Here is a 123719-nt window from a genome sequence, read left to right on the forward strand (position 1 = left end):
TTTTGGTGAGCTCATGCAAATTGTAGCCTCTTTTTCCTATTTTTAGTGGAGATGAGGGGTACCTGTTGGGGTCTTATCCGCCTCAAGGTTGTGTGTGTTGTGGCTTTACAAATTCTTTGCTGCATACCTCGGTTGTAACAAGTGGGTATTTCAGTCAAAGATGCTCTTCTATCAGCTTGAATCAGTCGTCCCATTCTCCTCTGACCTCTAGCATCAACAAGGCATTTTCGCCCACAGGACTGCTGCATACTGGATGTTTTTCCCTTTCCTCACCATTTTCTGTAAACCCTAGAAATGTTTGTGCGTGAAAATCCCAGTAACTGAGCAGACTGTGAAATACTCAGACTGGCCCGTCTGGCACCAACAACCATACCACGCTCAAAATTGCTTAAATCACCTTTCTTTCCCATTCTGACATTCAGTTTGGAGTTCAGAATATTGTCTTTACCAGGATCACACACCTGAAAGCATTGAACCAACTGCCATGTAATTGGTTGATTAGATAATTGCATTAATGAGAAATTGAACAGGTGTTCCTAATAATCCTATAGGTGAGTGTATATATATATATATATATATATATATATATATATATATATATATATATATATATATATATATATATATATATATATATATATACACAGCAAAATCTCCAGTGTTAATTTAACACTCTTGAGTGTGGACTCATATAAACACTAAAGCAGTGTTAAAAGTAACACTGAAGCAGAGTTGAAGTTAATGAGATAATTAAGAAGTTAATTGAGTTATGATTGACCATTATTGAAGACACCTGATGTTAACAAGCAGAATCACCAAACGAGAAAATCACAATTTGTGTGTCACCATTATAGTGGTCAGTGTTTGCTTTAGTTGGGATCTTGACCCTTCAGTTATTATCTTTAGATTTTATGTGGCTGTGGTGACTGAATTATATCATACAGACACACCACAGCAAAGGCAATCATGTGTGCCATTGATTGTGGTTTGAGCTATTTGTTATAGAGTGACCTGAAAGCCTGAGTTTAAGTTTCTTTACTGCATACATAAATTAAGTGAAAAAGAAAAGTAAGCAACTCAGCATTTCTGACATAGTATGACATGTTTTTAATAGTTAGTACTACGCAAAAAAAGAAATCTTTTGTTTGGACACACAGACATCAGGAATCAGCGTGAGCATCACAACAACGGTGACCATCAAAAAAGCATGTTGTAGCCAAAAAAAACTCATCCATGGCTCCCATCATGCATTGCGGCATGAATAAATTATGAGCTGAACTGTCTTTTTAACTTTTTATTCTAACTATATTTTATTTTTGCTGTTTTTATGTTCATTTTGTATCTAGTTTTGTGATGTTCAGAGTTGGTCTGTTTATCTGAATATGTTGTTTGTCACCGTTTTTGAGATTCATACGCTGATTATTGATATCTGTGTGTGCCTAAAATTTGAATTCTTTAATAAAAAATCAGAATCACTTGCAAGAGACACCTAGAAAAGGTATAGAAAATACAGATTTTTTCATTGTGGAATCAAAGCTGTGACAATCAATAATGGAAGTTTTACTTTGAAAAAAGACTGTAAAAGAGTTCAGTGATTCATGTCAAACAACGATTACATTAAAACATAATCATCAACACGTGATGATTTTTGCTCTTGGTTTGAAACACAAAAAGTAAAAAGTTACAAGCCAAGATCCCAGCTAAAGCAAACATTGACCACTATAATGGTGACGCACAAATTGTGATTTTTCTCGTTTGGTGATTCTGCTTGTTAACATCAGGTGTCTTCAATAATGGTCAATCATAACTCAAGTAACTTCTTAATTATCTCATTAACTTCAACTCTGTTTCAGTGTTACTTTTAACACTGCTTCAGTGTTTATATGAGTCCACACTCAGAGTGTTAAATTAACACTGGGGATTTTGCTGTGTATATATATATATCTGTATTGACTGGAGCTTCTGTAACCTTGCAGTGAAGCACTTAAAATGTTTATTTTCCTTTTCGATGAATCACTGGTGTTTGCATTTGTCCTCATTTTTAAGTCAGTTTGGCTGTTAGCCTCTTTTAACCTCCATAAATTGTGAAAAAAGGTGTGATGAGTAGAAACGTTTTATATGTTTTAGATGAGTGATGAAAATGCAGGGTATGTGCATCCCAATAATTTTATGAAACCTTAAAAAAAGCATACAGCATATATATAACCCTCTTTGTCTGCTTGCTCCCCCAAATGGCTCTGCGTGTGTTTGGGTGATGATTGAATGAGGAGGACACAAAGATCGTTGTCTTCACAACGATGAATATTATTTATTGGGCTCTTTATCTGCATCAGATACTTTTCACAAGGAAAATAAAACTGTTAGTTACTAATATCAAAAATAAAAATGCATACAAAATCATAAAACAATACATTATAGTTGTAGATGGTGTTATATTAAACATTAAATCAGGGGGGTTCTCAAAGACAATTAATGTTAAATGCCACATGCATCCCAAATACATAGAATAAAACCCAAAATATTTAGATAAACGTTAAACACAATACAATATACAGAAAAATGTAACCCACCACATGGAAGGTACAACCCATTAAATAATATCCGAAATAAGTGCACACATATGTTAGTTAACATCTTTAACAGCAATATATGTCTTCAAATAACACAGATGGGAAATATAATTAAAGAAATATAATGGATGTAACAGAGAACAGTGAAAAACATTCTTAACTTTTCACAAGGAAAATAAAACTGAATTAAACAGTTCCACCCACGTGAAGAAGGGCTCACTCACTTAATTAAATACTCATAAAACACAGCTCCCCCTAAGGCTGGGAGACAAGTACCCACCTAGAAATTTTTCATGTTTTCTAAGAATGTTTTCAGCGGCAAGTTTTATTTTAGTTCCCAGAATGTTCTGCTAAAAGTTAAGATAACATTCTCTTAAAACATTCTAAAAATGTTTAGTGATAACATTGTTAGAACATTATCCTCTGACATTCTAATAAAGCTTCCCATCACACTAGATGTGGACTGACATTGCTCAGAAGTCAGATGGTGGTTGAAAGTGAAAACCCAACCACTGATTGGTGTCAAACTCTAGCGTAAATAACTCCAAAAACAGCATTACCAGCTTCACTCATTATAAACAAGATTGAAATTATTTCTGTAAATTAAAAAAAAGTTCTTATTGAGATTAACATAAGTTTAGATGTTAATGGTTTATTGAAAATAATAGTTGGGTTTGACATCAGTAGCAGTAGCTTTGCTTTTTATTTGGCTGTTGTAGCTAGTTTTGTTGACCATGTGATGTAGGTTATTTGCTGAGGTTAAAGCTTTTCCTCACGGACTGATCAGATCAACTGAGTGCATCTAAAGTCTAATCTACATATGCTATTAATTCATATTAGCCACTGTAGACCTACTGAATGAGCTTCACCTGCATGAGACCCAACAGTTTTAGTCAGAAAATCATTGATAAAAACATTGACAAGGCAAGTGTCAAATTACCCAACTAAAGCTAACACTGATCACCATTATGGTGACATCAAACCAAACTATTTATTTTAATTAGACATCAACATGTATACCTCTGTTAATCTCAATAAGAACTTTTGTAAATGTATGACATAAATAAAGTTAACCTGGTTTATAATGAGTGAAGTTGGAAATACTGTTTTTGGAGTTATTTAATGAAGTTGGCAAAGGTTGGGATTTTACTTTCAACCAAACTTTGACATCTGAGCAACATTTGAGTTCACATCCAATGTCCAATGGAAAGTGTCCCACTTAAATATTATTTAGAATGTTAGGGGATAATGTTCTTATAATGTTATGAATAAACATTTTTAGAGAACATTCTGGGAACTAAAATAAAACTTGCAGCTGAAAACATTCCCAGCCCAAATAATGTTCTCTAAACATTCTTAGAACAATAACATTCCCAACTGGGTAGATGTTTCAGTAGACTTTTTTGTTCTATTATATTTTCTCACATAGTAAACTGTTCTTGAATTCTTTTTAGATGAGTGTTTACAGAAACAATGAAAATCATCCAGTGTTTAAATGTAATTGGATCCAGTGGATCCGGATCTCTCTCTCTCTCTATCTCTCACACACACACAAAGACACACGCACGCTCAGGCAGAGAACAATCATCTCACACCTCAATTTAAATGTGGTTGTCACTCCCAAAAATGTAATCACGGTCTCATTCTTGACTGTTGGAAAGATTAAATTGAATAGATATTTTATATAGGCCCTATTCTTTTTTGAAGCATATACACATAGTGACAGGAATATTATCTGCATTTGCTTTGCAGATGAATAAGTCATTTAAAGAGCTCTGTTTAGAAATGTTCAAAATTACAAATTACTTCTGATGTCCCTCATTTGTATGCTTTACATAAAAGCATCTGCTGAATGAATTAATGTGAAATGCTACTTTAAAAACATGTTTGAGCATCATTGATGTTTATGTTGTGTCCAAAATAATTTAACAATTGAAAACAATTGAGTAATTTACTTCATTCTTCACACAATATTTTTCAGGTCATTAATTTTTATTTAAATGTTAAAGATGTGGATTAATTATAATTTACATTACATAATACTTCATGGAAAAATAATACAAATAGTTAAAGTAAAATAGTAGATAGTATGGTTCTTATTATTGGATCTGTTAGAAGAATGGGTAGAGTGGAAATTAGAGGAACAGAATAATATTTAAGGTCTCTCACTACATGCAGAGTGATGTCTGAATCAAATTATTTTAGATCACTAACACCTTTTACTAGTTTCTTTAATATCTTCAAGTAGAAAACAAAAGATCATACAGTTTATTGTTATATTCACTGAACCATGAATCAGTCTTTCCAATTCAAGGTTAGTCCATTTAGCAGAGGTGGAGAGTCCAGGGGTCAGAAAGTAAAAGTCCTGCCATATTTTTGTTCCACCCATGAACCCAGCAGCTGATTTCATCAGAGGAGGAATCAAGTCATTCCTTTCAAGTCACAAACAAGTCTTGAGTCAAATCCCAAGTCCTCAAAGAGTTAAAGTCAATGAGATAATTAAGTGACTAATTAAATGATAATTCTGCATTAGAGATGAACACCTGCTGTTAACAATCAACATCACTGAAGAAAAGAGAAACACAAGAACTACAATTGACTTTAAGCACAGCCTTGGATGAAATCAACTGGAAGAAAAAAAAAAAAAAAAAAAAAAAACTTTGTCACCATAATCGTGGTGAATCCACCATCATGGAGATCAGTGTTTGCTTTAGTTGGGCTCTTGACCCTTTTAATAATTCAAAGTAATTTGCTTTTAAACACTTGCTGTTGTGTTACGTAATAAACATTAACACATTGCTGAATTAAAAGCTTGAAGTAGAAAATTTAATTGCCCTTTTTTATCTAAAACATTTTAATTAACTTCATGAAGGTGTCTCTCTTTGGTTTGTTAAATTATGTTCAGCAATTACTGAACTACAAAAAAGTCCTATTAAACAAATATTATTGTAATGCTTAAATATTGGGGGAAAAAATTGTACAGGCTCGGGATTTTAGACATGAGCACTTATCATATGATCCTCAACAGTGGTTACAATAATTATTCATGCTACAGTGCATAATCAGAGTTTTTACTATGGTGTTACCCAGCATGCACTTCAACTTGAAGTGTTTTGTTGATTGTCACCATTGTTGAGATTCATATGCTGGGCCATGATGTCTGTGCGTCTTATTAGGAAAAGATTTCGAAAAAATTTATATTTATTACATACATTAGGAAATGTATTCATTATAGTGATTAAACCAACGGTTCCACAAGGTAGGTTATTTAAAAACTGAACATTTGTTAATAATAAATACATAAAATTGTTTTGGAAATAAACAGGCTGATGCCTAGTAATTACTTCATCATGTAAAAGGAGCTAGTAACGGTTTTCTGCAAAGCACAGATCGCACTGTTTTATAACAGCACATGTACTTTTACAGAGAAATATCTAACATAAGAAACCAAAGGTCAAGAGCCCAACTGAAGCAAACACTGATCTCAATGATGGTGGCATAATTTTAACCAATAAAACATCAGCATCTGATCCTCTGTAACGCACAATAACAGCAGGTGTTCATCACCAATGCACAATCATCATTTAATTAGTCACTTAATTATCTCATTGACTTTAACTCTTTGAGGACTTGGGATTTGAGTTGAGACTAGTTTGTGACTTGGAAGGAATGACTTGTTTCCTCCTCTGGTGAAATCAGCTGCTGAGTTCATGGGTGGAGCAAAAATGTGGCAGGACTTTTACTTTCTGACCCCTGGACTCTCCACCTCTGCCCTTTAGTTTAGTCATTAAACATTGAATGTACAACAGAAGGAAATATGTATCACAACAAATATAGACACAGTACTGGTTGTGTCTGAAACATCACGTATTATAAACCATGTGCACATTACTGGAGTCCAAAATTGGAGCCACACCAGATCTGAAAGCACTTCTCAGCCTCCTCCATCTTCTGCTTCTCTTTATTCCCATCAGTTCTTCTGTAGTAAACTCTAACCAGCTCTTCATTAAACCTCTTTGGCAGGAAACTGGACAGCTGTCAATACAAGACAAAACACACACAATGAGTTTTCTAAAATATCTATCTATAATTATAAAGCCACTGTCCATTTTGTTTACCAAAAGTACAGAATGAATGGAACCTATTTTATTATGGAATTACTTATAGTCCTTATCTGGAAAATTCTGCAGTGATCTGAAATATAAAAGTTTAAGTGTGAATTTACCTGATGATCCTTAATGACAGAAGCTTCTTTGGGTTTCCTCTTGCTGTAGAAATAGACGTTTTGAATGGGGTTTTTGTCCTTCATGCCGTGATCCAGATCAACCACCTGAGTAAAAAAGAGATTAAATAGTGAAGGCAGATATTAAGTTTTTGGTATATACATGCAGTATAACTTACATAAACTGGTAAATCATCAGCATTCAGAGAAACAGTGGGGTCTGTAGGTTTGTACTTCTCTACTGCAGCTTTCCATGTTTCTGTCAGCTCTTCCTGATTCAAGAGAGTCAGACAGTTACTGGATTGTGTTGTACTTGTGTATTAAATACTCTTTTGTATATTGCTAATATCAGTCGAACAGTCAAACAATGTATTTCATTTTCTTTCAAACCTTTGAGATGTTATTTTCAGTCAGTCGTGCTTCCCCAACAAACTTTGGCAGTTTTCTTCTGATGATCTTGTTCAAGATGTCTCGAGATTCCTTCAGTTTATCAGAAGTGGAGGACAAAATCTGCTCAAAGATCTCATCTGACAGAAGAATAGAAGATTAATAAGTATATTCTGAGACACATAATTACAAATGTTTATATACTGTAGATATATTGTAGTATGCAATTTTTTACCTTTCAGTTTATTTTATTTATTTTTATCTGTTGTCAGCTGACCTGTGAGTTTGCTGTAGTCCTCTGCTGTTTTTATGGCTTCAGAAATCTTCAGCATATCTTCAGGTTTTCCTTCATGAAGATCACGATCAGCTCGTAATAGAGCTTCTGAAAACCTAACAAAGAAACACAAGTTAGTGTTTTAAACTTGTATACAGACTTTTCATTTTTTTTTGCAATTGGTGATCCACAGTGTTAAATATTGTACTATCAGATGCACAGATATCCCTTCACAACGAACAGAGAAACTCACATGTCTTCGATGATGTTGCAGATCTTGTGCTGATAGGCCTGGCGATGGAGAGTGTATCGGGTGCGAAACATGTCATAAACATTATCAGCCTCCTGTGAGACACACAGAAATCAGTGTGTTAGAGATCCCACAATCCAGTCCTCACACTGAACATTATTATTATTAAGCTCAGAGGTGGGACTTTCAAGTCACAAGCAAGTCTTCAAGTCATAATCCAAGTCCTCAAAGGGTTAAAGTTAATGAGATAATGAAGTGACTAATTAAATGATGATTGTATATTAGTGATGAACATCTGCTGTTAACAATCAACATCACTGAAGTAAAGAGAAACACAAGAAAGACTTGCTTGTGACTTGAAAGTCCCACCTCTGATTAAGCTGGACACACAAAAAATACTATTTAAAAGTTTAAAGTGTTTATTTGTCCATGGAATGGTAGTCAGTGGGCACCAATGTTGTTTTGACCTCACTGCTTTGTATGGACTGAAAGAACTGAAACCCCTTGAAAATATATTTTTGTGTCCCACAGAATAAATAAAGTACTACATGAAATGGTGATTGTATGATGACAAAATGATCATTTTTGGGTGAACTATCACTTTGAGTTAACATGCCACTATGGTGTGCCACTGAAGATTTATAAGAAATTGCCTAATAACACCAGCATAAATCTTATATGTGAATGCAATGGTCTTTCCTCACTTAAAATATTGATAAGCTGAACTCAAACAAAAGGCACAACATCAAAGTTGATTATTTCTCTATATTAGCAGAGTAAAAAAACCTAACTCTTAACACCACTGTAATATTTTTCTAAAATATTGGCTAACATCTTAAGTTTAAAATCTTATCACATACACCTGGGGTGGCCAACGTCAGTCCTGGAGAGCCACAGTCCTGCAAAGTTTTGTTTCAACCTTAATAAAAACTCACCGAAGTCTCATTGAGCCAAATGACTTAACATGCCATATATGCAGTATGTGTCTGTTTAGTTATAAATAATAGTGTGATGATTGAATCAGGCACCTTGTCTCTGAAGCAGATGTGATTTCTCCCGTTCACTTCACAGACTCGAGCAAACTTCAGCAGACGCTGGTGATCAAAACTGTTTCGAATGCCAAGGTGATGACAGTCTCTGCAAAATTAAGTGTATGGAAATAAAATTTGAGACACAAATGACTTCATGTCTGTTTGGATCTGGTTTGTGTTTGATCTGGTGACTTTATTTCACACTAACCTACTGTAACAAGATAATAAGACAAGGTCCAATTTGAGCTTTCAGTACAAACAAGTGATGTTCGATTCTTGAACGAATTGCTCTTTTGAGCTGATTCTCAGGAAGTAACCGGTTGAGCTGGTTCACACATTCAAACAGAATCAAACTTTAGTTCCCGGTTGATGACGCAGGACACGCAGCCGAAGTATTATGTCTGACTCAAAAAGAACCGAGTGAGCCAGTTTTACCAACTGTTGAACTTTGAAGAGGATTACAGAGGATTCTGACGAGTGAGTTGCACTGTGTGTTTATCACCAAGGACTCGAACAAGACTGATACGTAAAGTTTCTTTTTAACAAACAAAAAATAGGCTACTGGAGATATGTTTATGAATTGTTTTATTAAACAGCCCTGGATATTTATTAAAACATGGAAAAACGTCTCAGGTTACTCATGTAACCTTGGTTTCCTGAGAATAGGGAACGAGACGCTGTGTCCTCTAGAGGGCGCTTTGGAAACACTGTCAGCATTGCCGGTGTCTGAGGCATGAATTAAATAACGACAATGAACTTGACGTAAGCAAGTGAGAGATTGCGAGAGGGCACCCGTAGAACACATCATCCTCTTTTTTTGTCTGAGGAGACATGGCATGATGGCGAAGCATGGCACAGAGATGCAGTGTCTTGTTCCCTATTCTCAGGGAACCAAGGTTACATGTGTAACCTGAGACGCTCCCTTTCGAAAGGGAACTCCATGCTGCATCATCTAGAGGGCACTTTGGGAGCGGTATACCAACACCGCCATGCTAAGGGATAACCCAGCAGGCACAGTACATCAATGTGACTCCAACTAATCCAACGTCAGTCAGTCGTCATATTTTGGTTGAAAATTAAAGTCGGGTGGATGTCTAAACCCAACTTTGTTTGACGTCAAACTCCGACATCAGACATATGTTGAATTTTGGTTGGAATAAGCACCACACAGCAACAATGGGTGAAATGTATGGCAGTACATTACATATCTCAAGATCTTAGCAGAGGAGGATTAAACAACTCCACAAACAGCATTACTAACTTCACGTATTACTAACCAGACTGACTTTATTTCTGTCAGATGTCTACAAAAGCTCTTATTGAAAATTAACAGGAGTTTAACTCTAATGTGTTTAATTTCCATAACACATAACAGTTACACACCATAACAGTAATTAGTGTTTCCATTAGTTGGGCTCTTAACAATTATGATATCTTTTGTCTTGTCAACAATCAGTGTATGAATCTCAACAATGGTGACATGCTTCATACAGCAATGCATGCTGGGAGCCATGAGTTTTATACTATGGTGGCTCCCAGCATGCATTGCTGCATGTCACCATTGTTGAGATTCATATACTGATTATTGAAGTCTATGTGTCTCAAAAGATTTGTCTCTCAGAATGCATTAAAAAAAAAAAAAAAAAATCAGAATGTCTGGTCTGAAAGAAGAAAGTATTGTTTCTTGAATATTGTTCATTAACATAATATTATTAAAACGGTATTACCTTATATTTGTTCATGGCCCCTTTTATAACAAATTATGTGTTTTGGTAAACACTATCACAAGAACCGCAAAGTTACTAAGCCAAGAGTCAAACTACCCAACTAAAGCAAACACTGATCACAATAATGGTGATCAAACATTTTCAAATAAAACATCAACATCTAAATCTTTGTTAATTCTCAAAAATAACTTCTGTAGATATTTGACAGAAATAAAGTCAAACTGGTTAGTAATAAGTGAAGCTGGTAAAATGTGTACTGCCATGCATTTCAACGTTCTAACCGACGTTGGAGTCTACATCCTGTGCCTGCTGGGAAGTGCCTAGGTAACTGTTTCCTCAATCAGGATTTGAGGAACAGCCTCCCTACCAGTGAAACCACTAGGCTTTACGGCAGGCTCAGCTCATCATACACTGTTAAAAATCGCTGTAAAAAAACGGCCAAATTTCGACAGTAAAATACTGTTTTTCATTTAAACAGTGCATTCTGGGTAATATTCATCGTTTTCGAGAAGTAGCCTGCTGCTATATATCGTAAAATAACAACGTTCAAATTCGACACTCAGCGGCTGTGTTTCAAATCACACCCTACACCCTCATTCACTATTCCCTACATGAGTTTACTAATATAGTCCACCTGACAGAGAGAATGAACACTAATGAGTGAATTCAGACAATGATCAACAGCTGCTGTTAACGAGTAGAATCACTGAAGAAAAAAAAACATAACAAGACAAACACATGAAATACAACTGACTTCAGCCACAGCCTTAGATGAAATCAACTGAAGATTTAAACGATCAACAAACAGCTTCACCAACTTCACACATTACTAACCAGACTGACTTTATTTCTGTCAGATCAGAGAACAGAGATCAAAAGATCTTATTGAGAATTAAAGAGATTTAGATGATAATGTTACTGTTTCGTTTAGCGTCACCATTGTGGAGATCAGTGTTTGCTTTAGTTGGGCTCCTGACCATTGACTTTTACACTTTACATTTTGTTTTATTGCTGTATTTGTATCTTTATGATGCATCTGTTACAGCAGTATTAATTTTGATAGTCAAGTGATTATGGTTGTTTCTAACAGGCATGATCTACTAGACTGACTTAAAGTGTTGCTATAATAATCAAATATTAATTTGGTGTTGAAATATTTGAGTGAATGACACTTCAATTTAGTAAGATTGAAAAGTAGTTTGATAACCAGTATTTATGGATTTAACGACTAGTTTTAGTTAAAAAGTATTTCGGGCAGCAGTCCCCACAACACTCAAAGAGAGAAATCAACAATCAGCATATGAATCTCAACAATGGTGACAATCAAAAGGTTCATGATGCAATGCATGCTGGGTACCAGCACAGGATAAAACTCATCCATGATTCCCAGCATGCATTGCGGCATGAATAAATTATGCCCCTGAATTGTTCACTTATTTTCTTGAATTCTTATGTGCTTATAATTTTGCATTTGTTTTAAGTTTTAGTAGCATGTGTTGTGATGTTCAGAACTGATCTGTTCATTTATTTTGTGGATTGTCACCATTGTTGTGATTCATACGCTGATTCTTGATGTTTCTGTCTAAATTTCAGCAAAGGTTTTTTTTTATTTATTATGAGTGACGTTTTCTTAACAGTCTTTCATAACTTATGGCTCAGCAGTGTTCCTTCTCATGCTGTAGTATCAATATGAGAAGAGATACGGGATTAGATCAGAAATAATAGTATTTGTTCTTGTCAATCTATAAACAACAATATCAGATTGTTTTTCTTCTGTGTATTTTTGTTTTGCTATAACAGGTTCCAAAGGCGCATTGTTACAGCATGAAAAAAAAAAAAAAAAAACGTAGTTGTTGAAAAGTCACGTTCAAGAGCCCAACTAAAGTAAACACTGATCTCCATCATGGTAGTGAAAAAAACACCTAAACCTATTTAACTCTCCATAAGTTCTTCTGTAGACATCTGACAGAAATAAAGTCAGTCTGGTTAGTAATGTGAATCTGGTGAAGCTGTTTTAGTAGTTGTTTAATCAGATCTTGAGAGATTTGATGTATTCTTTTATTCAGTTGATTTCATCTAAGGCTCTGGCTGAAGTCATTTGTAGTTCTTGTGTTTCTCTTTCCTTCAGTGATGCTGCAGGTGTTTATCACTAATGCTCAATCATCAATTAATCACCGAATTATCTCATTAACTTCACTGATTCAGTGTTACTCTAACACTCTGTAGTGTGCACACATTATAAGTGTTCATTTAAAACTGAGGATTTTCTTGTGGGGTTTAAAGGGTTAAAGATTTAAGATGAAGAAAAAACAGAATGAAACATAATTTAACAGTAATAAACTGTAATTAATTTACAGGAAACAAACTGTAGAAAAACAGTTATTTACTGGCACCCCTGCTGCCAGTAAATAACTGTTTTTCTACTGTTTCTTGCCGTAAATTAATGGTTGCCAGCAAAAAAAAAAGTGTTTTTCTACAGTTTTTTGCCGTCAAGTCAAGGAAAAACAGTAATATACTGTAAAATGTAAACGTCAGATTTACCAAATGAAAAAAAAGTTAATTTAACTAAAATATTTGTGAACATCCATAGAAAAAAAATTAGGCAAAGTCATACACTGATAATGAGAGTAAATACTGAACTTGACTGTATTAATGTGTGTTTGCACAAGAGAGATCGTTTAGTTTAATGTAGTTTTGTTGTTCACCATTGTGCTGTAGAGTAGAGCCGGTGCTTCAGTCAATGATGAGCCACAAATTCTGATTTTCTGCTGCTTTATATAAAGGCAGTAAATGTGGAGTTGCTGATACAGTGGTGATCTCTGTGTTAAGTACTTCAGCACATACATGTGTAATACAGCTGACAATGAGCTGCAGTGATTTGAGTAAAAGTCATGTATTTAGTTACTTTATTACTGCACATTAAGTGTAAGAAATATTCCTTCTCAGTGGACTCAAATGAAATAAGTTCATAGTACTAACATCGTAGGAATGCTAGTTTAAAAACTCGAACTGTTTGAAGCAGTGGGAGTGGAGTTAATTTCCATGGTAGAATTTACGGTAAAATACTGTTAAAAAATAAGAGTGGTAAATTAATGGTTAAGAGCTGTAAATTAACAGTACTTTACTGGCACCCCTGCTGCCAGAAAATTACTGTTATTTAACGGCAATTTTTTTTACAGTGTGGGTAATATTCATCGTTTTCGAGAAGTAGCCTGCTGCTATATATCGTAAATTAACAACGTTCAAAGTCGATACTCAGCGGCTGTGTTTCAAATCACACCCTACACCCTCATTCACTATTCCCTACATGAGTTTACTAATATAGTCCACCTAACAGAGAGAATGAACACTAATGAGTGAATTCAGACAATGATCAACAGCTGCTGTTAACGAGTAGAATCACTGAAGAAAAAAAAACATAACAAGACAAACACATGAAATACAACTGACTTCAGCCACAGCCTTAGATGAAATCAACTGAAGATTTAAACGATCAACAAACAGCTTCACCAACTTCACACATTACTAACCAGACTGACTTTATTTCTGTCAGATCAGAGAACAGAGATCAAAAGATCTTATTGAGAATTAAAGAGATTTAGATGATAATGTTACTGTTTCGTTTAGCGTCACCATTGTGGAGATCAGTGTTTGCTTTAGTTGGGCTCCTGACCATTGACTTTTACACTTTACATTTTGTTTTATTGCTGTATTTGTATCTTTATGGTACATCTGTTACAGCAGTATTAATTTTGATAGTCAAGTGTTGCTATAATAATCAAATATTAATTTGGTGTTGAAATATTTGAGTGAATGACACTTCAATTTAGTAAGATTGAAAAGTAGTGTGATAACCAGTATTTATGGATTTAACGACTAGTTTTAGTTAAAAAGTATTTCGGGCAGCAGTCCCCACAACACTCAAAGAGAGAAATCAACAATCAGCATATGAATCTCAACAATGGTGACAATCAAAAGGTTCATGATGCAATGCATGCTGGGTACCAGCACAGGATAAAACTCATCCATGATTCCCAGCATGCATTGCGGCATGAATAAATTATGCCCCTGAATTGTTCACTTATTTTCTTGAATTCTTATGTGCTTATAATTTTGCATTTGTTTTAAGTTTTAGTAGCATGTGTTGTGATGTTCAGAACTGATCTGTTCATTTATTTTGTGGATTGTCACCATTGTTGTGATTCATACGCTGATTCTTGATATTTCTGTCTAAATTTCAGCAAAGGTTTTTTTTTATGAGTGACATTTTCTTAACAGTCTTTCATAACTTATGGCTCAGCAGTGTTCCTTCTCATGCTGTAGTATCAATATTCAATAAGAGAAGAGATACGGGATTAGATCAGAAATAATAGTATTTGTTCTTGTCAATCTATAAACAACAATATCAGATTTTTTTTCTTCTGTGTACTTTTGTTTTGCTATAACAGGTTCCAAAGGCGCATTGTTACAGCATGAAAAAAAAAAACCTTAGTTGTTGAAAAGTCACATTCAAGAGCCCAACTAAAGTAAACACTGATCTCCATCATGGTAGTGAAAAAAACACCTAAACCTATTTAACTCTCCATAAGTTCTTCTGTAGACATCTGACAGAAATAAAGTCAGTCTGGTTAGTAATGTGAATCTGGTGAAGCTGTTTTAGTAGTTGTTTAATCAGATCTTGAGAGATTTGATGTATTCTTTTATTCAGTTGATTTCATCTAAGGCTGTGGCTGAAGTCATTTGTAGTTCTTGTGTTTCTCTTTCCTTCAGTGATTCTGCAGGTGTTTATCACTAATGCTCAATCATCAATTAAACACCGAATTATCTCATTAACTTCACTGATTCAGTGTTACTCTAACACTCTGTAGTGTGCACACATTATAAGTGTTCATTTAAAACTGAGGATTTTCTTGTGGGGTTTAAAGGGTTAAAGATTTAAGATGAAGAAAAAACAGAATGAAACATAATTTAACAGTAATAAACTGTAATTAATTTACAGGAAACAAACTGTAGAAAAACAGTTATTTACTGGCACCCCTGCTGCCAGTAAATAACTGTTTTTCTACTGTTTCTTGCCGTAAATTAATGGTTGCCAGCAAAAAAAAGTGTTTTTGTACAGTTTTTTGCCGTCAAGTCAAGGAAAAACAGTAATATACTGTAAAATGTAAACGTCAGATTTACCAAATGAAAAATAAGTTAATTTAACTAAAATATTTGTGAACATCCATAGAAAAAAAATTAGGCAAAGTCATACACTGATAATGAGAGTAAATACTGAACTTGACTGTATTAATGTGTGTTTGCACAAGAGAGATAGTTTAGTTTAATGTAGTTTTGTTGTTCACCATTGTGCTGTAGAGTAGAGCCGATGCTTCAGTCAATGATGAGCCACAAATTCTGATTTTCTGCTGCTTTATATAAAGGCAGTAAATGTGGAGTCGCTGATACAGTGGTGATCTCTGTGTTAAGTACTTCAGCACATACATGTGTAATACAGCTGACAATGAGCTGCAGTGATTTGAGTAAAAGTCATGTATTTAGTTACTTTATTACTGCACATTAAGTGTAAGAAATATTCCTTCTCAGTGGACTCAAATGAAATAAGTTCATAGTACTAACATCGTAGGAATGCTAGTTTAAAAACTCGAACTGTTTGAAGCAGTGGGAGTGGAGTTAATTTCCATGGTAGAATTTACGGTAACATACTGTTAAAAAATAAGAGTGGTAAATTAATGGTTAAGAGCTGTAAATTAACAGTACTTTACTGGCGCCCCTGCTGCCAGAAAATTACTGTTATTTAACGGCAAATTTTTTTACAGTGTAGACTAACTCACCCGCCAAGTCTGGAGTTCTAAGAGTGGAGGTCTCAGCATAAAGACTCTCTAAACCAAGAGGGGACCTAGCTACACTCAGCACCAGAGGCTATAAGTGAGGCTTAAAGAAGGAGCCTACAACTCATAACACTGCCCATGATGGAGCTCTGAAGAGTGGAGGCTTCAGCAGGATGACTCTCTTAAACGAGAGGAAGCCTAGCACTCAACCCTCTTAGATAAACTCTCAAGAGTGGAGGCCTCAGCATAACGGCTCTGTAGAGTGAGAGGAGGCCTAACAACACTCAGCACTAAAGACAGTTGGAGAGGCTCACTTAGGAAGAGGAGCCTACCTACCAATATCACTGTCCAATCAGAGCTATGGAGAGCTGATGCTTCAGCAGAATGAGTCTCTTAAATGAGAGGAAACCTACACACTAAATCCTAATTTGAGCTCAAGAGTGGAGGCCTCAGCCTAGCGACACCCAACGTCAAAGGCAGTAAGCGAGGCTAAAGAAAGAGCCTTCAAACTCATATCACTGCACATAACTGAGCTCTGGGGAGTGAAGGCTTCAACAGAATGAGTTTCGTACAAAAGGTTGAAGACAAAAAAGAGGATGATGTGTTCTACAGGTGTCATTTTATATCCGCAGTCACTCATTTGCTTACTTCATAGGTTACTTGTTGTTAATTAATTCATGCTTCAGACACCGGCCATGCTGTTAGCATTCCCAAAGCACCCTCTAGAGGACGCAGCATGGAGTTCCCTTTCAAATGGGAACCAGAATTTTTGCACAGTTTATTGTGCATGCAGATCATATTTTAAGTTGTTTAAGTGGAATCAAGGAGTTTATAACAATGGTTTCATATTTCTTCACTTTAGACATGTAGAACATATCTGCGCTTGTGTGTCGGTGTCTGTAATGTGTGCCATATATGTCAAACTTTTAGGAATTTTATCTAAGTTTTAGGCTAGTCAATACTAGTCAGTCGTATCTGAGATAAAGGATCCGCGAATGAAACTGTGACCACTAACACCATTAACTTAAGTGAATGAAAGGCATTAATCAGCTATACACATTCGCACAAATAACTTTTAATTTGAATGTTTCAATATGTGTTAACACACATTACTTTATTTGAATGGTTCAGTGATACAGCATGGCCATGAGTGGTTAGAAAAGTAATGCGTAGTGACATCATTGCTTGATTATATCAGGAACCAAAGAATTGTCTTTTTGATCCAGTTCAGTGAGCGGAACTGTCCAAAAAGAACCGTTGCACGTAAAAGAATCAGACTTTACATCACTACCCAGCAAAATCCCCAGTGTTAATTTAACACTCTGAGTGTGGACACATATAAACACTGAAGCAGAGTTAAAAATAACACTGAAGCAGAGTTGAAGTTAATGAGATAATTAAGAAGTTAATTGAGTTATGATTGATCATTATTGAAGACACCTGATGTTAACAAGCAGACTCAACAAATGAGAAAATCAAATATTTGTGTGTCACCATCATAGTGGTCAGTGTTTGCTTTAGTTTGGATCTTGGCTTGTAACTTTTTTAATTTTCAGATTTGTGTGTCAAGCCAAGAGTAAAATCATTGTGTGTTGATGATTATGTTTTAATGTAATCGTTTTGCTTGACCTTAATCACTGAACTTGTTTACAGGTTCTTCTCTTATTATCGATCTTTATTGATTGTAACAGCTTTGATTCCACAAATAAAGAGTCTGTGTTTTATATACATTTTGTAGGCATCTCTTGTGATTCTGTGATTCAGATTTTTTTTTATTAAGAAGTTTTAATTTTAGGCACACACAGATATAACAAGAATCAGTGTATGAATCTCAACAATGGTGACAAACAGCATATTCAGATAAACAGATCTACTCTGAACATCACAAAACTAGATACTAAAAAGCTCATAATTTATTCATGCCGCAATGCATGATGGGAGCCATGGATGAGTTTTAATTGGCTACAACATGCTTTATTGATGGTCACCGTTGTTGTGATGCTCATGCTGATTCTTGATGTCTGTGTGTCTAAACTAAGGAATTCTCTTTTTTATTATGTAGTACTAACTTTTAAAAACATGTTATATTATGCCAGAAATGCTGGATCACTTTTCATCCACCTAATTTAAGTACACAGTAAAGAAACCTGAATTCAGGCATTAAGGTCACTCCATGACAAATCAGTCCAAACCACAATCAATGCCATAAGATTGCCTTGGCTCTGGTCTATTTGTATGTTACGATTGAGTTACCACAGCCACACAAAATCTAAAGTAAATAACTGAAGGGTCAGGATCACAACTAAAGCAAACACTGACCACTATAATGGTGACACAAATTGTGATTTTCTCGCTGGGTGATACTGCTTGTTAACATCAGGTGTCTTCAATAATGGTCAATCATAACTCAATTAACTTCTTAATTATCTTATTAACTTCAACTCTGCTTCAGTGTTACTTTTAACACTGCTTCAGTGTTTTTATATGTGTCCACACTCAGAGTGTTAAATTAACACTGGGGATTTTGCTGTGTAGTACATACAAATCATAACAATATTTCACAGCTCACTAGTCATTAGTGAAGATTTGACATTGTTCTTTTCATTGATGTCACGGTGCAAATTTCATGCAGCTCTACACTCACTAGTCAGATGACATTTATGACTAAGGTGATTGGCTCAAAAAATTAAAATAGATGCTAGATTATAGCAGCATCCCCACAAAATGCCAAATAATATTTACCGTGCAAAATAGTCCCATTTGTCTACATCAATCCCGTTCTGTTTATTTGCCACAATCTCATACAGGAAGGATTTTTCTTCATCTCTGCCTTCATATGTCCACTGAAAAGACAAGCAATATCTGGTTCACTTTAACTTTTCATTGAAGGTTATAAGTCAATCTGTTAACCTGGAGCAGAGTTAAACAGTTGTGTATCAGATTCATGCATTTGGTCTTTAAAGGTGGGGGTATGTATTTTTTTCAAAGACGCTTTAGTAAACTGAGTCTGACCGAGTACCAAAACAAACTTGCAGCCAATCAGCAGTAAGGGGCGTGTCTACTCATGATGTGGAGAAGAGAGTGCTCAGTGCAGGATGGACATTAGCTGAGCCGAACGATGACAGATAGATCGAGATGGCGGATAAAAAACAAAATAGGAAGATATTTGTGGAACAAAAGAAAGCTTACAATAAGGCAAGAAGTAGGACTCATGTAAATTTCAGATTAGCTTTCCAGCACTGGAGAGAACTCAATGAGTGGGAAGGCTTGCAGTTGGACGCCGAGGTTGCTTTTCTTCTTCTCGATAGGTGAGTAACATTGGTTTTGTGGGGGAAAAACTAAATATAGTGAGATCCTTCCTGAGCCTGAAATCTGAAGACTTTCTCTCTCTCTTCAAAACTTTTTTTTTTCCTCTCTACTATGGGTTTAAGACACTATATATATTTTTTCTCCTACCTTTTTTTCACGTTGCGAATCAGGGCATCTGTAATATTACACAGAATTGACACTAAAACATTTACACATTTGTCTAAAAATTTTTAGATTTATTTTGTTAATACAAACCCGATTCCAAAAATGTTGGGACACTTTACCAATTGTGAATAAAAACAGCAATGATGTGGAAGTTTCACATTTCAATATTTTATTCAGAATACAACATAGATGACATATCAAATGTTTAAACTGAGAAAATGTATCATTTTAAGGGGAAAATAAGTTGATTTTAAATTTCATGGCATCAACATATCTAAAAAAAGCTGGGACTTTTTATAACAGTCTGCAAACGTCTGGTGACTGAGGTGACAAGTTGCTCAAGTTAAGGAATAGGAATGTTGTCCCATTCTTGTCTAATACAGGCTTCTAGTTGCTCAACTGTCTTAGGTTTTCTTTGTCACATCTTTCTCTTTATGATGTGCCAAATGTTTTTTTTTTTGGGTGAAAGATCTGGACTGCAGGCTGGCCATCTCAGTACCCGGATCCTTCTTCTATGCAGCCATGATGTTGTACGTGATGCAGTATGTGGTCTGGCATTGTCAAGTTGGAAAATGCAAGGTCTTCCCTGAAAGAAATGACGTCTGGATGGGAGCATATGTTGTTATAGAACTTGGATTCACCTTTCAGCATTGATGGTGCCTTTCCAGATGTGTAAGCTGCCCATGCCACACGCACTCATGCAACCCCATTCCATTAGAGATGCAGTTTTCTGAACTGAGTGCTCAGAACAACTTGAGCTGTCTTTGTCCTCTTTAGTCTGGATTACATGGAGTCCCAGTCTTCCAAAAAGAACTTAAATGTTGATTTGTCTGACCACAGAACAGTTTTCCGCTTTGCCACAGTCCATTTTAAATGAGCCTTGGCCGAGAGAAAACACCTGCGCTTCTGGATCATATTTAGATATGGTTTCTTTTTTGACCTATAGAGTTTTAGCCGGCAATGGCGAATGGCACGGTGGATTGTGTGCACCGACAATGTTTTCTGGAAGTATTCCTGAGCCCATGTTGTGAATTCCATTACAGTAGCATTCCTATATGTGATGCAGTCAAAGGTGGATACTCCAGGGGTCAGAAAGTAAAAGTCCTGCCATATTTTTGCTCCACCCATGAACTCAGGAGCTGATTTCACCAGAGGAGTAATCAAGTCATTTCTTCCAAATCACAAACGAGTTTCAGTGAAATTCCAATTCCTCAAATAGTTAAAGTTAATGAGATTATTAAGTGAATAATTAAATGAAGATCATGCATTATTGATGAACACCTGCTATTATTGAGAATTACAAAGGATCAGTAAATCTAGATTTTGAATAATTGTTCCAGTGAAACTACAACACGCAAAAAGATATTACAACATTTACAATATATAGATTTTAAATGTGTAACACATATAAAAATTTGAACTCCAGTGATTTATAGACACACACAGATATCAGGAACCAGCATATGAATCTCTGCAATGGTGACATTCAACAAAATGCTTCATGTTGCAATACATGAAAAACTCCCAAAATGCACTGCAGTATGAATAATTATTTGTCACCACTGTTGAGGATCATATGGTCATGACTAAATGCATAATCTTAAACAATTTTTTCCTCTCTTAATATTGAAGTTTTATGGTTGAAATATAGAATAAAATATCACTGTTTTTAAAAAGATAATACATTTGAATCAAGATCATACTGTAGGAGCCTAAATGCAGTTAGTTGATACGTAATTTTAATTTATGCGTTAAATAGTAATTTACATTATTCATTTTTGTGGAGGAAATTGAAGGTAATATTTACAGCATTTACAGGTTTATGCAGTTAATATTTACAATTATGCAAAGAGTTAATTGTGTCATTATCTAAAATGTGTATGGATAATGTAGAGTACATATTACATTGGTTATATTTTGGGAATAGAGGACTGTAATCACATTTTTATCTTTAATCGCATGTACCTTTAATTGTTTGGGATACTCTCATGAAAAAAAAAAGTAGGGCTTCATTGTGGAACGGTCAGGCAAGCATAGAGTGGAGCCACACAGTTTTTTTTACCTTTTTTTTCTCTCTCTTTTTCTTTTGTCGGTAATTAATTGTTGTTATTTTATGTAATATTCCTGTGCTAATGTTTGTTGATGCTAACTGAGTAAACGGATACGTTTTTTCACAAGTGGTTCTGTGGATTTGTTGATGTGGATTCTGACGAAGGGAGTGGACGAAGTGTCAAGCTAGGGCTTCATTCAGTGGAAACCTACATTTTTAGTCAAAAAACTTGCTCTGCAAGGATTATTGGACTTTGGAACGGCCTGACTCGAGACAAAGGACGGTGAATCTTTCATGGTGAATCTGTGAGTTGTATTTTTCTTTGCTCTGCTGTGGATCATGAATCGAATCATGAGGAGTGCAGTTGGTGTGCGCACCGCCGTAAGAGAGAAATAAATAAATAAAAAGGACGCCGTTCGGCTGAACGATGAAGTGGAGCGCATTGTGTGAGTGTTAAGCTCACCCTACGGTTTTGACATTTGCATTAACTAAGTGCGGAAACATTTGTTTGTTATGGATGAACAAGACAGTGAAAAACGGACAGTAAAAATGACTGAAAAGGCTGTGGAAGAACACAAGTCTAGACAACTCCATGCACACAGGAATAAGTTATCCCAGCTAACGAGCATGATAAAGCATATTGAGCAATTAATGGAAGATGATGCAAATGCTGATATTGTTCAAAATAAATTGCGTGTGGACTTCAGTGGTTTGCAGCAAGAATTTTCCGACTTAAATGCTGGTTTGAGAAGATGTATGTCTGAAGAAGAATTCCTGGATAATCAAAAGAATTGGTTTAATCTTAAAAATAAGCCAATAAATGATTTCTTCTGGAAATGTGAGGAATGGATGAAAGATGTCATGAAATGCTCTGAGCAGGCTGAAGAGTGTGATAAACACGTAATGCCTGGATCACGATGTGGAAGTGTGTCATCATCATCTTCAGTCAGAATAAAGGTAGAAATGGAGCGTTCTTCATTAAAGGCAACGACTGCAGCTTTAAGAGAGAAGCTAGCCATAGAAAAAGAAGAAGTATGCAGAAAAACAGATGCAGGGAAGCTCAGCTGCAAGCAGAAGAAAAGCTGCAAGAGGCAGAGTTTGAGGCTGAGCAAAAACGAATAGAGGCTGCGATAAAGGCTAGAAAGGAGATGCATGCAATGCAGACCGCTCTTGCAGGGTCAGATGCAAAAATGGAAGTTTTTCAAAAATATGAATGCACACAAGCAGCCAAGAACAGTATAGAAGCTAATGAACATATCTCTGAAACAAAGGTGAACACCACCTACCAACCACCAACAGCAAACACCGCCTACGTCCAAACTTGAAAACAAGGTTCAGCTTGCAAGGCTGCAAAGAACCCGGCCTCCATCGAACATGGACCTCAATGATGGACCAGTGCTTGATAATTGATGCAAGGCTATCTCTCAGCAAGTTGACGTCACTGAGTACCTTGTGAAGAATCACAAAGCCACATTACTCCCTGAGCTCACCATTCCAACGTTCAAGGGCGATCCGCTTGAGTATAAATCCTTTATCAGGTCTATTGAACACGGTGTTGAAAATTGCAATGGTGACAGTCGTGATCGCTTACAGTTTTTGTTGCAGTACACAAGTGGGCAACCACATGAGTTGGTAAAAAGCTGCATTCACATGGAATTCTCAGCAGATTATGCTAAAGCGAAATAAATGCTGAAGGAGTTTTATGGTGATGACTACAAGATTGCAGAAGCCTACATAAAGGAGGCTTTGGATTGGCAGACAATCAAATTAGAAGATGGCGCTGCACTGCAGTCATTCACATTGTTCCTCACAGGCTGCTGCAACACAATGACTGATATAAGCTACATGGAAGACTTGGACAACACAGCTAACATAAAGGCACTAGCTAACAAGTTGCCATACAAACTCAAAGAAGCTTGGAGAAAGTCTGCGTGCGACCAACAAGAAAAAAAAGGGTGAAATTCAAAGATTTTGTCGAATTTGTCAACAAGCAAGTTAGATATTTACTTCACCCACTCTATGGGAACATACAAGAAACCACCACCAGGCCAAAACAACAAGTACAACAGAAACCAAACCTAAAATACGCAGAGATACTCAAACCTAAGAAAGTGTTCACAGCGGCTATTGTCTACTCTCAAACTGAAAATAACAGACAACCAACGCCAAAAACACAAAATGTCTTAGTGCAGTGGTTCCCAAACCTGTCCTGGCGTACCCCCAACACTGCACGTTTTCCTTGTCTCCCTAATTAAACACATCTGATTCAACTCATCAGCTCATTAACCCATGTGATAATGAGCTGATGAGTTGAATCAGATGAGTTGAATCAGCTGTTCTGTATCAGCAGCTGTTCATCATTAATTCACAATTATCACTCAATTAATCACTTAATTACTTAATTGAAAATTCTTTAAATGTACATGGTTTAAATCAAGGCAAACAGTTTGCTCAAACGGTTTGAGTTAAGTTAACTTGTTGGGTTTTACAGTGTGGATGAAATAAATATATGGCAGGACTTTTACTTTCTTACCCCTGGAGTATCCACCTCTGGATCAGTGTTAATTTTGACACAAAATTTTAATTTAGTTTTAGTCTTAGTCTTTTGACTATAATTATTTTTAGTTTTAGTCAAGTTTTAGTCATCTGATTTGTTTTAATTTTAGTCTTATTTTAGTCGACTAAAATTGCTTGGTATTTTATTCGACTAAAATCAATAACAGATTTAATAGACAATTTTACAGCTGGTATAGGAAACGAACTTAACCAAAATATCTAAAACACAAATTCAACTGTATTTCAACACAACTGTGTCTTTATTTCGATTCAAAAGCTTTTATGCAGCAACAAACACTGTCATGATAATGTAAACAATAAATAGCTGCCAATTGACCATCAATAAAAGAAAAATAAAGTTAGGTCCAGGACCTTAAAGCTTACAGCTGAGCTGAACAAGGAGTGCATACATTTAAAGTAAATATTTAATAAGTTGGGTGGATTAAAAAAAGTAACAAGATTTCATAAGGTATTCATTTGTCTAGCAATATTGTATGTTTTAAATATTACAATATTGCTAGATTAGTATGTATAATGATAGGATGTGAACATTCACGTTTCACATGACTAATATATAAATATTTGTGATATTGTCAACAAGTAGAACATTATAAAATATACTAAACATTAGTATTAATCAAATGTATGTATCATAATATTACGTATTAGTATTGTGCTCTCATCTAACTTGAAGAAGGGGCTATTTTACAGTACTTTTCAGTTCGTAATATTTAATGCTACAACATCTACACTGTAAAAAGTGTTTCCCTATATTTATTCAGTAAAATTGTGTCAAAATTTTACAAGCAATATTATTAATTAAATTTAACACATTTTAATTAAGTAGAAATAATCATTAAAAATGAGTAGAATAACATGAAAAAATTAAGTAAAATTTACTTAAAAATATTGATTTCATTGGACAAAAAACAAACAAACAAAAAAACACTATGCTAAAGAATACTATGTTATGCATGCCAGGCCAGTAGTTGGCGATCATCAAACACCCTTCAAAAACATTATATGCATGCACATGACATCAGCCTTTTTACAAATTAACATTTTTGTTGCTTACATAGATATGATAAAGGCATCATGTTCAAAAGGCTGTGTCTTAAGGCCCCCCGAACAGAGTTATTGAAGACACCTAAAGTTCACAAACAGAATCAAAGGGTAAATTGTTGGTTACCATTACAGTGGTCAGTGTTTGCTTTAGTTGTGTTCTTGACCCTTGATGTTTTAATATTACGTTTTGCATTGCTGTTGTAACTCAGTTATAACAGCTAAACAAACTAAGAATAAAGATGATCAGGTAGTGTTGGTCATGCTATTACATCATCTTTGTTCTTCCTGTACATCTGAACTCATTCAGAGTCGGGTCTCTGAGACAAGATAACATTCATTATGGCAGCCCTGTGATTCAGCAAAAAAATAAAAAAGTGGAATTTTCAGTATAAAACAGAGTTTGAGAATTCGGTTTAAAACAGAGAAAAGGGAACTTTCTTTTGACACACAGTCACATCAAGAACCAGCGTATGAATCTCAAGAATGGTGACAAACAGCATATTCAGACGAACTGTAAGAATCACAAAACAAGCTACTATAGAATTGTTGCTCATTATTTATTAATGCCGCAAAGCATGATGGGAGCCATAAAATGAGTTTTGATTGGTGGCACCCAGAATGCAGTGCAACATGCTTTTTGATGGTCACCATTGTTGAGGTTCTCAGGCTGATTCTTGATGTCTGTGTGTCTAAATGAAAACGCTTTCCTTTTTTAACAAGGTTTTGATCAGATGTGCTTCTAAGAATTTCTCTGATAATGCTGAAAACACCAGAGCTTATATTGTTCAATCACAGGACACATTATTGATAAAACACACCCAACTCAGACCAAATGATGATGTAAAAACAAATAACACCACGTGGTCGCATTTCCATCTTGGCTTATCTAGCTGCTATATCACAACTAGCAACCAAAGAAAATCTGTTTAAAATTTTAAGGGTCAAGAGTCCAACTAAAGCAAACACTGACCACTACAATGGTAAGCAAATTATTATTATTTTTTTCATTCAGTGATTCGGTTTGTGAACTTTAGGTGTCTTCAATAACTGTTTTGGGGGCATTACAACCTTTTGAACATGATGCCTTTAACATATCTATCTAAGCAACAAAAATGTTAATTTGTTAAAAGGCTGATGTCATGTGCATGCATATAATGTTTTCGAAGGGTGTTTCATGATCGCCAACTACTGGCCTGGCATGCATAACATAGTATTCTTTAGCATAGTGTTTTTTTGTTTGTTTGATTTTTGTCCAATTAAATCAATATTTTTAAGTAAATTTTACTTAATTTTTTCATGTTATTCTACTCATTTTTAATGATTATTTCTACTTAATTAAAATGTGTTAAATTTAATTAATAATATTGCTTGTAAATTTTTGACACAATTTTACTGAATAAATATAGGGAAACACTTTTTACAGTGTACGCACTGCAGTCTTCCAATTTTGCCTAGCTCAATAAACAAAAGAACATCGTTGTGAAATTACGTTTGAGAAAATGTCCGGGTGGCTCGTCTGTAAATGTCTTTTCAAATTGGTTGTGTTGCCACGAATGAGCGCTCCGCATGCTTTACACTTCGTTTTGTTTTGTTCGTCGTCAAATGTGAAGTGAGCTGTGGAAATTTTGTCGCTCTTTTATTCATCACCTCTTCGAATGCCGTCTTCCCGGGAGCTCATTTAAAAACTGAAAACCTTCGCTTCACGTCTCAATAAGTCAGGCTCGGATTGGTTCTCTTCTCTCATGCAGTCTTGCCTGTTCCGTTTTGCCGGTTCTTTTGTTCATTCCTCGCATCTCTCCCGTCTGCTGATTTGATTTTCGTCACAGTCTATTTTCGTCTCGTCCTTTATTCGTTGACGATAATGTCAATCAATTTAGGCATAGTTTTAGTCTCCATCAGTGCCTTCTTTTTTAGTTTCCGTTTCGTTTTCGTCCGCAAAAATATATTCATGACGAAAATAATGACGAAAATATTTAGTCAACGAAATTAACACTGCTCTGGATGCAGTGCGGTCTAAGGGCACGAAGATCACGGGCATCCAGTATGGTTTTCCGGCCTTGGAAATTGGTGATCCTCTGCTCATCTTGTTGCCAATTGACCTAATAAGTTGGAAAATGGTCCTCCAACTGTTTCTTATATGTACATTTAACTTTTGCGGCCTCTTATTGCTACGTGTCCCAACTTTTTTGGAATGTGTAGCTCTCATGAAATCCAAAATGAGCCAACAGTTGGCATGACATTTCAAAATGTCTAATTTAGAACATTTGATATATTTTCTATATTCTATTGTGAATAAAATATAAGTTTATTAGATTTGTAAATTATTCCATTCCTTTTTTACTCACAATTTGTACAGTGTCCCAACTTTTTTGGAATCAGGTTTGTATTAGGGCTGCACGATTAATCGCATGGATTGTCAGTAAAGCGGGTTCTGTGATTAGCAGAAAATGTACAACACCTGGTTCCAAATGGAGTGGCACATCCCAGCTAGAATTATATATTTTTCTTGTTCTAAAATGTTCTAAGAACATTCTTACGGATTGTTCTAACAATGTTTTTAGCGGGTAGTTTTATTTTTGTTCCCAGAACGTTTTTTCAAAATATAGGATAACATTCTCTAAAAACATTCTAAAAATGTTTATTAATAACATTATTATGATGTCTGATGTCACCATAATGGTGGTTATTGTTGGTTTTAGTTGTGCAATTTGACACTTGACTTGTCAGTGTTGTTCTTTAGCTGCTTTCATCTTTATTGTGGCCAAAACAGCAAGAGAACATGCTGGTGCTGGTTGCTTGCTGATGATTAATATATCACCATATACGGAGTCTGGTTAACTGTTTTCACTCAAGCTAATGGGTGGTGTTATTTAAGTATTGTTTATTAAAGTGACTCAATTGGCCAACAGCCAGACACCCACCTGAATTTAAAGCAGTCCATTTCAAAGATTTACAAAAAAAAAAAAAGTGCTTTCTTTTGTCACGCAAAAATCAAGATTCAGTGTATGAAGTGACATGCTTCATGCTGCAATGTATTCTGGGTACATCATGGAAAACTCATCCGTGGCACCCAGAATGCATTGCGGCATGAAGCATGTCACCATTGTTGAGATTCATACACTAATTCTTGAAATCTCTGTGTGTCTTAACATTCTGAGGTTTGAAGTGATTCATGAAAAATATAATTTTAAAAGATTAAAAAAAAGACATAAATCTGTAGGATCTTGAGTATTGCAATACATCTGCTATATTCACTAATATTGAATTAAAAGCATAGGCTAACTTCCTGATAAAAACAGTTGATCAGATTGACACATGAAAAAATGTTTAATATCAACAAGTAACCAACATCACCTGATGACATATTTCTCTCTCTGTTTTTTTGCTATAACAAATATAATTACAGCAGCTAAATGAACAATAACACTGAAAAGAGTCATACTGCCAAAGTACTGATCACCATAATGGTGACATCAAACTAAACTATTATTTTCAATAAACCATCAATACCTCTGTTAATCTCAATAAGAACTTTTTACATTTATGACATAAATAAATCTTGTTTATAATTTGTGAAGTTGGTAATACTGTTTATGGAGTATTTACGCTAGAGTTTGACACCAATCAGAGGTTGGGTTTTCACTTTCAACCAACATTTGACTTCTGAGCAATGTCAGTCCACATCTAGTGTGATGGGAAGCCGTAGTTCACTGACAAGCTGCGCAATTTCACGTTCGTAATCGCAGATAAATCGCATGCGGTTATGAACACGATGTTGCGTAGCTTGACAGCGAACAACAGCTCTACACAGCAAAATCCCCAGTGTTAATTTAACACTCTGAGTGTGGACTCATATAAACACTGAAGCAGTGTTAAAAGTAACACTGAAGCAGAGTTGAAGTTAATGAGATAATTAAGAAGTTAATTGAGTTATGATTAAGCATTATTGAGGACACCTGATTTTAACAAGAAGAATCACCAAACGAGAAAATCACAATTTGTGTATCACCATTATAGTGGTCAGTGTTTGATTTAGCTGGGATCTTGGCTTGTAACTTTTTACTTTTAAAGTTTGTTTGTCAAACCAAGAGCAAAAATCATTGCGTGTTGATGATCATGTTTTAATGTAATCGTTGTTTGACATGATTCACTGAACTCATTTACAGTGTTTTCTCAAAGTAAAACTTCCATTATTGATTGTCACAGCTTTGATTCCACAATGAAAAAATCTGTATTTTCTATACATTTTGTAGGTATCTCTTGCAGGTGATTCTGTTTTTTTAATTAAATTTTTTTAATTTTAGGCACACACAGATAACAATAATCAGCGTATGAATCTCAACAACGGTGACAAACAGCATATCCAGATAAACAGACCAACTCTGAACATCAAAAAACTAGATACTAAAAATGAACATAAAAACAGCAAAAGTAAAATATAGTTAGAATAAAAAGTTAAAAAGACAGTTCAGCTCATAATTTATTCATGCCGCAATGCATGATGGGAGCCATGGATGAGTTTTTATTGGCTACAACATGCTTTTTTGATGGTCACCGTTGTTGTGATGCTCACGCTGATTCCTGATGTCTGTGTGTCTAAACAAAAGATTTATTTTTTACGTAGAATTAACTATTAAAAACATGTCATACTATGTCAGAAATGCTGAGTTGCTTACTTTTCTTTTTCACTTAATTTATGTATGCAGTAAAGAAACTTAAACTCAGGAATTCAGGTCACTCTATAACAAATAGCTCAAATCACAATCAATGGCACACATGATTGCCTTTGCTGTGGTCTGTCTGTATGATATAATTCAGTCACCACAGCCACATAAAATCTAAAGATAATAACTGAAGGGTCAAGATCCCATCTAAATCAAACATTGACCACTATAATGGTGACACACAAATTGTGATTTTCTCGTTTGGTGATTCTGCTTGTTTACATCAGGTGTCTTCAATAATGGTCAATCATAACTCAATTAACTTCTTAATTATCTCATTAACTTCAACTCTGCTTCAGTGTTACTTTTAACACTGCTTTAGTGTTTATATGAGTCCACACTCAAGAGTGTTAAATTAACACTGGGGATTTTGCTGTGTATATATTAAGTGGGGCTCCATTTGAAAGCAGCTGATGGACATTTACTGCTAATCACAGAACCATCTTTACTGATGAAACACGCATGACAATCGCATGCGATCAATCGTGCAGCCCTAGTTTGTATATGGAAATGAAATTTTTTGCATAATTTGCTGAAATATTCTGTTCTTTGTATTGTTTTAATTTTGATCCTTTTAATATGAAAATGGTATGTTATAAATTAAATTAAAATGTACTATTACCCAACGCTCAGTTTTCATCACCCAAACTGTCAGACCAGAGTTCCATCCCTGACTTGGAGTATCAATTTGTACCTCTGAAGTTTTTGCCCCTTCAATTAACTCTTTAATGAAGGTGACGTCTTTATCATCCAGTCCATATTCTTTCAACACATCTTCATTCTCAGCCTTCAGACTCTTCACAATGTCATCAAACATCTGAATTGACATCTGCTCATGCTGCACAAAGACAGATGAAACTATAAACATATATAGTACAGATTCATTGCTGAACTGAACTCCACTAGGTGCATGAGGATGTCACTGCATCAATTTGTTTACATTTTTATGTACAGCCAGAATCAGAAACCTTGGAAATTTTATGGAATACACATTTTTAAAAGATACTAAACATTATAAAACACAATTGTTGATGACCCCAAGCTCACCTTCCACTTTTCAGGGATGTCATCAGGCAGACCTAAGAAAAATAATAAATTCTCAGGTGGTTTGCAAGTCATACTTTGTACATTAACAAAATATTTCAGCTACATTTACCATATGTACAAATAAAACAGCTTGAATACACCATGTCCATATGCAAATATGATAGCTGAATGTCCAAATGTAATAAAGACTCAAGTAAGAAATGTACATGTCTGCATATTTTTCTGTATATTTCCATCATTTCACACTGGCACTTACCTCTTCTATGTTTTATTTTTTTGGCTTCAGGAATAACCAGACAATCAAATACATGAGAAAATGGACCATGACCTAAAAATAAAAATATTTATTTATTTATAGAGATTTTTTTTTATTTTTTTTTTTTTTTATCGAAATTGCATTTTCTTCCCATATTTCCAATATTAATATGAAACTAGAAGTAACCCAGCAGGTACAGTACATTAGACGTTAGACTCCAACTAATCCAAAGTCAGTCAGACGTCATATTTTGGTTGAAAATGAATGTCGGGTTGATGTCTAAACCCAACTTCGTTTGAAGTCATACTCCGACATCACACAGACGTTGAATTTTGGGTGAATAAGCACCTCACTTATCTCAGCAGAGGAGGATTAAACAACTCCACAAACAGCATTACCAGCTTCACATATTACTAACCAGACTGACTTTATTTCTGTCAGACATCTACAAAAGCTCTTATTGAAAATTAACAGGGGAGTAACTCTAATGTGTTTAATTTCCATAACACCATAACAGTGATAACTGTTTCCATTAGTTGGGCTCTTTACACTTATTATAACTTTTGTGGCTGCTGTGACAGATTGTTTGTTGAGCACATTTGCAGCATCAAAGAAAGCTAAAGTGACAACCAGTTAAAATCTTTTAACAAACAATGGTGACATGCTTCATGCAGCAATGCATGCTGGGAGTCATGAGTTTTATGCTATGGTGGCTCCCATCATGCATTGCTGCATGAAGTATGTCACTATTGTTGAGATTCATATACTGATTATTAATGTCTATGTGTCTCAAAAGATTTTATTTCCAAAGTGTATTTAAAATTAAAAATTCAGAATGTCTGTTCTGAGGGAAGCCAAATTTGTTTCTTGAAAATTATTTGTTAAAATAAACAACCACTTTGGGTCAATAACAAGACAAATTATTCCAGCCAAAATTCATGTTGGAGCTTGACATAAAACAGTCGTTGGATTTAGACGTCAACCCGATTTTCATTTTCAACCAAAATCCAATGTCTAATCAATGATGGAGTCTATATCCTGTGCCTGCTTGGAAGAGTTATATTTTTTTAAACCAGTAGTATATTATTGTTTTTCATATTCATACTGTAACTTAGGGGTGAGCGATCTGAAAATTTAATATTATGATTGATCTTGAAAACTTCCACAATCTACTTTTCAAGCAAATCGTAGAGACGGTAATATTTTCTTATGTCCTTGAAAATTACCTTATGTATCTCCACCCCTTTTCAGCACTGATCTCATTGTCTTCTGTCTTTTGGCTTTTATTTCTACAGTGTGAAGGTAACATCACAATTAGGAGTAATTTATTAATGGTGATTATATCAAGGTGATATCCATATGCCAAAAAATATGGCCATGATCTTGGCCTTTAAAAGGGTCATGAACTGAGAATTCTAAATTCTTCTACAGCACTGCCTGTTAAGCCCCTCCCACTGATTCACACACTAGTGAATTAACGAGAGAGGCAAACACAGATCTACGCAGAAATCAAAAAAAATAAAGATGCTCCAAAGACAACAAAACACTGTTCATTCAAGCTGTGGAAAAACAGTCTTCGCATCGCCTTCCTTCTGATGCCAGAATTAGGAAAGAGTGGATGAACTTTATTTTTTATGAAGTTGCAGACTGCGTCAGTAAGAACTCTGTCCTTTGTTCACTTCATTTTACCATGAATTTGTTTGTAAACAAAGTTCACTTTTACTCAGGATTTCCAGAAAGATTTAATCTAAAAGACCTGGTGTATCTGACAGTAATGTAGTACTACACAAGTGTTTTTATTGCGTGCTCACTATTACTTTTTGTCTCTTATTATAGATTGTTTGATACATACTGAGTATTTATGTGTTTTTAACCTAAATCACAGCAGCGTGCATCTGTGAAGGATATTGGCTGTCCAAAAAACACAACAGTTAGCCAATCACAGCAGTGGGTATTTACATCTCAGTCTATGATCTGCCATGCCTAGTGATGACAAGATGAAGCCTCATGAAGCATTAAGATTTTCAGCCTAGTGGTTCACAAAAGGGTTAATTTCTGGATACTTAATTTGCTCACAATACCACCTGGTGGCCAACGAGTGTAAAACAAGCAGATATATTAGAGACAGAGGTGTAAAGTCCAGGGGTCAGAAAGTAAAAGTCCAGCCATATTTTTGTTCCACCCATGAACTCAGCAGTTGATTTCACCAGATGAGGAACAAAGTCATTCCTTTAAAGTCACAAACTAGTCTGAAGTCAAATCCCAAGTCCTCAAAGAGTTAAAGTCAATGAGATAATTAAGTGATGATTGTGCATTAGTGATGAACACCTGCCATTATTGTGTGTTACAGATGATCAGATGCTGATGTTTTATTGGTTAAAATGATGCCACCATCATTGACATCAGTGTTTGCTTCAGTTGGGCTCTTGACCTTTGGCTTCTTGTGTTAGATATTTCTCTGTTAAAGTACATGTGCTGTTATAAAACAGTGCGATCAGTGCTGTGCAGAAATCTATTACTAGCTGGTTTGATATGATGAAGTAGTGATTAGGCAAAAGCCTGTTCTACTTTTTTTTTCATTTTTACATATGTTCAGCTTTTAAAAAGCTATTATGAATTAATTTGAAATATATTGCATATAACAATATAATTTTCTGTTTATTAAAGCATTACAGTAATATTTGTTTAATAGGACTTTTTTTTGTAATTCAGTAATAGCTGATGATGTTCATTTAAATGTTTTAGATGAAAAAAAGGCAACTTAATTTGCCATTTAAAGCTTTTTTATTAAATAATGCATTAACATTTATTATGTAACACAACTTCAAGTGCTTATTATTAAAAGGGTCAAGAGCCCAACTAAGGCAAACACTGATCTCCAGGATGGTGGTATCATTATAACCAATAAATCATCGGATCCTCTGTAATTTTCAACAGCAGGTGTTTATCACTATTGCTCAATCATCATTTAATTAGTCACTTAATTATCTCACTAACTTTAACTCTTTGAGGACTTGGGATTTAACTTGAGACTCGTTTGTGACTTGGAAGGAATGACTTGGTTCCTCTGATGAAATCAGCTGCTGAGTTCATGAGTGGAACAAAAATATGGCAGGACTTTTACTTTCTGACCCCTGGACTTTACACATCTGTCTGTAATAGGGCTGCACGATAAATCGCATGCAATTGTCATGCATGTCTCATCAGTAAAGATGGTTCTGTGATTAGCAGTAAATGTCCATCAGCTGCTTTCAAATGGAGCCCCACTTAATATATAGAGCCGTTGTTCGCTGTCAAGCTACACAACATCGCGTTCATAACTGTTTGCGATTTATCTGCGATTATGAATGCGATATTGTGCAGCTTGTCAGTGAACTACGGCTTCCCATCACACTAGATGTGGACTGACATTGCTCAGAAGTCAAATGTTGGTTGAAAGTGAAAACCCAACCTCTGATTGGTGTCAAACTCTAGCGTAAATACTCCAAAAACAGTATTACCAACTTCACATATCATAAACAAGATTTATTTCTGTCATAAATGTAAAAAAAAAAAATCTTATTGAGATTAACAGAGGTGTTGATTGTTTATTGAAAATAATAGTTTAGTTTGACGTCACCGTTATGGTGATCAGCACTTTGGCAGTACGACTCTTTTCAGTGTTACTGCTCGTTTAGCTGCTGAAATTATTTTTGTTATAGCAAAAACAGAGAGCGAAATATGTCATCAGGTGATGTTGGTTACTTGCTGATATTTAAAAAAAATTCACGTGATAATCTGTTCAACTGTTTTTATCAGGAAGTTAATCTATGCTTTTTATTTAATATTTATTTTATCTTTTTAAATTATATTTTTCATGAATCACTACAAACCTCAGAATGTTTAGACAAACAGAGACTTCAAGAATGCCGCAATGCATTCTGGGTGCCACGGATGAGTTTTGCAAGATGTACCCAGAATACATTGCAGTATGAAGCATGTCACCATTGTTTAGATTCATACACATAATCTTGATGTTTGTGTGACAAAGGAAGCACTTTCTTTATTTTTTTAAATCATTGAAATTAATTGCTTTAAATTCAGCTGGGTGTCAGGCTGTTGCCCAATTCAGTCACTTTAATAAACAATACTTAAATAAGACCACATATTAGCTTGGGTGAAAACAGGTAACCAGACTCCACGTATGGTGATATATTAATCATCAGCAAACAACCCGCACCATCAAGCCACATGTTCTCTTGCTGTTTTGGCCACAATAAAGATGACAGCAGCTAAAGAACAACACTGACAAGTCAAGTGTCAAATTGTACAACTAAAACCAACAATAACCACCATTATGGTGACATCAGACATCATAATACTGTTATTAATAAACATTTTTAGAATGTTTTTAGAGAATGTTATCCTATATTTTGAGAGAAGGTTCTGGGAACAAAAATAAAACTACCTGCTAAAAACATTGTTAGAACAATCCATGAGAATGTTCTTAGAACATTTAAAAAGAAAAAATCTAGCTGGGATGTGCCACTCCATTTGAAACCAGGTGATGTACATTTACTGCTAATCACAGAACCGGCTTTACTGAAGTGACACGCATGACAATCCAATGTGATTAATCGTGCAGCCCTAGTCTGTAATATATCTGCTTGTTTTACACTCGTTGGCCACCAGGTGGTGTTGTGAGCAAATTAAGTTTCCAGAAATTAACCCTTTTGTGAACCACTTGGCTGAAAAGCTTAAAGCTTCATGAGGATTCATCTTGCCATCACTAGTTAGCAGACTTCTCCTTTGGGAACAGAAGAACCTCCACTTGGTGAGGGCGGTTCACATGCGGGACTCCTCAAACGTAGGAATTGACATGCTGTCACATGGTGGACCAACCCCTGGGGAATGGAGACTCCACCGCCAGATAGTCAGTGTGACATGGCATTCCTTTGGTCAGGCAGATGTGGATCTCTTGCTTGTACAATGTGGAGTTGTATAAACTTCAGCCGATCATAGTTTTTGGCTCACAGAGCGGCTTCTGTTGTGAGCTAATAGCACAGTGCTTTAAGATTCAGTTCTCTATAAGCTTCAGTGAACTGACGTAATGTAAAGTGAATTGTATTAACAGGGAACATTTGTGCTTCCCTGAGATAATGGGAACGGGCATTGCATAGCTTTCGATGCTTCCACATAACACAGTAAGACATGCTAGATGCTTCTCAGTCAAAAGATTATGGCGATATGGTATTCTAGTGTGACTTATAAAGGAAATTAACACAGCCCTTTATGGGGGCTGCAATGCCATTTGTCTGCGCAGGAACACAGAAGTGAACCAATTTGTCATGCAGGGTTTTGTTTTGTGTTCATTTTTCCATGTCTTTTATTTTTCCATTTTGCTGTAATCTTTGCCCTCATGTGTTCCTTTAGTCCATGGGTCTTGTTCTCATTGGTTTGTCATGTGGTTATCTGTTCTGTTTATTCATCGGTTCCGGTTCCTTACTAGTGTTTGGTCATTGGAGAGTAACCCCCCCCCCCACCTAAACAGAAGTTCAAAGACATAATTCTAAAGGTGACTGTGTGCATGTTTCTCTGACACATAAGATATAGAGTCCTGCAAGTATTACATCAGAACCCAGAATACTAATTTGCCACTGGTTCCTTCTAGATTTTCCAATGGGGTTTTGAAATTATAAGTAAAATAAAGCCTGTGGTAAATATAACACGGACACAATATACACAGAAATAAGGCTGTCTTGGCAAGTATTTACATAAAGACACTTATGTGAAGGAAATCGGATATGTGTCAGTATTGTGCATTTGGTCTTTAACCCTTTAGGTGCCAGAGTTTTTTTCCTAAAACGTTCGATTTGTACATCTTAAATTCAGTGGTGGACAGTAACGGAGTAGCTTTACTTTGTTACTGTACTTAAGTACATTTTTCAAGTATCTGTACTTGAGTAGTTTTATTTTGATTAACTTTTATTTCATTGCATTCCAAAGCATAAAATTGTACGTTTAACTTCACTACATTTCATAAAACATATCGTTACTTCCTATAATATATCACCTGCTCCGACACGCAGAAGTGGTGTCTGATTCATCATGAACGAACTGAGTCTTTTCAAAATATACTTTTAAATCGGATCGGAAATTGCAACAAACGATTTGTTTATGAATTAGAATGATTGCAGCCTACTGTCTATGGATTGCAGCTGTTGTGGAGTCGACCACTCACTGATTCAAATGAACTGTTTAGTGTCTAGCTAACAAGCTTGTTGGTGCTAAGTTGAGGTAATTTTTATAATCAAGCCCTTTCTTTCGGAACATGCTGCACAACTCCTTCTTCAAGCTCTTGTTCTGTCTAGGCTGGACTATTGCAATGCCCTCTTGGCAGGACTTCCAGCCAATTATTTCAAACATTTACAATTAATTCAGAATGCGGCAGCAAGATACATTTTTAATGACCCTGTTTATCAATTTGCACTGGCTTCCAATAGCTGCTCGCATAAAATTCAAGGCATTGATGTTTACCTACAAAACTACCACTGGCTCTGCACCCATTTACCTAAATTTGTTACTTCAGACTTATGTGCCCTCTACACAGCAAAAAAATCTGAGTGAAATTAACTCTGCTGGGAGTACATGTGAGACCACACTCAAGAGTGTGAAAGTGCTAAAATAGGAGTGTTAAATTAACACTGAAGCAGAGATAAAGTTAATGATATAATTAAGTGATTAATTGAGTGATGATTGACCATTATTGACGAGACCTGATGTTAACATGCAGAACCAACAAAGACAAAAACCACTATTTTAATTGTGTCACCATTATAGTGGTCAGTGTTTGCTTTAGTTGGGCTCTTGACCCCTAAAATGTTAAAGTCAGTTTGATTCTGTTTCTGAACTTCTGGTTACCTGTTTTTACCCAAGCTAATATGTGGTCTTATTTAAGTATTGTTTATTAAAGTGACTGAATTGGGCAACAGCCTGACACCCAACTGACATCAGCCTTTTTTTTACAAATTCACAATTTTGTTGTTTACATAAATATGATACAGGCATCATGTTCAAAAGGCTGTGTCTTAAGGCTCCCAAAACAGAGGTATTGAAGACACCTAAAGTTCAGAAACAGAATCAAACTGACTTTAACATTTTAGGGGTCAAAACAGCAAGAGAACATGTGGCTCGATGGTGCGGGTTGTTTGCTGATGATTAATATATCACCATACGTGGAGTCTGGTTACCTGTTTTCACCCAAGCTAATATGTGGTCTTATTTAAGTATTGTTTATTAAAGTGACTGAATTGGGCAACAGCCTGACACCCAACTGAGCCTCTGTTTTGGGAGCCTTAAGACACAGCCTTTTGAACATGATGCCTGTATCATATTTATGTAAACAACAAAATTGTGAATTTGTAAAAAAAAGGCTGATGTCATGTGCATGCATATAATGTTTTCGAAGGGTGTTTCATGATCACCAACCACTGGCCTGGCATGCATGTACAGTATTGTTCAAAATAATAGCAGTACAATGTGACTAACCAGAATAATCAAGGTTTTTCGTATATTTTTTTATTGCTACGTGGCAAACAAGTTACCAGTAGGTTCAGTAGATTCTCAGAAAACAAATGAGACCCAGCATTCATGATATGCACGCTCTTAAGGCTGTGCAATTGGGCAATTAGTTGAATTAGTTGAAAGGGGTGTGTTCAAAAAAATAGCAGTGTGGCATTCAATCACTGAGGTCATCAATTTTGTGAAGAAACAGGTGTGAATCAGGTGGCCCCTATTTAAGGATGAAGCCAACACTTGTTGAACATGCATTTGAAAGCTGAGGAAAATGGGTCGTTCAAGACATTGTTCAGAAGAACAGCGTACTTTGATTAAAAAGTTGATTAGAGAGGGGAAAACCTATAAAGAGGTGCAAAAAATGGTAGGCTGTTCAGCTAAAATGATCTCCAATGCCTTAAAATGGAGAGCAAAACCAGAGAGACGTGGAAGAAAACGGAAGACAACCATCAAAATGGATAGAAGAATAACCAGAATGGCAAAGGCTCAGCCAATGATCACCTCCAGGATGATCAAAGACAGTCTGGAGTTACCTGTAAGTACTGTGACAGTTAGAAAACGTCTGTGTGAAGCTAATCTATTTTCAAGAATCCCCCGCAAAGTCCCTCTGTTAAAAAAAGGCATGTGCAGAAGAGGTTACAATTTGCCAAAGAACACATCAGCTGGCCTAAAGAGAAATGGAGGAACATTTTGTGGACTGATGAGAGTAAAATTGTTCTTTTTGGGTCCAAGGGCCACAGGCAGTTTGTGAGACGACCCCCAAACTCTGAATTCAAGCCACAGTACACAGTGAAGACAGTGAAGCATGGAGGTGCAAGCATCATGATATGGGCATGTTTCTCCTACTATGGTGTTGGGCCTATTTATCGCATACCAGGGATCATGGATCAGTTTGCATATGTTAAAATACTTGAAGAGGTCATGTTGCCCTATGCTGAAGAGGACATGCCCTTGAAATGGTTGTTTCAACAAGACAATGACCCAAAACACACTAGTAAACGGGCAAAGTCTTGGTTCCAAACCAACAAAATTAATGTTATGGAGTGGCCAGCCCAATCTCCAGACCTTAATCCAATTGAGAACTTGTGGGGTGATATCAAAAATGCTGTTTCTGAAGCAAAACCAAGAAATGTGAATGAATTGTGGAATGTTGTTAAAGAATCATGGAGTGGAATAACAGCTGAGAGGTGCCACAAGTTGGTTGACTCCATGCCACACAGATGTCAAGCAGTTTTAAAAAACTGTGGTCATACAACTAAATATTAGTTTAGTGATTCACAGGATTGCTAAATCCCAGAAAAAAAAAATGTTTGTACAAAATAGTTTTGAGTTTGTAGAGTCAAAGGTAGACACTGCTATTTTTTTGAACACACCCCTTTCAACTAATTGCCCAATTGCACAGCCTTAAGAGCGTGCATATCATGAATGCTGGGTCTTGTTTGTTTTCTGACAATCTACTGAACCTACTGGTAACTTGTTTGCCACGTAGCAATAAAAAAATATACTAAAAACCTTGATTATTCTGGTTAGTCACATTGTACTGCTATTATTTTGAACAATACTGTATTCTTTAGCATAGGGTTTTTTTGTTTTTGTCTTTTGTCCAATGAAATCAATATTTTTGTGTAAATTTTACTTAATTTTTTCATGTTATTCTACTAATTTTGAATGATTATTTCTAACTAAAATGTGTTAAATTTAATTAATGATATTGCTTGTAAATTTTTGACACAGTTTTATTGAATAAATATAGAGAATCACTTTTTACAGTGTATGCTGTTTGTCACCGTTGTTGAGATTCCTACACTAATTTTTGATGTATGTGTGTGCCTAAAACAAGCTTTTTTGTGCATATCAGAACAACTTTAAAGAAATCCTTTTAATTAGCGGGTACTGTACAATCACATGGTGGTTATAATCAATGATATCAATCAAATTTGTTTAGGCTTTAATCGAGTTTGTCTATTCAGGTCAAATGGCCATGTTTTTATTTTTTTCTTGTCTGTTCATTACAATTCAGTTGTAACAGCTAAACCAAATCTGACTTTAAAAATGTAAGGCTCAAGAGCCCAACTAAACCAAACACTGACCACTATAATGGTGACATAAAAATAGTGATTTTCATCTTTGTTGATTCTGCATGTTAACATCAGGTCTCGTCCATAATGGTCAATCATCACTCAATTAATCACTTAATTATCCAATTACCTTTAACTCAGCTTCAGTGTTAATTTAACACTCCCATTTTAACACTTTCACACTCTTGAGTGTGGTCTCACATGTACTCCCAGCAGAGTTAATTTCACTCTGGATTTTTTGCTGTGTAGAATAGTGCCTTCTGCAAGTGAAAGTCCCTTGATTGTGCCATCCCAAAGAAGCACAAAGTCACTTTTACAGACTTTTAAATTAAATGTTCCCTCCTGGTGGAATGACCTCCCCAACTCAATCCGAGCAGCTGAGTCCTTAAACGCATCTCTTCCATCTTTATTTGACCCTCTAACTTTAACACTCACTATTCTAATTCTATTCTTAAAAACATCTAACTGCCTTTCTAATCTTTTTGTATTCTATTTTCTTTTCATTTATTATGCAATTGTATATGTGTGTGTCTATGTGTAATGACCTCTAACTAGCTTGCTCTATTGTTTTAGTTCAAATTATTTATTTGTCCCCAATGGGGCAATTCATTTTGCAACAGATAGTATAACAGATCACACACAATCACACACACAGTACCAATACAAAAATTGCCTACCATGCAGGCATGGTTAAAATAATAAAAACAATAAACAATCAATAAATAGAAAATCACTAAGTTATCTGTGATTCTTTATAGAATTAAGAAGCAGAATGGATGCAGGCACAAAAGAGTGTTTATATCTGTTGGTTCAGCCTGTAAGGGATGGGAATTATCTAACAGGATAGATTCAACCCTTCTTAACATCTGCTTCTGATAAAGATCCTCACTGAAAAAAGTAATAAGTAAATTTACTTAATTTTTATTTGGCAAGTTTTTGCACAAGCATTTTTCAAGTAAATTTAACACATTTGGAAATTAAGTAAATCTACTTAAATAAGTAAAAAAAAAAAATAATAATAATAAGTAGATTTTATTGATTAAAATTTAATTAAATAATATTAAATTAATGCATTTAGCGGACACTTTTATCCAAAGCAACTTACAGTGCATTCAAACTGACAATTTTTACCTATTGTTCCCGGGGAATCAAACCCCCCAACATTGCACTTGCTAATGCAATGTTCTACCACTGAGCTACAGGAACACTTCAAGATTTTGTGGAAAAATAAGTGAAAATTTCACTTACTTACTTTTTTATTTTGGAAAAGTTTTTACACTAACAAAAAAAAACCCGAAACAGATATTCTAGAAATTTCTAAATGTAAAATATTTTTTTTTCAAAACAGTTTTATCAAATGAGGGTAAATAAGTCTCTCACTTCTGTCCCTTTAAACCAGTTTACAGCAAAGACAGCACGAAGGACTGGATGCACATGATAAATATTCTGCAATTAAGAAAACAGACAAAAGAAATAGCACTGTAAAACCCGATAAGTAAACTTTACTCAAACCGTTTGAGTAAATAGATTGCCTTGATTTAAACCATGCAAGTTTTAAAACTTTGCATTTAAGTAATCAGAGGTGGAGAGTCCAGGGGTCAGAAAGTAAAAGTCCTGCCATATTTTTGTTCCACCCATGAACCCAGCAGCTGATTTCACCAGAGGAGGAATCAAGTCATTCCTTTCAAGTCACAAACAAGTCTTGAGTCAAATCCCAAGTCCTCAAAGAGTTAAAGTCAATGAGATAATTAAGTGACTAATTAAATGATAATTCTGCATTAGAGATGAACACCTGCTGTTAACAATCAACATCACTGAAGAAAAGAGAAACACAAGAACTACAATTGACTTTAAGCACAGCCTTGGATGAAATCAACTGGAAGAAAAAAAAAAAAAAAAAAAAAACTTTGTCACCATAATCGTGGTGAATCCACCATCATGGAGATCAGTGTTTGCTTTAGTTGGGCTCTTGACCCTTTTAATAATTCAAAGTCATTTGCTTTTAAACACTTGCTGTTGTGTTACGTAGTAAACATTAACACATTGCTGAATTAAAAGCTTGAAGTAGAAAATTGAATTGCCCTTTTTTATCTAAAACATTTTAATTAACTTCATGAAGGTGTCTCTCTTTGGTTTGTTAAATTATGTTAAGCAATTACTGAACTACAAAAAAGTCCTATTAAACAAATATTATTGTAATGCTTAAATATTGGGGGAAAAAATTGTACAGGCTCGGGATTTTAGACATGAGCACTTATCATATGATCCTCAACAGTGGTTACAATAATTATTCATGCTACAGTGCATAATCAGAGTTTTTACTATGGTGTTACCCAGCATGCACTTCAACTTGAAGTGTTTTGTTGATTGTCACCATTGTTGAGATTCATATGCTGGGTCATGATGTCTGTGCGTCTTATTAGGAAAAGATTTCGAAAAAAATTATATTTATTACATACATTAGGAAATGTATTCATTATAGTGATTAAACCAACAGTTCCACAAGGTAGGTTATTTAAAAACTGAACATTTGTTAATAATAAATACATAAAATTGTTTTGGAAATAAACAGGCTGATGCCTAATAATTACTTCATCATGTAAAAGGAGCTAGTAACGGTTTTCTGCAAAGCACAGATCGCACTGTTTTATAACAGCACATGTACTTTTACAGACAAATATCTAACATAAGAAACCAAAGGTCAAGAGCCCAACTGAAGCAAACACTGATCTCAATGATGGTGGCATAATTTTAACCAATAAAACATCAGCATCTGATCCTCTGTAACGCACAATAACAGCAGGTGTTCATCACCAATGCACAATCATCATTTAATTAGTCTCTTAATTATCTCATTGACTTTAACTCTTTGAGGACTTGGGATTTGAGTTGAGACTAGTTTGTGACTTGGAAGGAATGACTTGTTTCCTCCTCTGGTGAAATCAGCTGCTGAGTTCATGGGTGGAGCAAAAATGTGGCAGGACTTTTACTTTCTGACCCCTGGACTCTCCACCTCTGTAAGTAATTAATTGATTAACTAAGTGCTGATTGTGCATTAGTGATGAACAGCTGCTGTTAACAAACAGAATCACTGAAGAAAAGAGAAACACAAGAACTACTACAACTGACTTCTGACACAGCCTTAGATGAAATCAACTGAAATAAAATACATGAAATCTCTCAAGATCTGACTAAACAACCCCACAAACAGGATCAGCAGCTCCACTTATTAATAACCAGACTGATTTTATTTCTGTCAGATGTCTACAGAAGATCTTATTGAGAATGAACTAAGGTTTAGATGTTGATTTATTGTTTCATTTGAAGTAACCATGTTAGAGATCAGTGTTTGATTTAGTTGGGCTCTTGACCCTTGATTTCTGTCTTAGGGTGCTTTCACATCTCTAATTCGATTCATTTGGTCTGAACCAAGGGCAAACAATTATACATTGTAGCATTTCCAACTTTTTTGGTTCCTTTTCAAACCACACTGATTGCTTTGGTCCGTACCAGTTGAAACGAACCAAAATGCAGTCACATGACAAAATCTACATCACTCATTGGCCATGAAGTATTTCCTAAACTGCTTTTCGATTGGTCAGAATTTACGTGTGGGAAAATTCCAACAGAGGAGGAAAAGCCAGCAAACAACACGGAGACAACACAACTATACGACAACACGACTGCGTGGGCTGGTTTTGTCCCTGGCCATAATCCATTACATTGTTTGTATACACCACAATATGCAAAAAATACATTTCTGTAATGAAGAGCGGATGCGGCTTGAAAACAACGTTCTAATGCACTGCAAACAGCGAGCGGGAATCGCTCGTAACTTCAAGCGGAGGCTTGCATTAATTCTTCTTAACTCTGACATGCTCATGGTCATCTGACCAAATTTCTATGAGGCTCCGCACCTCCTCACAACTCCAAGTTTGTCCACGAGCTGCCATGCTAAATTGCAAACTGTCAACAAACACTTCCTCATCCCATAATGCACAACGCAACTGACTACGGCAGCTGGTTTAGTCCAAAAATGATCAGTACTTTTTGCAGTTGGGTCTGTTCGAGGTCGGATCACATTCTCACCACAAACGAACCGCTCCAAAGTTCGTTTGAAAGCGTACCGCTTGTTTGGTCCGCTTTTAGTCCGCACCAGAGTGCGATTGCTGCTTTCTCACCTGCCCAATCGAACTGCACCAAAAGGGGAAACGAACTCTGGTACGATTCAACCGAACTAAATGAGGCAGGTATGAAAGCACCCTTAGTCTTTTCTCTGGCTGTTATAACCGTGTATTTCTAAAACACATTTGTTGTAACTCAATAGCCCAGAAGAAAAGCCATCAGGTGTTAACCTGTATCTAGGTGTAAGTTGTTATACTTTATATTGGTGATGATAATCATCAATTTTGTATCTGTATGGAGTCTAATGAAGTAGATGTTGTGTAATTAGTAGAAGTGATCCTAGTAAAAGTGACATTAAGAGCCAGTGATTCTGTGATAATCAGTTAACATAAAAATGACTTCCTAAACATTTTTGTACACATACATTTTTCTTCTATGCCAGTTGGTCAAACACAGACATTAATAATCAGAATATGAACCTCTACAATGGTGATGAAAAAAACATGCTGCAATGCATTCTGGGTACTATTGTAGTACAGAACTCATCCATGGCTCCCAGCATGCTCTGCAGCATTTTTTTTTTTTAATGGTCACCATTGTTGAGGTTCATATGCTGATTATTGATGTCTTTGTGTGACTGTTTGACACTGTAGAAGACCACACTGATTGAAAAGTCATTCATATTAACTGATTATAACAGAACCACTTCCTCTTAGAATCACTTTTACCATAATTAATCAAATTACACAACACTTATTTCATCAGAGATTAGGCTCCGTATGGATCAATAATTGATGATTATCATCACCGATATTAAGTATAACAATCTACACCTAGGTACAGGTTAACACCTGATGGCTTTTGTTCTGGGCTTTTGGTTTACAACAAATGTGTTTTAAAAACACATGGTTATAACAGCCAGAGAAAATACTAAAACAGAAGTCAAGGGTCAAGAGCCCAACTAAATCAAACACTGATCTCTAACATGGTTACTTCAAATGAAACAATAAATCAACATCTAAACCTTAGTTAATTCTCAATAAGATCTTTAGACGTCTGACAGAAATAAAGTCAGTCTGGTTATTAATAAGTGCAGCTGGTGATGCTGTTTGTGGGGTTGTTCATGTTGTTCATGATTTCATGTATTTTATTTCAGTTGATTTCATCTAAGGCTGTGTCTGAAGTCAGTTGAAGTAGTTCTTGTGTTTCTCTTTTCTTCAGGGATTCTGTTTGTTAACAGCAGCTGTTCATCACTAATGCTCAATCAGCACTTAGTTAATGAATTAATTACTTGAATGCAAAGTTTTAAAACTTACATGGTTTAAATCAAGGCAATCTATTTACTCAAACGGTTTGAGTAAAGTTTACTTATCGGGTTTTACAGTGCTATTTATTTTGTCTGTTTTCTTAATTGCAGAATATTTATCATGTTCATCCAGTCCTTTGTGCTGTCTTTGCTGTAAACTGGTTTAAAGAGACAGAAGTGAGAGACTTATTTACACTCATTTGATAAAACTGTTTTGAAAAAAAAAATATTTTACATTTAGAAATTTCTAGAATATCTGTTTCGGGTTTTTTATTAGTGTAAAAACTTTTCCAAAATAAAAAAGTAAGTAAGTGAAATTTTGACTTATTTTTCACAAAATCTTGAAGTGTTCCTGTAGCTCAGTGGTAGAACATTGCATTAGCAAGTGCAAGGTTGGGGGGTTTGATGATAGGTGATAGGTGATAGGTGAAAATTGTTAGCCTGAATGCACTGTAAGTTGCTTTGGATAAAAGTGTCTGCTAAATACATTAATTTAATATTATTTAATTAAAATTTACTCAATAAAATATACTTATTTGTTTTTTTTAATTATTATTATTCTTTTTTTTTTACTTAACTTAGTTAAGTAGATTTACTTAATTTCCAAATGTGTTAAATTTACTTGAAAAATGCTTGTGCAAAAGCTTGCCAAATAAAAATTAAGTAAATTTACTTATTGCTTTTTTCAGAGCTCCAGACCTTTCTGCATAGAACCTGTGATGCTGCTGCTCACCTTAATTAACCTCGAAAGGGAGTTTTTCTGTTTTACAGTGATGGACCCATACCAGCAGATTAAGGACAAGGTAACAACTGACTCAACAAAAGACCTATAAAAAAGGGTCAACAGGGTCTTATCCACATTCAACTTTGCCAGCTTCCTCAGGCAAATAATTGCTCTATTGTTTTTTTTTATTCTATCTGTTTTCTTTTTATTTATTTTATTATTTAAAATCCCATGCTCTGTGAACGGTGTTAACCTAACTGAGACTTGTTATAGCACTTATATATCATTGCTCTTTTTGTTGTTTTTGATTGCTTCTACTGTCTTCATCTGTAAGTCGCTTTGGATAAAAGTGTCTGCTAAATGAATAAATGTAAATGTAAATGTAAAACAACAAGCTTTAAAATACTTTGTTCTTACTGGTGAAAATCAGATGGCCATCTCTGTTTTCTCTCAGTTACATAACAGTGTAAGCTTCACAGTTAACATCACTCTCATCAGTGTAGTCCATATCAACAACAAAAATATATCTTGACTCCATATAGTGGTTATTTTGGAAAAAATTCCAGGTATTTTGAGCAGTAGGATTATAAAAAAAAAAAAAAAAATGTGCTATTATAAAATTAAATTAAGTAGCCTATATAAAATTGCAAACATCTATCTTTCAGTACTTTTTTACTTAAGTACATAAAAAATCGAGTACTTTTGTACATTCACTTGAGTAAAATTGAAAAAGGAGTACTTTTACTCTTACTGGAGTAATATTTTATTATATGTATCTGTACTTTTACTCAAGTACTTGATTTGTGTACTTCGTCCACTACTGCTTAAATTCAAAAGGCTATATCTTAAAAGTGATAAAAGATAGAGACTTTCTGTAAATTATAGATATATTAAGGATGAACCAATGTTTATGTAGGGATTAAATTTCCCCATCTAATTTGGATATTATGATGCATATGGTGGCGGCCATCTTGAATTCTCAAATTTTCATGAAAAGTCACGTTTAAATGATAAAATGCAGCACTTCTTTCCCCCCAAAATGTCCCTCACCTTCTGTGTGCTATATTATACAAAACTGAATGCTCATGTAAATTGTAAGTACTAAACAAACTGTGTAAATCATTACTAATAAACAGAGGTGGAGAGTCCAGGGGTCAGAAAGTAAAAGTCCTGCCATATTTTTGTTCCACCCATGAACCCAGCAGCTGATTTCACCAGAGGAGGAATCAAGTCATTCCTTTCAAGTCACAAACAAGTCTTGAGTCAAATCCCAAGTCCTCAAAGAGTTAAAGTCAATGAGATAATTAAGTGACTAATTAAATGATAATTCTGCATTAGAGATGAACACCTGCTGTTAACAATCAACATCACTGAAGAAAAGAGAAACACAAGAACTACAATTGACTTTAAGCACAGCCTTGGATGAAATCAACTGGAAGAAAAAAAAAAAAAAAAACTTTGTCACCACAATCGTGGTGAATCCACCATCATGGAGATCAGTGTTTGCTTTAGTTGGGCTCTTGACCCTTTTAATAATTCAAAGTAATTTGCTTTTAAACACTTGCTGTTGTGTTACATAGTAAACATTAACACATTGCTGAATTAAAAGCTTGAAGTAGAAAATTTAATTGCCCTTTTTTTATCTAAAACATTTTAATTAACTTCATGAAGGTGTCTCTCTTGGGTTTGTTAAATTATGTTCAGCAATTACTGAACTACAAAAAAGTCCTATTAAACAAATATTATTGTAATGCTTAAATATTGGGGGAAAAAATTGTACAGGCTCGGGATTTTAGATATGAGCACTTATCATATGATCCTCAACAGTGGTTACAATAATTATTCATGCTACAGTGCATAATCAGAGTTTTTACTATGGTGTTACCCAGCATGCACTTCAACTTGAAGTGTTTTGTTGATTGTCACCATTGTTGAGATTCATATGCTGGGTCATGATGTCTGTGCGTCTTATTAGGAAAATATTTCGAAAAAATTTATATTTATTACATACATTAGGAAATGTATTCATTATAGTGATTAAACCAACGGTTCCACAAGGTAGGTTATTTAAAAACTGAACATTTGTTAATAATAAATACATAAAATTGTTTTGGAAATAAACAGGCTGATGCCTAATAATTACTTCATCATGTAAAAGGAGCTAGTAACGGTTTTCTGCAAAGCACAGATCGCACTGTTTTATAACGGCACATGTACTTTTACAGAGAAATATCTAACATAAGAAACCAAAGGTCAAGAGCCCAACTGAAACAAACACTGATCTCAATGATGGTGGCATAATTTTAACCAATAAAACATCAGCATCTGATCCTCTGTAACGCACAATAACAGCAGGTGTTCATCACCAATGCACAATCATCATTTAATTAGTCTCTTAATTATCTCATTGACTTTAACTCTTTGAGGACTTGGGATTTGAGTTGAGACTAGTTTGTGACTTGGAAGGAATGACTTGTTTCCTCCTCTGGTGAAATCAGCTGCTGAGTTCATGGGTGGAGCAAAAATGTGGCAGGACTTTTACTTTCTGACCCCTGGACTCTCCACCTCTGCTAATAAATGGTAGAAACAAACCGAATGCATGTGGCGGTTGGCCTTTTGCTGTAGAGATTTTAAATTTACTACATACAGAAGGCATGACACAAAAACACAAGTAGACAATACGTGTTTAGTTCAAAATCTATGCCCCGTGTCAGACTGCCTCTACTCCTGCTATGAGCAGCGCGGCCAGATCTGCCTCGCACGGGCGCCAAGTGTGCACAGCTCGGACTACTGTCATTGTCATTGCGACTCCCCACCCTGCCTCCACGTTGCCCCCTAACTGTCCTATGAATACTGCGACCTCGTCTAACATACCCACTGGCATTAGACAAAGAATCAGGGTCCGTGAATAGAAGTCCCACACTTCATTGTGGGTAAGCTTTATTGATGCCATTAGATAATAATAATAATAATAATAATAATAATAATAATAATAATAATCTAATGCCAATACTCGCTGACGTTGACAATTTAGCTCTGATAAAATGGCTCACTCTCACACTAGCTCCGCTTTTGTTTGCACTGATTCAATGCACTCTAGCTTGAATATTTTGTACAGAAGCATGAGTTTTTTTGAGTCAGAGATGAGTCTGCCTTCTGGTGCAGGGGAGGTCGCATGAAATTTGACACCCTATTTGACAAAATTGTCCGTTTTATTCAGTACCGCATCTTGTTGAGGAAACTCGACCGTGGTGCCTAGAGGGTTAAGACTAATGGAAATACCTGCTGCTGTATGTGTCATTACTGTCAAACAAAAATTAAAGGACAGAGAATATCAACCACTGCTCTTGACTGAAGAACTTTAGTAGCTTTAATAAGAATCAATGTATTTTCAATTCATACAGTTAAGACTATACAGTGTTTTAAAGTTTAACTCAGGTTTTAATGACCATTTTGACAACTGATTATTTAATGCACCACTATGTTTTAAGTCAATAGGCTTGTTTGACTCTGGATGTTCGTGATTCAGATGTAAATTGTAATTGCGTGTTATGAGTTTTGCGTCTCACCCCTACTGCAAGTAAAACATGATTCTAGTTTTGGGCCAAAAAACCATGTTTCCCATTTGTGGCTCACTTTAAAACATTAAACAGATATATCAAGCACAAAATATAGTAATTCCAAGCAATCACCAAAAAACATTTTTGTAAACAGTGACTAAGTTGCTTACAGATTTTTTACATATATATATTTATGTATATATTAACGATACGCGTATTCGTATTGAAGCGTTCGGTACGAGGCTTTCGGTTCGGTACGCGGTACGCATTATGTACCGAACGGTTCATTCAACTAATTAATTATATAAAAAAAGTGAAATAAAATGATATGCGTTCAACAAGGTAGCCCAATAACCCAAACGACGTAACAGGCAATACCCCTGACACCCCCGAAGAAGAAAAAAACACCAACTTATATGTTTATGTTAGGCTACTCAATCAGTCGCTCGCTCACTCAGTACGCGCTGAGTGAGTGAGCAGTTCATGCACGGTACGTGGTGGCCAGTGCGTTTAACAGACCAGAAATAGAAGATCCTCCAATAACCAACAGGTTTGGTGTTTGAGTGCACTTTGGATTCCCTGTAAGCTATAATGGTGATGGCAAGAGAGTGGTGGATAAAAAAACAACGGTCAATCTGCTACATGACAATAGGGTACACCAGCAGGAATTAAAAAAAAAAAAAAAAAACACCAGTGGGAATACTTGAAACATGTCAACTCATTTACGCCGACATCACCTTAAGGCGGGCGTACACTGTGCGATTTTTGCTGTCTTACGAGTTTGCATGCAATTTTTTTCAATCGTGTGGAAATTGCGTATGCTCATATGGTCACGGCTCGTATAATTTGCAATGAATTACGAGCCAAGCAGAGGACTTCCTGACCTCCCGATCATTTTTAAACATGTCTAAAAAGTTCGTGAGCTATCGGTTTGAATTCGTGCCATTTGTGCGGTTGAACGAGCCGATTTGTTGATTTATCTGAAGTTGACCAATCACGAACTAGGAAAACTCGCTGAACTCTTTCCAATGCCTTTTTAGTTCTCCCTTTCTCTCTCTCTCTCTCTCTCACACACACACGCATATGTAGTTTACAGGGACTCTCCATAAACGGCCCGGTTTCATATTGCTGAAAAATAACCTGTACGTGTAGGAAACAGTCACGGCTAGTACCAATATTTTATATGCAGTTATGAGAGAGGGAGAGCAGTTATATTAGGCGTGTTCCACTTGAAACACCGCTGCACGCACAGAATGATCACCTGTATGACATCAAAGTACCGCGAGAGCGATTCGAATGCATTGGATATGTGTGCTCTCTTATCGCTCTCGTGGTACTTTAATGTCATACAGTGATCCTTCTGTGCGTGCAGCGGTGCTTCAGGTCGAACGCGTCTATCAACTTCGTGCGATTGCTTCTGGAATTCGCAGGTTGTAAAATCGTGTTGTATATCATCCCGTCCGTACGATTTTAAGATAAACTCACTCGTGCCGTGTGCGTGAACATATGATCTTCTGACCATCCGAATTCGCACTGTGTACGCCCGCCTTTAGTGTGTCAGTATCTGGGAAAATCTGGTAGGCTTCATTTACGTTATAGCCGTGGATATGAGACCTTACTATTTACCATTCATTCTCTCATCACCATTATATCTTACGGGGAATCCAAAGTGCACCCAAATACCAGACCTGTTGGTTATTGGAGGATCTTCTATTTCTGGTCTGTTAAATGCATTACACATTTTGCAACGAGCCTTCAGTGCGTGCTGAGTGAGCGAGCGCCTTAGGGGCCATTCACATATCTCGCCTAAAAACGCGTGGAAAACGCTAGGCGCGTCTTTCTCCTCCTTTCCAAAGCGCTCGGGCAGAAGCGCCCCTGAGGCATCTGCCTTTGCTAAGCAACAATGACGTGCTGCTCTCTCCATGAAGACGTGGAAATTTCAGCAAAGGATAAATGGATTTGCAGCTCTAAAAATAGCTTGCAGTAGGCTAGCTCTGCTACTAAATTTATTTCAAAATTGCAATCCATATACAACTATGATCAGCTGTTCCTTCATCTTGTCTGAGCTTTCAACATTGTTACGGGAAAGGATGAAGCTGATTGATTAGTTCTTGTCACATGACCCGCAGTGCGCTTGCAGCATTCTGAAAAGTTGAGATGTTTTTACATTTTGCTGTATCTAAAACGTATCGAACCGTACCGAACCGAAACCGTGACATCAGTGTATCGTATCGAACCAAACCATGAATTTTGTGAACCGTTACACCCTTAATATATATATATATATATATATTTTTTTTTTTTATGTGAAGTAAAGTTGCTGGAGGGTTTTTCCATAAGCTTTAGTGCTCCTCACCCAAGTCATGACACAGACCAGCGATTTGAACACACAGGAAATCCTGTTTGGTGATTTTGAGCTCTGGTTGATTGTCATGAAGAATCTTCACCAGACGTCCTGCTAAATACGCCACACTAACAAACACACACACACACACACACACACACACACACACACAACATACCTTTACTGTTTACTTCAAGGTCAAAAACATGGAATCTAATAAAAATATTAAATATTGAATTTATTTTTATTTTATTATGATCATTAACCAACAACAGAGAACCATGAATGTGTTATCGAATTATTAAAATATTAACAAATAGCCTACAAAAATGTCAGCTCTGAAAATAATAATATCTCACCCAAGTGAGTGTTCAAAGCGATTGTGGGAAGCACCTGGATACACCAGATATGTTCCTCCCAGCTGTTTGATGTGTCTCAGTCTCTGAAACTGAGGAGTATCTGTGATCTTCACCAACAGGGGGTGCAGCTCAATGTGACCATGGATGGGGTCGTTGAAGATCTACAAAATACAAAACAATATGCAATTTAATTCGCAACAGATCATGTTCAAATCCATGTCATTGATCAAAGTAATTTTGTGACCCATAAAATCCCTTTAGAGGATTAAATAGATCTTATTCACATAGTATTTCATAGGAAACATTTAAATTGCATTACTCTCAGACCCTTGGTGCATACAGCTAACACTAATATGTAAAAAAAAAAAGATAAGTAAAGCAGGACATGGCATATGGCAGATAGAGTGCAAACCAGTGAACTGGGATGGGCAGGGAGGAGAGGAGTGGAGGGAGGGCAAGGTCGGGAGGGAGTTCAGCTTCCTGACAACCTGTTGGTCAAAGCTGTCTTTCAGTCTGCTGGTCCTGGCTGCTCCGCAGTCTCCTCCCTGATGGCAGCAGACTGAAGAAGCTGTGTGATGGGAGGGTGGGATCACCTGCAAAGCAGAGGGCTTTACGGGTGAGATGGGGTCCATAAATGTTCTGGAGAGAAGGGAGACACCAATGATCTTCTCAGCTGCTCTCTCTATGGGTTGAAGTGACTTGCAGCAGGATGCATTTCAGGCCCCATGCCACACAGTGAAGCAGTTCATCAGAATGCTTTTGAGAAGGTGCACATGATGGGGGCCAGCGCTCTGGCTTTTCTCAGTTAGCGGGAAAGAAATAGAGACTGTGCTGTGCTTTTTTGGCCAGTGCTGCTGTGTTGTTGGTCCAGAAGAGGTCCTCTGTCATATGCATGAGCATATGAATCTCAACAATGGGGAAAATCAACAAAATGCTTCATGCTGAAATGCATGCTGGGTAACACCATAGTAAAAACTCCCATCATGCACTGCCGCATGAATACTTTTTGTCACCGCTGTTGAGGATCATATGATAAGTGGTCATGTCTAAAAGCCTGAGCAGTTATCCCCAATTGTTTAAGCTTTACAGTAGTATTTGCTTAATAGGATTATTATTATTTTTTTGAATTTTTTTTGTAGTTCAGTGATGTTTGTTTCAATGTTTCAAAAGCTAAAAGTGTAACTTAATTTGCTGTCTCAAGCCTTTAATTCAGCGATGTGCTAATGTTTATTATGTAACACAACTGCAATTGCTCAAAAGCAAATCACTTAGAAATATTAAAAGGGTCAAGAGCCCAACTAAAGCAAACACTGATCTCCATGACGGTGGTATCATTTTAAACAATAAATCATCCAATCCTTTGTAATTCTCAATAACAGCAAGTATTTATCACTAATGCCCAATCATAATTCAATTGGTCACTTAATTATCTCATTGACTTTAAATGGACTGCATTTATATAGCGCTTTCAACAGACCACATGGCCATTCAAAGCGCTTTACAATTTGCCTCGCATTCACCCATCCACTCACTCATTCACACACCGACCGCGGTGTCTGCCATTCAAGGCGCCATCCAGCTCGTCGGGAGCAGCTGGGGTTAGGTGTCTTGCTCAAGGACATCTCAACACTTGGTCAGGTGGAGCCGGGGATCGAACCACCAACCTTTCGGTTTGTAGACAACCTACATGAACCACTGAGCCACTGCCGCCCGCAAAGAGTTAACTCTTTGAGGACTTGAGATTTGACTTAAGACTCGCTTTTGACTCGCTTCCTGCAGCATGGAATGATGGCCCTTGGGCGGACCACTCCTGTTTGCCAGATTTGAGCCACAAGCAGGCCATAGCAATGCCACATGTCAGCCAAGAGTAAAGAAATTAACCAGAACTGCACCTTATCTGAGGCACAAAATATGTGTATATAATAAATATGAATTAATTTCAGCCTTAATAAGCCTGTTAACAAGCAGAATCACTGAAGGAAAGAAGAGAACAGAAAAGGAGATGAGCAGAAACACAAGAACTACAACTGACTTCAGCCACAACCTTAGATGAAATCAACTGAAGATAAAAGAAGACATTAAATCTCTGGAGATCTCAGCAGAGGAGGATTAAACAACTCCACGAACAGCTTGATCAGCTTCACCTATTACTAACCAGACTGACTTTATTTCTGTTAGACATCTACAAATGTTTTTATTGAGAATTAACAGAGGTTTAATTCTAATATCTGTCACCATAACAGTGATTAGTGTTTCCATTAGTTGCACTCTTAACTATTATTATCTCTTGTCTTTTTTGGTTGCTGTAATGGTGTGTGAAGCTAAATTGAATTGAGGTCAGGTGATGGCGGTTATCTGTTGATGGTTTATAATAACCATGAAACAGGCTGATTTGTTTTTTTTTTAATCTAACAATTGTTTCATTAATATATTCACATCACAAACCCTGTGTTTCTGCAGTATGAGATCCAGCAATATTACAACAATTAGCTAGAAGATTTTAACAGCATGAAAAAGTCAATTTATGATGACACACACAGACATCACAGTCAGCACATGAATCTCAACAACGGCGACAATCAAATGTACCTTGCTGCAATGCATGCTGGGTACTAGCATAGTACAAAACTCCCAGCATGCATTGCAACATGAATAAATTATGCAGCTGAATTGTCCTATTAATTTGTTTAATTCTTAATAATTTCTTATAGTTTTGCTGTTGTTGTGACTTAGTAGCTTTTCCGTGAAGTTCTGAATTGATCAGTTTATCTAAATATTTTTATTTTTCACCATTATTGAGATTAATGTGCTGATTGTTTATATCTGTGTGTAGCAGCATAGTTTAAGTTTTTTTGATTGTTATAATACTGCTGGATCTCATGCTGCAGAAACACAGGGTTTGTAATATGACTGGATCATTGGAACAACATAATTTTTAGATAAAAAAAAAAAAAAAAAAAAAAACATCAGTGAACCAGTGTACTTCATGATGATTATAAAACACATTGTTACAGCCGCCAAAAAAGACAAAATATATAATAATAGTTAAGAGTGCAACTAATGAAAACACTAATCTCTGTTATGGTGAAACACATTAGAGTTAAACCTCTGTTAATTCTCAATAAAAAAATTTGTAGATGTCTAACAGAAATAAAGTCAGTCTGGTTAGTAATAAGTGAAGCTGGTAAGGCTGTTTGTGGACGTGTTTAATCCTCCTCTGCTGATATCTTGAGAGATTTCATGTCTTCTTTTATCTTCAGTTGATTTCATCTAAGGTTGTGGCTGAAGTCAGTTGTAGTTCTTGCGTTTCTGCTCATCTATTTTTCTGTTCTCTTCTTTCCTTCAGTGATTCTACTTGTTAACAGGCTTATTAAGGCTGAAATTAATTCATATTTAATATACACAGATTATGTGGCTCAGATCTGGTAAATTTCAGGTTAATTTCTTTACTCTTGGCTGACATGTGGCATTGCTATGGCCTGCTTGTGGCTCAAATCTGGCAAACAGGAGTGGTCCGCCCAAGGGCCATCATTCCACGCTGCATGTGGGCCAGATCATCTTTCCACGGGTGCCAGATGTGGGCCGGATCTGGGCCAAAACAATGTTGCTATGTGGGATGAGGCTTCAACTCGCCATCACTAGTGATGTAGGCAGTGACAGTCTCTGAGTACGCTTGGAGGTCTGTGGAGTTATTGTATGTGGTAGCCTGCTTAAAAATATTCCAGTTAGTGGTGTCAAAATAGCCTTGAAGAGCCTCTGATGACTCTTCAGGCCACACTTGTATTTGTTTGTGAAATGCTTTGGCGACTTTAACGAGTGGTCTGTATGCAGTCATTAGCATGTGTGTGATGTGTAGTGATGGCTAAATGAAGCCCCATGAAGCCTTAAGCTTTTCAGCAAAGTGGTTGACAAAAGGGTTGATTTCTGGAGGCTTCATTTGCTCACAATTCCACATGGTAGCCAAAAAGTGCAACAAAAACAGATATATTACAGGCATAGGTGTAAAGTTCAGGGGTCAGAAAGTAAAAGTCCTGACATATGTTTATTCCACCCATGAACTCAGCAGCTGATTTCAGCAGAGGAGGAACCAAGTCATTCCTTTCAAGTCACAATCTAGTCTCCAGTCAAATCCCAAGTCCTCAAAGAGTTAAAGTCAATGAGATAATTAAGAGGCTAATTAAATTATGATTGTGCATTGGTGATGAACACATGCTGTTATTGAGAATTACAGAGGATTGGATGCTGATGATTTATTGGTTAAAATGATGCCAACATCATGGAGATCAGTGTTGGATTCAGTTGGGCTCTTGACCCTTGACTTCTTGTATTAGATATATCTCTGTAAAACTGCATGTGTTGTGCAGAGAATGGCTCTCAGCTGCTTTCACATGATGAAATAATTATTAGGCACCAGTCTGTTTATTTCCATAGCAACTTTATTTTACATTTACTTTATTCAGTGTCTCACTCCTGTTGTTGAAGTTGGGAGTGATGTCTTCTATTGGTAGATAGAATGGCTGGCACTTAATAATCATAAACTCCACCAGGAGTGAGCAGTGTTTGCAGACCACAACCACATCACGACACCACGCATCATTGCTGTAAACACAAAGCCTGCTGCTGTATGACTTACCTCTCATTACGAGAACTCTGTCTGCTTGACAGCATGTCATCTGATCAAGCTAAAAAAATTTCCATGAACACAAAAACACAACAGTCTCTTACAGTCTTCTGTGTTGAGAGTTGTAATTGGATGTAGTCCAGTTTATTGTTCAAGAGCGTACGTTAGCCAGTATGATGGTGGGGATAGCTGGCTTGTGTGGGTTAGCCGTTAGCATAAACCGGATATCTCCTCGCTTACCCTTCTTCTGTTTCCTCACACGCCACTTCTGGTGCCTCCGCTGTGGGCGAGATGAAGTAGCGGGGGTCGTTGATAGTGTAGTCCTCTGAAACAGACCGAGATCCTGCAGCTTTTCGACGTGCTCTGAGTTTAACAGGTTAATTCTAAAGAATTGGTTCTGCCAACATTCAGCAAAAACTCACGACTGTAAGCATGCTTAAAGATGGGTAGATGAATACGTACAAAAACACTGTGACTAGCAAGTCAAAAAACACAAAAACACTGTTCTTACGGTAGAGAGGGAAGCCGCTGCATGTGCATGTGCCACCATGTTGGGTGAGCTACATGACATGACTGTCTTTATGAATGATTAATTGAATCAGTCACTCAATTGGTTCTTTTGAAGCAGTGATTCATTGGTTCATTCGGGTATTAGATTGTTTGTTGAGTTTTGTTTTGTAGGTGGAGCAAAAATAAACAAGTAAAGCACACATTTCAGCGTTTTCTCAATTAACTGTCTTTTTTCACAAACAAAAGTGAATAGCACATTCATCATACGTTTATGAAAAACAAGACTTTACACCAGTGAGATGGTAAAGAATTACAATCTACATTTACTACATAGCTTATCATTTAGTGCTGCTAAATTTGTGTGTTTATTCATGGAAGTGAAGAGGCAGAATTGTTACATGAGTAGTTTGTTTACCTTCATTTGTTCATTTGAGAAGTCTAAGGAGTACTTCTTCAGGATCTCCTGCAATTCGTCCTTGATAATCTCCCATAACTGTTGTTTCTCAGCCTCTGGAAAGGCACAAGATTTAATATCATCAGTGTCAAATATATGTCTTAATTTTCATTTTTATTCAGTTTGCAAACACAAGTGGTCATTGTATTAATGCATTTAGAGTGGCTATGTACAGGGCAAGACATTCCAGAAAAGTTGCTTAAATTTGTGTTCATTTCACCACTAATATAAATTTGTCTGTACAAAATATAAGCTGTAAATGTTCTTTCAGTTGTGGGACTAGTTTTAGGAAAGTAGATCAAGCAGATTAAGTACTAGTTATACCCTTTCCTTATGAAAATCAACCATGGTTTTCTACAGTAAAAGTGTAGTAACCATGTTTGTTTACATGCGTATTGCTTACTATTTGTATAAGCACAGATTTACTACAAATACCATGGTTAAACTTCAGTTAGTGTAGCAAAAAAGTGGTACATTTGTGTTTACCATGGTTTGATGACAGTAACCAGTTTTTCTTTTTTAGTAAAACCATGGTTAATTTTCGTAAGGTTTCTGAGCTTCTTTGGGTGGATTTTTCTCTTTGTAAACTGTCGGCCTGTCCAAATACCCACACTTTTGGTATTGGCCCCTTGAGAGCACTTACACAAAACAGGAAAGTAAGTATGCAAGACTGTCACAGGTCTTACAAATATGTCAAAGTGCAGAGCCCTTAATACACACTAAATTCAATCTTGAAATCAAAGCGGTTTAGAGTGGTGCATATATGATGTCAGAACCCTGAAGACTGCTTATTCCTTCAAGATTTTCCCATGGGCACAAGATGTGGCAAGCACAAGCACAAGATGTAGACTCCAATGTCGGTTAGACATTGGATTTTGGTTGAAAATGAAAATCGGCTTGACGTCTAAATCCAACGACTGTTTGATGTCCCGTTGGGCAGATGCTGAATTTTGGCTGTAGGCAATAGTCTAATGTGTCTGCCATTTAAATTTTTATGAAGCTTTTAATTTTCTTTACTACATAGCAAATCATAGTTTTTTTTTTCTCCCCTTTATTTCAGGAAAATATTCTTATCCTCATTCTTTGAAACTAAATAAATCGATAAACTTTTATTTCTATTGGCCAGTGATGATTCTGAAAAGACATACCTGTAAACCGTTGATATAGTAAAGAACACAATTTCATGATAATCATGCTCTTATTTTAGTGCAGTCTCACAGCCACAGTCAAACATTGAGATAAACCTTATAAAGTATCATCTATTTATATTAAATGTGGCTTAATGCATTAAAACGTGTTTTAAAAAGACCAAACTCAGTAAACATTTTTAATAACACATTCTATTTACATACAAGCAGGTTATGGGTGGAAATTAAATGCTTTGGGTTCGTATTCTGTGCTCATATCTGCTTGTCTGTGAATATAATGCTTTATTAATAACTTGTTTACTGATTTTGGTATTTTTAAAACACAGTTTTAATGCATAAAGCCACGTACTTTCACGTTAAGCTTGCTTTAGAATATCCCAATGATTCATTTGCGAATTCAGCTGGTCAAGAAGAGCAAACTTGAAGCAGCTAACATCTCTTGATTCAATAGTGAGACAAGTTAACAATGAAAAAACTGCATTATAGTATTCAATCTGCAGGCTGCAGCCAGGTGTACTTGGAATAAGTGTTAAGAGCCCAACCAATGGAAACACTAAACACTGTTATGGTGTTTAACTGTTATGCTGTTATGGAAATAACAGAGTTAAACCCCTGTTCATTTCCAATAAGAGCTTTAGTAGACATCTGACAGAAATAAAGTCAGTCTGGTTAGTAATAAGTGAAGCTGGTAATGCTGTTTGTGCAGTTGTTTAATCCTCCTCTGTTGAGATCTTGAGATATTTAATGTGCTGCCATGCATTTCACCCTTTGTTGCAGTGTGGTGCTTATTCCAACCAAAATTCCATGTCTGTCTGATGTCGGAGTTTGATGTTGAAAAAAGTTGGGTTTAGACCTCAACCCGACTTTCATTTTCAACCAAAATATGACATCAGTTATAAATGCATGAATAATAAAGAGGGGGGATTTTAATGCAATACCTGCCAAATAGTGAGCCATTTTTAACTCATATAATATAAATGCTTAATAAATATATTTATTAACCCTCTGGGGTCAACAAATGCACCGGCACGTTTTGTTGCATTTTTTTTTTTAAACTCCTAAAGGAACTTAAATTACTCCTTTAGTTTTACAACAAAACTTTGTGCTTTTATAAAATAAAGGAAACAAACAGGGTGTGCTTGTCTGCCACCTTGGTCTGCATGATCTTTTTTGAAATGCTGTATTTTGTTTTATTATTATTAGTAGTAGTAGTAGTATTATGTGGTCCTGTAGCTCAAATGGTAGAGCATTGCATTAGCAAGTGCAAGGTTTTGGGTTCGATAGTCTGCTAAATGCATTAATTTAATTTAATTTTAATTTAAATGTCACTAAAATGAACTGAAATTCAGCAAATACTCGACAAAGAGATATGAGCGATGTATGTATAGAAAGCTTGACATGTCTACTTTTAAGCAAAGCAGATATTCTGTGATAAAGTCATCTATATGAAACCAACGTGATGTACAGTCTTTCCTGTCTGGCTTCATTATCTCTAATTAGATCAATCCCAAGCACTGAGCATGCTATTCATATTATAATAGTCCACGTGAGACGGGCAGCGTGTAAACATATCGCAGCAAACAAAGCAGCAAGTCTTTTCCTCAAGTTCATCTCGGCTTCTGTTCGTTTCTGGAAGAAGACGTGTTGAGAGGAATAAGACAGAAGTTACCTCAAGACATGCTGAGAGAAATAATCTTTTTTTAATATTTTCCCCAGAAGAACGTGGTGACTTGAAACCCCGTGGAAGATATCGTTCACACAAGTAAGTATTTTTTTTTTTATTAGCCTATTTGCATTGCATTACTTTTTCTTCTTGGCTCTCAACAGAAGCAGACACATTTCTTCCCTCTGCTTCCCTTCTCGACAAGAAGCTTGGGTTTGGGGAAATCTGACTGCTAGTGATGGGAAGATGAAGCCTCATGAAGCTTTAAGCTTTTCAGCCAAGTGGTTCACAAAAGGGTTAATTTCTGGAAACTTAACTTGCTCATAATACCACCTTGTGGCCCACAAGTGTAAAAACAAGCAGATATATTACAGACTGAGGTGTAAAGTCCAGGGGTCAGAAAGTAAAATTCATGCCATAATTTTGTTCCACCTATGAATTCAGAAGTTAATGAGATAATTAGGTGACTAATTAAATGATGATTGTGCAGTAGTGATAAACACCTGCTGTTATTGGGAATTACAGAGGGTCGGATGATTTATTATTAAAAATTATGCCACCATCATGGAGATCAGTGTTTTCTTTAGTTGGGCTCTTGACCCTTTTAATGATTCAAAGTAATTTGCTTTTAAACACTTGCGGTTGTGTTACATGCTAAATATTAACACATTGCTGAATTAAAAGCTTGAAATAGCAAATTAAACTGCCCTTTTATCAACATTTAAATGTCTCTCTTTGGTTTGTTACATTATGTTCAGCTATTATTGAACTACAACAAAAGTCCTATTAATCAAATATTATTGTAATGCTTAAATATTGGGGGGGAAATTGTACAGGTTCAGGATTTTAGACATGAGCACTTATCATATGATCCTCAACAGTGGTTACAATAATTATTCATGCTACAGTGCATTATTGTAGTTTTTTACTATGGTGTTACCCTGCATGCACTTCAGCTTGAAGCGTTTTGTTGGTTGTCACTATTGTTGAGATTCATATGCTGGGTCATCATGTCTGTGCGTCTTAGTAGGACAAAGTATCAAAAATGTATATGCATTACATACATGATATTTCAAATTAATTATCAATATTAAACCAACAGTTTACTGAACATATGATAAATGAAATAATTATTTTTTTTTGTATATAAATAGGCTGATGCCTACGAATTACTTCATCATGTAAAACCAGCTATTAATGATTTTCTGCACAGCACTGATCACACTGTTTTATAACAGCACATGCACTTTTGCAGATAAATATCTTACACAAGAAGCCAAAGGTCAAGAGCCCAACTTAAGCAAACACTGATCTCCATGATGGTGGCATCATTTTAACTAATAAAACATCAGCACCTGATCCTCTGTAACGCACAATAATGACAAGTGTTCATCACTAATGCACAATCATCATTTAATTAGTCTCTTAATTATCTCATTGACTTTAACTATTTGATGACTTGGGATTTGACTTCAGACTCGTTTGTGACTTGAAAGGAATGACTTGTTTCCTCCTCTGGTGAAATCAGCGGCTGAGTTCATGAGTGGAACAAAAATATGGCAGGACTTTTACTTTCTGACCCCTGGACTTTTCACCTCTGTCTGTAATATATCTGCTTGTTTTACACTTGTTGACCACCAGGTGGTATTGTGAGCAAATTACGTTTCCAGAAATTAACCCTTTTGTGAACCACTTGGCTGAAAAGCTTAAAGCTTCATGAGGCCTCATCTTCCCATCACTACTGACTGCCCTGCCAGAATGTTTGCAGATGGTTACACGATGGACGCGTGGTAGAATTGGCTGGTCGCGTGTCTTGCGGCTCTTTCCGTGGAGGACATTAAATATATCTACCTATTCGAAACCATGATAACAGGTCTTCTGCTGATTGGACTAGGTTTTACCCTGGGTTATAGGAAAATTCAGAAAATGGGAACAGCCTCATCCAAAGCCTCACAAGACATGATTTAAGCAGTGGGCAGAGCGGTCAGCATTGAGACTGAGACTGTTAACCACAATATGGATAACATCATGAAGAAGCTCACAAACAATTGGTATCTTATCTTCTTTCGGCTCTCTCTACACTCTCAGAAAATAAAGTACATAATTGTACCTTTAGGGGCACAATAGCTTGTCACTGGGGCTGTACCCTCAAGGGTACAGCTTTTGTACCCTTGGCATAGGGTACAAATTTGTACCCTTGTGATTTGTACCTTAAGAGACCAGTTTTGTACCTGTGGTGACAATTGTGTACCTTTATTTAGCAGTACAAAAATTATCCCTTCAAAAAGGGTACAATCGTTGACTATAATTATATATATATATATATATATATATATATATATATATATATATATATATATATATATATATATATATATATATTAACACACACTCTGAAATTAAAATCAGAATTTACTAAATCCTTTTCATATTAAAAACAATGTCTAACTATAACATAGAAATGATCATCTACTGAGTGAGTGTAATTTACCTGAAAATCCATTTCATTTCCTGGTTTCTATAAGATACTTGATTAGATACCAAAACAATGGAATAGACTCAGAATGCAGTACATCTCGATATTTTTTGAAGGACCTCCTTGGTTAAAAGCCCTGTAAGATCCAGTGGTGGGTAGTCCAGGGGCCAAAGAGTAAAAGTCCTGCAATATTTTTGTTCCACCCATGAACTCAGCAGCTGATTTCACCAAAAGAGGAACCAAGTCATTCCTTCCAAGTCACAAATGAGTCTTGAGTCAAATCCCAAGTCCTCAAAGAGTTAAAGTTAATGAGACAATTAAGTGACTAATTAAATGATGATTGTGCATTTATGATTAACACCTGCTGTTATTAAGAATTACAGAGGATCAGATGTTGATGTCTTATGTACCCTATGCCAAGGGTACAGAAGCTGTACCTTTGAGGGTACACTCTCTGAAAATAAAGTACATAACTGTAATAGCTTAGTCACTGGGGCTGTACCCTGAAGTCAGAGGATCAGATGTTGATGTTTAATTGGTTAAAATGATGCCACCATCATGTAGATCAGTGTTTGGTTTAGTTGTGCTCTTGACCCTTGACTTGTTGTGTTAGATCTCTCTCTGTAGCTCTGCATGTGGTGTTGTGGAGAACACATAGTCGCAATGAGCTGGTTTAACTGTAGCTGTTTTTTTTTCTTTCTTATCACATGTTTAGGTTTTGAGTAATTCCAATGAAACTACAGTATGCACACACAAAAAACGTTGCTCTAATATTCATAGGGTATGATTTTCTTTTATTTGTAACACATATAGAAGTTTGCACTCCAGTGCTTTTTAGACACACACAGATATCAAGAACCATCATATGAATCTCTACAATTGTGACAATAAACAAAATGCTTCATGTTGCAATACATTAATTACTCCCATAATGCATTGCAGTATGAATAATAATCTTCAACACTGTTGAGGATCACATGATAATTGTTCATGGCTAAATGCCTAATTCTGAAATTTGTTATTTTTTCCTCAATATTGAAGCATTATATGGTGGCATTTGCATAATGAGATTTCTCTCTTTTTTTTGTGAAAGTGACGTACAGTTGAGTATGGTGAGTATGGTGAATAATGCAATTGTTTAGAAGCAAATTTATAAAAACTGTTTAAAGGCTCAAGAGCTCAACTGAAGCAAATACTCACCACAATTATGGTGGCAAAGTTTTTTTTCTTTTTTTTTTCTTCTTCTTTTTCTTTCAACTGATTTCATCCAAGGCTGTGCTTAAAGTCAGTAGTAGTTCTTGTGTTTCTCTTTTCTTTAGTGTTGTTGATTGTAAACAACAGGTGTTCATCAATAATGCATCTTCATTTAATTAGTCCCTTAATTATCTCGTTAACTTTTACTCTTTGAGGACTTGGGATTTGACTGAAGACTTGTTTGTTACTTGGAAGGAATGACTTGGTTCCTCCTCTGATGAAATCATCTGCTAAGTTCATGGGTTGAGCAAAAATATTGCAGGACTTTTACTCTTTGGGCCCTGGACTACCCAAATCTGGTAAGAACCATGTGTAACCGTGCTATAACTTTGTCTCCGCCAAAAGAAAGAAATAGAAGAAACCGGACGTTCTTTTAGATTCAAGCAGCCAATCAGGACTGGCTCTACAAATTGTACCTTAACCTTTAAAATAAATGGTACATATATTTACCTTTCAATGTTTGGGAACATATATGTCACTGTGAAACCCGACAAGTAACTTAACTCAAACCATTTGAGTAAACAGATATCCTTAAAGACCTGACAAATTAGGTTTACTCAAACCAATTGAGCAAACCGATTGCCTTAAACCATTTAAGTACTCTGAACATAATTCAGTTGAGTTCACTGAAAGAAGATTTACATTGCAATTAAATAATGAAGTGATGAACACCTGCTTTTAACAAACAGAATTAATTAAGAAAAGAGAGAAAGGAACTACAACTGACTTCAGACACAGCCTCACTAAAACCTGACAAGTTATGTTAACTCAAACCTTTTGAGGAAACCGATTGCCTTAAACCATTTAAGTTTTAAAACTAACAGTTATAAGTACTCTGAACTTAATTCAATTGAGTTCAGAAAAAGAAGCTATATGTTACAATTAAGTAATTAAGTAATTAATTGAGTGATAATTGTGAATTAGTGATGAACAGCTGCTGTTAACAAACAGAATCACTGAAGAAAAAAGAAACACAAGAACTACTACAACTGACTTCAGACACAGCCTTAGATGAAATCAACTGAAATAAAATACATGAAATCTCTCAAGATCTGATTAAACAACCCCACAATCAGCATCACCAGCTCCACTTATTAATAACCAGACTGGCTTTATTTCTGTCAGACGTCTACAGAAGATCTTATTGAGAATGAACTAAGGTTTAGATGTTGATTTATTGTTTCATTTGAAGTAACCATGTTAGAGATCACTGTTTGTATTAGTCGTGCTCTTGACCCTTGATTTCTGTCTTAGTCTTTTCACTGGTTGTTATAACTGTGTGTTTCTAAAACCTATTTGCTGTAATTCAAAAGCCCAGAAGATATATATATATATATATATATATATATATAAGCGAAATGTTTTAATTTCATTTTCATTTTGGTTCATTCTTGGTTTAAAAAATCTTCAGGTTCCATATGGAGAGCGAAATGGGAACGGTCCAGCATTTAGCAATAACTAGTATTAACTCTGTTATTATTCTTCATTTTTAAAAAACTACCAGCATTTTTGAATCATGCCTTATGTGTGACCAAAAATTAAGTATTATTTGTTTCAGCTGTTTGATTGCTGGTGCCTCGCGCACATATTCACTGGAAACAGCAGTCGTTCACCAGACATTTTAATTATTGTTTTGTTCTGATAAATTTGTTAAATTTAAAGGATTTGTTGTAAAATATTTTTTAATAGCCTATTTTTTTCCTCTCAAAGACTCTGATTTATTTTTTAGCATGTTTAAAAAAAAAAATGCAGCAAACGAAAATAGGTGATTGATCCGTTAAAATGAAACCTATAAACGACTCATATATTTTTTTCCTCTGACAAACTTAATTTATTTTTTTACCGTGTTTAAAAAATTAAAAAATAAAGAAAACATTCAGCAAATGAAAATAGGCGATTAATCCGTTAAAATGTGTTACTCTTGGTTAACAGTAATTATAATTATTTTACTTCAGAACAGAGCCTGGGACTAATCTAGGTTATTCATGGTTTTATTTTTTTTATTTTTTTTTCATTGCATCTGAAAATGACTTTGTTCATTACATTCACTTCAGATCAGTAATTATGTTTGTTAACCCTTTGAAGTCGATTAACGCATATATGCGTTTTGAGTCATTTTCTCCGGATAACCCCGAAAAGAACTTAAATTACACTCTCAGTTTTAATCGTACAGATAAGAGCAGTACATCAATCGAATCTGTAAAGGGACTATTTTTTTGGATACAGACATAATAACAAAACACCTTTGTGCAGTTATAAAATAAAGATAACAAACAAGGTGCACTGTCTGCAGCCTTTGTGTGCGCTGATCTTCATTTACAAACACGTCATTAAGATTAACTGTAACTCTGTGAATACTCAACGAAGAAACATGAGAGAGATATCTATAGAAAGCCTGAAATGTCTACTTTTAAACTAAACAAGTGCTGCCAAAAACAAATATTCTGAGATAAAATAATCCATATGAAAACAACGCGATGTCTGTTTTTCATGTCTCCCTTCATTATATCTAATGTGACCACACCCCCGCGCTTAACGTGCTATTCAGATTCAAACTGAAGCACGCGGCTTGAATACACACACACAGAAGAAAAAGCAGCCAGACTGTTCTTCAAGTTTTTATTTTATTTTACTGTTTGCTTCGCGATGAGAGGATTAAGACATAAATCACCCCAAAAAGATGTGATGTGGTTGAGGATTTGAGAAATGGATTTCCTCAGAAAAAAGAATGAAGCACTTTATTCAGCAGAGATCATAAACATGAGTAAGTCTCTTTTTATTTATTTGTACTAGTTTTCACATAACGTGTAAACTCTCCAAGAGGGTCTGGCTGCAGACTTGCACTTGCACTCTCAGACTTGCATTCTCAGACTTGCACTCTCAGACACTTGCACTTCCATTAGTGACGTCACTTGCAGTCTTTATTTTTTATTTTATTGATTTTTTTTTTACGTTTTGTTTGAATTTCCCAACATTTTATAACAGTAGCCAGGTGGCGAAGACAAGAAAAAAATAAACTAAATTACAATGTCACTTGCAATCGCTACTTTCACTCTCTGCTACCTGCGACACTTGCAATCGACACAAATCGTGTTTGTTGCCAAAGGAGACAAGAAGCTGTGGTGGTGAATAAACACAACGTGCAAAATTTCGCATTAAGCATTTTTCCATATAGAATAAACTGTCTACAACTCGTTTATATCACTGTCTTTGTCCATTAAGCTACATTATGTGTTTTATTTATAATGATTTTCTATAGGAGGAAAACGTTTAATGTACAATTTAACGCACTGCGTTCTGTACTCGTCTGCCTGCCTGTACGGAGCTGATCCTTTTAAAATCACTTAATGCATTTCATAATGCACGTTCATATTTGCTGGTCTGTATATACGTTGAGTCAACAAGAAGAAATATAGGCTATGCCTACTGAATTGTCTTTATCATCTTAGTCTGTTATTAGGCCACATTAAGCGTTCGCATTGTGTTCATAACCATCTGCTTGCTTTATTGTACATTAAATAATAACTATATATCGAATTTGGTCTTTTAATTGAACTTAACGTATCCTAATACATTATGCCATATTAGGTGTTTGTTTTTTTCTACAGGTGGAAAACGCTTAACGAAAAACTTTGTGTATAGTAGTAGGCCTACTAATTTAGTTTTAATCATTTAATCAATCACCACCACAGCTTCTTGTCTCCATTGGCAACATGCATGATTTGTGTTGATTGCAAGTGACGTCACAGGTAGCGGAGAGTGCAAGTAGCGATTGCAAGTGACATTGTAATTTAGTTTCTTTTTTCTTGTCTTCACCACCTGGCTACTGTTGTAAAATGTTGAGAGATTCAAAACAAAAACTTATAAATAAATAGAACAAAAAAAATAAAAAATAAATAAAGACTGCAAGTGACGTCGCTAGCGGAAGCACAAGTGTAGGAGAGTGCAAGTCTGAGAATGCAAGTGACATTGTAATTTAGTTTCTTTTTTCTTGTCTTCACCACCTAGCTACTGTTGTAAAATGTTGAAAGATTCAAACAAAAAGTTATCAATAAATAGCAAAAAAAAAAAAATAATAATAATAAAGGCTGCAAGTGACGTCGCTAGCGGAAGCACAAATGTCTGGGAGTGCAAGTCTGAGAATGCAAGTCTGAGAGTGCAAGTGCAAGTCTGCAGCCAGACCCTTCTCAAACATTTTACTAGTTAGACTTTTTCCAAATACTTTTTCCAAACTATAATTCCTGACTAAATGTATAATCAAGTGAAACATTATTAAGTTTCAATAACAATATACAATACTATACCATTCAAAAGCTTGATGTAAATAATATAAATGTGACAAATAGAGATAACTCTAACAAATGTAAAAACAATGCATTTCTTTAATTTTTTTCCCCCTAAAAAAACCTGAAAAATATTATCAGCTCTTTTCAACATTAATAATAATAATAATAATGATGATGATGATAATAAATGTTTGTTTTTTTTTTTTGGTAGAAAATGAGATTGTTAAAAGTTTTTCTGAAGGATTGTGTGACTGGAGTAAGGATGCTAAAAACAAATTGTTTGAAAGTAAGCTTTGATTGTCCCTAATAAACTGTTTAACTGCTCCCCCAAGTGGATATTAAATTATGTTGTGGGATAATTAAATATATTCTTAATAAACTACAAACATAAAATTATATAGATTTAAGTTGTCCTCACATTCTTTCTTGTAACTCCTCACTCAGTGGCACAGCTGACTCAATGGCTCATTATGCAGCTCATTATGCAGGCCTTTGTCTTCTCAGGTGTAAATCACAATGATATTCATGATAGTTGACGCCTACTCGCATATGACTTTTACCAACAAAAAGTGTCTTAGAAAATTTAAATCAATATATTGTTTCCTGTAAATGAGTAAACAAGATGAATTTCACATAATTTAGAAAGAAAAATTCTAGGCTACAAGCTCCAGTTCTCAACAATCCCGGGAACCAATGTTATGTATGTGTTTTATGGCCTTATTCAAATGATTTAACATTTTTAGTTTTTCACCAACCATGCATAACATTTTTTTTCTCAAAAATACAATCATGTACATACATGCATTTCACATATTATTATAGCCCAGTTTGTGCTGATTACAGTGATATTATAATTTACCCATTTAGATATTTATAAGAAACTGAAAAAAGCACAAATATCAGGGCATGACAAAACTTCTCCAGGCCCCAAAATACCCTTAGTCTCCAGAGTGTTAACAGCAGCTGTTAATCACTAATTCACAATTAGCACTCAGTTAATCACTTAATTACTTGAATGCAAATTTTTAAAACTTACAGGGTTTAAATCAAGGCAATCTGTTTACTCAAACGGTTTGAGTTAAGTTAACGTGTCGGGTTTTACACTGATAAATGAGAGAACACTAAATACAACACCCTTCAGTATTACTATAAAGGTCCATTTTTGCTTCATCATTAAATAAACCAGAAATCCTATTTTTAGTATATTATATAATATATTTATTAAGCTTTCATTATATGTGAGTTAAAAATTGTGCACTATTTGGCAGGAATTGCATTAAAATCACCCTTTTTATTCTGTTCTAATCTTGAAATCAGAGCTGTTTAGAGTGGTGCAGGTATGATGCCAGAACCCGAAGACTACTTCGCTGCTTGTTTTCTTAAGATTTTCCTATGGGGTTTTATAATATATATATTTTTTTTCTTTTCTTCATTTAGTTGAGTAAAATAAAATCTGTGGTAAACATAACTTGACAATACTTTGACATTTACACACACCTATACTGAAAATCTTGAAGCAGTTATGTTTATTTTTGAAAATGTATATTTCTAATAAGTAACTTGAAAAGACACTTTTGGATGTGAGTGTGTGCAGTTTACATTGTAGATGTAAAATTTCAAAGTATCATCGTGTTATGTTTACAAAAGGCCTTATTTTACTCACAAATATTGTAGGCTTAACGTATACCATTACACAATGTTCAGGAACTCATGTGCCCCAAAAATCACGAGAACATCCCACTGTAAGTTAAATTGGTTCAAAGATGAGTGTATTTTATATACAATATTTGCAAATGTTTTTAATGACATAATTACAAGTAACACAACTGCTAAATTTGCATTGATAACTTTACTTAAAGATATTTATGAGTTTATTTTAAAATGCAACATACTGAAAATCTAAATAAAGCTCTGTAAACACTTTTTACATCACTCGAAAGTGTGTCTGATCAGGTAATGAAAAGTTCTAAACACACTTCTGGTCTCCTCCCCTACTTGAACACTTGGACCAAAAAGAGGAAATACGTCATATAAGTGGACAAGGGCAAAGACTAAAATGTGGGTATTTGGATGTGCCTTGTAAGCTATATTTTTTTCCTTACTAAATCACCTTTACTATCTTTATGTGACAGACTGTATATATATATATATATATATATATATATATATATATATATATATATATATATATATATACAGAAAGACTGAATATATGTTGCTTAATTTTTAACTAATCTAATGCTTTTTAGACTATTTTGAAAACACTGGTTAGTCTCATTATAATGTCTGATTTGTTTCTACTTGTCCATTTAACTCGGCTTCTTGGTTAGGATATTTGTTTCAGAATGTTCATTTGTCGTGTCATCTCAAGTTAAGATAAGTTGTGATTTTAAGAAACAAATAACTTTATTTGCATTTATTAATTCAACATCTTATACTTTAACTATAATCATGTGCTGAACAGGACTTGAACTCCTGGTTTGTTAATCATAGTTTTGGAAGTAGCAGATAGAAATTACTCTAATCACGAATGCGAATTACATTTACATTCACACACAACACGTCTGCCTTCCCTTACCTTCACTTGCTTCATAGGACTTTTTTAGATCCTGGAGACTTTTCCTGTGATCGGAGAGAGTTTTTCTGGTTTGCTCAGATTGAGGCATCTTCTTTTTTATCTTCTTTTTGTGGGATGTTAAAAACTCTGATGTGGAATTAAAGATCTGTAGAACTGCTTACAGATTTCCTAGATCTAGCAGCTCAACTCACTGAAATAAATGTTCAGCAAAGTCGTTATGAGGGTGTGTCTCAGACAAATGTTTAGCTTGTTCACTGGCATGAGAAACATTAGAAGGACTGCTCATGAAAATACTATGAAATAAAGAACTGCCATTTGAACAATACTTTATATAGACATTTTGTATTTATTCCTCTTGCAGTTATAGCTTTTGATTGGTGAGCCTGTTTGTCAACTATACACAAATGTAATACAAATGTTACATAATAAGGACTAAATAAATAATTCACAAAAATAAATAAATGAATAAATACATGTACTGCCTAATGCTTTTTCATACCTGAAAGGCTTGCTTTCTTCTGTGGAAAAGTGATTTTGAGATCCAAATACTCAATGTATGCATCTAAAATATGTGTAATGTATGGTGGGTTCATTTTTTTTTTTTCTTTCATGTTTAATGTAATTGATTTTGACATGTTTTTCCTTGTACGTGTCAGGCTTTTGTCAGATTTTTTAGGTGTATCTTGTTAGTAAATGTGACAGGTGCCTTGAAAAACAAAGCAACACCCCTTTGAAATACGCAGCTGAGCAGCTTCAAACTGTAAGGGGTGGAAAGGTTTGTCTGTAATTATAACACATTACTTTTTTGTCAATAGCTCTTTGGTTAATTGCATGCAGTAGTTTCTATTATTAGCTTGTCATTCTTTTCAGTCAGATTAAACACACAGGGCTTGGTTTCTTTTGACTAAATGTTCATAAGGACAATACAAAACATTCTGTGTTTTAAAGCAAATTAATCCAGTGGACCCAGTTTCTATATTTAATGCAGGAACAGGTGAACAGCTGATCTGTGTGCATATTTCTCATAAACACTTTCAGTTCCATGACTTTGTGTTTTGTGTCATTGTCAGTAAATTTGACCCAATTATTATTTTATTAAATAATATGAGATAAAGAAACAGAAAAAAAAAAAAAAAAAAAACATTCTGTATTTTGCAGGAGACAAAAGTGAAGTGACAGACGTATGTCTTTTGTAAATATTGAGGAGATATCCATATTAATTGTGTCTAGACGAAGGCATTCCTCCTGGACCAGAGCTAACGTGGGTTTGGAGGGTATTCATTTCATACTCTGTGACAGCTTATTTAATGTAGAAACTATACATTGGATTTAATGAATAAGTTACATGTACAACAAACTAATGTCCTAGTGGTATCGTGTACTTTAATCGAATGTAGTCTAAGTTATACCTGTTGAACCGTACACAGCACACGCAGTGTTCATCTAATAAAGATCTCCATCACTAGCAAACAGCCTTTGCAGATTTGCTTTCAATTCAGTGCAGATCAAAAGCCATTACTACCTGGTGGTCGTGGCCGGAGTATCTAAGTCTGCTGATTGACGAGGCTGTGGAGGTCTAAACCATTTTCGTAAATCCATTTCTTTTTCAAATTTAGAATTCTTTAAAATTATCTGCTAACAACTGTCTATTATATAGACGGACAAACTGTTCTTCAAATTGAAGATTTTCTCCGCTGCAAATCAAATGTAATAAGTTTACCCGGTGACCAATAAGTAGTGATGGGAAGATGAAGCCTCATGAAGCTTTAAGCTTTTAAGCCAAGTGGTTCACAAAAGGGTTAATTTCTGGAAACTTAATTTGCTCACAATACCACCTGGTGGCCAACAAGTGTAAAACAAGCAGATATATTACAGACAGAGGTGTAAAGTCCAGGGGTCAGAAAGTAAAATTCATGCCATATTTTTGTTCCACCTATGAATTCAGCAGCTGATTTCACCAGAGGAGGAACCAAGTCATTCCTTTCAAGTCACAAACTAGTCTCATGTCAAATCCCAAGTCATCAAATAGTTATAGTTAATGAGATAATTAAGAGACTAATTAAATGATGATTGTGCATTAGTGATGAACACCTGTCATTATTGTGCCTTACAGAGGATCAGATGCTGATGTTTTATTGGTTAAAATGATGCCACCATCATGGAGATCAGTGTTGGCTTCAGTTGGGCTCTTGACCTTTGGCTTCTTGTGTTAGATATTTCTCTGTAAAAGTACAGTGCTATTATAAAGCAGTGCAATCAGTGCAGTGCAGCAAACTGTAACTAGCTGCTTTTACATGATGAAGTAATTATTAAGCATCAGCCGGCTTACTTCCAGAATAATTTTATTTCATAAGTGCTCATGTCTAAAATCCTGAGTCTGAACAATCCCCCCCAATATTTAAGCATTACAATAATATTTGTTTAATAGGATTTTTTTGTTGTAGTTCAGTAATAGCGGAACATCATGTATCAAACCAAAGAGAGACACCCTCATCATGTTCATTTAAATGTTTTACATGATGAAAGGGCAATTTAAGTTGCTAATTCAAGCTTTAAATTCAAAAATGTGTTAATATTTACTTTGTAACATAACCGCAAGTGTTAAAAAGCACATTACTTTGAAATAATAAAAGTGTCAAGAGCCCAACTAAAGAAAACACTGATCTCAATTCAATTCAATTCAAGTTTATTTGTATAGCGCTTTTTACAAAATAAATCGTTACAAAGCATCTTTACAGAAAATTATGTTTCTACAATATTTAGTAGTAGCTAGTAGTTTGTGCACATTTGACAGGATTTTAGAAAAAATAATAATAATAATAATAATACAAGACGTAGTCAGCTAGACGATGAACTATCAATATTATTAATTAAGTTATTATATGATTCAGTCACACATTTAGCAATAATTGTTAGTTCTGTTTGTTGATTCAAGGTAGCATCATCTGGGGTCCTCTGAGGGTCAGCATCATCTCTTCTCAGGTTTTCTGGATTCAGACTGGAGCTTGTTTAAATCCTAGTTACCACGGGATGTAAATCCCGTGGCGAAACATAGAAACAAAATACAGACATCATTAGCATAGCTGCTGATCCAACAAAGTAAAATTAGTTTAACCCAAGCTAATGAATAAAAATGCAACTTTGAACAGATGCAACTACACTCACAATTAAAAAGATACATTATTTGAATGCTTGGCGAAAGAGATGTGTTTTTAATCTAGATTTAAACAGAGAGAGTGTGTCTGAACCCCGAACATTATCAGGAAGGCTATTCCAGAGTTTGGGAGCCAAATGTGAGAAAGCTCTACCTCCTTTAGTGGACTTTGCTATCCTAGGAACGACCAAAAATCCAGCGTTTTGTGACCTTAGGGTGCGTGATGGGTTGTAACGTGGTAGAAGGCTAGTTAGGTACGCTGGAGCTAAACCATTTAGGGCCTTATAGGTAAGTAATGATAATTTGTAACTGATACGGAACTTAATAGGTAGCCAGTGCAGAGACTGTAAAATTGGGGTAATATGATCATATTTTCTTGACCTCATAAGGACTCTAGCTGCTGCATTTTGGACTACCTGTAGCTTGTTTATTGAAGAAGCAGGACAACCACCTAGAAGTGCGTTACAATAGTCCAATCTAGAGGTCATGAATGCATGAACTAGCTTTTCTGCATCAGAAACAGATAACATGTTTCGTAGCTTGGCAATGTTTCTAAGATGGAAGAATGCAGTTTTTGTAACATTGGAAATATGATTTTCAAAAGACAAATTGCTGTCTAATATAACACCCAAATTTCTGACTGTAGAGGAAGTAACAGTACATCCGTCTAGTTGCAGATTGTAATCTACAAGATTCTGTGTAGTGTTTTTTGGTCCAATAATTAGTATCTCTGTCTTATCCGAATTTAATTGGAGAAAATTGTGTGTCATCCAATCTTTTACATTTTTAACACACTCTGTTAGCTTAGATAATTGGGAAGTTTCATCTGGTCTCGTTGAGATATATAGCTGAGTATCATCAGCATAACAGTGGAAGCTAATTCCGTATTTTCTAATAATATTACCAAGGGGCAACATATATATTGAAAATAGAAGGGGACCTAGGACGGATCCTTGTGGCACTCCATATTTTACTGATGATAAATGAGATGACTCCCCATTTAAGTAAACAAAATGGTAGCGATCGGACAGGTAGGATCTAAACCATCTTAGAGCCTGCCCTTGAATACCTGTATAGTTTTGTAATCGATCTATGAGTATGTCATGATCTATGGTGTCGAACGCAGCACTAAGATCAAGTAAGACTAGAAATGAGATGCAGCCTTGGTCTGACGCAAGGAGGAGGTCATTTGTAATTTTAACAAGTGCAGTTTCTGTGCTATGGTGGGGCCTAAAACCTGACTGAAATTCTTCATACATATCATTTTTATGCAGGAAGGTGCTCAATTGAGCAGACACAACTTTCTCTAAAATTTTAGACATAAATGGAAGATTTGAGATAGGCCTATAATTTGCCAGTACACTAGGATCTAGTTTTGGTTTCTTAATAAGAGGCTTGATAACCGCCAGCTTGAATGGTTTTGGGACGTGTCCTAAAGTTAACGACGAGTTTATGATATTGAGAAGCGTTTCTTCTGCTACAGGTAACAGCTCTTTCAGTAATTTTGAGGGTACAGGATCTAATAAACATGTTGTTGGTTTAGATACAGTGATAAGTTTATTTAGCTCTTCCTGTCCTATGGTTGTAAAGCACTGCAGTTTATCTTTGGGTGCGATGGATGAAACTGAAGTGTTAGACGCTGTAGAATCTACATTCGCTATTGTATTTCTAATGTTATCTATTTTATCAGTGAAGAAATTCATAAAGTCATTACTATTTAACGTTGGTGGAATATTTGAATCAGGTGGCATCTGGTAATTTGTTAACTTAGCCACTGTGCTAAATAAAAACCTAGGATTGTTTTGGTTATTTTCAATGAGTTTGTGTATATGCTCTGCCCTAGCAGTTTTTAGAGCCTGTCTATAGCTGGACATACTGTTTTTCCATGCAATTCTAAAAACTTCTAAGTTAGTTTTTCTCCATTTGCGTTCAAGACTACGAGTTAATTTCTTGAGAGAGTGAGTATTACTGTTATACCATGATACAGTACGTTTTTCTCTAACTTTTTTCAATTTGATTGGGGCAACAGCTTCTAATGTATTAGAGAAAATAGTGCCCATGTTGTCAGTAATTTCGTCTAATTCGTGTGTATTTTTGGGTACAATTAGCAGTTGAGATAGATCAGGCAGGTTATTTGCGAATCTTTCTTTGGTGGCTGGAACAATAGTTCTGCCCAGACGGTAAAGCTGCGACATATAGTTAATATCAGTTATACGCAGCATGCACGATACAAGGAAATGGTCTTTAATATCATCACTTTGAGGTACAATATCTATAGCAGTAAGATCGATTCCATGCGATATAATTAAATCTAGTGTATGATTAAAACGATGAGTGGGCCCGGTGACATTTTGCTTGACTCCAAAGGAGTTTATTAGGTCAGTAAACGCAAGTCCTAATGTATCATTTGCATTATCAACGTGAATATTAAAATCTCCCATGATTAGCGCCTTATCAACTGTAACTAGAAGGTCTGAGAGGAAATCTGCAAATTCTTTCAGGAATTCTGTATACGGCCCTGGTGGTCTATACACAGTAGCCAGAGCAAGAGATACATTAGATTTCTTTTGCATGTCTGACAGAGTAACATTTAGCAGAAGTATTTCAAAAGAGTTAAACCTGTATCCTGTTTTCTGGGTAACATTGAGAATATCACTATATATTGTTGCAACACCTCCGCCACGACCAGTCTGACGGGGCTCATGCTTATAACAGTAGTTTGGTGGAGTAGACTCATTTAGACCAAAATAATAATTTGGTTTTAGCCAGGTTTCAGTCAAGCAGAGTAAATCAAAACTATTATCTGTGATCATTTCATTTACAATAACTGCTTTTGGTGCGAGTGATCTAATATTTATGAGCCCAAACTTTAAAAATTGTTTTTGTTCATTTACTTTACATTTTTCTGGTTTAATTACGATTGATCTCAATGATGGTGGCATCATTTTAAACAATATATCATCCGATCCTCTGTCTTTCTTAATAAAAGCAGGTGTTTATCACTACTGCACAATCATCATTTAATAAGTCACTTATCTCACTAACTTTAACTCTTTTAGGACTTGGGATTTAACTTGAGACTCGTTTGTGACTTGAAAGGAATGACTTGGTCATTGGCACTACCAATAAGCATTCACCATGACGAAGCCTACACAGCAAAATCCCCAGTGTTAATTTAACACTCTGAGTATGGACTCATATAAACACTGTAGCAGTGTTAAAAGTAACACTGAAGCAGAGTTGAAATTAATGAGATAATTAAGAAATTAATTGAGTTATGATTGAGCATTATTGAAGACACCTGATGTTAACAAGCAGAATCACCAAACGAGAAAATCACAATTTGTGTCTCACCATTATAGTGGTCAGTGTTTGCTTTAGTTGGGATCTTGCCTTGTGACTTTTTACTTTTAAAAAGTGTTTCGCAAGCCAAGAGCAAAAGTTATTGGGTGGTGATGATTATGTTTTAATGTAATTGTTGTTTGACCTGTTACTGAACTCATTTAAACTCTTTTCTCTAAGTAAAACTTCCATTATTGATTGTAACAGCTTTGAATCCACAATGAAAAAGTCTGTATTCTCTATACTGGCTGTTTTGTAGGCATCTTTTGCAAGTGGTTGTTTTTTTTTATTAAAATTTTTGATTTTAGGCACGCACAGATAACAAGAATCAGCATATGAATCTCAACAACGGTGACAAACAGCATATTCAGATAAACAGATCTACTCTGAACGTCACAAAACTAGATACAAAAAAATAAAATATAGTTAGAATAAAAAGCTAAAAAGACAGTTCAGCTCATAATTTATTCATGCCGCAATGCATGATGGGAGCCATGGTTTTTATTGGCTACAACGTGCTTTTTTGATGGTCACCATTGTCGTGATGCTCACGCTGATTTTTGATGTCTATGTGTCTAAACTAATGTATATTTTTTTGTATTTAGAACTAACTTTTAAAAACGTCATATTACGCCACAAATGCTGGATTGTTTACTTTTTTCACTTAATTTATGTGTACAGTAAAGATATCTGATCAAGAACACAACTAAAGCAAACACTGACCACTGTAATGGTAACCAACAATTTACCCTTTGATTCTGTTTGGGAACTTTAGGTGTCTTCAATAACTCTGTTTGGGGGCCTTAAGACACAGCCTTTTGAACATGATGCCTGTATCATATCTATGTAAGCAACAAAAATGTAAATTTGTAAAAAGGCTGATGTCATGTGCATGCATATAATGTTTCATGATCACCAACTATTGGCCTGGCAAGCAAAATTTTGACACAATTTTACTGCATAAATATAGGGAAACACTTTTACAGTGTAACATAGTATTCTTTAGCATAGTGTTTTTTGTTTGTTTGATTTTTGTCCAATTAAATCAATATTTTTAAGTAAATTTTACTTAATTTTTTCATGTTATTCTACTCATTTTTAATGATTATTTCTACTTAATTAAAATGTGTTAAATTTAATTAATAATATTGCTTGTAAATTTTTGACACAATTTTACTGAATAAATATAGGGAAACACTTTTTACAGTGCAGAGTAAAATCTGTTCTTATCTGTCCTCATTTGTAAGTTACTTACAAGCTAAACACTTCTGGATGAGTGAATATGAAAATATGTGTAAATGTAAATGAACATGCTGTTTGCTTCTTTTAACCTCCATAAATTGTGAGTAAGGTGTAATAAGTAGACATGATTTAAGTTTTAAAATGAGTCATGAAAATGCAGGATGTGTGCTAGTTGATAATGAATAAAGTTTCACGGACCTTATTAAGTGTATTGGATGGCATATCAATAATATTATACAACTTTAAATAAGCAAAATATTGTAGTTTATATTTTTTTAAATGTCCCACTGAGCAAAGTTACGTCCAGTGGACGTCTTTTTATGTCTTGGCTGACATTGAAAAGACGTCCACTGAGGAGCCAAAATGAAAGTTTTTATGACGTCTTTTTTTGACGTCTTCTGTACATCCGATTTAGACATTCACAGAACCTCCTTACAAGGTTACAAACTAGTTCAAAAGTGGTCAGTATAAATATTTTCAACATCATTTAAGGTTCATTTAGGCATAACTTATACTGTTTCTGGACCAAATCAACACTCTCAGGATGCGTTAGATTTACAGTCATGTTATTTCAATGTAATTTCCAGATACTGTGTTTGTCCTAAAATCAATTAAATAAAATAATCTTTATGAAATAATGAAATAACTGACGATTGAGAATGTGTGTAAAATCAACTGCAAATCAAAGACATTTCATCTCTGAAGATCTCAGCAGAGGAGGATCAAACATCTCCACAAACATGGAATCATTAGATTGACTTTATTTCTGTCAGACATCTAGAGAACCTCTTATTTAGAATTGACAGAGGTTTAAATGTTGATATTTGATTCATTTGAAGTCACCATTGTGGTGGACAGTGTTTGGTTTAGTTGGGCTCTTGGTCCAGCTACTTCTCTGATTAGCCTGTGTCTGACTGCAGTAACTGTGTTTTTGGTATCAGCTCTTTGTTGATGATGAAAATGTCATCACATATTAAGTATCTGAGGTTATTCCATTTATAACCCCCCAGCCTTTTAAATCTACAGTACAGAAACCAAGGGCAAAATACTTGCTTAAATATTTTGAGTAAAAGCATCATGTACTCAAACACAAGATTCTGGATATGCATCACAACAATGGTGACAATCAAAATCACTTCATAGCACAAACTCATTCTTATTTTCCAGACTTTTTGTTTTGATTGTCACCATTGATGTGATGCATATCCAAAATCTTGCATTTTGTAAAAAATATGTAAATTATTCTTTTTTTGCAGGATTTCTATGCAGGAAAATAAATATAGTTGTAACAAAACACTAGTATCTTATTTTGCTATAATTTTGTCAGAATTAGCTGCAAGACGCTAGCACTTGAGCTCACCGCTCTCTGGCACAATGAGAGTGCTTTATAACACACATGTTACAACAGCCAGAAACAAGCTAACACAAGAAGTATGAGGACCAAGATCCTAACTAAACCAAACACTGATCACCACAATGGTGACTTCTAATTAATCAAATATCAACATTTAAACCTCTGTTAATTCTCAGTAAGAGATTATCTAGATGTCCGACAGAAATAAAGTCAATCTACAGCCTTACATAATATATGTGAAAAAATCCCCCTCAATTTTCTAATGTAAACGTAGGACAGGTTCTGATTTCTTATCAAAACCACATCCTTCTTGGTTTGCCCGTCTGTCTATTTCAGATCTTTAATTTTTGACAAAAAAGGTCAAACAATCTTGCAATACACTTTTATGCAAAGGAGATCACCTTCTCTAATATTAGTCTCGGTAGTAAGTTTTTCCTACATGTCATGCTTTTGACTGATTTTTCAATTGTGTCATGTTTTCGTAAATGTGACAAGGTTTCCCTGTGAAATACGCAGCTGAGCAGGTTCATACTGTATAGAAAGGTCTGTTAAAAGTCACATAACCAAATAAACATTATGTGGTTTGCAGTAATCAAAGGTTTATGGACAAACAGGTTCTGTTAAATGTGTGAAGAACAGGTAGTGCTGCTTGTCTAGATGAACAGCTGATCCGTGTTTGCCTTTCTACTGTAAGCTTTCAATTTGTTTACACCTATAATGCTGTGTCTGTAATTACACTGTAAAACCAGATGAGTCATGTAACTCAAACGTTTGAGTAAACAGGGTCCAGGTATCGTTCGTTCATTTGTTTTTGCTTTCACATGATTGGTTTGAATAAAGGATTCAACTCTCTCATTGAGATAGAGACTTAGCGCCACCTACTGGCGCTGTTAGTTTCATAGTTAAATAGTAGACTTTTTCCACTGACATAGAAGGATCTGTATTATCACCCCATCCGAGAAGAGGTAGCTGGTGACAGTTCTTTTGAGTCCCTGGATTAAGATGATTCTCCCTCAACAAGCACATCATCTAGTAAGCTTCCATAGTAGAAGAGAAGAAAAGGCAAAGACACTCTAAAAGCAGTTTCTTTAAAGGAGCCAGAGGCTCATACCCCTGGCTCAAGACTTCCACTGCACAGCATTGCTGATTTACAAATAAATGTTCATTTATCTATAAAAATAAAAAAATAAAATCCTGTTGCACTACCACACTTGACAACGTGTTTCTTGAATCATAAAAGCATAAAATGCAATTATATTGCTGTTTTTCTATTTTTTTTTGGTTTTAGTTTTTTAGTTTTTAAACGCAGAAAGAATGTTGGTTTTGTTACTTTTAGTTATTTCTGTTATTTATTTTTGTTTATTTAAAAAAGAAAAAAAAAGAAAACGTATAATTCCCTGTGTTAAAATGAAAACCTGAAAAAAATGTATGGCATACTTCAATAAATAAAGAAGATTCAATATACAAAAACTATTATATTTAGCTTTTCTTTTATTAAATTAGTATTATAGTTCACATTTTCTGATCTTTATAGTATTTGTATGTATGAATTCCAGCATTTTTACCATTAAGTGACATCTCAACCATTTGTTAGAGGCCGATATTACAAAAAATATGGGATGTTCTGGAATAAAAAAAAATACATTGAGTGTGGAAACTAGCGACAAAAGTAGATAAGAAATTCAAACAATAAGTTTTCAAATGCCTTTTTCTTGGTGGGACAGTCAAAGGGTTAAAAATACAGCTTTCTCTTTCTCTTGGTTTTGATCTTCTCTCAACCAAGTGAGCACATCCGGCATTATATTGTATTATAATGAGGATGTAATATTAGCCCACCTCTATACTTTGACTAAAGGCATGTTGCATATTACTTTTTCTAGGTACCTCAAAGCATATTTAAATTATTGTGTAATTTGTGCTACTCCATCATGATATTTGTAGCATAAGTAGGGCCCAAACATAAACTCAAGCCCCCGGCCCCTTAAGTCCTGCCCCCTAAAACTGGCTCCATTATATGGAGATACATCGGTTTTAAGACGTCAGGCAAACAGCAGGCAGATGTCTAATGTAGGGCCCTATGATTTCCAAGATGCAGAAAACGCGGACGGAATCGTGGAATCGAGTCATAAAAATGGAATTGACAGTTTAACGTGGAATGTCACTTAATTTGTCAAATTTTGAATGAATTAATCAAAAGTAGGTCATTGCACTCGCATCAAATCGCAATATGGACTAATATCTGTAAATATTAAGCAGGACAAGTCTTCGTTTATTACACACACAGAAGCGTGTGGTGCTCGTGGTGATTTCAGCTTCTGTCGTCTCACTAAATGAGGACGTAAACACATGAAGAACATCTCCAGAACTGCACTGAGAGTCACTTCATGAGCATCTGACCATTTGATTTGAGTAAAAATAGTGTCATATCACATCATAGACTGTAGTATCACATACCTGGAACTGTAAAGGTAAACCCGTCAAAATAAAAGTATTTGACAGAAATCTATTACTATTGTTCAGCAGAATGTACATAGACTACTACTACTACTATTAAAATTAAACAAACATAATTTAAGGAATAATAACAAAACATTTCTTCCAAGTTTTATTTTTAATAATAAATCCCATTTGTTTACCAAAAACATAAGCTTGCTTAGTTTTCAATAATTAAAAGATAAATTAAATTAATGTTTTATACCTTCATTTGATAACCAGAAAAATGTAAATACACATAATTTCAGAGGGGAAAAAACATTTCACATAAGGCGATTTTAAGAAAACAATTTTTTATGCATTTAAATAATTACACATGCTAAAATACAGAATTAGGTAACAATAGAACATATGGTGAAGAAAAAATTAAAACATTTCATAGGGCCCTAATCATGTAATATTTGGCATATTTGTTTTTGCAGTAGTTTTTGGGGGGGTATATTTTCTGTAAAGATATTGAGATATATATTGTATATCGAGATATAGCAATATATAAATAGTTATATTTTTTGCTCCATATTGCCCAGCCCTAATGACTACAATAATATGCTAAATGTTATTAAAAGATTTCAGTTTGCAAGAAATCTGAGTCTCTGACTCTACTCTAGAGAAGATCAGGTGCTGAGAAGGAGCCTTGTTCTACAGCAGGTAGTGATTGGAAGATGAAGCCTCATGAAGCTTTAAGCTTTTCAGCCAAGTGGTTCACAAAAGGGTTAATTTCTGGAAACTTAATTTGCTCACAATACCACCTGGTGGCCAACAAAAGCAGAGTGTAAAACAAGCAGATAGATTACAGACAGAGGTGTAAAGTCCAGGGGTCAGAAAGTAAAAGTCCTGCCATATTTTTGTTCCACTCATGAACTCAGCAGCTGATTTCACCAGAGGAGGAACCAAGTCATTCCTTTCAAGTCACAAACGAGTCTGAAGTCAAATCCCAAGTCATCAATCAATCACCTTTATTTATATAGTGCTTTAAACAAAATACATTGCGCCAAAGCACTGAACAACATTCATTTGGAAAACAGTGTCTCAATAATGCAAAATGATAGTTAAAGGCAGTTTATCATTGAATTCATTGATGTCATCTCTGTTCAGTTGAAATAGTGTCTGTTTTAATTTGCAATCAAGTCAACGATATCGCTGTAGATGAAGTGACCCCAACTAAGCAAGCCAGAGGCGACAGCGGCAAGGAACCGAAACTCCATCGGTGACAGAATGGAGAAAAAAACCTTGGGAGAAACCAGGCTCAGTTGGGGGGCCAGTTCTCCTCTGACCAGACGAAACCAGTAGTTCAATTCCAGGCTGCAGCAAAGTCAGATTGTGCAGAAGAATCATCTGTTTCCTGTGGTCTTGTCCTGGTGCTCCTCTGAGACAAGGTCTTTACAGGGGATCTGTATCTGGGCTCTAGTTGTCCTGGTCTCCGCTGTCTTTCAGGGCAGTAGAGGTCCTTTCTAGGTGCTGATCCACCATCTGGTCTGGATAAGTACTGGATCCGGGTGACTGCAGTGACCCTCTGATCTGGACACAGACTGGATCTGGTGGCCACGGTGACCTCGGAACAAGAGAGAAACAGACAAATATTAGCGTAGATGCCATTCTTCTAATGATGTAGAAAGTACGGTGTTATGTGAAGTGTTCCGGTTCCAGTTTACCTAATTAATGCAGCCTAAAAATCCTTTAACGGATTTGGATATTAAAAGCATATTAGTATGTTATGTGTATGCCAGGTTAAAGAGATGGGTCTTTAATCTAGATTTAAACTGCAAGAGTGTGTCTGCCTCCCGAACAATGTTAGGTAGGTTATTCCAGAGTTTAGGCGCCAAATAGGAAAAGGATCTGCCGCCCGCAGTTGATTTTGATATTCTAGGTATTATCAAATTGCCTGAGTTTTGAGAACGTAGCGGACGTAGAGGAGTATAATGTAAAAGGAGCTCATTCAAATACTGAGGTGCTAAACCATTCAGGGCTTTATAAGTAATAAGCAATATTTTAAAATCTATACGATGTTTGATAGGGAGCCAGTGCAGTGTGGACAGGACCGGGCTAATATGGTCATACTTCCTGGTTCTAGTAAGAACTCTTGCTGCTGCATTTTGGACTAGCTGTAGTTTGTTTACCAAGCGTGCAGAACAACCACCCAATAAAGCATTACAGTAGTCTAACCTTGAAGTCATAAATGCATGGATTAACATTTCTGCATTTGACATTGAGAGCATAGGCCGTAATTTAGATATATTTTTGACATGGAAAAATGCAGTTTTACAAATGCTAGAAACGTGGCTTTCTAAGGAAAGATTGCGATCAAGTAGCACACCTAGGTTCCTAACTGATGACGAAGAATTGACAGAGCAACCATCAAGTCTTAGACAGTGTTCTAGGTTATTACAAGTAGAGTTTTTAGGCCCTATGATTAACACCTCTGTTTTTTCTGAATTTAGCAGTAAGAAATTACTCGTCATCCAATTTTTTATATCGACTATGCATTCCATTAGTTTTTCAAATTGGTGTGTTTCACCGGGCTGCGAGGAAATATAGAGCTGCGTATCATCAGCATAACAGTGAAAGCTAACACCATGTTTCCTGATGATATCTCCCAAGGGTAACATATAAAGCGTGAAGAGTAGTGGCCCTAGAACTGAGCCTTGAGGTACTCCATACTGCACTTGTGATCGATATGATACATCTTCATTCACTGCTACGAATTGATGGCGGTCATATAAGTACGATTTAAACCATGCTAATGCACTTCCACTGATGCCAACAAAGTGTTCAAGTCTATGCAAAAGAATGTTGTGGTCAATTGTGTCAAACGCAGCACTAAGATCCAATAAAACTAATAGAGAGATACACCCACGATCAGATGATAAGAGCAGATCATTTGTAACTCTAAGGAGAGCAGTTTCAGTACTATGATACGGTCTAAATCCTGACTGGAAATCCTCACATATACCATTTTTCTCTAAGAAGGAATATAATTGTGAGGATACCACCTTTTCTAGTATCTTGGACAGAAAAGGGAGATTCGAGATTGGTCTATAATTAACTAGTTCTCTGGGGTCAAGTTGTGGCTTTTTTATGAGAGGCTTAATAACAGCCAGTTTGAAGGTTTTGGGGACATGTCCTAATAACAATGAGGAATTAATAATAGTCAGAAGAGGACCTATGACTTCTGGAAGCACCTCTTTTAAGAGCTTAGATGGTATAGGGTCTAACATACATGTTGTAAGTTTAGATGATTTAACAAGTTTATACAATTCTTCCTCTCCTATAGTAGAGAATGAGTGGAACTGTTCCTCAGGGGGTCTATAGTGCACTGTCTGATGCGAAACTGTAGCTGACGGCTGAATGGTTGCAATTTTATCTCTAATAGTATCGATTTTAGAAGTAAAGTAGTTCATAAAGTCATTACTGCTGTGGTGTTGGGAAATGTCAACACTTGTTGAGGCTTTATTTTTCGTTAATTTAGCCACTGTATTGAATAAATACCTGGGGTTATGTTTGTTTTCTTCTAAAAGAGAAGAAAAGTAATCAGATCTAGCAGTTTTTAATGCTTTTCGGTAGGATATGTTACTTTCCCGCCAAGCAATACGAAATACCTCTAGTTTTGTTTTCCTCCAGCTGCGCTCCATTTTTCGGGCTGCTCTCTTTAGGGTGCGAGTATGCTCATTATACCATGGTGTCAAACTGTTTTCCTTAACCTTTCTTAAGCGTAAAGGAGCAACTGTATTTAAAGTGCTAGAAAAGAGAGAGTCCATAGTTTCTGTTACATCATCAAGTTGTTCTGAGGTTTTGGATATGCTAAGGAATTCGGATACATCAGGAAGATAACTTAAAAAGCAGTCTTTTGTGGTAGAAGTGATGGTTCTTCGATACTTGTAACAAGAAGTAGAATTTACAATTTTGGCTATATGAAGTTTACACAGAACTAAATAATGATCTGAGATATCATCACTTGGCTGAATAATTTCAACACTATCAACATCAATTCCATGTGACAGTATTAAATCTAGAGTATGATTTCGACAATGAGTAGGTCCTGAAACGTGTTGTCTAACACCAATAGAGTTCAGAATGTCTATAAATGCTGATCCCAATACATCTTTTTCATTATCGACATGGATATTAAAATCACCAACTATTAAGACTTTATCTGCAGCCAGAACTAACTCGGATGTAAAATCACCAAACTCTTTAATAAAGTCTGTATGGTGCCCTGGTGGCCTGTATACAGTAGCCAGTACAAACATAACAGGGGATTTATCATTAACATTGGTTTCTCTGGATAATGTTATATGAAGCACCATTACTTCAAACGAGTTATACTTGAAGCCTGCCCTCTGAGAAATCCTGAAAACGTTATTATAAATTGAAGCAACACCTCCCCCTTTGCCTTTTAGACGCGGCTCGTGTTTATAACAATAATCTTGGGGGGTGGACTCATTTAAAATAATGTAATCATCAGGTTTTAGCCAGGTTTCTGTCAAGCAGAGCACATCTATATTATGATCAGTTATCATATTATTTACAAAAAGTGTTTTCGTAGAAATGGATCTGATATTCAATAAGCCAATCTTTATCATTTGTTTATCCATATTGCATTTGTTTTTTATTTGTTGAACCTCAATTAAATTGTTAACCTTAACTTGGTTTGGACGTTTTTTGTATTTTCTAGTTCGTGGAACAGACACAGTCTCTATAGTGTGATATCTAGGTGAAAGAGTCTCTATGTGCTGAGAATTAACTGACCTCTGTGACGGGAGGCAGCTAGCAGACGGTCGGTTTAGCCAGTCTGTCTGCTTCCTGACCTGGGCCCCAGTTAGTCAAGTATAAACACTAAGACTATTTGCCATATTTCTAGACAGAAGAGTGGCGCCACCCCAGGAGGGATGAAGACCATCTCTTTTAAACAGGTCAGGTCTGCCCCAAAAGCTCGTCCAATTGTCTATATAACCTATGTTATTCTGTGGGCACCACTTAGACATCCAGCCATTGAGTGATGACAATCTGCTATGCATCTCATCACCACGGTAAGCAGGGAGGGGACCAGAGCATATTACAGTGTCTGACATCGTGCTTGCAAGTTATAAAAGAGTTAAAGTCAATGAGATAATTAAGAGACTAATTTAATGATGATTGTGCATTAGTGATGAACACCTGCCATTATTGTGCGTTAAAGAGGATCAGATGTTGATGTTTTATTGGTTAAAATTATGCCACCATCATGGAGATCAGTGTTTGCTTCAGTTGGGCTCTTGACCTTTGGCTTCTCTGTGTTAGATATTTCTCTGTAAAAGTCCATGTGCTGTTATAAAACAGTGCAATCAGTTCAGTGCAGAAAACTCTTACTAGCTGCTTTTACATGATGAAGTAATTCTTAGGCGTCAGCCTGTTTATTTACAAAAAAAAATAAAATAATTTATCATATGTTTAGTTTTGAAATAATTAAATACATTGTGGTACTGCTACATGCAAAGTAACTGTTGGTTTAATATTGATCATTAATTTGAAATATCATGTATGTAATGCATATACATTTTTGAAGCCTTGTTCTACTAAGACGCACAGACATCATGACCCAGCATATGAATCTCAACAATGGTGACAACCAACAAAACGCTTCAAGCTGAAGTGCATGCTGGGTTACACCATAGTAAAAAACTACAATCATGCACTGTAGCATGAATAATTATTGTAACCACTGTTGAGGATCATATGATAAGTGCTCATGTCTAAAATCCTGAATCTGTACAATTTTCCCCCCAATATTTAGGCATTACAATAATATTTGATTAATAGGACTTTTGTTGTAGTTCAGTAATAGCTGAACATAATGTAACAAACCAAAAAGAAACACCCTCATGAAGGTCATTTAAATGTTGATAAAAGGGCAGTTTAATTTGCTATTTCAAGCTTTTAATTCAGCAATGTGTTAATATTTACCATGTAACACAACCGCAAGTGTTTAAAAGCAAATTACTTTGAATTATTAAAAGGGTCAAGAGCCCAACTAAAGAAAACACTGATCTCCATGATGGTGGCATAATTTTAAATAATAAATCATCCGATCCTCTGTAATTCTCAATAACTGCAGGTGTTTATCACTACTGCACAATCATCATTTAATTAGTCACCTAATTATCTCACTAACTTTAACTCTTTTAGGACTTGGGATTTAACTTGAGACTAGTTTGTGACTTGAAAGGAATGACTCGGTTCCTCCTCTGGTGAAATCAGCTGCTGAATTCATAGGTGGGAGAAAAAAATGGTATGAATTTTACTTTCTGAGCCCTGGACTTTACACCTCAGTCTGTAATATATCTGCTTGTTTTTACACTTGTTGGCCACAAGGTGGTATTATGAGCAAGTTAAGTTTCCAGAAATTAACCCTTTGGTGAACCACTTGGCTGAAAAGCTTAAAGCTTCATGAGGCTTCATCTTCCCATCACTAACAGCAGGGATTCCCAAAGTGTGGTGCGCACACCCCCAGGGGTACACGAGCTGCCACCAGGGGGTGCGCGAGAGGACAAATGTAATGGCAGTCTGTTTTTTTTTTTTAAGTGGGATTTTTCCATACAATGAAAAACATGAACAGTAAACATTTCCTTTGTAATCACTTTTATTTTAAATAAAAAAAACTATAATTTATTAGTTTTCAATGGAAATGTAGAAGACAAATGCTGTCTTCTACAAACTGTTCTTCTTTTATGTCCTTTTTTATGTAAAAATATGCTTAACTGGCTGAAATCAGAGAAACTGTCAAGTCGGACATCTTATGATAAAGTTGTTAGTCAGGAGGAGAGGGGCCAAGAGAGAGTGAGGATTTAGAGGCAACAGAGACGAGAATAGAGAAAGAAAATGAGCCAAGAAAAAATCTTGAGGAAATCTCTCTCTTGCTGCAGGCTGAGTTACTTTTGTGCTGGACTTGAAAAGTTCCAGATGCATATTCTTTTATTATATTTTATGTTTGAGCCTATGCTCTTTGCAACTTAATTATGTTGTGGATCATGTGTAGGCTAATTTTATTGTCGCACTTGAAAAGTTTCAGATTGATCCTCGTTTTTATTTATTTTATCTATTTCAGAGCTTATTCTCTTTAATGATGTGGATCATTTGTAACTTCATTACAATTGAATTCAATGTACTGTCGTTCTAATTTCCATAACTGTTGGAAAGCCTGATCTTTCAACATACACAGGGTTATCCAATAGGCAGAGACGAGCAGGCAGGTGAACACACTGTTAAAAATCGCTGTTAAAAACATTCTGTTTAATATTCATAGTTTTTTGAGAAGGTAGCCTGCTGCCATATATCATAAATTAACAACATTCAAAGTCGACACTCAGTGGCTGTGTTTCAAATCACACCCCACACCCTCATTCACTATTCCCTACATGAGTTTACTAATATAGTCCACCTGATAGAGATAATGAAAACTAATGAGTGAATTCAGACAATGATCAACAGCTGCTGTTAACGAGTAGAATCACTGAAGAAAAAATAAACAAGACAAACACATGAACTACAACTGACTTCAGCCACAGCTTTAGATTAACTGAAGATTTATAAAATCAACAAACAGCTTTACCAACTTCACTCATTACTAACCAGACTGACTTTATTTCTATTAGATCAGAGATCAAAAGATCTTATTGAGAATTACAGAGATTTAGATGATAATGTTAGTTTTGTTTAGGGTCACCATTGTGGAGATCAGTGTTTGCTTTAGTTGGGCTCCCGACCCTTGACTTTCGTACTTTAATTTAGTTTCACTGCTGTATTTGTATCTTTATGGTACATCTGTTACAGCAATATTAATTTTGGTGGTCAAGTGATTATGGATGTTTTTGTCAGGCATAATCTACTAGACAGAGTGTTGCCATAGTAATCAAATATTAGTTTGGTGTTGAAATATTTATAATATATATTTATAGTTTGACTTAATTACGCAATTTTTTTGTTTCTTCAATTTTGTGAGAATGAACCGTAATGTGATAATCTGAACATATTTTTTAACAACAGTGTGAGTTTTAAATATTTTGGGCAACCGTGTCTGCAGCACTCAAAGGGAGACATCAACAATCAGCATATGAATCTCAACAATAGTGACAATCAAAAGGTTTATGATGCAATGCATGCTGGGTACCAGCACAGGATAAAACTCATCCATGACTCCCAGCATGCATTGCGCCATGAATAAATTATGACGCTGAATTGTTCACTTATTTTCTTGAATTCTTATGTGCTTATAATTTTGTTATAAGTTTTAGAAGCATGTTTTGTGATGTTCAGAACTTATCTGTTTATTTATTTTGTGGATTGTCACCATTGTTGTGATTCATACGCTGATTATTGATGTTTCTGTCTAAATTTCAGAGAAGTTTTTTTTTTATGAGTGAAATGTTCTTAACAGTCTTTCATAACTCAAGTCTCAGCAGTGTTTCTTATTTTGCTGTAGTATCAATATTCAATAAGAGAAGGGACACGGGATTGGATCAGAAATAATAGCGTGTTTGTTCTTGTCAATCTATAAACAACAATACCAGATTTTTTTTCCTCTGTTTTATTTTTTTTATTTTATTTTTTTCACTATAACAGGTTCCAACAATGCATTGTTACAGCATGTAAAAAAAAAAAAAAAAAACTTAGTTGTTGAAAAGTCACGTTCAAGAGCCCAACTAAATTAAACACTGATCTCCGTCATGGTAGTGAAAAAAACACCTAAACCTATTTAACTCTCAATAAGATCTTCTGCAGACATCTGACAGAAATAAAGTCAGTCTGGTTAGCAATGTGAATCTGTTGAAGCAGTTTTAGGAGTTGTTTAATCAGATCTTGAAATATTTTATGAATTATTTTATTTCAGTTCATTTCATCTAAGGCAGTGGCTCAAGTCAGTTGTAGTCCTTATGTTTCTGTTTCCTTTAGTACTTCTGTTTGTTAATAGCAGGTGTTCATCACTCATGCTCAATCATCAATTAATCACATAATTATCTCATTAACTTCACTTCAGTGTTACTCAAACACTCTGTAGTGTGCACACATTATAAGTGTTCATTTAAAACTGCTGCCAGTAAATAACTGTTTTTCTACAGTTTGTTGCCGTAAATTAATGTTTGCCAGCAAAAAAAAAAAGTGTTTTTCTACAGTTTGTTGCCGTTAAGTCAATGAAAAATATTAATATACTGTAAAATGTAAATGTCAGATTTACCAAATGAAAAAAAAAAAGTTAATTTAACTAAAATATTTGTGAACATCCATAGAAATAGTTTATGCAAAGTCATACACTGATAATGAGAGTAAATACTGAACTCGACTATATTAATGTGTGTTTGCTCAACAGAGATCTGTTAGTTAAATGTAGTTTTGTTGTTCACCATTGTGCTGGAGAGTAGAGGCTGTGCTTCAGTCAATGATGAACCACAAATTCTGATTTTCTGCTTCATTTTTAAAAATGCTAGCTTTTAAACTCGTTTTAAAACTGTTTGAAGTAGTGGGAGTGGAGTTAATTTCCATGGTATAATGTACGGTAAAATATTGTAAAAAAAAAAATAAGAGTGGTAAATTAATGGTTGAAAGCTGTAAATTAACAGTGCTTTACTGGCACCCCTGCTGCCAGTAAATTACTGTTATTTAACGGCACACTTTTTTTTACAGTGCAGGTCAAACACAAACATCAGTTGTAACGGATATGCAGATCATCGATTCATGTGTTTAATTCAGATTTTCCAAATGAAACTCTTTTTGCACCAAGTGCCTGGCCTGGCGCCAGCCTGGCTGGACTTAAATTATTTACGATGCCCATGCGAGCTTCAAAGAAGAAATGAAAACCCCCAACCCAAATTCCTCCAACACACTGGAGACAAAGGAAACCTTTCGTATAAGTTCCTTACTTTCATTTTATTATTAATATGTATTTTAAATATGTTTATGGATTGCATAAAATGGTTAATCCTTGTTATGTGAAGAGTATAAGTTGCTAAAGCTTATACTTTAGGAAATGTCTCTCCTCACTTTAACCTTCTCAAAGAGAGCCATGTTTCTGCAACCCCCACTTTTGCAGGTCGTAAAAGTTTACGACCACACAGGACAGGAGAGAAGCCAAATCACTGGCTTCTTTTGAACAATGCACTCTATGGAATGTATTCATTAACTTTCTGTTTTTATGTTTTATACATGTTTTACGTATTCCCTTTTGGTACATTAGATGTTTCGAAAAAAACACAGGGGCTGAGAGAAAAAGCCATTTTAATGGCTCCTTTAGAAGCTTTCGTTTTCGTTCTTTTCTTTTCTTTACTAAGTTTATTCAACTATTCGCCTCGCCACGCAAGGAAGACGAATTCTGGAACATTGTTTGTTGAACCTTTCAAATACCGCGCGAGGACAGAACAAAGGACCACGTGCTCCACGCTCACGCCAAGATCAAGCGCAGCGTGCACGCGCGTCACATGGCCTCTGGCACACGCCACGCGCTGGGCTATGCAAGTATCACTTTTCTATGGAGATTTAAATGTTGCTTTAAATTGTTGCTATGATCTGATTTGTTGTTGGCTTCCAAAAGTTACTGACTATGATTTTCATACCTGAGCTCCTTATGTGATCTCATTCTATTTTCTCTCTCTCTCTCTCTCTCTCTCTTTTATTTGGATTCCGTTATGTCTTGTAAAGCTTACTGTTTGTAGTGTCGTACGTATATTTACTCTGTGTGATGTGTAGTTTGATGTATTACTAGTTGAATTATTAAAAACCCATATATAACATGATTGGCTTGGACTCCACCCCACTCACATTACGAGTCACTGAGATGTCTGATCTTTAGCTACAAGCTTTAAATTTAGAAACTAAATTTATCATAAGGATAGGATAATGTTTTCATGGCCAGAGAATATTTTTCCTTGAATTATAAGGCGTGATAACTTTATTGAAAATTGATAGGTCAACAGTGGTCTGCTGGACAAACCGCTGTTTGATTTGCAGTAATTTACAGTAAGAGCTATCACAACAATTGATATGAAGAATGGAATATTGACATATTAATGAGTAAATTACAATGCCTTGTAATTATTTATTGATATAGGCAAATTGAGCTATTTTTCATAATCAATCAAATTTAATGTAACTGTCATCTGAGATCTAAATTAATCATATTCCTGATTAATTATTCAAATTCCCTATATATCATTTGAGTTAATTATTCTGTAAAACTCATTGTTGCTACACAGTCCAATCAAACAGTAAATCCGAAGGGGCAGAGACAGGAATGAGGTAATAGGCAGAATCGGGAACAAACAGGCAGTCAGAATACCCACAAGAAAAACGCTTGGTAAGGCAGGTTAACTGGCAACACTTCGCAGTGAAGTAACATGCTGACACATGTTAAATAGTCCCAAACAGGAAATGACTGTAGAAGCAGAGGTAGTGGTCAGTCAGTACAGTCAGTACTCCCGTGAGGGCTCCCTCTGCTGGCGTGGCGTTACACTTATGTTCATGATGAATCGCGCAACGTCAGTGGCTTTGCAAATGAGTAAGTACTTTGTGTCTTTCACATGGTTTATAAAACACTTTTGCGCAAAAAGGACATCGATAGAGACTACCAACTTTGTCAACAATAATAAACTAAATATAAATAACTAGAGCTGCAAGATATAACACAAAGTGAATAAATTGTGATCGTATTGTAACAAGCTATCGTAACGAACATATTTGTGGTATATGAAGCAAAGATAAAGACATGATGAATTTCACCACGTCTTCTTCTTTTCAGGTTAAAGGCAGTTGGCATCCAGGTTATTGGTGCATTACCGCCCCCTTCTGTTGCAGCATAATGATTAAAAGTTTAAAACGGGGGTGAAATGCTATTTCATGCATACTGAGTTTTTTACACTGTTAAAGAGTTGGATTCCCATGCTAAACATGGACAAAGTTTCAAAAATTAAGTTGTACGTTTGAAGGAGTATTTTTGTTCCCAAAATACTCCTTCAGGTTTGTCACAAGTTTCGGAAAGTATTTTTTTGAGTATGGCTCTGTGTGTCGTTAGATGGAGCGGAATTTCCTTATATGGGTCCTAAGGGCACGTCTGCCAGAAGAGCGTGCGCTCCCGTATAGCAGAGCACTGAGAGGCTGAGTACAGACATTCATTCACTGATCAGAGCGAGAGCGTTGCGAAAAGTCACAAAAGAAGTGTGTTTTTGGTTGCCAGGGCAAGACAACCCTGCACAGATTACCCAAAAAAAAAACAGCATTAAGGGACCAGTGGATGGAGTTTATTTTTACAGAGCATCAACGGAGTTGTGCAAGTCTTTTTGTTTGTTCCCTGCATTTCGAAGATGCTTGTTTTACAAACAAGGCCCAGTTTGACGACGGATTTGCGTATCGTTTATTTCTTAAGGATGATGCAATCCCAACGAAAAAGGGTCACGATCGTGTGCTGGAACCGCAGGCGGTGAGTAAAACTGCTTAAAATATCTCTGCCTCCTTGTTAGTGTGTCCGTCTCCCATGCCGGAGACCCGGGTTCGAGCCCCACTCGGAGCGAGTTGTTGCTGCTGCTGCTCTCGTTCAGTTTCAGCCTTGGGATCTTATTCTGGATCATAAATAAACGGCTGAATCTGACTGTTAGCCATGGTTTGTTTTGGATGATGTTTTTTTTTTCTCACGGTAATGTCACAACTTCCAAACGCTCTCAAAGCAAAAGCCTACTGGCGCTCATGATTCTTTAGCTCCGCCCACGTCACGCCTCCAGCCGGTCGTGTTTTTCCGGGAAAAATCGGTACAGACTATCTTTCTCTTATGAATATAATAAAACTAAATACTTTTTGGAGTTATGAAGGATGCAGTACTACTCTATATGTACTCAAGATTAACAGGATATTGAGTGAAAATGAGCATTTCACCCCCCCCCCCCCCCCCCCCCCTTTAATGTTTATCGCTAATTGGCCAACACAGTAACACACCTTTCACCCATGAGAAACCTTTTGGCACGCCCATTGCTCCAGGCTGCAGCTACCCCTGTCTCCTTCTTCTTGCTTTATGGTGGATCACATAATTACCACCTATCACTCAAATGGACCATTGACACACTATCTACAATCTCAATTAGACATGTCAATGGTCCACTTGAGAGATAGGTTGTGGTAATGCACTTATAATTCTGTGATCAACCATAAAGCAAGAAGAAGAAGATGCCTCACGCCTGCTTGAGAACACTGTTTGCACATTGAGTGAATCAGAGGTAAAAATTTATATAAATACTGTTCAGTTTCTTGTGCATACCAATCTTTTTGTCTTTACACATCAATGTATCGTCACAAACCTCAAGGTTTCATTTGTTTTTGTTTTTTGTATGTTTATTTTTATTTTATTGTATGTTTTAGATGTGATTCCAATTCACATCAATTATAAGATGGAAAGACTGCAATGGTTTGATTTAAAAATCTTGGTTTTGTTCTACTAAAGAAACAAAGTCACCTACATCTTGGATGCCCTGGGGGCACTGTTGGGAACGTTACTTTAAAAAAGTAATTAGTTATAGTTACTCACTACTTGTTCCAAAAAGTAACTGTGTTAGTAACTGAATTACTCTATAATAAACGTAACGCGTTACCAGGGCAAGCAACTATTTTCGTTACTGTAAAAAAAAAAAAAGTTGCTATATATTAAAGATTTTTTTTTTTTTGGAGCAGTTTTCACAAGTCAGTTAAAATGAGTAGAACAGATAGTTCGTACATAACTTTCAATATTTATTGCACGTCAACAGACAACAAGAGTTTTATCCCGAACTTCCAAGTATTATCTTTGTATGAAAAGTGTTTTTGGCCACTAGCTTTGTAGATGCGTTTGTCACATATTACATGTACACATTACATGCATGTTCTTGCCTTTGACCACAATGAATTTGAATTAGTCCTCATATTATTTCTCCACCTTGAAAATGCCAACTTTTCATCGGATTGCTCCCGACTCGTCATCTCTGCAGCTGCTGCGAATCTCGCGTGCGTGCGTGTGTTTGACGCCGCTGGCGTAAAAACACTGGCTCTGATTGGCTACCATGAAACACATGACTCTGCCTTAGCCAATCATAATCGCTTATCTCATTATTAACTCACCTGCTCACTCGCTGTGTGAGGCAGCCAGGCAGGGGTGCATCCGGATTACATAGTTTATTAAATCAGTGCAAAGTAAAGCAAAGCATTTAACGTCCAGTAATGTTAATGGCGTTATAACGACGCGAAAAGTAATTAGTTAGATTACCCCATTACTGAAAAAATAACGTCGTTACCTAACACCGTTATTTTAAACGGCGTTATTCCAAACACTGCCTGGGGGTAAGCAGATAAACATCCATTTTCATTTTTGGGTGAACTATACATGCTACAATCCATCACGCACCCTAAGGTCGCAAAACGCTGGACTTTTGGTAGTTCCTAGGATAGCAAAGTCCACTAAAGGAGGTAGAGCTTTTTCACATTTGGCTCCCAAACTCTGGAATAGCCTTCCTGATAATGTTCGGGGTTCAGACACACTCTCTCTCTTTAAATCTAGATTAAAAATTCATCTCTTTCTCCAAGCATTCGAGTGTAGTTGCATCTGATCAAATGTGCATTTTTATTCATTAGCTTGGGTTAAACTAATTTTACTTTGTTGGATCAGCAGCTATGCTAATGATGTCTCTATTTTGTTTCTATGTTTTGCCACGGGATTTACATTCCAGTCTGGATCCAGAACACCTGACAAAAGATGATGCTGACCATCAGAGGACCCCAGATGTTGCTAACCCTGAATCAACAACAGAACTAACAAATATTGCTACAAGTGTGACTGAATCATATAATAATTATTAATTAATAATATTAATAATGTTCGTCATCTAGCTGACTACATCTTGTTTGACAGGATTTTTAGAAAAAATTAATACATGTACAAACTGACAGTCAACACCATAAGCTTCTACTAAATATTGTAGAAACAATTTTCTGTAAAGTTGCTTTTTAACAATTTGTATTGTAAAAAGTGCTAAACAAATAAACTTGAATTGAATTGAAATTAATTGAACTATCCCTTTTTAAATACATTGCTCTAATTAAGAAATGCAACAGTTTGGATTAGAGGACATTTAAGTATGTGAAAATAGCAATAAACTATGTGGAAAAAAGCTGCTACACATTGAAATAGAGACTGAATGATGCTTATTTAATATGCCAAATACTTGTTAACTCATGTAGCCTACATTCATGAAGCTTTTATGCCTTAAGCTTGACATTGATTGAATTTAGTTTTTTATCCTTCTTTTTTTGCCTGTGGGATATCATGAAAATTAATATAATAATGAATAACTATTTTTACAGTTCAGTAATAAATCAGTACTCGTAAAAATATTATTTACATTACATCAGTGGCTTTGATCAAGCTGCAAAATATAGTTGTATTATATATATATATATATATATATATATATATATATATATATATATATATATATATATATATATATATATATATATATATATAAATGCACCTGCAGCTTTGTTACTTCATTCCCTCTTTCCAAGGTTTGTGTCTGACTGGCTTTTTTAAAGCCTGAGAGACTCTCATTAGTGTATCAAAAACACAGACACAAAATAAATAAAGCACCATCACATTTATTAGATAAGTGGTAATCTAACATTGTTACACCACTGTTTTTTTATTTTTATAAATATTTATGTTTTCATAGTAATTGCAGTGGAAAGATTTTACTGAGCTCCTGCACCATTGGAAAAAGGTAAAATAATAATAGATAAAGATTCATTTCAGAATAAATTCTCTAAAAATTGTTCTAATAGAAATCTCTAAAACTGAGTAAGCCCCAAAATTACTTACAACAATGGTTATCAAATATATGCACACATATTTAAATTTATTTATTTTAGATTTACTATATAATATTAAATGATTTATAGATTTATCATTTTCCAAACACATCTACTCAAAATATAGTATAACCCTAAATCAAGTATTTATCCCTATACATCATTGAGTGAATAATTACAAACAAAAACAAGCAAATAGAGCTACTAATGCAATGATATAAATCAGCCATAATGTCAAAATATCCTACTGTATATGTAAAGAAGGAACTAAAACATTCATTTCAGCTAAACTAGTTATTGTAACTAAACTAATCACCGTATTGGCATTTCTGTGTATGTCTTAATATTTGGTAAGAAGAAACAATGGATGTCGGATTAATTAAAAAAACATTAAATAGAAAAAATAAATGAAATAAAATCATTGCAAAGTCATATATTTGCATGCCAGTGTCGTTGGAGATCTCATTCAACACCCAGGTCCCACTCTCTACACAGCTGGAACAATAGTGCTCCAATCCAGCTACCTGCCTGAAATTAGGACAGTCAGCACTACACATGTATACTTTATCCTGGAAGTGCTGTTCCTCAATGAAAAGATCTGCAAGCAGATGAAAAATACCATAATATATAGTGCATTACAGTCGTTAAAGATAAAACAGAACTTTAAATAGGATGACAAAAGTGTCATTTTGTGGTTTGCAATTATGTATACTATAAGTTTATGCATATTAAAAACTTTAAAACTTTTCTTCTCAGATATCTACAAATGTTCTTATTAAGATTAATAGAGGTTTAGGACTAGACAGCGTTGAAATGTTATTGCTTTGTTTGAAGTCAAACTAACAGTGAATGATGCTAGTTCAGGGGTGGCCAACATTGGTCCTGGGGAGCCACAGTCCTGCAGAGTTTTACTCCAGCCTTAATATAAACTCACCTGCATGTAGCTTTATAGTAACCTTTAGGACCAACGCTGGCCTCCCCTGGTATGGGGTGTGATTTGAAACACATTCCTTGAGTGTGGACGAATGCAATTTAAAGTACTCCGAAGTATTATTGATATTATTGTTATTATGTATTTTTATAAATTTTGATGCGCTATCAATTTTCTCAAATGGTTTGAGTAACTCACTGGGTTTTACAGTGTATACTTAAAAACAATATAATGCAAGCAGTAATATGAGGAACATCCATACACAGAGGAAGCATTAGAGTATTGGCCAGTGCTCACTAAACAATTTCCAATTTTGTTCTCTCTCACGCCCCATTAACACGTGGTGCCAGCGTTAACGCTTGACGGAGACTGATTCTGAAACTTGGTGCTGAAGCAACCATCATAGTGACAACAGCCAATCACATTAATCTTCTGGTGTTGCATGAACACAACTGGCTAGCATCTGCGCTAGGGTATTTACATAAGGCAATCTGATTGGCTGATGTCTGCATTGAAAATTTGGAAAGTTTTTAATCTCTTCCACGAGCAACAGACCCAACCCAATGTCACGTACCCACAATTAATCTTGCCAATGCTTGACGCCACTCCCTTAAAAGTAGACAAGGCATTGACGCTGACACCCCCTGTAAATAGGCCATTAATCTCTGCCTTGACCTATTATAGGTTATGTTCTGGAACATAAGATGAATGAAAACAATTTAAACACAACTCTATGCTAAGCCTGCATATACACATGTAGATACAGTATGAACACACACATCCATTCAGAGAGGGTAAACCCAGGCCATACCTCAGACATTGGTTAAAAACGAATGATTGTGCCACGTCTCAAAACACTGCTGGGCTTCTTTCACCTTTTCTTCTGGGCCTTTATAGTACACTCTAAACAGCCTTTCATAAAACGTCATTGGCAGAAACATCTGTTATCGCAAAAATTGTCCAAAATAATTAATATTAATGGAATACTAATCTACTACATACTATGCAATGAAAACATTTGTTTGTAATGCTAATAGGTAACTGAATATATATTTGTAATATTTCAAAGTGAAATGTGTACCTGATCAGTCATTGGGGAGACTTTCTTGGGATCATGCTTGCTGTAGAAATAGACATGGTCCATGGGGTTGTTATCCTTCATGCTGTGATCAATGTGAACTTCCTGGATGAACAGACATTTCCAATAAAATTATTTCAGAGATACATTAAACCAACGAGATCAATATATGCCAAAAAATATTTTTGTAACCATACATCAACCACAAAATCCATAATGTTCAGGGTTCCCCATTTATCCACAGCTGTTTTCCACTGACAATTTACCTTTGTGAAGGTTCAAGAAAATCAACAGTCAAATGCAACAAATGCACAAAATAATGTTTTCAACTTGTAGGAAATCACCTTAATATCAGTAGTATCTGGTATTTTGATGTGTATATCATTATAAGCTGCTACAAAGTGAAAACAATGTTGAAATAAATAAAATATAAGCAGCTAAGTTTATTTTAGCTGTATACTGTCAGATACCTCTGAAAAGTCTCTATTGTCCAGTTTAGTCTCTCCCAGAAACTTTGGCAGGTCCCTTTTGAGAATGTTATTCACCTTTTCTCTGGCATCCTCAAGATTTGTGTCCATTATACAATCAGGGTACACAATTTTTTCAAAAATGCTATCTGTTAGAAAAGGGCATAACATAACTATTTCTCTTTCGCAGGGTAGTTTTAATTTCCTTCAGTCCCATACACAAGCTTTCCACTGACCTGTGAGTTTTATGTAATCTTCCATGTTGTCTTTTGCTTTAGAGATCTTGAAATGACTATCAGCTTTTACTAGGGCTTCTGTAATCCTAATATACAAAGAGAAACAGGTATTTATACAGGTATTTATTCATATGCACTGTGTATATTATATATTAAATAACAAAGCATGATGAATGTAGTGTACAGAATTAGCCAATACCTAGTCATTATGTCTAAACAAGAGACAAAAATAGACAGGCAACAGACAATAACGAAAAATATATATAGTTTGTGGGATAAAATAGGCCTACACTCTGCCACCGAAATAAGGCAACTGCTATTTACAATTGCAGAGAGAGAGAAAGAGAGAGAGAGAGAGAGAGAGACAGAGAGAGAGAGACAAAGACAGAGAGAGAGAGAGAGAGAGAGAGAGAGGTTTAACAAGACTTTATTATTTACATAATACAGTCATTATTCACAACATCAAATACTCGTTGATCAAATTAAAAAAATAAAAAATTCAGAACCAACTGGCCCTCATGAATTTCACACAAAACATTTTTAAGACACCAAATATAATCAAAACAGCCCTCATTTTTTATAAGATTGTAATATACAAACTCTATGTTCAACCTTCCAGCTACAAGGTTCTTGAACATTAATTCAGCATCAGTACTAAGAAGATTCAGCCCTTGATTCTTTCTCGTCTCCCAAATTGCTAATTTCGCAGTGCCGATCAAGTAATTTAACAAACAGGCTTTCCTTCTGATTAAGAATCTGTACATCACACCCCCAATAAACACTTCCTCTAACAATTTCTCATCAAATGCTTGAAACCATCTATCAAGAAGATTAAAAACACCTTTCAACCTATTACATCTTAAAAACAAATGTTCCAAATCTTCTACCATTCCACAAAATCTACACTCCCCACCCACTGCAGGATTCAGGTGTGCCACGTGTCTGTCTGTAGCTATCGCCCAGTGAATAAGCCTCCACTGCAGATCAGCAGTGCGCTTCTCTATGGGAGGCTTATACAGGGCTCTCCACCTGTCCCTCACAAGGAAGTCTGGCTTCAACAAACCTGGCCACCTGGAGGCTTTCTGTCCTTTAAGAGAGTTCTGGTATAAAACTTTGACTGTGGAGTAATATATTGCTTTTTTGGATGCAGATTCAAAATATTCTAGCTGCGGGGTTTTAAAAGATAGAATTGACCCCACATCTTCATCTTCGTTTTCTGTCTTTATAAAATGAGAGATTTTAATTCCTGGGAGTTCCTGTTCATTCGTCATGTCCATCAAAGTTCCTCTCCCAATGTACTTTCTGTAATTACTTGGTAAGGTACTGACAATCTCCTCCATCAACTTTTCTGTCAAGCGTGAAGATCTTAAGCCAGTCAGTTCTTTAAGTTCCTCCAATGACTTCCATCCATCTCTATTCAAGAGGTGTCCCAGCTTAACAATGCCATTTCTCTGTAGGCATGCACTCACACTTACAGAAGACAAAAGTCTTATTTGAAACATTGAATTAAAAAACAACGGTTCCTCTAGAATCCAGCTCCCAGCTTCATCAAACTCTCTTTCAACTTTAAAAACAGTTCTCCATGAATGCAACATTGTCCGGTAAAACTGCGAAAGTTCAGACATGTTATCTTCTCCAGGTTCATTAAAAATAAATTGTTTATCCAATCCAAGACCGCCAGTTTTTTTTAAGAAATGCCTTTGCTGTCTGAGACCACACCAAGTTCTTATGGAAGAGAAGTCTCTGTGCTGCTTGGATTCTGAAAGCACAGATTCTGCTCCTCACATCCACCAGCAGAGGTGGGTAGTCCAGGGGCCAAAGAGTAAAAGTCCTGCCATACTTTTGTTCCACCCATGAACTCAGCAGCTGATTTCATCAGAGGAGGAAACAAGTCATTCCTTCCAAAACACAAACTAGTCTTGAGTCAAATCCCAAGTCCTCAAAGAGTTAATGAGATAATTAAGTAACTAATTAAATTAAGATTGTGCATTAGTGATGAACACCTGCTGCTAACAATCAACTGAAGAAAAGAGAAACACAAGAACTATGACTGACTTTAACCACAGCCTTGGATGGAATCCACTGAAAAAAAAAAAAAAAAAAACGGTGTCACCATAATTGTGGTGAGTATTTGCTTCAGTTGACATCTTGAGCCTTTAAACAGTTTCTATAAATCTGTTTCTAAGCACTTGCACTATTGTTTTACATCAAGCATGTGTTTAATGATGCAAATCTTGATCTAGTAGGTAACTTTTTTTGATGACTTAGTGATCTTGACCTACATGGTCATAATTTTAAATAAGGTAATTTGTGGCTTAGTGGTTAGAGAGGACTGCTGTCTGTTCAATGTGTGCACTTTGGATGGGTTAAATGCAGAGTACGAATTCTGAGTTTGGGTCACCATACTTAACTGTATGTCACAAAAAAGAGAGAGATCTTATTACGTAAACGCCACCATAATGCTTCAATATAGATATGATCCTCAACAGTGTTGAAAATAATTATTCATACTGCAGTGCATTATGGGAGTCTTTTATCTATTGCAACATAAAGCATTTTGTTGATTGTCACCATTGTAGAGATTCATATGTTGGTCCTATATATATATGTGTGTCTAAAAAGCACTAGATATCAAAGTGTGGATATTTGAACAATGCTTTTTTGTGCGTACATTGTAGATTAACTGGTATTATTCAAAACCTGAACATGTAAAAAAAAAAAAAGTAAAAGACATAAACTGAAATAATTAAATCAGCTCATTGTGACTACATGTTGTTCATATAGTACAGAATTATTTTCTCCACAACACCACATGTAGAGCTACAGAGAGAAATCTGACACAAAAAGTCAAGGGTCAAGAGCACAACTAATTCAAACGCTGATCTCCCTGATGGTGGCATCATTTTAACTAATGAAAAATCAACATCAAGGCTGCGTTCAGCCCCGACAAAACATTGCACAACGTTTTTTAAACAGAAATGGTGATGCGTTGAACACACTGTTCTGATGACGCAAGAGTTGCAACTATGGCAGCTGAAAAGGCGATTCTTTGTGTTCTTTGTGAAGAATTTTCGGAGCCATCTATTTAGCCTCACATACTGACTTTATATGTAGTTCATACGGTTTTAATACCCTGTATTTTCTTTCTCATTTTTAGGAAAAGCACTTAATTACCATTGTTTATTTCTATACCAAATGTCATACACTTGCAATGAAGCTAAAAATATAAACAACTACATCATTATGTTGATATCCTATATTTTTACAATAAAACTTACGACAAACATGTCTTCTAACATCCTCAGTTGTTGCGTATACCGAGCTGCAATGAACACATTTGTACATTATTTTCCTTGAAGCCATTGTGCGAGTTCACTTTAATATCACGTGCTTTATATACATGTTGCTGCTAATTGGACTGCAGTTCTGACACACCCACCAAACAAGAGAAAATGCATCTCAAACCCTGTTACACACCGTTGCATGCCGTTTCCAGGAAACATGACGTTCAACAGGGAAACCGTAGCAAAACGTTGCGCACCGTTTTGAACTTGAACATGCCCCTGATCCTCTGTAGTTCTCAATAACAGCAGGTGTTAATCATGAATTCACAAGCGTAATTTAATTAGTTTCTTAATTATCTCATTAACTTTAACTCTTTGAGGACTTGGTATTTGACACAAGACTAGCTTGTTACTTGGAAGGAATGACTTGGTTCCTCCTCTGATGAAATAAGCTGCTGAGTTCATGGGTGGAACAAAAATATGACAGGACTTTTACTCTTTGGCCCCTGGATTACCCACCTCTGTCCACCAGACCTTGGCCTCCTTCTTCAACTGGAAGATATAGTGCTGCTGCACGAATCCAGTGCTCTCCACTCCAGAAAAAGTTCACAAAAGTCCTTTGAATCCTGCAGATCAGCTCATCAGGAGGCTCCAGTACCACAAGTTTATGCCACAGGATAGAGGCAGCCAGGTTGTTTACCACCAAAACTCTTCCTCTGTACGACAATTGTGGTAATAGACATTTCCATTTTGACAATCGAGCATTCTCCTTTTCTAGCATTCCCTCCCAATTTTTTCCAATAAATGCTGTATTTCCTAAAAAAAACACCTAAAAATTTTTACCCTTCTCTTACCCAAATCAATCCACCCGGTAATTTTGGAGGTCCTGACCCTCCCCACTGACCAATAATAAGCCCTTCACTTTTCTCCCAGTTCAATTTTGCGGAAGATGCCCTCTCATATTTTCTAATAATTCCCGTTAAAATGTCAACGTAATTTTGACTTGTGATAAAAACTGTGATATCATCCGCATAGGCAGATACTGACACCCTACTATTACTATTTATGCCAGGAAGTAAAATTCCATTCAGATCTCTCCTAATCCTACACAACAATGGCTCAATAGCCAAACTATACAGTTGTCCAGAGAGTGGGCAACCCTGCCTAATACCCCTTGAGACTGGTATCGGTGCACTTAATCCTCCACCTGCTTTAACCATCACAAAAACATTTGAATACAACAACTTAATATAAGATATAAAATTATCTCCAAATCCAAATTGTTTTAAAACCTTAAGAAGATACACATGGTCAACCCGATCGAATGCTTTCTCTTGGTCTAAACAAAGAATACCCAGGTTTAAATTATTAAATTGGTTAAAATCAATTACATCCCTTAATAAATAGAGATTGTCCATGATTGACCTTTTGGGAATGCAATACGTCTGATCATTTTGAACCAATAAATCTAAATAACACTTTAACCAATTCGCTAAACACTTTGACAGTATTTTGTAGTCCAAACATAATAGAGAAACTGGTCTCCAATTCTTTAGAAGACCTAGATTTCCTTTTTTCGGAAGCAAAGACAGTACAGCTCTTCGGCAGCTTATAGGAAGGGTTCCACTTTTGATGCTTTGAATGAGTACTTCATACAAATCCTGTCCTAATATATTCCAAAAAGCTTGGTAAAACTCAACTGGCAGTCCATCAATACCCGGAGAACGTCCTCTTGATAGCTGTTTCATTGCTTCTGTAATCTCCTGAAAAGTTATTTGACTGTCTAGTGATTTTTCCCCTCTTCTTCCACCTGAGGTAAATCACTCAGCAACTCAGAAACACTCTCAACGTCACAGTTCTCAGCATCATACTAGTTTTTATAAAAGTTAGCTGCCAGCTTCTTTATTTCCAATGGGTCTGACGTTACAGTCCCATCAAGCCATAGAAGATGACACATGTTTTCAAAATAATCTTTCTGCATTTTCATAACATTAAGATGCCAAAAATTCGGCTTTTTAATTGTTTTCATATTTAAATCAAATAAAACCAAGTGGTGATCTGAAAACCCAACAGGTAAAATAACAGCATTCATCACCTTATTATTCCATGCTTTATCAATATAAAATCTGTCTAGTCTTGCCCCACTAACCCTATTATCAGATGCTTTAACCCAAGTATACTGTCTAATCCCTAAATTTATTTTCCTCCAAATATCAATCAAATTAAGCTCTTTTATTATTTTTAATAATACCACACTTGACTCATTATGAGGTTCCTCCCCATTCCTATCAATTATAAAATCAACAGTACAGTTCCAGTCCCCTCCAATGATAACACACACCTGATCTCCAATTTTTTGAATAGCATTTTTTAGTTTCATAAAAACCTCCACACGCTCAAGCCCAATATTTGGTGCATATACATTCACAAGCACAAACACAGTTCCTTTATATTCTATATGCACTAATAAAACTCTTCCCTTTACAACTTCTTCTACAACTAAAATATTTACATTAATATTTTTTGAGAATAATATGGCTACACCAGAACTCAAATTTGTCCCATGGCTTAGCACACACTTTCCTTCCCACCATCTATCCCATTCCAACTCATTTTCTGTAGTAGAATGTGTCTCTTGTAAAAAAAACAATATCCACCTTCTTAATTCTAAATAATTCTGACACCATTGCCAACTTGTTTCCAACCCTACCCCCATTTATATTTAAGGAGCCTGCTCTCAAAAACTCCATAAAAAGGGAAAAAAATAAACAGGACAGAAAAAGAGTGAAAGGACAAAGAAAAGCTGACACCTTTTGTGTTTTAATCATTTTGTGAAGCGTTCGCCTTACTCTTTCTTAACTACGTTAAGATCTTCCTTAACCTAAATCTGTTCTGCTTGCTAAGAACCTCATGACTAATGTTTCTTTGTAACAAAGTCACAGACACTATAAATTTCCTTATGTCTGGGAAGAAATCTTTGACTTCCACAGTCTTTCCAAAAGTTGTATCTATAAAGTCATTTATTTCTTGCAGTGTATATGTGTCCTCCATGACTTGTGAACCAATATCTGAAAATTCAGAGACATTATCATCATCTCCCATTTCAGAACCAGTACACACTTCAACACTGTTAAATACTTCAGAATCATCAGTTTGAACCATTTCAACATTTATTTTTCCTTTGGTGACATCATCAGTCATCACACTACTTTCCTCCATTTTAGATACATCGTTTTGTCCATTATAAATCTCCTTTTCCTCAATATCATCGTTCTGATCATTACTGTCAATCAAATCAGCATTAACAACGTCCCTTTCCTCTATAACCGGAGCTAATAATTTCTCATGACTTGTTTCCTCAGTATTACTCTGAACATGCTCATTTTGTTCCTGAACATCCTCAGAAGCAGCACTATGTTCAGCTGCCTCTTCCTGTCTATCCTGGGCCTTATGAGGGCACGCAATCCGTTTATGATTTATATCCCCACACTCAAAGCATCTCATGCTGCCAGTGTTAGCGTAAACCATATACGTTTTTCCCTCGTGGCCAACTCTAAACGACACATCCAACTCCGGTTGATTCAAAAACATAAACACTTGCCTCCTGAAAGACATAACGTGCTTCAAAGCTTCGTTTCTGCATCTCAGTGGAATAGTTCTAATCCCACTCGCAAACTTTCCATATCTCGCTAACGCTCTTTCAATTTCATCATTATGAATGAAAGGGGGAACGTTAGACACGGTGATACGGGTCGTTGGCGTTACCAGCGGTGAAATGGTAAGAAAATCTCCACCTACCACAATTCCTTCACTTATCAGCCGATTTGCTAGTCCCTCCTCCTTTACAAACACCACTACCGACTTGTTCATCCTCGACGCCGAAGAAATGTTTTCGTATCCGATCATTTCTCCAACCACCAGTAACACATCCTCCACCGTCACGCCTTGAGCAGGCACACACCTGATGCCGTGACGGAGCGACACAGGTGACACCAGCACCTCCGCGGCTGCGGGGTGAGACGCCATCTCAGTGCCGCTAAACTTTGTCTTTACTTCTTTGTTCAAAAAGTATTCCTTCTTCTAATAATCTATGTGCAGTAGAAAATAGAAATAGGAAAAAAACAAAAAAAAAACGAAAAAACTTCTGTACTCCTCATGAAACCCTCACACACACCTCAAACGCCCCCAGCGTGCACCGGAAGAGGAAGAGAGAGAGAGAGAGAGAGAGAGATGTGTGTGTGTGTGTGTGTGTGTGTGTGTATAAAGCTTACATGGTTTCAATAATATTGACAGTCTTGTGCTGGTAGGCCTGACGATGCAGTGTGTATCTGGTGCGAAACATGTCATAAATATTATTTTTCTCCTGTTAGACAAAGAAAATGGACCAGACTGTGACATAAAAACGGACATTTAATATTTCCATACATTAATAAAATCTAAAAACTAAAAATTATATTATATCATGAGAAGATTTATAAAAGTTTGATGAATGGTGTATAATTCGCCAGATTGAACTAAAATGTATTAAATTATAAATTATGTTGAAATAGCATGGTTGCTGTCATTAAAGGTTATGTTACACTTCATCTGCAAAAAGATGCTGTAGAGTAATAGACTGGTTTGTTAAAAAGTAGACATATTCAATATATTACATTTTTTGGCGATAAATTTGTTTATTACATTGTAAAGCATGAAAAAGTTTATAAGATAAATGATCAGAAGTATCAGGTACCTTGTCCCTGTAGCAGATGGATAGCCTCTTTGGTTTTTCAGCATTATTGGAGCTATCCTTTATTTCCACTTCACACACTCGAGCAAACTTCAGCAGCCGTTGATGGTCAAAGTTCTTTGAAATGCCAAGGTAATGACAGTCTCTGTAAAAAGACACTAATTTGATGATGATTCAGATTTAAAGAAATCTACTTGCTCTGTATAATCTTCCCCATATATCTTTGTATTTTTAAAAAAAAGCTTGAACAATATGACAACAAGCTACAATAATGAAGATGAAAACTTTACAAAGTGTTTGTGTAACAAGAATAGTTTTATGCTTGAAATACTCTCTTTTTGCCCTTTTTGTGAAATAACACAAAAGATGACAACCAGGTCTTGTGGTATTGCAAAGAAGTAAATCAAATAACTACACAGCAAAAAATCCAGAGTGAAATTAACTCTGCTGGGAGTACATGTGAGACCACACTCAAGAGTGTGAAAGTGTTAAAATAGGAGTGTTAAATTAACACTGAAGCGGAGTTAAAGTTAATGAGATAATTAAGTGATTAATTGAGGGACGATTGACCATTATTGACGAGACCTGATGTTAACATGCAGAATCAACAAAGATGAAAATCACTATGTTTATGTCACCATTATAGTGGTCAGTGTTTGGTTTAGTTGGGCTCTTGAGCCTTATAATTTTAAAGTGAGATTTGCTTTGGCTGTTACAACTGAATTGTAACAAACAGACAAGAAAAAAATCATAACATGGGCATTTGACCTGAATCACCAAACTCAACTAAAGCCTAAACAGATTTGATTGACCGCATTGATTATAACTACCCTTTGATTGGGCAGTAAGCGCTAATTAAAATAATTTCTTGAAAGTTGTTCTGCTAATAAAAAAAAAGCTTGTCTTAGGCACACACATACATCAAAGATTAGTGTAGGAATCTCAACAACGGTGACAAACCGCATATTCAGAAAAACAGAACAACTCTAAACATTAAAAAACAAAAGTAACATATAAAAACAAAAATAGAATAGTAAGAATAGAGGAAATTACTGAAACAATTCTGCTAATAATTTATTCATGCCGCAATGCATCATGGGAGTCATGGATGAATTTTGATAGGTGGCACCCAGAATGCACTGCAACATGCTTTTTGGATTTTCACCATTGTTGAGATTCACAGGTTGATTCTTGATGTTTGCATGTCTAACTAAAAGACTATTTTGAAAAAAATTTGAGCAAACAACTTTTTAAGAAATTCCTCAGATAGTATTTAAAATGCTGGAAATACGTTGTTGAAGAATCACAGTGCTGCAATAATCAACAATGTAACTTTAACTCAGTAATTCACAAACAACAATACTCTTTGCTGGTCCATCAGTTTTATAACTTAGTTATAACTGACAATTAAAATCTGACTTTAACATTTTAGGTGTCAAGAGCCCAACTAAAGCAAACACTGACCACTATAATGGTGACACCATTAAAATAGTGATTTTCGTATTTGTTGATTCTGCATGTTAACATCAGGTATCGTCAATAATGGTCAATCAACCCTCAATTAATCACTTAATTATCTCATTAACTTTAACTCCGCTTCAGTGTTAATTTAACACTCCTATTTTAACACTTTCACACTCTTGAGTGTAGTCTCACATGTACTCCCAGCAGAGTTAATTTCACTCAGATTTTTTTTGCTGTGTAGATGATATAATTGTAAGATATCTTGTTGACCTTTAAGCATATGTCCACTAATCAAAAGAAAGTTTCTCAGGGGCAAATAAAGCTGTACATCTGTACTAGGTGTTATTTCCCATCCATCAAAAAAGCATACAGCATGGGTTACTCGAAAATATTACGAAAGAATTCTAAATGTGTATTTACCGAGCAAAATAGTCCCATTTGTCAACGTCGATGCTGTTCCGTTTATTTGCCACAATCTCATACAGAAAAGCCTTGTCCTCAGTCCTGCCACACTTTGCAGGCCACTGGAAGAATTTACATACAACACTTTTTGCTATCAAACATTTACATAAGCTGGTGAAAGTAAATTGCAGTTGCTGTGAGTTTGTACCTTTTTTACTTTAGTATCCAAGCCTTTGATTAATTCAGCAATAAAGGTACAATCATTTTCCATGTCCAGTCCATATGATGCCATTAGCGGTTTTAGATTATTCTCATTAACCATGTGGTCAAACATTTTAACTGAAGCTTCTTCATGCTAAAAGTAAACACACAACCATTAATAGAATACATAAATATATAAAATATAATTATAATAATCTATAATCAAAAGGCATATATTTATATTCATGAAAAAATATATAAAATTAGTTTTTTCCTTATAGACTATGGTTTAGTGTTCTGTGTTTTATGCATTCCACATGCACATAAAACGGTAAAGTAAACTGTGTGTTATGTAGAGCATGGCATTATGTTAATAATATCAGCAGATCTCATTAAAAATCTTTTTATTATACTCTTATCCTGAAGACTTGTGTATGTAGTTTGACACACCTTCCATTTGGGATCTAGCAAGAAGAAAAACAACAACATGGAATATATATGAAATGTTTGCTATATTAAAGGTTAATTACCAACCACAAGACAGTGAGTACATTAACATGGACATCAGTAATCTCATTATTTACTTTATTCTGAATAAGACAGTATTATGATTGAGGTAGTTACATGAGTTGCTTTTGGAATATTCTTTTCATGTTCCCGTTTTACATGTTATTTAACATTTATTAATGGCACACATCAATACGAGACGCCATCCAACATTCCCTCCTGAATTTCACATATTTACATGCAGTCCATCTTAATTATGGTATCATATAGAGTTTTAGATGTTTCCTTTTTTATTTCTCAAAAGCTTCAAGGGCAGTTAATATTTATTTAGTTATTATTATTATCTACATTTATATGCAAAACTGTGTGTTTTATAGTTGGTCACAATTGTGACAAGTGGAATAATACTGACATTAAATTATTTCTGCAGTCATCTAAATTCTTATATATATATATATATATATATATATATATATATATATATATATATATATATATATATATATATGTGTGTGTGTGTGTGTGTGTGTGTGTGTGTGTGTGTGTGTGTGTGTGTGTTTCAGCCCAGTTAGTAACACATTTTAAACTGTTTTATCTCATAATTTATATATATATATATATATATATATATATATATATATATATATATATATATATATATATAGTTAGTATCCCAGCGATCACTATTGTTGTCATTAGTAATAACCCTCCCTTGCACTGAAACACGGTTAGATTTAATATTTCACGGTTAGTCCATGTCCATATATGGAAAAATGATAGTGACACATGATCCTTCTCACGTCAGCATGCTGTTATTTTTTCTATTAATGGCTGTTTTACAGATAAGAGCTGTGTGAAAGTTAACTATTAGCCTATTTAACTGATACAGTTTTTTAATTACAAAAATATTAAGAGCACAAGTGAATAATTAGTATACACATTTTTATACACATAACTATATACAGCAAGGCCAGAGAAGCGAGAAACTCTGATATTTACCAGGCTGGACTGCAGGAATGAACTTCTTATCAAACAAATGAGAAAATGGACCGTGACCTTGAGAATAGAAAAAATAAATAAATGTAAAATTGCTATCTGTAGATATGGTGGTATCACTATAGTGCACAGCAAAATCCCCAGTGTTAATTTAACACTCTTGAGTGTGGACTCATGTAAAAACTAAGGCAGTGTTAAAAGTAACACTGAAGCAGAGTTGAAGTTAATGAGATAATTAAGAAGTTAATTGAGTTATGATTGACCATTATTGATGTTAACAAGCAGAATCACCAAACGAGAAAATCACAATTTGTGTATCACCATTATAGTGGTCAATGTTTGCTTTAGTTGGGATCTTGACCCTTCAGTTATTATCTTTAGATTTTATGTGGCTGTGGCGACTGAATTATATCATACAGACGGACCACAGCAAAGGCAATCATGTGTGCCATTGATTGTGATTTGAGCTATTTGTTATAGAGTGACCTGAATGCCTGAGTTTAAGTTTCTTTACTGCATACATAAATTAAGTGAAAAAGAAAAGAACTCAGCATTTCTGACATAGTATGACATTTTTTTAATAGTTAGTACTACATAAAAAAATAAATCTTTTGTTTAGACACACAGACATCAGGAATCAGCGTGAGCATCACAACAACGGTGACCATCAAAAAAGCATGTTGTAGCCAATAAAAAATCATCCATGGCTCCCATCATGCATTGCGGCATGAATAAATTATGAGCTGAACTGTCTTTTTAACTTTTTATTCTAACTATATATTACTTTTGCTGTTTTTATGTTCATTTTTAGTATCTAGTTATGTGATTTTCAGAGTAGATCAGTTTATCTGAATATGCTGTTCGTCACCATTGTTGAGATTCATACGTTGATTCTTGTTACCTGTGTGTTCCTAAAATTAAAATTCTTTAATAAAAAAAAAAAATCTGAATCACTTGCAAGAGATAACTACAAAATGTATAGAAAATACAGACTTGTTCATTGTGGAATCAAAGCTGTGACAATCAATAATGGAAGTTTTACTTTGAGAAAAGACTGTAAATGAGTTCAGTGATTCATGTCAAACAACGATTACATTAAAACATAATCATCAACATGCAATGATTTTTGCTCTTGGTTTGACAAACAAACTTTAAAAGTAAAAAGTTACAAGCCAAGATCCCAGCTAAAGCAAACACTGACCACTATAATGGTGATACACAAATTGTGATTTTCTCGTTTGGTGATTCTGCTTGTTAAAATCAGGTGTCCTCAATAATGCTTAATCATAACTCAATTAACTTCTTAATTATCTCATTAACTTCAACTCTGCTTCAGTGTTACTTTTTACACTGCTTCAGTGTTTATATGAGTCCACACTCAGAGTGTTAAATTAACACTGGGGAGTGTTAAATTAACACTGGGGATTTTGCTGTGTGGACACATCCTCAAACCATGAATGTATGTGGCACTCACCTAAATCATGGCACAGACCAGCAATTGTGACACAGAGAATGTCTCGATTGGTAATATTCAACTCTGGCTGTTTCTCTTGCAGACTCTTGACCAGACATCCTGCTAAATACGCCACACTAACACACACAAACAGAACCTCAGTTTACTCAAAATAAAACATGATCGATAACTAAGTCAAATCAATTACATATTTACATATATTCATTTAGCTGACGCTATTATCCAAAGCGACTTACAATTGTTATATATGTCAGAGGTTGCACGCCTCTGGAGCAACTAGGGGTTAAGTGTCTTGCTCAGGGACACATTGGTGTCTCACAGTGGATTCAAACCTGGGTCTCTCACACCAATGGCATGTGTCTTATCCACTGCGCCAACACCACCCTCTTACTTTTACATCTCTGATTTCTAAATATTTCCACTTATTTTTATTTTTTTAATTGGTAACACTTTAGAACACAAATCCGTTATTAATTAATAGCTACACAGGAACAAATGACTAACACAATATTAGCACTCTAGTAACTACTAGTAACTAACAAGAAACTCTCTATTACTTACTAACTCATTAATCTTGTTAGTTGTGAGTTTCTTGTTAGTTGATTCATTTATTCTGATTCATTGAATGAATTGTGTGTGTGAATATCTTTTACCCAATTGAGTGTTCAAAGCGGTTATGTGAGGCCCCAGGGAAGACCCAGTATGCTCCTCCCAGCTGTTTGATGTGTCTGAGTCTCTGAAACTGAGGAGTGTCAATGATCTTAACCAGCAGCGGGTGAAGCTCAATGTGACCATGGACAGAGTCATTAACAACCTACAGGAAACCAAAGAAAACGTTCTCTAATAAAATGTTAAATAAGTTGTGATTTGTATTATTTATTTATTTCACAATACAGGTCAATACCATATTGGGTTTGATATATCATTTACTTGATTGTGCTTTTAATCTGGGTAAATTTGCACTGAGAAATCAAGAGGGGGTATATACTGTTTTAGTTTTTTAATTCAACCTAAAATAAGCGTATTTTTCACTTCTTATATTTCTTGTTTTTATATTAAGCTTACCTTCACTTCCGCTGAAAGCTTCAATGAATATTTATCTTTAATGTTTAGCAACTCCCCAGTGATCTTCTTTTTTTTCTCTGCGGTATATATGAAAGAATGAATGAATGTAAGAAATATTTTATTTCACCTTAACAACAAGAAAACCCAAGTATACAACCATCAATTACATTTCTGTAACACTTGCCTCAGCTGGATTAAGTGATTGATATTTTGTTCAGACTGCACAACACTGAATATAGCAACATTAAGCATTACAGTATGTTATGTATTGAAGCTACTAATTTGCGAGTGTTTTTTTAATAGTTAAAATAATTCAAGCTTGCTCAATGTGATATTTTTGTCAAAGTAAATTGTTTGACATTTTATTTGAAATAGCTATTTACAAATAATACATGAAAACTTAAAATACTCTATATTGGAGAAGTGTGGAAACAACTAGAAAAAATAAATTCAGAAATGAATTGAATGATTGTACACCCTGTAGGCTTATCTTCAACATGTATGTCATTAAACATGACTTGGATTTATCTCGTTTTAGAGTTTACACATACATACATACATAAAAAAGTTGTTTTATAAAAGAGATCCACCAGCACATCACTGTTGAATAAAACTATTATGAATTAACAAGCACAAGATTCATATGTTCGAAAGTGAGAGAAAATTGTTGAAAAGAAAAATGTTAAGAATGGCATCACATGAACACAATTGGGTTAAATTATATTTTAATATATACAGTAGTTAGATTGAATTCCAAAGGAGGGCTTTGTTTTATCAATAAATTATTTGAATGAGCTGGAAAGATTAAACATAATCTATATTTACCAAATGAATATGATTTGCTGAAAAAATGTCAAAAGGTACAAACTGCCTCTTACCTTCACTTTCTTCACAAAGTGTTCTTAAATTTCCAACAGTCTGATTGAACGTTTCATTCTGCATTGCATCACGAGAGTCTGACATCTTTCTCAGTTTTTTTGGAGGCATCTGTTGTCTTCTTTCTTCTGTAGCAGACTATTATGTTGTGAGTCAGGATGTGTTGATCTGCTTCCAGCTTTTATAGATCTAGAGACTGTGAAGGGTGTGTCACAAAGACGAGCGTCATCTCTGACATTAGATGTCAAGGTGAGATACATTCACTTTAAACACCGGACCTCATATGAAGTCACAGAAACACTGTTGTCGCCAAACAAGTGTAGTGTGTGGATGAAAAGTAGATTTTGCATTATGATATCTCTTAAAACTGTATCTATTTATATCAAACCTCCAAGATCATTATATATCTGGATGATGACGTCAAGATTTCTCACACTATTGTATACAGCCCAAAAGGAGCAAAGCAGGTCTGCATAAATGTTTGCAGCATTTGCATAGTTAATACAGCTTTACTTATTACTTACATTGCTTGATTTAATCGTGGAAAACTACTGAAGGACTTTTTTTCTCTCTGCTTTGAGCTCTTCACCTGCATGGAATATTATTTTAATGATACATGTCCAGAGTGCATTGTTGTATGCGTAGAGCAGACACCTGTTGTTAAGCACAGGGAAGGGCGTGCTACGTGACACGTGATATCTCCATGGAAAATTCACGACAGGCTTTTATTTCTTTTGTTAGAAGGTCTGTATGAATCTCTGGAAAGGCAACAAAGTCATGACAAATCATTTTTTGAAGCTATTCCTTTTTATTTGTTCGTGTTTTTATTAGTCTTTTTCTCTTGAGTTTTTGTAATAATCTAAAGTGATGTGGTGATGATCTTAAATTGGATTTGTGTTACTGGTCAAAGCCCAAACTGAAATCAAACAAAATACCAGTATATTTGAAAACACTGGCTAAATAAATAAATTAATGAATAATCAGTCAATCAGTCTGGTCCATCTGGATTTCAATCCATCTGGCAAATATATGATTTTAAAATTGAATCATTATTGCAGTGAATAATATTTTTCGGGCATGTTTTAAGTTTAGTAACAGCTCCTTAAATGCTAATTGATGCAGTGTGGCTTTTAATTTCTCAAACCCCCATGCTGGAAAACAAGGGTACAAAAGCTGTACCCTTGAGGGTACAGCCCCAGTGACAAGCTATTGTATCCCTAAAGGTACAATTATGTACTTTGTTTTCTGAGAGTACAGAACAACAGCAGTTGTACCAAGCGGTGCCAGCCTGAGTTATTTTCTATTCATTTCAAGTCCATTCAGTAATGACTGTTAACAATCTAGCTTCTGAGTACTAAGTTATTAACCCAACAATAGCAGGGACAGTAAATTTATTTTGCAGTGGGTCGCGCAAACATATGAGTTTGGTTGTGTGGGCCGTGAGTTTCTTTCTTTATTTTAGGGCTGTGCAAAAAATCGAATGCGATTTTCATGCACCTCTCATCAGTAAAGATCCTGTAATTAGAAGTATATCTCCAGCACGTGTGTTCAGATCAGGGTTGCCAGGTTTTCACAACAAATCCTGCCCAGTTGCTTCTTAAAACTACTACAACTGACTTCAGACACAGACTTAGATGAAATCAACTGACAAAAAATAAATGAAATCTCTCAAGATCTGATTAAACAACCCCACAAACAGCATCACCAGCTCCACTTATTAATAACCAGACTGACTTTGTTTCTGTCAGACGTCTACAGAAGATCTTATTGAGAATGAACTAAGGTTTAGATGTTGATTTTATATAAATGGGAATTTGTCATGTAATAAAATTACATAAATTTTAAATTTGGGGTGAAATATTTCTGTGAGTGTAGCCCAATCCCGCTTCCAGAAGGTTCCCCGATAAAACATTGCTTCCCGGGGTTAAAATATAAGTTTTTTAGCAGGGTTGCTTTGGTCAAATTCGCATTTTAGGGGCTAAATATCACGTTATTTGTATTGGGGTCGCTGTGACCCGTGGACATGAAAAACAACCACCACAGACTTGGCAACACTGGTTGGCATTTACTACACCGAGCCATAATTCACTGACAATCTACACAAAATCGATGTTAAAATCGCAGGCGATTCTTTGTCGATTTTGAAAGCGATTTTGTGTTAGTTGTCGCTAGACTACGGCTCTGTGTAGTAACTGCCGCTCCACCTGAACCAGTGTTGCCAAGTCTGCGGTTGTTTTTCATGTCCGCGGTTTGAAGCAATCCCAATACCAATAACGTGATATTTAGCCCCTAAAATGCTAATTTTACCAGGGAAACCCTTCCCAAAAATGTATATTTTAACCCCGGGAAGCAATTTTTATCGGGGAACCTCCCGGAAACGCGATTGGGCTAGTTTTGGACTAGTTTTAAGAAGCAACTGGGCAGGATTTGTTGTGAAAACTTGGCAACCCTGATCTGAACGCACATGCTGGAGATATACTTCTAATTACAGGAGCGTCTTTACTTATGAGAGGTGCATGAAAATATAATATTTATATATATTTTTTTAAATGCCTTCCATTTCCAATGGAAGTATAAGAATGGTTCAGTGTACTGACTTCTTATCAAAACCACTTTGTGTTCAGAACTGAAAGTGAGAGAAAGAAGAGAGACATGGAGGAGAGATGGAGATAAACGACCACACATCAGGATAGATGAGCATCAATTCAAATATATGTCCTCACCTCATCTAAACCTGAAGATCAGTGGTCACATGATTTCCTCAAGTGGTCATATATTTCCATGCAGTGACCTGCTGAGCAGCCAAACTTTGACATTCAAACATCTGATAGCGTGCAATGCAAATATTTAATTTATTAATCAAATGTTTGTTACTGAGGATAAATGTCTGGTGTTTGTTTTGGTGTTGCTTAATGGACATGTATGATTATACATGTAAATATAAAAGAATGTCTCTTCTCTGGATGAAAGAATCCAGTGACGTCTCAGAAACATATCTTAAATGCTGTTTTACATTATTTATTTTTATTATTTTATTTTTTTATGATCATTACATGTGTTTTATAGCTCAATTTGTGATACAATATGCATACAATTGTGCACTTTCTTCTTTAAACAAACACATTTGATATATCTCCTTCAGTCTGGAAGCAAAGAATCGACCAAACATCCTAAATGTGTTTGTGACTGAGAGGAGCACTTGTGGATTTGTTATATGCGGTTTTTATCTGTCGAGGTTCATTTGTAATGTGACAGAGAAAACGACTGGGACTCTTTGAAGAAGCTGAATGTTGCAGGTTTTTATCTTGATCTTGTGCTGCAGAGATGATCAGCTTTTTTTTGTGATCTCAATAGTCTCTCATGATTATCCGCTGAGAGGAATCAATACATCAGTCATCATTTCACCAGAGACTCACATTAAACAAAAGAATGTTTCCTCCCAGATCTCAATGCAGTTATCATTTGTGTGAACTGAGCTGCTTTGTCATTTTCTTCATTTTCAGGAAACATCACACAGATTTTTTTACCATATTTACAGGATCAATCTGTATTTATTGTATATGTATTCTTTTTAAACTTTAACTTTAAACAGCAACTGAAGTCCGAAATAGAAAAGTGTGTAGTTTTGTCTTCTCCTGGTCTTCATGTGTTTCTGCTGGTGCTCAAACTGGGTGAGAGATTAAAAAAAAGGGTAGAGAGAGAGAGGCACGGTGAAATAGTTTCAGGAGAACTTTGGAGAAGAAGCTCTGAGTCTAACTAAAGTTCACTCACTCTGATCTGTTGAGGGGAAAACCTGTGGATGAATCAAGACAATAGTTAGCAACTGTAACAGCAGATATCACTCCTTCAACAATGAGGACAGAAATAATCGATTAAGATCAGATCACTGGACTGTTTAACCTGTTAGCCAGCACCCCCCATTATGGGGCACACAGCTGAAAGTGCTGTACCAAACTTATAATTGTAATAGTTTCCTACTTCATTGTTTTACAAACATAATTGTGGTGTCTTTAGAAAGAAGACCCTTTGGGCTTTTTATCAACCAGATTTGATAATGCTCAACAATATTAAAAGTTATACACACTGAAGTGCCTTGAATTATTTTTACCACTCTTAAATATTTTTTTATTTGATATAAATGAAATGAGTCCTGGAGCAATCTAGAAAAATAATGGGTTGAAAGCCACATGTCTCATGAGTTTCTATTTCAAATCTGAATAAAATATAATGAAAAATGAGACTCCTGCAAATATTTTTATGAGACTATGTCTACACCCCCACCCCCCAAATATAAGAAAATACATTCCCCAATAGTATTGAAGGCTTCTACAAACTTTTTAGTCAGTAAACATACCACTGCATAGTTTTTTTTCAATTATAAAACACTAGACAGAAACCTAGACATCATATAAGTGATTTATTTGAGCACTAGACAATACAAAAAGAATAATTTGAGTAAGAAAAATAAGAATAATAATAATTTAAAAAAAAAGATTTACCTTTGTTATTCAATTACAGAACATCCTGAGCACCATTGCTATAAATGCATCTTTTACAATGAATGCATTTATAGCAATGGTGCTCAGGATACATTCACATTCAACATAAAACACATTCTCACGTTCATATTCTGATTATTGATGTCTATGTTTGACCAACTACAGGCATAGACAACACATTTATGTGCTCAAAGTGTTCAGAAAGTCATTTTTATATTAACTGATTATCGCAGAACCGGCTCTTAGTGTCATTTTTACTAGAACCATTTCTTCTAATTACACAACTTCTATTTCATCAGAGATTAGACTCTATACGGATCAATAATTGTGAATAATAATGAATAATTATCATCACCAATACAAAGTATAAATACCTACACCTAGGTACAGGTTAACACCTGATGGCATTTCTTCTGGGCTTTTGAATTAAAACAAATATGTTTTAGAAACACACGGTTATAAAAGCCAGAGAAAAGACTAAGACAGAAATCAAGGGTCAAGAGCCCAACTAAAGCAAACACTGATGTCTAACATGGTTACTTCAAATGAAACAATAAATCAACATCTAAACCTTAGTTCATTCTCAATAAGATCTTCTGTAGACGTCTGACAGAAATAAAGTCAGTCTGGTTATTAATAAGTGGAGCTGGTGATGATGTTTGTGGGGTTGTTTAATCAGATCTTGAGAGATTTCATGTATTTTATTTCAGTTGATTTCATCTAAGGCTGTGTCTGAACTCAGTTGTAGTAGTTATTGTGTTTCTCTTTTCTTCAGTGATTCTGTTTGTTAACAGCAGCTGTTCATCACTAATTCACAATTATCACTCAGTTAATCACTTAATTGCAATGTAAATCTTCTTTCAGTGAACTCAACTGAATTAAGTTCAGAGTACTCATAACTGTTAGTTTTTTCAACTTAAATGGTTTAAGGCAATCGGTTTCCTCAAATGGTTTGAGTTAACATAACTTGTCAGGTTTTAGTAAGGCTGTGTCTGAAGTCAGCTGTAATTCCTTTCTCTCTTTTCTTCATTAATTATGTTTGTTAACAGCAGGTGTTCATCACTAAAGCTCAATTATCACTCAATTAATCACTTAATTAATTAATTGCAATGTATATCTTCTTTCAGTGAACTCAACTGAATTAAGTTCAGAGTACTTATAACTGTTAGTTTTTTTTTTTTACTTAAATGGTTTAAGGCAATCGGTTTCCTCAAACGGTTTGGTTTAACATAACTTAAGGATATATGTTTACTCAAACCGTTTGAGTTAAGTTTACTTGTCGGGTTTTACATTCAAGGCAATCGGTTTACTCAAACGAATTGAGTTAAGTTAACTTGTCGGGTTTTACAGTGTGTTAATCGTTTTGATCTTTTCTAAAAATAAAAAATTCATTGGATAATATGAATTTAAAATTAGGGGAAATATCATGATGAAATAAACGTTTTTCTCTATTATAAATTATTATATGATAGCAGAGAGAGATGTGTTGAAGACAAACAAAAATGATCAAGAAGAATGTCTAACATATTAAGGTAATAATTTACATCTATACAATATTAAACTGGTCCTGTGGCTCAG

At 35.4% G+C, this 123719-nt stretch overlaps 2 protein-coding genes and 1 long non-coding RNA gene across 3 annotated transcripts; all 3 read right to left on the reverse strand.

Moving 5' to 3' along the window:
• Positions 1-4900: 4900 nt before the first annotated feature.
• LOC128027910 (deoxynucleoside triphosphate triphosphohydrolase SAMHD1-like) lies at positions 4901-72592 on the reverse strand. Its single transcript, XM_052615727.1, has 15 exons — positions 72505-72592; positions 59061-59155; positions 53515-53675; positions 53168-53283; positions 31465-31536; positions 31209-31240; positions 30856-30999; positions 19035-19135; positions 8732-8840; positions 7707-7798; positions 7457-7569; positions 7183-7319; positions 6972-7064; positions 6796-6900; positions 4901-6605 (listed from the first exon to the last, which is right to left on the reverse strand). Exons 1-15 carry the CDS (start codon positions 72590-72592, stop codon positions 6459-6461), a joined length of 1605 nt encoding a protein of 534 aa, XP_052471687.1. The 3' UTR covers positions 4901-6458.
• A 27479-nt stretch (positions 72593-100071) lies between these two features.
• On the reverse strand, positions 100072-102146 carry LOC127940101 (uncharacterized). Its single transcript, XR_008148946.1, has 3 exons — positions 101945-102146; positions 101675-101804; positions 100072-100530 (listed from the first exon to the last, which is right to left on the reverse strand). It is a non-coding gene; the product is annotated as an uncharacterized LOC127940101 (long non-coding RNA).
• Positions 102147-102384: 238 nt separating this feature from the next.
• On the reverse strand, positions 102385-117729 carry LOC127967501 (deoxynucleoside triphosphate triphosphohydrolase SAMHD1-like). Its single transcript, XM_052568327.1, has 12 exons — positions 117645-117729; positions 116767-116843; positions 116355-116515; positions 115702-115817; positions 114231-114287; positions 113175-113188; positions 112732-112878; positions 112542-112645; positions 110661-110802; positions 110200-110291; positions 102645-102730; positions 102385-102557 (listed from the first exon to the last, which is right to left on the reverse strand). The coding sequence occupies exons 1-12, from the start codon at positions 117727-117729 to the stop codon at positions 102385-102387; spliced, it is 1254 nt and encodes a 417-aa protein (XP_052424287.1).
• Positions 117730-123719: the final 5990 nt, after the last annotated feature.

The sequence above is a fragment of the Carassius gibelio genome, chromosome A1 (genome assembly GCF_023724105.1).
Source record: "Carassius gibelio isolate Cgi1373 ecotype wild population from Czech Republic chromosome A1, carGib1.2-hapl.c, whole genome shotgun sequence".
Lineage (NCBI taxonomy): Eukaryota > Metazoa > Chordata > Actinopteri > Cypriniformes > Cyprinidae > Carassius > Carassius gibelio.

What these genes read in the sequence shown, in the direction of transcription:
- LOC128027910 (XM_052615727.1), bottom strand. Translation starts at nt 72,592, where the DNA reads ATGCCTCAATCTGAGCAAACCAGAAAAACTCTCTCCGATCACAGGAAA. An exon ending in GGACTACAGCAAACTCACAG is followed by an intron (nt 7,320 to 7,456) that starts GTCAGCTGACAA and finishes TTCTTCTGTCAG; the next exon opens with ATGAGATCTTTGAGCAGATT. An exon ending in CTGAAAATAACATCTCAAAG is followed by an intron (nt 7,065 to 7,182) that starts GTTTGAAAGAAA and finishes CTCTTGAATCAG; the next exon opens with GAAGAGCTGACAGAAACATG.
- LOC127967501 (XM_052568327.1), bottom strand. Translation starts at nt 117,729, where the DNA reads ATGTCAGACTCTCGTGATGCAATGCAGAATGAAACGTTCAATCAGACT. An exon ending in AGCTTTCAGCGGAAGTGAAG is followed by an intron (nt 116,516 to 116,766) that starts GTAAGCTTAATA and finishes GGTTTCCTGTAG; the next exon opens with GTTGTTAATGACTCTGTCCA. An exon ending in TGGTCTGTGCCATGATTTAG is followed by an intron (nt 114,288 to 115,701) that starts GTGAGTGCCACA and finishes TCTATTCTCAAG; the next exon opens with GTCACGGTCCATTTTCTCAT.